Source organism: Tiliqua scincoides, chromosome 8, assembly GCF_035046505.1.
Source record: "Tiliqua scincoides isolate rTilSci1 chromosome 8, rTilSci1.hap2, whole genome shotgun sequence".
Taxonomy (NCBI): Eukaryota; Metazoa; Chordata; class Lepidosauria; order Squamata; family Scincidae; genus Tiliqua; species Tiliqua scincoides.
This window is the reverse complement of record NC_089828.1, coordinates 13,266,950-13,411,128: the sequence shown is the minus strand read 5'-3', so window position 1 is coordinate 13,411,128 and position 144,179 is coordinate 13,266,950. Positions and strand designations below refer to the sequence as shown.

General features: G+C 45.4%; 1 protein-coding gene and 5 pseudogenes across 9 annotated transcripts; 4 read left to right on the top strand and 2 right to left on the bottom strand.

Annotated features, from left to right (window-relative positions):
* Positions 1 to 14,526: 14,526 nt before the first annotated feature.
* LOC136659637 (5S ribosomal RNA) lies at positions 14,527 to 14,643 on the top strand (annotated as a pseudogene).
* A 10,677-nt stretch (positions 14,644 to 25,320) lies between these two features.
* On the bottom strand, positions 25,321 to 25,438 carry LOC136659544 (5S ribosomal RNA; annotated as a pseudogene).
* Positions 25,439 to 49,701: 24,263 nt separating this feature from the next.
* On the top strand, positions 49,702 to 121,871 carry SEMA6D (semaphorin 6D). Of its 9 annotated transcripts, none has more exons than XM_066634830.1 (19): positions 49,702 to 49,894; positions 82,223 to 82,393; positions 82,767 to 82,878; positions 84,992 to 85,052; positions 85,156 to 85,218; positions 85,685 to 85,786; positions 86,369 to 86,459; positions 87,326 to 87,445; positions 91,446 to 91,534; positions 97,419 to 97,636; positions 97,761 to 97,892; positions 100,914 to 101,069; positions 103,512 to 103,685; positions 105,212 to 105,352; positions 105,449 to 105,526; positions 107,716 to 107,777; positions 108,145 to 108,201; positions 113,270 to 113,437; positions 117,548 to 121,871. In XM_066634830.1, exons 2-19 carry the CDS (start codon positions 82,243 to 82,245, stop codon positions 118,852 to 118,854), a joined length of 3,282 nt encoding a protein of 1,093 aa, XP_066490927.1. In that variant the 5' UTR covers positions 49,702 to 49,894; positions 82,223 to 82,242; the 3' UTR covers positions 118,855 to 121,871. The 9 variants fall into 9 exon arrangements, with proteins under 9 accessions (XP_066490927.1, XP_066490925.1, XP_066490930.1 ...); XM_066634828.1 differs by having other exon boundaries at positions 107,686 to 107,777; XM_066634829.1 differs by lacking the exon at positions 49,702 to 49,894 and adding an exon at positions 50,772 to 50,846 and having other exon boundaries at positions 107,686 to 107,777.
* On the top strand, positions 60,906 to 61,021 carry LOC136659817 (5S ribosomal RNA; annotated as a pseudogene).
* Positions 75,094 to 75,210, bottom strand: LOC136659857 (5S ribosomal RNA; annotated as a pseudogene).
* Positions 121,872 to 138,278: 16,407 nt separating the features above from the next.
* Positions 138,279 to 138,398, top strand: LOC136659608 (5S ribosomal RNA; annotated as a pseudogene).
* Positions 138,399 to 144,179: the final 5,781 nt, after the last annotated feature.

The following is a 144,179-nucleotide window of genomic DNA, read 5'->3' as shown; positions in this document are numbered from 1 at the left end:
TGTTTTTGGTTTTTAAGAACGGTCTGTGTGACATCCAATCAAAACAGCCCCTTCAGCTCACCTTTCGAGTGGCCAAAAGCAGTTGCCGTATCCCTGCGAAACCAGTTTTCATTTGCTGAAATTATACCCAGCTAATTGTGAATAATGAATGAATCAAACCAAGTAATAAGCGCTTCACAAAGAGATGATGAAGAAGAAAAAAAGCTACATTTGTCGAGTGAATTATTTATTGTTCACCGTTTTGTCCAGGGCCAGCTCAGTTATACAGTGCCCTGGATCACTACCAGGGTCTGTTAAAACCAAGCCCTAGTAGCTCCAAGTAGTATCTTGTTCTCCTAGGTGTCAGGTGGTTCTCTGTTTTCCTCTTGACGGAAAGCCACGCGGAACAAAAGTGGACCATACCTTACCATTCCAACAGTTCAAATAGTGTTAGCAGAGGATTTGGGTTGAAATGTCTTGTCATTTTAATTCCTTTGCAAGAGCTGTGTGTAAACTCGTAGTCCAGTGGTTTTCAATCTTTTCCATCTCATGGCACACTGACAAAGTATTAAAATTGTCAAGGCACACCATTTTTTTTTTTTTACAATTGACAAGGCACACCATGCTGTTGGAGGGGGGCTCACATCCTCAATGGTCCTACTAATAAATGACCCTCCTCCAAACACCTGTAGCATACCTGCAGACCATTCGTGGCACACCTGATGATGTACCAGCCTCGGTTTCTCCAGCTCACCAGTGTTTTCGCTCAGCATTCTCCTCCCTTCCACGTTTCCTCTTCGCCTCTATACCTTTCTTGCATTTCTAGTCTAGGTGCAGAAGCCTCAGCCTCCCTGCCCCCCATTCATCCCCCTCCCTGCCCACCCCTACCCCCTTTTGTTGCAGTGCTCCCAAAATGACCACCAATGGAGTGCTCCATGTGTGGCCGGTCGCCATTTTGTGACAGTGGAACAGTCATATTTTGTCAATATTTTTTGTCATAGTCATCATATATAATGCATGCTTTATTAAATTTCTAGGGTTATAGCATGAAACTGCCTAATGCAACACCCAATGAAAAAAACACCCAAAGAAACTGAGATTTGTTCATAAAAAAGCTGCCTTCTGCAGAGTCAGGCTACAATCCTATCCACACTTTCCTGGGATTAAGCCCCATTGACTGTAATAGGACTTGCTTCTGAGTAGACATGCATAGGATTGGGCTCCCAGTCCCTTGGCCCATCTAGAACAATATTGTCTACACCAGTGGTTCTCACACATTTAGCTCCGGGACCCACTTTTTAGAATGAGAATCTGTCAGGACCCACTGGCAGTGACTGGACCCACTGTCAGGACCCCCTGGCATGACTGGAAGTGACATCATCAAGCAGGAAAAATTTTTAACAATCCTAGACTGCAATCCTACCCACACTTACCCAGGAATAAGTCCCATTTACTATGTACCATTGTTAAAAGAATACATATAGTAGCTTGTTAAAAGTACAGGTCTGTAACATTTCTCCAAATGCAGTCACACACCATGGTAGCAAGTCTAATATATTAAAAATAAAATATTGAAATGAATGGGGACCCACCTGAAATTGGCTCACAACCCACCTAGTGGGTCCAGACCCACAGTTTGAGAAACACTGGTCTACACTGACTGGCAGTAGCTCTCCAGGGTTGCAAACAAGAGTTATTCTCAGCCCTACCTGGTGATGCTGCCAAAGACTGGACTGGGAAGCATACAAAGCAGGCGCTGTACCACCCCGAAAGACGGGCTTCTCCATGCTAGGTGTTGCTGGGTTTTTTTAAACTGGTTCTTGTTTAAAAATTCTGCATCCTTTTTTTCCTCTCTAAACCATTTTCAGTGAGTCAGCCAAGAGTAATCTACTGTTACAATCCCAGCTCTTGGGTAATGGATATTTTTTCAGTCATAGATTATAAGTACTTCAAAGAACATAAGCCTCCAAAAACAGAATTAAAATCACTTTCTCATGAGCAATGGCCAGGAAGGAACAGAAACGGTTGGGTGCAAGCAATAAAAATCCGGGCAAGAGGCTTGTTGAAAAAAAAAAAAAAAAAAGGTTTGATCCTGCAATAAGGGAGCAGACATGACGGATGCAGGAAGATGGAAGTTTTATTTGGGTGCTCAAGTTTTCCTTGCCCTGGGGGAGCAGAGAGCATGTCTGTCGTGCATTTGGAGGCAATGCAGTTTGACAAGCATGGTTATGACTTGTTTTAACAACGATTCGATCACCCTCCCTTGCAATAATTTTTATTTTTATTTATTTATATAAAAATCTTTTGCTTGTCAGTAAACTCCCCTTGGCCTGCACCACTTGATGACTTTAAAGAGAAGGATACCTGGGCAGGTCAGTAACCTCTTTTCGTAGCATCTGCCGGTTGTTGAAAGAGACCAGTGATGCTGACCCAAGCAAATGCTAAGCAACAACTCCTTCTCCCCCCCCCCCACTCAACCCTAGGTAATTATGCTGATAAATGTATCAGGATGTGACTCGGAGAGCCGCGATCTATCCGATATGACACACATTGGTAAATTCAGCCCTGCCTACCAAGTGTTCTTTTGGAGATATTTATTGTAACTCCTAGTGGCAACTGCTGAGGCTGCATTTTCCAGGCTACACGTAATGTGATTTGAGGCTGCTTTGAGTGCCTCAGCCCTTGACTTGGAAAAGGCAGGCCCTTAAAGTTGCCTGGAGGGATAGCAATATGGAAGTGAAATTTCCTCACCCTGTGGATGTTGCCTGTGCAATTTTAGCCTCGTATTTTTCTTTCAAAGTGATGGCAACATGCTCTCCAGGCGTTGCCAATATAACCTGGCTTGTGACCCAGACAGATCATAAGAACGCATGCATGTGTTAAAGGCGCATTGCTGTTTTGCTGTCTGCTACTCATTAAAAGGAGCAGAGTGGATAAGAATATATCTATAACCTATAAAACAGCTTTATACTGAGTCTGGTTATAGTTCCAGCTGGGTCTTGTCTGTCTGCTCTGATTGGCAGGTGTCTTTCCTATCCTGTCTGCCTGAGATTGTTTAGGTGGAAATGCTGGGAACTGAACTCGCGATCTGCTACACGGGAGAGATCTGCTCTGCCACTGATCTATGAATGTGTCAGAAGTGGCTTTGCAATGCTTCCTGCTACATTCTCCTCTCATTTATTTAGTTCCTGTTCTCTCTGTGTAACACAGGCATTTGAATAGTCTTGATTGGAGTTGCCGATGTATATATTTCAAAAAAAACAAAAAACACTGCATTAATTTATGAAAGTCGGCACATTAAAAATGCAGGCACAGGCGGCAGCTTTGATAGCAAATGTGTATGATTCATGGATGGAGCTTTTGCTGTCAAACGATGTTTGACAATAATCATATGATAATGAAATGTATAATTAATAATAAAAGTGCCAACATCTGTTAGTCTGTTATTACAGACTGATTCTGAGTGTGCTGTTTGGAAGATGTCACCATTGACTTAATTTATATTAAAATGCCTTAAATACAGTCTGCTTTCATTAGCTTCTAATTTAGGGTGGAACATGTCAGGCGGTGGATGTTGTTTGTGTCGCTCTCCCCGCTCCCTGGCCCTGCGCACTTCTTCCTTTGTCTATTTCCGAATTTCACAAATGACAGCAGACCTGCCAAAACAAGTCAAATATCATATCAGCAGATGGGTCCGATAGCTTGGCTGGACTCCAAGACAGCTGACTGGCTGTCCTGTTCTCGGCTTGGAGTCACTGCTAGTAGCCATCCTCTCAGAACTCCGGAGTGTGTCTTCCTCTATCTGTCTGTCCTCTAACCTGTTGTGGATTGCGCTTGCCAAAAGATAGCTCCTCCTGGAGGTCAGAATTGCTCCCAATGGGAAGCACAAATTTCTTTGAATGTAAATGCTCTTTTTAGCCAGCCCTGCAATACATTATTCAGAAACCTACAGTGCAATGACCAGAATGCTCAGCAACTACCCTGAAAGTTAGATTCCCTTAAAGCCTTTGACCAGCCAACCAGATGTCTTCACTACCATTAAGACATTTCCCTGACACTTAACAAGAGAATTATAGGACACCAGGGATAATCTGTTGTGCGCCAAACAAACGAAAAGGCTGTAGCTTCTGGAGACATTCCCATGCATGCACTTGTCATGCCATCTGCAGGGAAAATTCTACATATGGGACTCAGCTCCGGGGAAGCGGCAGCAAGGGAACTACAAAGCAAATCTGCTTCTTTTAATATGCAAATCAGAGCCATTATTGTGCCATGGGGGGGGAATCTCTGGAGACTCTAGTGTCCATCTGAGGGCCGCTCAGCTTCCACAATGACACAGCCCTGAAAACATCTGGCCTTGGATGAAGATCTCACAGAGACAAGTCATTCTGACAGCTTTGCCCCAAAGGCAAGGAATGTTTTTTTCACTCTTGCCTCCACTTTGTCAGTCGATCTGTGTGGATGGGTGTTGGAGGTTCTAATCCACTCCCAATTCAGCCCAGTTGAAAATGCTGGATGGATGCCTCACCCCACACTCCCAAAAACCACACAATCTATTAAGATTTCTGAAATCTCACATTTAAAATGTTCATGTTAAGTTACCTAAGGATTATGAAATGAGGCTTTCCAGTTGTTTCAAATGTACAGCCCTCCAGGGCTTCCCCAGGTCTTCCACTACCTTATAAGACATTAGACATTAGAAATGTCACTTCCTCCCCTTGCCTCCAGAGGAGGTGAGCACAGGAGCCCGTGCTGGAGGGGGGCTTTACCTGATCGATGGATAACTGAATCTGCAGATATGGGATCCGTGGATATGGGGGGCCCTTGTATTCAGGGGGGATGACTTGGACCAAGGGTGCCCTCCCATTCAGGCAAGGACTGTCCCCCAATTTTGGCAGAAGATTGTGGCAAGTATGCCCCAGAGCCAGAGGAGTACCTGCCCATAGCATAGCCAGAGGAGTGGATGGCATGGTATGTATAGCAGATGCCGCAAAGCACTGTGTAAGCAACCGCTGCCCCTCACCGTCAAAGCCATTTCAATCAGTGTTGCGGCCCCAAATGGCTCTGACAGCAAGGCACTTACAAGACACACTGCAGCACCTGCCATACTTAATGTGCCACCCCACCCCCGCTATGCTTCTTGTTCCTGCATTTGCACAAGCTCTTTTAGTGACCCACTAGAGTTTACTTGCCTTCCTTTTCACCATGTTTCTCACAGTGCAACCCACCTTGTGTGCTGCCATAAGTTTTTCACTCGTATTTGTGAAAGGTTCCACAGGACAGCACAAAATCATTTTCTTCTTCCACTCACTGTTCTTCAGATCAAAGCTAATGTTTTCATAGTGACATGTGTCAGATGCCCTGAGAAAGGACTCCTCACTTGATGAATTACATGATGCAGAGAAAGAGTGAAATAGTGACTGCTTAAGAACTCTGGCTTGGTACGTTTTCACCATCTAACGCAGTGATTTTCAGCTAGTGTGCCACGATTGGTCTGCAGGTGTGCTGTGGGAATTTGGGGGAGAGTCATTGTTAGCAGAGCCATTGGGGGATGTGAGCCCCCCACTGGCAGTACAGTGTGATTTGTCGACTGTAAAAAAACTGGTGTGCCCTGAAAATGCTACTGCCTTGACAGTGTGCCATGAAATAAAAAAGGTTGAAACTCACTGGTTAACATTTGCACAGTGTCCACTTCCTCCAGAGTCACCTGACTTATAACAACAGTGGAACTAACTGAACAACACCCAAGTCTTTTGACGTGCATTATTTGCATTGTCAAGGAGTGAAGTTAATGTAACTTTTATTAAGAACAGACACCTCTGGTGCTGGGGGCAGAACTAGAGCGACCAGAGGGTGCTTTGGAATAATAGAGGATATCTTTACCCTTTTAAAATGTATTGCTTATTAATTCTGAAACGGCTTTGGAAAAAAAAAAGTTTCCTATTTTCGTCTTTACTTATTCAGTCCTTAAATTTATAGCCTACCTGTTGGCCCAGCGTGGTCCTCAAGGAGCCTTACAGCAACTCAGATTACCAGACAAAACTTCAACGCAATCGGCCAAAATCCAGATATCGATTCAAAGCAGCAATAATTTTCAAATCACAGGCCCCCAACCGCCTGTAAAATAAAACCCCGTTGGAACGAAAATTAATAACACAGTTCTTGTGTCATGGAGAGAAGGGAAGAAGACTCTGTATCTGAACAATATACAAGGGGCACTCCAGTTAATCTGGTCCTGCATCAGATACAGTACAAACCTTTTCAGATTGCAAGCGATCTGTCCTTTCCTCTGGGTTTGTTTTCTTTTAACTACACATTGAGCAATTTAATTATAGCCTTCTTGATGGGGCAGGTGCTGGCTGAGTGGTCACAACGGAGCTTGCAACACACACTTCACAAGTTAGTACTAAACAGGTCATAAACGTGGACTAATTATTTTTAGCCCAAAATAAAAATCCACTATTAATGCTAACTACAGCAATAACCGTTCTTCAGCGACTCAGAGTAGCACTTAGATTACTGAGAAATGTTGGGTATTTCTTGGTGTTTAATTAAAAATCAGTGCCATCATTGTTAAACACTTGAAATTTGAACTCATTTGTACATTCAGCATGTCTTCTCGTTAGATTCCACATTCCACCTAGAACAGAGAGGAGTCAACACACCTTTTTGGGAGATGATGTCTTGAAGGCTGCAATCCTATACACACTTTCCTGGAAGTAAGTCCCATGGAACGCAGTGGGGCTTACTTCTGAGTCAATATGCATAAGCCTGTGCTGTAAGTGACCTAGGCCCCAATTCAAACTAGCATTCCAAATGTGCAAGATCTTTTCCAGCGGTCCATTAACCAGGTTGCACACTCCTGGGCCACTGCCGTAAGCAACCCTGGGAAGCTCTATTGGTGCTGATAAGTTTGCAGTGGGGTGAGTCATGGGTGGGGAAGGGGAGAACTGGGGCATTTCTGGGAGGAACTGGGGGGTGTTGGAGGAGGAAGAGTGTGGATCCAGCAACAGTCACACATGCTAGATCTTTCCCCCCACTTTTCTGACTGCCCCACACCCTGGCTCTCCTCAGACTTGTGCCACGTATATAGCTGCCCCGTGGGACCAAGGGGACCAATAGAAGTATTTTAAAAGGTGGATTTTTTACTCTGAAGTAAGCCCATTATGTTCAGTAAGACTGAGAGCACAATCCTAACCAGGTCTACTTAGAAGTAAGTCCTATTTTGCTCAATGGGGCTTACTCTTAGGAAAGTGTGGTTAGGATTGCAACCTTAGACTGTAATCCTATCTTACTCACCAGAAACAAATACCTCTTCTAGGCAATCAGGCTTTTAAAAACAACTTGCTTCCTGCAGGCTGTCTGATCTTCCATCACCATAGCATGCAGAACAGACTCCGCTGGTGTCCTGCATGCTATAACACGGCAGGGGATAGGATTCAATAGTTAGTTGGGAATCAAATGCAAATGTAATAATGCTTAGCATTTAGATAGTGCTTTTGTTATGTGCAAACCGCTGTATATCTGTTACCTTAGTTGTATGCCCTTGTTATTAATATCAAACACAAAGTGGGCAAGAATTGCTGTTAAACACTTTCTATTTACATAATGCTTAGCATTTATATAGTGTTTTTTGCATGTGCTTCATGAACACCATTCCTGCTCTCATCTTCCATTTCAGAGTTACTGAATGCAAAAAGGGAGAGCAGGCCTGTATCCAATCTGACCCCCACGTTGTCTGTGGAACATGACGATGGGGTTCTATGCGTGTGCACCTGTAGGCACGTAGACTCTTCAGAACAATTGGGAACACTGCCTATGCAGGTTTCCTGTTTATACCGATAGAACCTGGGTGCTTAGAATTCCCATTCTCACCATCTGCTATATAGATGGGTGTCAGGGCAGGACTAGCCAGTGGTTGTGATTCCACTGCCCCCTCTGTGCACTTAGTCACTCTGGATTTGACCAGAATAAGGCTACTATTTCACTAATCCAAATAACAATCCCAGGATTTTCCCCATTATGCAGTTGGAGGACTTAGGCCAGGGCTTTTCAAACTGGGGCTATCGCGCTCCACTTCCGCTTTAGGGGAGGCAGGGCACGATCCCTCCGCTTTTACATTCACTGCTGCAGGGAGCTCTAACAAAGGATCACACCGGGCTCCCTGCACCGGGCTCCCTGGGGAGGCTGCAGGAGGCTTGGGTAAGTGCTCCCAAGCCCCTGCAGCCACCTGAGCAGCGCGATCCTGGGAATTGAGCCACTGCCTTCCACCCACCCCCACTATCTCCCCCCCCGCCCCCGTAAGAACTTACAGTGGCTCAAACTCTCCTGGAGAGTTTGAAAACCACTGACTTAGGCTAAGACAGTAATAACTTGCCTAGTGCAGTGCTTCTCACACATTTAGCACCAGGACCCACTTTTTAGAATGAAAATCTGTCAGGACCCACCAGAAGTGATGTCATGACCGGAAGTACCATCATCAAACAGGAAAAATTTTTAACAATCCTAGGCTGCAATCCTACCCACACTTACCCAGGAGTAAGTCCCATTGACTATAGTAGCTTGTTAAAAGTACAGGTCTGTAACATTTCTCCAAATGCAGTCACATGCCATGGTGGCATCAAGTCCGACCTATTAAAAATAAAATACTGAAATGAATGGGGACCCACCTGAAATTGGCTTGTGACCCACTTAGTGGGTCCCAACCCACAGTTTGAGAAACACTGGCCTAGTGGGTTCACCAAAGAAGTGAAACTTCAATTGGGGACTTTGTTCACAATTCAGTCTCTCAGCCAGAATGCTACAGTCATTAAATATCAACTACAGAGTATGGAGATGACAACACCATTTGGGTGTCATATAGGACAACACTGTTTTTCAAAGGAAGGACTGGAATAGATTACAGCGTTACAGTGGAAGACAAGATGATCTGAACATAAAATGATCATAAAGGGTAGCAATAGCTGTGAGGTCCCAATGGCACATTCTGTGGTTGGCGCCACAGAACAGAACTATCTTCATGAGTTGTGTATGTGTTGTATGAATGTTTTTATACCAATTTCGTTCCACTGGTATGGTCAGCAGCTGAAAATCAACTTGGCCTTAGAAGAAAGGTGCAACCAAGTGGATTTCTAGACATCATTTTGGGACTCTTCATATAGATGAAGAATTTGCTGGCAATGATATGGTTCATTTGTTTTGTTTGGCCAAAGATAAGTATCTTGTTTAAAAGGTCACTAAAAAAAAGTTAATTGGGGGGGGGGGGGGTCTAAAATCTAGCAATTGTGCAACTTATAGCCCAGTCCTAATCAACCTCTCCTTACTGTGATATAGCAGCACCAAAACAGCTTCTACTGCATCAAGCTTGGAAAGAAAGGCTGCTGGAGGTCTCCCCAAGGGAAAGGGTATTCACCCCCTTCCCCCAGGGTAAGCCCTAGCATCCACTATGGGGCTACTCAAGCTCGTGCCAGCAAAATCACTGGCACAAACCCAAGCAGCCTTGTGTTGGTGGATTAGGCCTAGGAAGAGGGATACAATCAACACGAGAGCCTCTGTTGCTGTTCCTCCCCCTCCTGGGCCCAACCCACCCTGCACCCCTGCCCCATAACATCCCCTCTCCATCTCCATTCTGCCTCCTCTCTCTCCCTCCCTCCCACCAGCAAAATGAACAATAAACATGCATTTTCTACTTGGCTAGTCTTACCAAGGACAAAGGTCCAAGATTGGGCCTCATGGTTTAGCAGGCAGAGTACTGGAAGATCCCACACCCCTCCCATGGCTCGTTTGAGAATGAAATGCAAGACCCCTCCCCACGTATGCTACCCTGAGTCTATTGCAAGGAGGCCAGGAAGCAGACGTGACAATGTAAGGGGAAGTTGGTTATGAATGCAAATATTTTCAGCGAATTCATATCACAAGCAGGCAGACAACAAAGTCCTTTGGCTCCTCAGCCACCGAAGGTACATGGACCAGGAAGGGTTGCAGAATGGCTCTAATTATCTACAACCTCCGCTGGGCAGTGTTCCATTCTGCATGGCAAAGAAGTCTGTGGACCATTTCAAGCAGACATGCAATTTATTTTGCTATATTAATACAAGGCTAAACTCTGTGATTATAGCTCTCCTAATATTTTTGCGTAGAGAGGGGTACTTTGCAATGTATTGGATTTTAACGACAGAGATATATACCTCCATGAGTGCGGGCCATTAAAACAATTTAATAGCATGTCAACAAACCCTGATATGTACATAAAACCAGAATTGTTTTGTTCTTAATTCATCGAGCCAATCCTGCTATGCACCATCAAGAGCTATTGAGAATCACTTTGTGCTAACAGGATTACATGACTAGAATTGTGTGTCTTTTCCATCTTAATTCTCCCAAAGGCGGCTTGCAGGTTGAAGGGACTGACTGACTGACTGACATCCTGTGAATGGGAAGAATGAGGCAGCTGTGTGGCTGGCCTGGCCCTGCTCACCCGCCCCCGTGTGCAGTGGAAAGGCGGTGTCACAATATCCAAGTTCACAATATCCAACCCAAGTGGGGACTTGGGTTGGGCAACGGAACCAAAAGAACAGTGCGCAATAAATAGGTCACACCAGCTTTTCTTCTTCCCTGAATATTTGGGAGTCGGTCACAGTTTCCCACATGCATGTATTACTTGTCATCCATTCAGGCAATAAACTTCAACCTTTTCAGGGTAAGTCTTACACCAGAGCAGGGAAGCGGAGGGAGGGCAGGAGAGGGTTTCTGGGTGAGGGGAAGGTGGGGAGGAGAGCTATTCAGGCCCAGGCCTGAAAGCCCTGCACAGGGCTACTTGGTTTTGCGTCATTTAGCTGGCACAACTCCAAGTAGACCCATAAAGGCTGCTGGAGCTTGACATGGAGTAAGGGAACAACTGTTCCCTTACCTCAGGGAGACCTCCAGCTGCCTCTTCCGTCACCACTGTATCATGGTGCGGGCAGCCCAGTTAGGGATGGGCTGTTAGGGCACAATCCTAAGCAGGTCTACTCAGGAGTAAGTCCTATTGTGTTCAATGGAACTTCCTCCCAGGAAAGTGAGGTTAGGATTGCAGCCTAAGTCTGATTTCTCTTTAGAGAACACCAATGATATTGCACGTACCAGACTTGTAACAAAATATAGCATCTTTCATCAAACACACAGCACAGTTTAACATCAGGTTCTAATTATCTTACAGCAGCTAAAGGTCTTTAAAACTTGTATCTTGTTAGATATCCTTTATTATGTATTTCATACACACACACACAAATCCATAGTAGTGAGCTTATTAAAACTTCTCTTCCTTATGTTAGATTTAGATGAACTTTGCTTGATTGGATATATTCAAAGAAAAACAGAAGAAGTCTTGTCTGTGGCCTCAGAGTAACTTTTGAGACTGAACCCAGAGGAACCCAAGGACTCATTAGCCTGTGACAGCAGATGGAAATAAGGGACCCAAGTGTTGCTCTCCGAAGAGGGGAAAAACCTATTTAGCTCAGGAAAGGGATTAACCCTTTAGCTGTAGACTTGAAGGTACAAAGGCTGTAGTGCCAAATTAAATATATTATGGAGGTTTGATCAAGCAGAATGGATCCATAACACTGGAGGTGAAAAGGTTTTTTAGTGTCACTTGTGAACACCCCCCAACTTGGGTTACAGTGATGACCACAACTCAGTGATCAGGTTGGAACTTTAAGTACAGTACAACTTTTCCCTGGTCATCCATAGGAAAGAGCATTAAATTATAACCATGGCTACTTCTGTTGGCTTTTCAAAGCCAGCACGTTTTCTCTCCAGGGTCCTTATACCATAGGTTTCCAAATACACCTGGATGTAGGGATTCAGGAAAAAAAATCACTGAATCCCCCTTGGTTTAACCCATATCTACCCACCCCACAAGTGTACACATCTGATCTCTGTTGTGTATAATGCAATGTTGGGCAAAAATGCTTTAAGAATCAGAATTCCAGTGGACTTTTGAGGAAAGGGTAGCCATAAAACCACCCACCCTTTAATTATACAGAGCAGTGGAAGCTAACATGTTTATAATTTGAGTACACAGAGTCATATAAACAAAACAGTACAAAGCACTGTTGCCAACAAATAGCAATGCTTGCAGGGCTTGTGTCTTTGGGCCACAATAAGATTCCCACATTCTATTGGTTTGTAATGATGATGGATCCTTGAAGGAGGGTGCAAGATGGTTGTAAAGCTGTGAGCTGCGCTGTGGGAACACTGTGAATTTACATGGATCTTCTGGCTGATTTGGTTTTACGTCAGATTACATTTTTTTAGTGGCTGAAGAGGCCAATTTCAGATCAGCAAGCCCTCATGTAAATACTGTGTCTTTATTGAGTAAATTGTGACTAAATTGTGGGTTGACGTGGCTTTCGAAGTCTTGCGCTTGTGCAAGTTTCCTTTTTCTGAACACAAGAGCCCTGCTGGATCAGGCCAAAGGCCCATGTAGTCCAGCTTTCTGTTTCTCACAGTGACCCACTAGATGCCGCAGGGAGCACCCAACAAGGTACCTACATCCTGGTACCACTCCCTAATATCTGGCCTTCTGAGGGAGCCTGCTTCTAAAAGTAGCCCACTTCACCACTTCTGGGTGGGCACTGGAAAACCTCTGAGTCTTATAGCATTGCAATGATTTCATTCTGTGCATTGAGGTTCTCATGCTCAAGCCCACACAGCTGTGTCTGTTCATGAAGAGTGAGTTGGTAACTGTCATTGATAAGGAACATTTGTATTAATGTTTTCTTTAGGATGTGATGAAAGCATAGGTGATGGAAAACGTTGAGTTTCTTGAGAACTACGTAGGCATCTCAAGAGTGGGTTGTGCAAGCTGGGATGATTTCTGAAGTTTTACTTCAGTCAGTCATACAGAAGCCTAGGCTACAATCCTTTTCCACACTTACCCGGGAGTAAGTGGACTATAATGGGGCTTACCTTTGAGTAGACATGCATAGGATTGGACTCCTAGTTGTCCTCTTAGAGCATGCCTAGTTTGGCTGCACTAGGAGACCACTTTGTCCACTTCAGGCCTCTATCTGACAACTGTGGCGGGTGGCCAGGAATACCTTCTAGACTCTGGGATGCAGTAAGTGCAGTGGTGCGGTCACTGAATGCTTTTTACCTGTTCGTTGGCCCAAGAGGTACAATGATGAGGCGATCGCCACAGGGTGGCAGAGCTTTTGCTAGATAGGGCCGCAGTCAGGGGCAGATCTAAGGAGGGGCCATGGGTGCATGGCCCCCCAAACTTTTGCGCCATCAGGAAGGGCAAATGCCAGATTGGGGAGCAAAGTTGGGTGCTGGGGGGATACACACTGGTGCAACATTTGTGACAGGAGTGTGCCAAAGCTCCGGCTGACTTGAGGTCTTGCGAGACCTTGGGTGGGCCATGTGGCTGGAAGGGGCGGGGCTCCCCAACCCAGCAGTCAGCTTCTAAGGAGCCAGGCTGCCGAGGAGGGTGGTCACTTCTTTAGGAGCAAAGTGACCATTGGGAAGCCTGCCTGCTGCACTTCCTTGACTGCCCCCCAACACAAATATTGGATCTGCCCCTGGCTGCTATCCTATACACACTTACATGGGAGTAAGTCCCTCTGAACTCAGTTGCGCTTACTTCTGAGCAGACAAGCATAGGGTTGTGCAGCTAATCATGTATTTCTCAGAGCTAATTCAGAAGCAATAAAGCGTGACAAAGGGCATGCTGAACTCTGCCTGGTTATGCCCGGAGGTGAAGCAATAACCAGCTGATCAAGCAGCCTCCGCAACAACTCTAGGCTGCTAGTCATCTCCAACAAATGGGGTCTGTTGCCAAACAAGGCAGATTATTTATAATGAACCAGACTCGATTCCAGATACATTTTCATCTAGAGAATACGCTGGATACAGTTCCTTGGCAGTGGCCTCCTAAATATTTGCTGGAAGTTAAAAATATACACCAAATAAAGTTACATCCAGTGAGCTACAAAAAAAAGAAAGAAAAGAAACAGGGAGGCTGAGATTTACATATGAAGAAGTCTGGGAATTTCACCCTGCTTTCTGCTTTAACAGCCAAATCTTGCGCATGTTTCCTCAGAAGTAAGCCCAGCTGAGTTCTATGGATTTATGCTCAAGCAAGTGAAGAGGATGGAAAGCTAACAGCCCAATCCTATGCATGTTTACTTGGAATTAAGTCTCGTTATAGCTAGTGGGGCTTACTCCCAGGTAAGTGTGGATAGGATTGCAGCCTGAGGGCCCAATCCTATCCAACTCTGGTGCAGCTGCAATGCAAGGTAAGCAGAACAAATGTTCCCTTACCTTGTGAAGGCCTCTGTAACTACCCTCCCACCACAGGATGCAGCACATACCCCATTGGCACTGCTACACCAGGGCTGGAAAGTTGAATAGGATTGGGCCCTAAGTCTCTTGCTGTACACCTGCCCATACGCACACACCTTTCCATCTTTCTTTTCCTTCTCATGTTGGAATCATCAGCTCCATTTACTCCCAGTCATGATCAATACCCATTGAAATCAATAAGAAATTACTCATTTCCTTCATCATTGCTGCAACTGTTACCCTGCACATGTCCGATCTCATCTGATCTCGGAAGCTAAGCAGGGTCAGGCCTGGTTAGTTCTTGGATGGGAGACCGCCTGGGAATACCGGGTGCTGTAGGCTTATACCATAGTCTTTCGAGACTGAAGGTTGCCAACCATTCATCATTACCAGGTGCAACCCACAGAGTCATGCTTGTAGAATTTTAGAGGTTGCAAGGCTTACAGTAAAGTGTTGTACCTCCCCAACCCTCATACCCAGGGGGCCCAGGCAGGCCAGTTCCTAATCCCTGCTCCCCATTACCACTGTCTTCTGCTCTGTTTCTTTCCCAGAAGTAAACCAAAGCCACGTGGGGCTGGCTCAATGCTGTCTGGTGCCTGAAGTGTTGCGCTGAACACTGCCCCTCACTTTTACCTGGTAGTGTACCAGCATCTCCTCCACACTTCTTCTTCTTCTGTTACTCTGCTTCCTTTTTCCAGTTCAGGGAGTGGGGAGAAGAGGAAGAGCAATGGGTGGGTAGAGATGGACCCCCTTGTTCAACTACCTCAGTTGGCCTCGTGGATGGGCCAGCCCTGTTCTGGGATTTGCTCCGTCTGCATCAGACTGTATGAGAGTATTTTCTTCTTCTTTTAGTTTACAAACTTATCTATTTCTTCACACCTAGTGAGTTCCCAGTGACCCCATCTCAAGTGCAACCCTATAGGCACTCAACTACTTGAGTTTGCTATTAGGAAATAGAGTGGAGATGTAGCTGGATTTTGTCTACCATCCCACCTACCACCGAAAGTTATTTGAAATAAAAAAAAGTTTTCAAGCCCTGTCGGAAAGGCCTGACCAGGTAGGGGGCTGATCATAATACACCTAAGAGGAAATTCCACATTCAGAGAGCCACCACTGAGAAGGCTCTTTCTCTTACTGCTGGCCCACTTGCTTCAGTCATGGGGGGCACACAGAGAAGGGACCTCATTGAGGATCTCAGTGGACAAGCCAGTCTATATGGGGAAAGGCGGACCTTCAGACACCCTGGCCCCAAACCAGTATTAAATATCCAATCCTGTGCTTGAACTTGAACACTTGGGGGTCAGCCAGAAGGGAACAAGATGAGCTGTTTTCAAAAATGCCAGGCTTCTTCTGGATGGAGAGTTTGTCCCCAGCTGTCTCTTCTTCCAGTCCTTCACCCCCACAACAGAACAGAGACACTGCTACGTCATGGAAAATCCCCCTATGCCACATCTGGTATAGACAAAGATGATGAAGTCTGTGATCACACATCCAAAACTAAAATTCAAGGAAGTATTTCTTCAGGGTTATAATTGAAGAAACAGAAGCTTGCGAGAACAAGCCCAGATCTGCTTTTTCTGCAAGGAGAATGTCCTCTCGGCTATCCATGCGGGTGTAATCTCAATCAAAGATCTCCAGATAAAAACACAGCTGAGGAAAACTACTAGGGAGGAAAGAAATGTTTTGTGGTATTATTATTGCTCATCTGAAACAAATAACTTGTAAATCATTATTTCAGCAGGTCATGAACTCCAAGCCTGCATGTGTCTCCGCTACTTCTTTAGAGCAGAATAGTCTTCCTTCTGTACACAAAACAGGCCCCAGCCTTCAACTGAAAGTCTCAAACTGTTCTTTCCTTTCAACAACAGTTTGCAGCGTTACTGATAACACTTAAAAACAAAACCCACACACATGCCCACAGTGAGAGAGAGAGAGAGAGAGAGACATTGTCATAATAACAAGGTCAAAGCATTTCCTGGAAGTAAGTCAAGGAATAGAAGAGACGATGGCACACTGACTGCGCGGTCCCCGTTGGTGTGAAAGGAATGTGTCAGGAAGACCTGACATAAGTTGGGCTTCGCTATTAGAAGACTCAAAAAAAACAAACTCTTGTCTCTGTCTGGAGTTCAACTCCTAACAGCTACTTACAGATTTCATGACTTCTTGTTATTGTGCCCATCCAGGGACATTAGCTGATAGCATTCATATAAAAGTGTTAAGTATGTGTGTTGATGTCGTTGAGTTCAAGAGCCTGGGCTGCTGATACGGTCCAAATATGTTTAAATAACAGTCTTGATAGTGGAATGTGAGAAACTCCTGCAGAGCCAATCTCACCATTGTGTCAATGGTGGCTTTCTCCTGAAGGTGAAAAACATGTATTAATAAGAAGATTTGGTGTCTATATAGGGTGTTCTGAGTGTGCAAAATGCTTCACAGGTACATGTGGCCCACATTATCTGTGGTGGTGGGGGTTCTGTTACACCACAGATAAGGAAATTTGCAGATTTTGGGGCGGCCCTTGAAGCATCCAGAGGCTCTTCTGAGCCCAGAAAGACCACACACATCCACCTGCAGCCTCTGCAGGTCTCAGAACGGCTGTTTAGGCCAGGGATGCCCAAACCCCGGCCCTGGGGCCACTTGCGGCCCTCGAGGCCTCTCAATGCGGCCCTCAGGGAGCCCACAGTCTCCAATGAGACTCTGGCCCTCCGGAGATTTGTTGGAGCCCACACTGGCCCGACACAACTGCTCTCAGCGTGAGTGTGTCTGTTTGACCTCTCTCGTGAGCTGTGGGATGAGGACTCCTTCCACTACTTGTTGTTTCACGTCTGTGATGCAGTAGCGGCAGCAAAGGAAAGGCCAGCCTTGCTTTGTGCAAGGACTTCTATAGGCCTTGAGCTATTGCAAGACCTTCATTCATTCATATAAGTTCATCTTTAATATATTCATTTGTGTAAACTTATGTAAATGTATTCAAATTTTAAATGTAAATTAATTCTTTTTTTTCGCGGCCCCTGACACAGTGTCAGAGAGATGATGGGGCCCTCCTGCCAAAAACTTTGGACACCCCTGGTTTAGGCTGAGAAAAATGCTACTTCCTTGTTTCATAAAACCACTTCTGGTTTTATGGGAGAAAAATGGAACTAGTGTTTTTTGGTTTTGGGGGGGTTTTTTTGGCCTAAGCAACCATTCTGAGATCTTCAGCTCTCCTTGCCTCCAGAGGGTCCACCCATGGGTTCTGAATCCACATATAACGCGCGCGAACCCGTGCTATTTTGGACCTGTATGATTCTGTAAACAACTTTGTAAGGTAAGCAATTATTGTTATTCCCATATTGCAGGCAGAGAAGATGAGTGGCTTTTTGAAGGCCATGTAGTGGGTTCAAGGCAGAGGTGAAGTCTGAACTGGGAAAATCTTGGTTCACAACTCAGTCCCTCTCAGCACAATCTCATAGGTACCTGTCGGAATTAACAGCCCAATCCTATACTGGTTAGCACCAGCAAACGTATCTCACGTGCTGTTGCAAATGTTCCATAAGACACACTGTGGCAGCACAGAGCACCAGTGGCAAGGTCTGCACCAGCTTACTGCCTCCACTCGGAGGCCTACGTTTGCCAGAGCAGGTAGGCTCTCCCCTTGGAAGTGGGGGGGGCAGGGGGATGGTGGAATGGGGGTGGGGTGATATGGGGTCAAATTCAGCTGTCAGGAGTTCACACCTCCCTAGCTCACACTCCACTGCGCCAAGTCTTAGCCCTCTGTTGCATTTTATACTGACTGGAAACTTTTGGGTATCCTTGGGTCATACAGCAATGGCACAAAATACACCCCTTTTAACATGATCACAAAGGGGCACTTTGTTTGCTGCTGGGATTGAAGCTTTAGGAATAGGTTATAAACTCTGCGTAAGACAAACAATGGCCTGTCATACGATATTAAATCCATCAGATCCTTTTTTTAGGTGCTCTATAAAAAGTGATGCGTCCTTGGGTGTAGTAAACATGAAAACTAATGATAAAGGATGAAATGTATATCCTGGCCTTGAGAGCCTCAAGCTGCCACATCAGTTGGTGCCTGACTGTGTGTCAAAGAGGTTTTGTAGGTTTGTGGATCACAACAAAACCTGGTCACCAGAGAGGATCAGGAATGCCCTTTTCGTGCCATCTTCAGCTTTCTCGGAAAAAAGAACTATTGTCTGCCTTGTGCCCTAAAGCTACCCTGAAAGAAAAATATGTGCCTTGTTCCGTTGTTATCCTCAGTATGTCTATTGAATATGTGAAGGGGGGAAGGATTCTACCCTGTAAGCATGTCCAGGGGTGTATTTAGGGTGTAGCAAGACAGGGCATTTGACCTGTGCACCACTTAATAGGGGTGCTGGGCTGGACGTGCTTTGCCAAACAGCAAGCCCAGTGGTGTACCCCTGTCCACAGCGCTCCAGATGTTTCCTGGCCTCTCTGCAGGGGGGGGAGGGACTCATTGCTGGAAGTTGGGCCCACCCACCCTCCCAATTGTCAATTTGGCTCCAAAATAGAGCCATTCCAGGAGGGGGCTGTAGCATGCATGCATGGGGCGACATGATGACACAGGACCATCACATCACTTCACTGCATCACCATGTCACCCTGCCCCGGGCACCATTCAGGAGAATAACGACTGAATAAGGTGATATAGTTTCAAATAATAATAATATAATATACAGTATTTATATACCGCCTTTCTTGGTCTTTATTCAAGACTTTATTCAAGGCGGTTTACACAGGCAGGCTTATTAAATACACGCAGGGATTTTTACAAATTGAAAGAAGGTTCTCTCTTTCAAGAACCACCACATTCAAGCTGTTACACTCCGATCTGGTTTAACATTCTGGCCTCCATCCTCCCACACGCCGAGCAGATGGAACAGCTCAGCTGCAGCTTGCCAGCTGCTTCAAGGTCGCACGGTGCCGGTGGCCTCGAACTGGCGACCTTGTGGATGTTAATCTTCAGGCAAATGGAGGCTCTACTCTCTAGACCAGACCTCCTGCCCATATCTCTCAGCAGACATAAGAGCTGCCTTACTGGTTCAGATCAAGAATCATCTAGTCCTCGTGATTCCAACAAAGAGCAGGCAGCTGCCTCCAGGAAGCTCACAAACACGTGGAAGGTGATAGATAGGTGATAGAGGAAAGTGACAGATTTCCTCTTTGTTTTGTCCTCAACATCTGGCTAGTCCATTTTGCAATTACGGCTTACAAGCATTGATGCATTGATCTGCAGAATCCTAGCATAGACCTAATGTTGGCAACCTTCAGTCTCGAAAGACTATGGTATCGCACTCTGCATGGTGGTTCTGGAACAACGTCTAGTGTAGCTGAAAAGGCCAATTCGGGAGTGACAATCCCTTCCACACCCGGAGCAAGTGCAGTCTGTCCCTGGTCTGTCTCCCTGGCTATGGGCCTTCCTTCTTTGCCTCTTTGCCTCAGTCTGTTGGCCAAGTGTCTCTTCAAACTGGGAAAGGCCATGCTGCACAGCCTGCCTCCAAGCGGGCCACTCAGAAGCCAGGGTTTCCCACTTGTTGAGGTCCACTCCTAAGGCCTTCAGATCCCTCTTGCAGATGTCCTTGTATCGCAGCTGTGGTCTACCCATAGAGCACTTTCCTTGCATGAGTTCTCCATAGAGGAGATCCTTTGGGATCCGGCCATCATCCATTCTCACGACATGACCGAGCCAACGCAGGCGTCTCTGTTTCAGCAGTGAATACATGCTAGGGATTCCAGCACGTTCCAGGACTGTGTTGTTTGAAACTTTGTCCTGCCAGGTGATGCCGAGAATGTGTCGGAGGCAGCGCATGTGGAAAGTGTTCCGTTTCCTCTCCTGTTGTGAGCGAAGAGTCCATGACTCGCTGCAGTACAGTTTATCCAGAATCGCAGTGCGTAGACCTAATACTATTTTGACATCATCTGAGCTTTGAGTCACTGTTATTATTATTATCATCCTATTTATATACCACTTTTACATACCAGAAGGGGAATTCACAGGTAGTCTCAAACCCTCTTGTTTTCAACAGATAGAAGTTCACAAAGCCAAAATAAATGAGCACACATACCTTGTGGCAGTGAATTCCAAAGTTAATCACGTATGGCATGAAGTGCATAAAATACTTTCTGTTGCTTGTCCTCCTGAACCTATTGCCAGCCCCAACCAACCCAACTATTGCCAAACCTGATGGATGACACCTCCTTGGTTCTAACGAAGCAAGAGAAGGTAAATATATATGTTTTCCTTTGAAGGAAGGGCAGCATATACATTTAAAAAAAAACAGAATAAAACAATCATTTTAGAAAGGCAGGAACAAGGGGCAAGCTCAAGGACCAAGTTCACAATCAAAATACTGATGGCTTTCTTTGGGTCAGCCCCACACTTGTTCAGCATCAGTAGGTACGTAGAAGCTTTTTGTTTGTTTCCCAGCCAGGCACAGCCGCAGGTTCCCCTGCCATTACCTCTGATTGATTTTCTGTTGCTAACAGCACACTGAGAGAGTAGTTAAGTTTCTCTTTTTAAAAGTCCTGAGCTGGTGTGTAATTATTATTCTGCCTAATGTGTGATCATAAATGCAGTTCTCATCATTAATGGTTTTCAGGTCTGGTGGACCCGTCACCTAGCAGCCATTTATGGCTTCACATGCTACCAGTGACCTTACATTATCGTTTAATGAAGCCGAAATAAAGCGGTGTTATCCAATCGGAGCGCTGGGATGCGACAGGGTGTCAGAATCACAATAGTGTGATTAATTTCAGGGGCTCATCAGCAGGTGTGGCCCCATACAAAGTGCACAGTGAATGCTGGAAAGGCGCTTCATAGGGTACCACATCCCCTAGAGATCTCTTTATTGAGACGTTTCTGTTTATTGAGGTGAGGGAATACAGAGTTATTAACAGCATTTAAGTGTATATGACAATTCATTTAAATATATGCACATTTTAAATTGTCAAATTCCTAGTAACATTTTTTATTTGAAAAAAAAATATATGAACCATGTGTAAGACCTCCATGTTGCTATTATGTTTTCGACATTAATTTGCACACCCTTGGCATAAAATAGAGGTGGCACCAATAGGCTGAAATATATATCAGTATGTATTATACTGGCGTACCCCGTATCTGTTTTCCATTCCAGAACCCCTTGCAGATATGTGAATCCACAAATACGGGGGGGGGGGTGCCCCCCCCCACTTTCCTGGAGGCACTCCCTGGCCTCCCTATACCTTATAAGGCATTAAAAACATCACTTCCAGTTTTCACGGAAAAAATGGAAGTAGCATTTTTCACTATTTTCAGTCACTCTGAACCCGGCAGAGGCAGCAGGTGGACGCGAGCAGCCTTGTTGGACTCAAAAGACCTTCCAGAGATGAGGGTAGTGCAGCTCATCTCACCTCCAGTGGGTGGGGTGGGGCATGGGGGGGCCCTCCTGCATCTGTGGAGAAGTGAATCTATGGGATACGTGGTTACGGGGTGGGGCCTGTATATGTGTTTGCACACAACCTAGCACATGTCAAATACCTTTTATTCCTTTTCATCAAAAAGCTCCCAAATAACTCAGCTGATCCATGCCAGTGAGGTGTGGTTCCAAAGATCATGATGTTCAGGTACTAGCAACAGTTCAGAAGTCCTCCAAGTTGTCCCTTAATCTCAATTGCCAAAGCCTTCCAAGGCTTCATTATGACATCAAAGAATGTAAGCCAATAGGAACCAGAAGGTTGGTGATACCTTTGTCACATTGCTGCCTGTAAACCCCAACTGATAAAAAAGCAGATCAGCCAGCTAGACAGAAAGGTTGGGAACATTAATGCAGTAGTGCAGTGGTACTCAAACTTTTCCGGCCAGTGGCTCCCTTGACCCCCGTGGCTGTTGGCCATGACTCCCCATCATGTTCCTGAGGGCTGGAAGTGACATCATTAAACAGGAAGTGACCAGAAATATTAACTATATTAACTATATTAACTATAATATTATAATATTATATTTATTGTAATATAATATTAAATATATAAGTTTAATATATATTAATATATATTGTAAGTTAATATTAAATATATATTAACTATACTAATATTAATTATATTAATCATATCATTAATTAAATGCAGATCTTAAAAATATATTATTAATGCACAGCAATATACATGCTTTATAAATGATCAGCTGCTGATCACTGTTGGAGGCAGGATGCTGGAGTAGGTAGATTTTGTCTGGTCCAGGAGGACTCATTTTTTTAAACTTTGTAAGCATACCAATAAAATTGTTCTATCAAATGAACTTTGTGAACAACCAGTCTGACCAACATTACACACACACACACACACACACACACACACACACACACACACACACACACACACACCCTGTGGACTCCAATCCAACTAGTCATTTCTCCCATTCTCCTTGGATAGGATTGAACCCTTTATTAATTTAATGAAATTAAATTTTTCCAGCAGCTGGTGGGGAAAACAAAAATAGACCATGAAAATATATCAGAGCTGATAAGGGTTTGGTTAGGAAGCTGATTTGTCTCCTATACTAGGAGATGCACAGCTCAAGCCTATGCATGTCTACTCAGAAGTAAGTCCCATTAGAGTCAATGGGGCTTACTCCCAGGAAAGTGTGGATAGGATTGGGCTGGCAGTCACTTCATCAATGGCTGATAAGTATTCCCTTCAAATAGCAAGATTCATCACTTTAAAAATACAGCCTTTCCTCTTCAGTCAAACAACAAGATGAATAAATCACTTTAAAAACAGTACCCTTTTTCTGCTCCTGGCCAAGTAAAGTGTGTGCTTCTCTCTCCCCTTCCACTTTGCCAACTGCATGGAAGCAACTTTAAGAGTCCTGATGACTGGTAAAATAGGAAGTGTTTTATTTGGGGAGGGGGAGGAAAGCGGGAAGGTTTGGAGATCGAAAGAGGGAAGGGGTTGAAAAGAGAGATGAGAAGCGATCCCAGGCTGGGAACTAGGAACCAATGAGACAAGGATCAGCGAGGGTTAAGGACTGCAAGCTGAGCATGCTCAGTACTTGCCAAATGGGGGTTGGAGTCTAAGAGCTTTGGAAACAACATGCAGCAAACACAGAAGGTGGCAGCCTTGGAGTGGAGGGAGAAGAGGGCGGGGTGCCAGCAGCCACTCTCGCAGCTGAGCAACTCCCGTTTCTTCTGCTTTAAAAAAAGCACAGACGGGCTCGTATTCTGCCCAAGGGTGTGACTATATCACTGCGAGAGGACATTGCAGTACCTGGCGCCTCCCTAAAGAGCTGCGCCGCACAGTTTGAATAACTCTGCAATAGTGTGTAGATCAGAAGGTGAGGAATGGGAAACAGAAGAATCATGTAGGAGGTTCAGTAATACATCTTTTCATACTAGCACTTACATATTTTTCTCACCCTTCCATCAAGTTGCTTAAGGAAAATACATAAGGTCCTTTCTCCATGTTTTCCTCCCTCCAAACCTGTGAGGTAGGTTCATTTCAGAGGTAAAGACAAGACCAAGATCACCCAGTCAACTTCATGGCTAAAAGTGGATTTGAACCGAATCCTCTCTGGTTTTAGACAAACATTTTCACACAACCCTAGCTATTAGTAATGGCCAAGTCAACCACTGGTGAGCCCGACCATAGCCTATGTTTGCATGTCATTTTTGTTTGTTTTTTCTTCATTGGCAACACCAGAAAATATATGGAGTGGGCACAGAAGGGGCAAAGTGCATTTCTGGGAGGGGATAAATGTTTTCCCACATGTTAGATCGCTAGTAGAGATGTAACAGTGTTTTGTTTCACGTTAATGTTTCCATTCTAAGCATATTCTACCTGAAGTCACTGTTCTTCTAGAAATTTCTCTTCCCCACATTGGTTCAGTCACTAATGAATGGAAATGAGCCCATGGGATACTGCTCTTCCTATATACTGATTATCATAAAGGATAGCTCTCTGACAGCCCAATCTTATTCATTCCACCCCCCATCAGTGGAGCGGCGCCAAAATTGCAAACTTCATATGGGGGTGGGTGCAGTTGCAGGAGTCCCTTCTAGGTAAGGGAACAATTGTTCCCTTACCCATAGGTAAGCCTCTGTGGCACAGAGTGGTCTGTTCAGACCTGCAACAACATAATGGCAGTCAGCACCAGTGGAAGACCCAACAACAGCCTGTAAATTTAAGATTGAGCTGTGAGGATATGGAAGGTGCCTTTCCTTCAAATAGCCATAGGAGTCTACAGGGGAGAGGGCATTGCAAAGTCCTTGCCTGGAGGGGAGAGCTTGCTTCCCCTCACCAACCCTCTTTGGTGTTCACATTGTTGCCTTTAAAGTGACATGCACAGGGATGCTACTATATAAATCAATTTACTATAGGCAGGACTTGTATGTGAATCCCTTCCATCTATATTTGTGTGTGCATAGCTGGGCATCCAAACACAAATATAGAACAATGAGAGTCTTCCTGTCCTCTCTGCATGCCTCTGCCTCTATTGACTGCCCTTCACTGCCCTGCCTGCTGATTTCCTAGCTGAGCATTGTGCCGCAGCTATATATCACCATCAAGAAGCTATAAGGGATACACCAGGGACAATGCATGCACGTTTGCTAGAAACCTAATCCTTTAAAACAGAGATGCAAAGAACTCTACAAGGCGAATAAGTATGGCTCGCAGTCAGTGTTCAGTTTGCTGGTCCCTGTATTGGGTGCTGTGGAGCATTGGTCTTGAAGTAATGACTCATGCCAAGGGATCGGAGGAAATCTGCAGTAGGGGTTTCAAAATATATCCTTCCCTGCATTTGAAGAACATCACTTCACATTGGATCTAGATTCTCAAAAATCTGGATCTGATCAAAATGGATTTAATCCCTCTACTAGGATCTTTCCTGCTCCTCCTCACCTCTTCCTGAGCAAACACACACACACACACACACACACACACACCATTTTATTTGAGAAAAGGGGGTTCAAAGGGCTCATAAGACAAAAAAATGGTTGGCAACCTTCAGTCTGGAAAGACTATGGTATAAGCCTACAGCATCTGGTATTCCCAAGCGGTCTCCCATCCAAGTACTAACCAGGCCTGACCCTGCTTAGCTTCTGAGATCAGACAAGATCAGGCATGTGCAGGGTAATAAGACATAGAAGAGGGTTTATCTGTCCCTTAAATAGGAATTGCACATCCTGAGCATCCTAAGAAGCACAGGCGGGGTAGTTTCCTTTGCCTCCTAAATTGAATTGGGAGACACAGAAAATTCCAATCCCATTCTCCTTGGAAGGAAATGACTTGACCTTAGGTAAGCCGTACAAACTGTGTCACTTTTCTTGCTTCCCCCTCTCATTTTTTTCCAGTTTCTTTCCACATTGTGCTGAGACTTACTTTAGCGTAAACATGACCTAGATCAAGCAGCAGGGGCTTGGGTGAGTGTCTCTTTTATGTCTCTCTTCCTCTCCCACTCTGACTTTTTCCAACTACTTGTGCAAATCTCCCTGGAAGTAAGTCTCACTGGACTCTGTGAGGCCTTCTTCAAAGTAGTCACACGTTGATCACACTGTAAGGCTGCAATATATGTTTTTGAACTTCTTGGCTTTTTTATGCTCCGCTTGCTTGTTCTCTCCCCCCCCCACGTCTTATTTTCCCTGCCTTTATAGACATCAAATAGATCACGCTTCTCACAATGAAAATAAATTTTCTTCTCCTTCCTGTCCTCATCTGACTCTTGGCAGGTAATGACTGTAATATGCTGTGTTTAACCTCCCTAGGAGCCCCCATTCTCCAGGCAGAATGTTTTTGGGAGAGGGTGGTTGTTGCCTTGTTGGAGACATGATTTTTTTTTTTTAAATAAAGTTTTGAACCTCTGCAACCCTCTAAGAAATTTTCTACAAACACTTCTGTGTTCTCTGTGGGTGGTTCTGTTTTGGTTGGCGACCTATTGGCACCAGATCTAGAGTTCAGCATTGTAGGTGTAGATATGTGGATGTTGCAAAGCTAAAAGAATCGATGTAACAATTTTAAAAGTTAAAAAAACTCCATGAAACAAGTAGATTCCAGATCTGGAAAGACAGAAGGGTATTGTTATAGAGCACCTTTCATCAAATCTTGTCGAGAAGGCTATTCACAGTAATGTGGAACACGTGTACTGGTGTCTGTACACACAGCCATGTTTGTTTTTTTTCACGAGAAGCGGTACATGCATTCATCTTAACAGCAAAGCCTGGCTTCATTTCACAACCGGTAGAACTTGGCCAGATTGCCATGAGGACCATGTTTCCCTGTCTGCCCACTTCACTGGAAGTGGAGGTAGCTGGGCTGAGGGTGCACCAGTGGACAAAATGGAGCTGTGCATCCAACCTTCCAAAACCAATGCAGTTTGAGGAAGGAGGGCTCAGAGCAAAGCCCTAACAAGCTATTCACTCCGGTGCAGAATGGCCATCTCTATAGCATCTACCTGAAATGCGACCTGTAAAAGTTGAGACTTAGAAAGTGGTGCCTGCCCCACCCCAAGAGTTTGAAAAACCATGCTGTGGGGTACCACTTGTGCATACTGTAGGCCCTCCTTATCCCCAGCCTCAGCATTTGTGGATTCTGAACCCATGGCTGGAAAGCATCAGAAGGCTTCCCAAATATGACCAGCAATAACTTTCAGCTTCCGGTTGTATCCAGGCCTCCCCAGGCCTCAGAACACCTGGATGTGACCAGAAGTCACTGGTGCAAACCAGAGGTGACTTCTGGTTGCATTTGGGAGGCCTCCTGGGGAGGCAGCGCATGTCCTCTGGTGGGCCGGGCCTAGTAAGTTATTGTGGCACTGCACCAGTGCCCCCACCCCCCAGATGTAATTGTCTGTGAATTTCAGTATGTGCTGGGACTTCTGGAACAGATCCACTGTGGATAATGAGGGCCCACTGTCCTTCTTACCCCTGGGTAAGGCCCACTGTCCTTCTTACCCCTGGGGGCTGGGGATAAGAATAGGCCCTCAGTTTGGCTGTACTTGTCGTAAGAGGCGACTAAACAGCCACCGCGTAGATGGGACTCGTCAGCCTGGGAAGGCAGCTCATCTGAGAGAAGGAAAACTCTGATCCCAAACCTCCACTGCCTTGTGGCTACATCCAGTTATGGAAAAGGCTTAAGGAGTCAACCTCGAGGCAAAATCTGGAGCCGGAGTCCCTGAGGCAGTTCATGACCGAACACAGTCACGTTCTGGCAACTCCTGCGACGCCGCTGGAACCAACTGTATTGGCTTCTGCCTTTCCATTGGACCATTTCAGCGATGTGGAGAGAGGGGATTTGCTGCATGGGTAACAGTCTATCTTCCATATCTACTTTACCCAGGCTTCGCGCACTGGAGAGGACACTGTTCCAGAACCACCATTCAGAGCGTGACACCATAGTCTTCCGAGACTGAAGGATGCCAACAACTGTCCTTCTATACATGTGTTGACACAATGTGTGGCACAAAGATCAACCATTCGTGTACACTGCACACACTGACTGTACATGCATGTTTCAGGAATAGTCCTGGGCATTTTGAGTATTCAGAACTGTGATGTGAGAGAGGACACTCCCTTTCTTCCTGTTAAAAAACAAGGGAGGTTGTTCCTGCTGCTTAGCTGAAAACATTCTCTTCCTCTGGTGTTGCATGTGCGCCAGGCCAGCGTACGTGAGCTTATCTCTGAAGGTAGCAGCATTACTGTAAGGCATTTAATGTTTAGTTTGGGAAATGAAAGGGGCTGTATAAATGTGGGATGATGCCATTATAAGAGCAGTGCATCTCTCTGTAAATAATCTCAGTGGGGAAGCCAAACAGAATAAAGTAGCCGTTCAAACGGAGGCCGTCGTTTGTTTTAGAAGAGCAGTAGACTGGATCCTTTGAAGACCCAGACAGACATGGCACAATTGGTGGGAATTATCTGGAGTACGGCACAAAATTAAACTCCCGAATTTATTGTCTTTCTGCTAATGCTCCCCCCAGCTTCAGCAGGTTGTGTTGGAATATAATTGTCATTTTATGGTATGGTTGACTTCCCTTCTCCCTCCTCGCATCTGTTTCACAGATATCAACCTTTAAATTTTATTAAATTTGCATCGATTTTTTTTTTGTGCTGCACTTTTATAAGCCAGCATCACACATCTCAGCATACACACAAAATGATTACTTCTTAAGTGATGATTTAAAAAATAATGGATGTACATTAGCACATGAATGATTAATTCTTCTCTGTGACTGCAAGTACCCAGGCTATGACTGAGTAAAATATTGATGGTACAAAGGAAATGAGCTTCTGCTTAATTTAGCTTTTGTTCTGGTAATGTGTAACGAATGCTGTTTCCTTCTAGCAATATGCAGCTAGTGACCCCTTTAAATGTTAATTCATGGTGATAACGAAACTAAGAGTTATGGAGGGACACACTGGAAGGTGAATTGTGGAACAGCCTGTTACTCCGGGAACCTGTTAACCAATATACTGATGCCAATGTTGCAACTGGAGAACTGGCCTTTCAACATTACTCTCAAGAAGAGCAAGACCATGATAATGCAGCTGCTCTAGCCAGTAGCATAGCTATGGGGGCGCCACCGTGTGTCGGGTGAGTGGTCTCTCCCACTCACAATACAGCCATACTGGGCAGCAACAACAACACACTGCACATTGTGGTCACTGCCCAGAAAGATTCCAACTGCGAGTGGGAGGTGCCACTTACACAGTGCATGGCTGGACCTTCAGTACTTACCACACTGTCCCCATGTAGCTACGCTACTGGCTCCAGCAGTGGGTCCTGCGGTGGTTCATCTCCATTCTTCTTCTCTTTCCAGAAGAGAAAATGGATTAGAGTGGTGGAGAGGTACTCCAGCTCAGTGATTCCCATACTGTGAGCTGTGGCTCCCAGCCATGGGAACCGCAGAATCCTCACAAAAACCCTGCTGCCCTCTACAATGTACAATGTAGATTGTAGCCCTAATAGGGAGCCACGGCCAGTGGCCCAGTAGGTCAATTTGCCCCAGTGGTAAATGCATGAGTGACCCATTGTAGGGCTGCTCAGTGTGGCAAGGGAAGGTGCCGTAACGCAGTGGCAGAGCACTTGTTTGGCATGTGGAACGTCCCAGGTTCAGTCCCCACCTCTGCAACAGTTCTGGGAAAGACCTCTCCTTGAAACCCTGAAAAGTTGCTATCAGTCAGTGTTGATATTATTAAACTAGATGGAACAATTGCCTGACTCTGCATATAGATAACTTCCCAGTGGCGGTCCTGGGAGGGGGGTCAGGGGGCAAAAGCCCCAGGTGCCACCACTTGCTCTCCAGAGCTGTTCCACGGGCAGGCAAAGCCCTGTGCTGTGTCCATAGGTGCTCTGAAAGCCTTCTGAGGCCTCCAGAGCGCCCTAAAACAGTACTTCTGGTTTTCGTGGTAAAACCGAAAGTACTGTTTAACGGCACTCCTTAAACCTCAGAAGGCTTTCGGACCACCTAGGAACATTATACAAGGCTCTGTCGACTGAGTAAGTATCCCGTGGGGGGCGGGTGTTGCGGGGGGGGGGGGTGGCATGTTGTGGTCCTGAGCCCCAGGGCAGCACAGGTGCCAGGTTCACAACTGCAGCTTCAAAGGTTCTTATGAGATTGCACAGCACATAGAGAAAAGTAAGAATTTCAGAAGAGCCCTGCTGAATCAGAGCTTGGATCCATCAAGTCCAGTGCTCTGTTGCTAACCAGATGCCTCCAGCAATGGCAGTTCTAATTACACCCTCCTCTTGCAACTGGTACTGAGAAACCCCCTCCAAGTAGAGACAGGTCCCTACACTGATCCTGCTAGATAACCAAGAATCCTGCTAAGGAGGAGAGCTGCCTGCAGAGTCCTTCTTTTCTTCTTGCAGAGCACGTCGCCCAGTCCTTCAGGGCCCAGAACTTGGCTTTTGGCAGCTCTGAGAGAAGCTTTGAGTGGAAACAGCAGCGGCCAGCTTGCTCACCCACAGACCATGGCAGCAATTTTGCCACCAGACATTTTTGACGTTCTTGGCCCCCAACCCAGCTCCTTATTATTCAGGGTTGGTGTACCGACTGGGTCTTTGGCACGCCTCTCTGCCTGTCCATCTGTCAGAGTGGCATTTTGCCCACCATGGTGACATGCCTGCTTTGACTGGGCAGAAAGATGCGTCCTCGCAAAGCAAGTGCAGCAAACCTTGCAGGCAGAAGGGGCTTCTCATCCTTTTAGAAGCAAATAGTGACCACATCAACAGACCAGCTTCAACTGAGTTCATTGCAAAAGTCCCAGAGCGGCTGCAACCCCTCTGATAAAGGGGAATTACTGACTGCAGCACATGGGGCTAACCGCATCTGTGTTTGAACATGACAGTTGTACATGTCAGGCGGGGCACTTCCCTAGCCAGGCAGGGTGACATGAGGACTGGCAGCTACTGCATCAAACTCTGACAGGCCTTGGCCAGCACAATGGTACCTAGATCACCCTGGCAATTAGGGTAATGCAGGCCTTCATTTGTAAGGTTGCCACCTGGCCAATTTTAAAGCAGCCCTGCTGTTCAAGTGCTAGACACTGGGACATTTGGAATGTGCATGTATTTAAATGAATTAGCAAATGCAATGAACCCAAGTTGCAGGCTCACCCCTGCCCCAACTCTTCTGGCCCCCACTCTATTGGGATTGACAACTTTATTGACTCACCGTAGTCAAGTCTGATGGGCTTCTTAGAGGTAGGATAGACAGTCAAGTAGACAGACTTTATTTGGACTGTGCCAATTTGGTCTGCATGGGTGGGAAGGTATATCTAACTTCATGGATAGGTTTGTCAGTGGCTGTCAGCTTTGAGGAATACTTTTATTTAGATGTCCTTTTAAAATGTGTTTCTCAAACTCGTATCCCATTTTCCTCTTGTCGATCCACAGCAGCTCACGATAATCAGTGATCATCAAAACAGTCTATAAAATATGATACACTACAATGGCCCAGAGGCTGCATGTGGCCTGGGAGGTCCTTTTTGGTGGTCCTTGAAAGCCCTGCCACTGCTCCCCATCACCTTTTCCCACTCCAGTGGCTTTTTGTTCTCCCTTTGAAGGAGAAGCCAGAATGGCACTGGAGAGAGATTGAAAAGCCTCATCACACCTGCCTCTCTGCCTCCTTCCAGCTGAGCCTGCTGAGTTACTTCAGTGACTCAGAACCCAGAAGTAATTGACAGTGATGACATCATGTCATCGCCAATAACTTCTGCATCTGCACAATCGGGGGTCATGGTAGGGTCGTATGCCCTCCCCCCCAGCTGCCAGAAGTTGGACCACCTTGCACTACAAAATGCAACTGCAAATATTACATAATAGAGCTGTGACAGCAACAGCCATCACTGCCAATGGAGCGTCTCTGTTTGGGCGCAGTATACCTCTTAAGATCGAGTGCTGTGAAGAGACATTATGGTAGGACTGATGAGCTTGTGAGCTCCCCGGCTGCACCATGTTGGAAACAGGATGCTGGATTTTTAGATAGTTTGGCCCAACAGGCCTACTTTTATATTCTACATGCAGGGATTGAGGCATAAATGGCTGAGCTGTGACACTAACCAATGCAAAAAAAGAAAAAAGAAAAAAAGATCCTGGCGATAATGTACTTGTGAAGACAACCGGGCACATTCAGATGTCTTTGGAACCTCTCCAGGCAGAGTGGCTTTCAATGGCAACTTTGCATTATTTCCTAGGAAATAAACCCACAACTTTCTGCATTTATGTGTGTTTCTCTATGTGTGTTTCCAGCATGCAGTGCCAGTTTACAGCACAACCCCCATTTGAAGGGGAGGATGCATATGGGGAGGCATTTGAAGGACATGACCTGGGGGGGGGCACAGTGGATCAGGGCCTCTCAGCAGATAGGCTGTGCTGCACAGCACAGTCTCCTTTAAAAGACTAGAGGGCAGAATTACACATGGTGGATATTTTGGAAGTACAAAGCCTCCTGCAAAGAATTCAGATAGAGGTCTTCACAGTTCTGTGTACTTTGTTAGATGAGAATCTGCTGTGGCTCTCTCTCTCTCTCTCTCTCTCTCTCTCTCTCTCTCTCTCCATCACATTAGATATTAACGTTGGGTCTATTACCTTGACCTTTTTCTCCCAAACTAAACTCTGTTCAACAGACTCAGTAATATCTCCAGCATGGTTCACTTGCTTATTGTACAATTTGCTATGCTAATAATCCCGGCACATTCTGCAAATGTGAGCAGGTTTTCTAAGTTCGGCTGGATGCCCTTGGTGATGTGTTACCACACCTCGAGTCGGAAAGAAATGCCAGGCTGCCAGATTTCCTTTGACTTTTTCCAAAAACCGTCTCTCTCCATCCTACACATACATATGCACGCAGATGTGTGCGTTCCCACTTTCTCCATGTGTCATCTTAAAAAACACTCACACACCCTTACATCCCTTAAGGCTGTGGGGGGGGGCTTTTTTGTTTGTTTGTAATGATCAGTGGGGAAACATGTGCAATAAACTGTGCAATCCTATCTTGTGCTGGAACAGGCAGGCCAGGAGGCCTTTGCTGTATCCAGTGCAAGATTGGGACCTGAAGTGGCTCAGCTGGAGATAAGGGGAATCCATTACCCCCAGATAAGCCACCATGGCCCCAATGGGTCTCCCCGGCGCCACTTCTGGAGGTGACATAAGTTCGAGGAGAGCCAAATGGCTTGCAGCCACTCCACGCTGCGCAGGGAACAGGGTTGGGATCCGGCGTAACAGCCAGGTTCCAGCCCCGCCTCCTGCTCCCCGCCCACCCCCAGGACCGCCCTCTGCCTATCCTCCCTCCACCCCGGAATGCCTCCCTACCGTCTCCTCCCTGTCTCCTCCCCACCCACGCTAGACCCCTTTGTCAACGCCTAAACAAACAATAGTATTGCGCCCAAAATCATACAGCTTTTGGGAATGTTTTGGTGCAATTCCTTTCTGTGGACTTGGAGTAACTTTGCAAAACTGGAGCCCATAGTAATTTATACAGAACCAGCCTGCGTTACACTGTGGGAAACCCTCAAATCAGCACAGGTCAACACAGCTGCTGAAACCAAAATGAGCATATCAAGCTGATTTTGCTGAGTCAGAGCATTCATCCATCTAACTCAGCTCAAGTCTACTCTAACCAGCAGCTTTACTCCAAGGTCTCTGATAAGCACAATCCTTTTAAAAGGAGATGCCAGGGACTGAACTTAGATCGTCATACATGGCAGAATGCTAAGCCAGTGAATTGCATCTTTCATAAAGATATGCAGAAGCAGAACCCCTTGACAATTGTCTATTGTCTTATAGAAACTGGCTTGGCTTCCCCTGAAAATTGGAAGTCCTGAGGAAGAACTGAAATTCCCCTTGTCTTTTGGAAGAAGGACGTGATGCAAATGTGGTGGTTCAGATCATAAATATATCCTGAATGTGCTTGCACATTTCTACAAATTGAAATGAAGCACGACCCCAATGGGAGGGTGGAGCTATAGCTCCATGGTAGAGCTCCTTTGAGTGCAGAAGACCCCAGATTCAATCCCTAAAATCTGCAAAAGGGTTAGAAAAGGCCCCCCCCATCTGAAGCCATAGAAGGCATCCCCAGCCAGCACAGACAATCATAAACCATGGGGACCATTGATTTGATTCCATGGAAGGCAACGTCCACTATGGTTCATGCTCACATGAGCTTTCCTTGCATGGCTGGGTTATTTTTTTTTTTTGGCTCCACACTGGTTTGCACTGTGCATTAATGCAGCTTGAATGATGGCAGGCCAAATCATGGCATTTTCATTGTGACCATCCTGCCAGTCCCTTTGACATAGCGGCATCCAGGCCGAATGTACAATTGTCAACTGTTCAAAGAACGATCATGTCAATTAAGTCTCGCCGATCAGCAATGCTATCTACAGATCATTCTTATGCAAATCAATTCTACAGAATTATTTTCAGGACAGCAGCAAAATGTGAAGAGGAATCACCATTATTCCCTAGCCCCCTGTCCCCCACAAAAAAAACCAAGAATAATTTTCCAACCAAACTGTCACTTCTGATTCAGTCAGCAATGTTGAAAGCTAATTAACGGACTCTGCCCATGTCCCAAAAAATCAAACTCTGGAGGATAAACTTTGCTATTGACATAAAAGTGGGCATCATTCTATGTAGAAACCCTAGTGAGCATTGCCAGAGGCAAAAGCCCTCATGTCAACATAGATTACACATGTATGGTGTGCTGTGTTATGCTTTGCAGGGGTTCAAGTAAATATATTTCATCATCTTTACCTGAGCCTCATGTAAGGATTGGAAGCCATCCCTTGGCTACGAGAGAGTGCAAGCAAAATCGCTTTCCTTGGAACTGAAACAGCCAGGCAGTTTGTTTTCCTGTTGCCCTTGTTGGTTTAAGACAGCCATTTCCCAGGCATAACATGTACATCAGATCTCATCTGGGACTTGTTTGGTTACAACCTTAACACATGATCTCTCTCAAGTTGTCTTTTGTGCAACGGCTCCAGGAAAAAAAAATACTGTTCATATTCATCAACATCGGCCTGGCAGTAACCAAGGTTAGGAGCAGGTTTTTTAAATATTGCTTGTCTCCGGAATCTATTTTTCTAACTGAGATGAAAAGCTTAAACAGCTTCCTCTATCATTCCTACTGAGAGTTGGAAAAGTTGCCGAAAAAGGCATCCAGAATTCTCAGGGAGGAATTCTACAAAGGAAGGAGAAAGGATTGGGGGGGGGGCTTTTTTAGTTCAGCAAGGGAGCTGGTCAAGGAGGGGGACATGGCAAAGATTTGTAGAATGGTGTACAATAAGTAGGGGAGAGAGAGAGAGGTTTTTTACAAATATTTGGAGCATTGGCAGGAGACTCAGGGCAGAGAGTGGCAGGGCTTCTCAGCCAGTGCATTCGTAACATATGGAATTTCCTGCCACATCATGTGGGGAAGGCTGCTGGCTTCAGTAGTTAGAAGGGGATAGACCAATGCATGGGGGAGGGGGGTGGTATGTTGGCAGTCATTCGCTGTGAAAGCTCTATGATGCCTCCATATTCACAATCAATTCAACACTCATGTGAGTGGATCAACTGAAGTTGATTATTTTCTCCATAAGCAGCTTTGTGAACTTATTTGTTGTTGGAAAGCAGTACTGTCTATAAATACAGTGATAATGATACCCTTCTCAGGGTGGCTTAAGTGCAGGTCCCATCCAGGTTTTGTGAACTTCTGGAACTACCACTGAATCAGAGCATTGGGTCCATTTCAGCTCAGCATTGGCTTCAGTGTCTGGCAGCAGCTATCTAGGGATTCAAGTGGGGGTCCTTACCAGCCCTGCATGAAGGTGCCAGGGATTAAACCTCTGACCTGCTGCTCACTACAGCCTTCCCCAGTCCTGGTGCGTCACTGGTTTTAATAAATGAAGTTATATATGAGCATCATACCTTTGTCTCCTTTAAAAAGTTGGCAAAACAACTCTAGCTCAAAACATTATGGCTATTTAAAAAAAAAAAAACAACAACCACCATTTGTTATCCTTGGAGCGGCTTGTGAGCAAGTGCTGAAATCTGAACTCTTGAGCCAAGTTGATTCATGTTGGATTTTGTGTAATCAAGCCTGAGTAAAGCAATACTAATCTACAGATAAACGTATCTCCCCATATTTATATTCAATGAGTCATTGCTTGTCCTAGTACCCACAGGTTTCACTGTGCGATCGTGGCAGCTAAATGCTAGTTTCCCTTCTACCTTTTCGGGCTGTTTTGTACTACCTAAGAAAGCTCTCCTGTTGGCTCCAAGGAGGAAAAAGAAAAGTTGACACTGATCCACCAACAGGAATGGGTTTATGTATTTTAAGAAGTGAATTATGTTTAGAAAAAGGTTTCTTCTTCAAGGAGAACTTCACAAAGAGCATGTGGCAATAATGAAGCTTTACAGTCAGAGAAATGCATGGCAAGATGTGACTTGTTTCAAAGAGCAGATTGATGGTGTTAAACATTGTAAATAGTGAACAATAAAAGTGTAATTATAGCTTGGAAAATCGTTTAGGAATTAAAGGTGAAGCATTTTAAGGTCAAATTATTTCTTATATATTGTTTCTTATATACACATATATACTTTACTTCAGTCCAGAGTGTTTGTGTCCTATTTATACAGAGCTTCTGCAGTGTGCCAGTTTGCTGATTTTCATGACAGCAGCTGACCCGCGCGGATCTTGAGTTGGCCAGAGTACAAGAAATAATGCTCAGATGACTCAAGAAATGCAAGCTGTGTGCAAAAACTGAGGGCGCAGTTTGTCAAGACTCAAGTGAAAACAAATTTTGCATTGCAAAGACACCACGAGTCTCCTGAGCTCCCTTTCCCTGGACTTCTCTCATCATTAGAAGCAGGACAGCCACACTTCAAAGACTCTGTTATACTGGAATGTAACCACCATCTGAAGCTTGCTCCCTCCATGACAAATCTATATATCTCTTTCCGACAAGTAATTGCATGCATCATACCTACATCAGTATTTATGTACCTCCTTTCTATATTTTTTTAGGCAGCATTCAAGGCTGTTTACATAGACAGCATTAGGCTAAAGCAGGGGTGTCCAAAGTTTTTGGCAGGAGGGCCACATCAGCTCTCTGACACTGTGTCGGGGGCCGGGGGAAAAAAAGAATTAATTTACATTTAAAATTTGAATAAATTTACATAAGTTTACAGAAATGAATATAAGATGAACTTATATGAATGAATGAAGGTCTTGCAATAGCTCAATGCCTATAATAGGCCTTGTACAAAGCAAAGCTGCCCTTTCCTTTGCTGCCGCTGCTGCGTCACAGATATGAAAGAGCAAGCAGTGGAGGGAACTCTCATCCCACAGCTCACACAAGAGGTCAAACAGTCTCCCTCACGCTGAGAGAAGTTGCGTTGGGCCAGTGCGGGCTTCAACAAATCTCCAGAGGGCCAGAGGCTCATTGGAGACTGGGAGCTCCCTGAGGGCCACATTGAGAGACCTCAAGGGCTGCAAGTGGCCCCCGGGCCGGGGTTTGGGCACCCCTGGTCTAAAGTTAAGCCACCATTTTTCACTGGTGGTTTTTATAATATGTTCTGTGGAAGACTCACAGAACCCGATCAGATGTTGCCTTCAAGGTGTGGATGATCTCTTCTGGCTGAATGCCATCAAGCTTCATTCAACAGGCATTGTAAATCAAACCCAGCCCAGCCCTCAAGGTATTTTTTTCCCCCATTCTTTGCTGGCTAGCCTTCACACACTCCCGCACACTCTCACTGTGGTGGCTGATCAGTTCATTAGCGAGTTCGTTCTGCCACAACGGCTACATCAGCTTGTCTCAACCTGGCATACCATCTCCCATCCAGAATCAAGACCGCAGTATTTCCTGCTTAAGTCTTCAGGTATTACCAGCAGCTCAACCATCAGTCCGCACCTCCTGCCTCGTGCCAAGCGCACGTACCACTTTTTCCATGAGTGTGTGCTGAGATGCTCCAGTTGGTTTCATTTCCCATGGCAATGTAGGTAGGAATATACAGTACATACGTTTCTGTTCATTGCACATAACTATGCACACATAGGGAGCATGAGATGTCCTGCAAGGCAGTGAAAGTCAGCTGGCAAATGTGCCAACATGATCCTCAGTCTCTTTAGCTGACACAATGCCGACTAGGGGGTAGAACCATAGCTTACTGGTACAGCATGTTTTGTGCATGCAGAGGTGGCTATCTTAGATCAGTCTCTCTTACCTCCAGGTAAGACTGGGAAAGATCCTATCTGAAACCTGGGGAGAGGATATACACAACGCTGAGCTAGATGGACTAATGGGCTGCCTCATTATAAGGCTGCTTTTTATTAACTCACTTCCATGGACACTTTGTTTTGCATATGTATATTTAAATTTTTGAATTAAGGTATGTGGGGATACTGATCAACCAGTCTAAATCCCGTCTCTGTTTGGGTTTCTTTTTTTTGGTGGAAATCTGTCAGGTCTTATTTGACAGGCCCTACCACCAGGAGAATTCAGAGAAGGAGTTTGCTCCTTAACTATGAACCTTTTGTTCCCTTCATATAAAACAAGTGTTTCTGTTTTCCTCTGTCAAGTCTTCGTGGGTCTACAGGCTCTCCTCTTGGCCACAAAGTTCAACCACCCTTGTTTATTGGCTCCGGCGAGTCTTGGAAATTAATGGGAACTTTGCCACCGGTTTGAATGGGTTCAAGATGGAGGCCCAGAAGAATGGGCCAGCTGGGGTTTCAGCCTCTGTTCATTCCAGCATGTCACGGACAGCTCTTGTACTGAGACTGTGCAGCTGGACTCCTTCCCTCTCGGAACGAGGGAGACCTTTCTCTGCCAGACACTGGATGGGATCTATACATCCTCTCACACTTGTCCCTTTATACAGCAGCTCTGTTGACTGGCCTTGGGGGTGGCTTACATCATGTTTTTTCACACCACATTCCTCCAGGGCTCTGTGACAGAGCCGTTCATGCTGTCCTTTCTTTGCTTTTCACACAGGGCAGCAAGTCCAGAGTTATCAGCTGCATAAAATACCTTTCCTTGAAGCATTTGTGTTTGGTGTGCCATTTTTAAATATCTGGCAAACCTCTTCAGCTCTTCCTTGCCTCTACGCTGAGGACCACAGCACTGACTTCTCAGCCCTGAAAGTTGCACTGAAAATACTTGATTAGCCTGACACAATTTAAAGAATGTCTTCGGGATCTTCTTTTCAGCCGCACTGCTGCCAAGCCAGTGATGTGTGTGTGTGTGTGTTCCAACAGTCAAACTATTATTTCCAAAACCGCCCTTCTCCCTGTCTCTTGTTTGCCAGCTATCCTTTCAATTTGTAGAATGTGCAGGTAACGTACCTGTTGTCTCAAAAACGCAGCAAAAAGTTTCTTCTGAAACCGGCATTTGTGCCATTACTCTGGCTTCGCTGAGGTATCCCAACACTGAATTTATTTCAAAAACCGCTTTGAAATTCTTAATATAGGATAGGGTGACCAGTTTTCTTTTTGGTTGCTATGCTGTACCAGGAGGCAGCAACCAGAAATAGAAAGCCAAGAGGTGACTATAATATCTAGAGGGTTTGTGTGCCCAGCTGACAGTAGAGCTGAGCTGAGCCAGCAGAGGCAACAAATTGAAGGCATCTTGATGGGATTAATGGACTATATTTCCCTGGTGCTCGGGACTGGTGGCACTCATGTTCATTCATATCCTATCCCCCCCTTTCATCTCCCTTTCCCTCTTTCTCAGCAAAATTAGTTGTTGGCAACCTTCAGTCTCGAAAGACTATGGTATCGCACTCTGAATGGTGGTTCTGGCACAGCGTCTAGTGTGGCTGAAAAGGCCAATTCAGGAGTGACAATCCCTTCCACACTGGGAGCAAGTGTAGTGTGTCCCTGGTCTGTCTCCCTGGCTATGGGCCTTCCTTCTTTGCCTCTTTGCCTCAGTCTGTTGGCCAAGTGTCTCTTCAAACTGGGAAAGGCCATGCTGCACAGCCTGCCTCCAAGATAGCTTGCAGGGAACCAAGGAAACCCATAGGGAGAGTGGAGGGAATGAGAGTTCCTTTACTCTGGGAATAAAAGTTTCCTTACTCTGAGGGGTCCTCTGCAAGTGCCCCCCACCACATAATGCAGTGTGCTCCTTCTCAGCACATGCATCGGCAGAGGGGATATGAATAGGATTGGGCTGTAAGTTACATCTTTACATAAAATGCTAGCTATTTACCCTGGTGATCCTTAGTCTTTTGCTTTCCTTCAGGGTTGTGTTTAAGTACCAAGTAGGATGCCTGATAGTCCTCTCTGGCAGTAGAAGGATTGCACACGTCCATGAATCCAGGACTCGTGGAACACAAGTGGCTACCCTAGTTGTAATCCTTCACCATGATGCAGCAATCACACGCAGCCAGCTCCAAGTCCCAAGTTTGCATTCTCCAGGGCATCAAGGATTAGGAGCAATGAACAGGAAGCTTGGATCAAGTCCCCTGTGGCAGATTAAAGGACAGGCTTATTGCTTCCAAAGGGAGTTTGATATAATTGACTATAAACAGGATAATGACAGTGACGTTAGTACATGAGGATGGGAGGTGAAGAGCGACAACAGCTGCACACTTTACATTCATAGATAAGTAGGAATATTGCATCAACCTTTGCACTGATGCTGCTTAGACTGTCTTCTCCCACCAGCCCAAAACCTGCTCTTGCACACAGTGTTGAAACTTTAGATTCTCCAAAGGTGAACTCGAATGAATAATTGCATTCAGAAACTGTAACCGCTTGCAGCAAAGGCAGCAAGCCTTCTGGGAAAGAAGCAGGGGTTCTGGGGAAAGTGGGAGGTGATGCTGTGATTACCATCAGTTCCATTTTGGACTGCATGACAGGGATTACATTGCAAAGTATTACACATGTACATCATTTTTTTATCACTTTATGACTCAGCACAAAAACTATTCAGAAGGTAGAATTAACATGTCGACTGACTTCACTTTGTGAATTAATCTAAACCTGCTCCCAGGATGTTCAGAAATCCCCTGATCAGGGATGGCTTATGCATCCCTGTTTCCTCAATTCCCCCCCCCCCCACACACACACAAAAATGTGCCACTCCTGCCACTTTGCTGTGGGGGGCATGTGCACACCCCCAGTGCATAAGGATGGAGATGTGTCGTACCCCTTCCGCTTCCATTCCCTTGAACTCCTCTCAGTTCACAGCTCCCCTCCTCTGTACGGCTCCTGTTCATTGAAACTGACACAACACAGAGGGCAGATGCTGCAGGCTGAGCAGAGCTCAAGGTGGGAGGGACACGTAGGGAGATGGAGTGGTCACCACTCTGTGCCCACTTTTATAAGCAGCTGGGTGAGTGAGGAGAAATGATCTGGAGCCACATCAGCTCCTCCCCTTCCTCCAGCTGTACTGGAGGGATGAAGGAGCTGCCACTTCTGTAATCCTCTTCCAACTCACTCTCAGCAAGCCGAAGGATTGGAATACCATCCAGAGGGATTTCATTCACATCAGGCTGGAGAGGGCAGAAGACAGATGCAGGGGCCATCTCCGACTTTGCCTCTCAATGCAACATCTTTGCTTCATGCAAAGGCCAACCTGTCCCCTGATAAATTTTCTTTGCCTTGGGCAACCTTGCTTGGATTCCCTTGAAAATTCTCAGATTGTGTTTTTTTTTTCTTGAGAAGAAACCAAAATTAACTTCAAAAAGCCCCCTTTTCTGGAGATTTTTGAGCCCCTTTTACAAATAGTACATGCAGAGTTTCTGTGCACCAGTTTGGATGAGAAAGCAGAGTAAGGGGAAAGCCAATGGGTTCAATAACTACATGTTTCCTGTTGCACACATAACATGCTGCAACACTGCCTTCAGAATAGGACTGATGACTCGCAACTGAATGTTCAACCTGACTCAGTTGAGAAAGGTTGTATTGGAAGCGGCAGGGCACATTGCCACAAGGCTTGGATCTGTAGAAACATGGAGGCATTCTGTGGTCTACAATGATCTGGTATTAGATGTGCAGAATTTTCATTTCCCTTTGCTGATTTGTTGTATGTTCTGCCTGAAATGTGGCTTTGGTTGTCTTCCCTCTTGCTCTGATTTTTCAGTGTTTTGTTACTGCCTGGGTATTGAACGGAGCAATGGTCTGCCCCTGTTCCTAAGAGAATAATGGTATTTCAACCCAATGAAGATAAATTAAGGGAACTTGCTGCAGATGCCCTAAAAACACCAGGAAAATTACAAAGTGTCTGTAGATTTTTAAAAGGCAAAAAGGTAGAACAAAGGTTGCTATCCAGCGGGCAAGAATTTCACCATATGGAAGCCTTTGCAAAGAAGCCCCATCACCTGTTAACATCAGGCACTGTGTTGAAATGCCCCCCTCCCAGCTTCAGACAGCATGTGGTCTGAGCACTCATAATCCTCTTTTCCAGCACTTCTTTTTCTGAATAGAAAAGGAGGCAGGAACTGCTTTATGTAATAAATCAACAACCATAAAGGGCCATTTTTCCTTGAAGTATTTTTTTTTATCTTTTCTCTCTGTTTCCACTAAATCTCAACTCCACCTTTCTGCACTCCTCCACCATGTCAGTCCCTCCAGGGGCCAAAGAAACCAAGCTCTTTACGGTTACACTGATTGTGGGTTACCAAGTCACACTAAACCAATGTTATCCGTTAAAAGATTGATATTTACCAGTAACTCCACTTGCAGATTGCAAATTAGTCCCTAAATACCAGTTTGAATGCTAATTTTTCGCCCTAATTATATGCAGCCTTAATAATTACATCCTATTTCATTGTTATAATTACCATAGTTCATGGCAAGGCTGTTCGTGTGCATTTTGCAAGTGTGACTCCAAAAGCCGTTAGTGTGATAAACAAGTATTAAAGCTACACAGTAATTAGTAACATACTAATTTACATTTGAATTGTGTACACTTGGGGAGAAAATAGCGTGAACAGATTTCGGCAGCATTGAGATCCATTGGAACAGAAGCGATGCTTTATGGGAGAAAAAGTCACAGGGAAAGGGTGATAGTTCTGCTGAAGTTCCAAAAGCACAACAGGTTGACAGCTATGAAATCATTCATTGGCTGGTGAAGAAACTAGGAGGGACACTGTTGCCCTTAGAAAAAGGGGCAGGGCTCCCAGTGGATGTGGTCCAATCAGAGCAAAGCTATGTGTTTTCACTGAGCATTTACGAAATCTTAATTTTCTTGGAATCATGCCCATTATTTTAGGGTGATGGCTGCCATCAATTTTCTACTGTTAAATTAATGAATAAAGCATCCTTTATTTGCCCAATTTTTATCAGGTGATCCAAATGTTCTTTCACATTTTCTCTTCTTCCTTAGAAGAGCGATGACATAATTTTCTGTGCGAATTTAACCTAGTGTTTCATTTTGTGAATGAGAATGGCTTGAGATCTGTTACCGTCTTAGTAGGCTGGCACTCTATACACACGTACCTGGAAGTAAGCCCTACAGAACTCAATGGGACTTACTTCTGAGTATCCATGCATAGAATTGTGCTGTTAATCACAGAAGGCTAGCCATCCTAGATCTACCCAGTCCAGTGGTCAGTGCCTATTATTGGCCATATCAAGATGCTTCAGGATAATTTTATAGGCACATAGTACTGTAGAGAGTCCATTATTTCCTGCCATTAACTTCCTTCCATTACTTCTACCATTAAGAGTTTACACTACTCAAAACTATAGAAATAGGATAAGCTACCATTACAGTTCAATGCAACACCATTGCTGGATGTTGGTGACCACCCAAAGACCATGCATGTGGGCCAACAGTGCTAGGCAAGTGTAATGGGTCTCCACAGAACCACTCCCATCCATGTTATGCTCCTGCACTGCAAATAGAGGCTTGTAATTGGGAACCGGAAGTGCAGAACTGACCTTCCTATCCCTAGGACCACCATAAGTCTTCAGTTGGTTGCAATAAGTATCCTCCCAATCTCTGCTGCTGTTCTTATCTTCAACCTCAGCCTACTTTGCCTCCCAAATGATCAGGATATGACTCATCCCAAAGAACAGCAGCTTGAGGTGAATGTCAGCCTTCTGGGATGCTGAGTCAGTGTTGGCAAACAGAGTAGCAATGATACCCAATGAATCAGCAGACCCAGATTTCTTCAAAAATCTCAGTGATCTCAGAATGGTGTCACAGTCCTGCCCTGATCCTACTGGTGGTGATCCAGAGACATATATATAGAGTTGTGTGTGCAAGCTAGACTTGCAGAAGAAGGAGCATGAAGGAAGAAAAGCTATAACTCTCCCCACATGTGCCACAGTTCTGATATATAATACACGCACGTGCATGCAAGCGCACCTTGTACCTTATAATGCAAGCACACCTTATCATGCCAAGACAGTGCTAGTGTTAAGTCCATTCCTTAATGACACTCTAGTTCATGGAATATCAGGACCCGAGTCAGTTCATGGTGGACCTTATTGGTGTCAAGCTGGATAGAAGGCTACCTGGGGTAGCAACCTTTAAATATGCTTCAGAAATAACCTGGAGCCAACTGTAAGCTTTAGTAGACCTACAGTCACATTGGTCTCTCAAACTCCACCCCAGTGAAGAACACTATTGGTGCTAGATCCTGAGAGCCTATGAATATGGTGTGGAAAGGGAGTGCTGCCCTCCTGCATGGCAGAGCATTCTGTGATGTCCTTGAAGTCAGAAGAGGGGAAGTCAGGACTGCCTTCTCAGATAAAGCAGCTCAAAACAGTGCTGGATCCTGGGGCCTTCCTCCATGGTAGTCTCTGGTGAGGCAGGTGTTTCTGAGGCACTCTCCAGAAATGGTCACTGCTACCAATCTTCCCTGTCCACCATGTCATCTTTTCTGATGGCAGAGGATTTAAGTCCTGAGCTATGGCAAAAGAAGACCAGGTGGACACTCAGTTCTGGATGGCTGGATTATGGCCACTGCATGGACATGTTACTGAAATCAATGGGATTTGCTTGCATGTATTGAGCATGATCCACCAAACACAGCTTGAAATGCACCATGATATGGCCAGAACATGCATGGAGGGGGGGCTGTAGTGAACTGATAGGTTATCTGCTTTATATGGAAAATGTCCTAGATTCAATCCCTAGCCTCACATGGTAGGACTGGGGGAAAAAAAACCCTGCCCCAAGCCCTGGAGAGCCATTGCCAGTACTGGTGATGCCAGCATAGGTGAAGCAATGGTTTGACCCAGTCAAAGGCAGGTTCAGACATTCAGCATTCTCTGACCCATATGTGAAGAGGGTGTGAAGATTCCTGTGAGAAAAATGTCATTACTGGCTATAGTTGTTATTGTTTTTTTTTTCTTTTGATGCATTGTGTATTCAAATGTATTGTGTATTTGATGTATTGATGTATTCAAGCCTATGCAATAAACTGGATTGGATTGGAAGATTCCTGTGCATCTCAAAGACTTCCTATGCCCACATCACAGTTGCTAGATTTGTTCACTCAGTACAGCTATGTACAATTCAGCCCTGGATGCAATCAGACAAGTTCAGCTCTAACTTTTTGTTTTGTTTTGCACCTAGCACTGATGCGGCAGAGCCGATTGTTAAGCCTTTCTGAGATAAGCAGCCATCTAATATCCTGTTTCTTCTAATTCTCTTAAAATATTTGTTCTTAAAAGTTGTCTGGACTGGGGAGGTTAAGAGTTACAATGAGGAACAACTTCCAGGATAATTCAAAGATAAGGCTTAAATAGCTTGACAATATTCCCTTTAATCTGCTCACTATTGACACAATGCTAGCCTATTATGTCTGGGAGGATTTAAGGAGCTTTCCCTGCACATGTTACTGATGGTTTATCATGTCAATAGGCCCCTGCATACATTTGTGTTACAAGCAACTGGCCTCCTACATATGGTAATGCTGAACTTGTGCCTCCATGGAAGGAAATGTTTAACCATAAGGCCGTCTTTAACACATGCAAACAGAGGATTATGAAGCCTAAAGATATCTGTTTTGAAGCACATTTAATATAGTCTTCCTTAATATATCTGCAAATGCTATCTTGCATTTTTAATATATTTATGTGGGCTTTGGGCCAAACAATAAAACTTATTGCTACAGATTTCTGATCTTCCACTGTCAACAGGATTGCCTTGCAGCACAATCCTATGCCTGTCTACTCCTATGTTCAATGGGGTTTACTCCCAGGAAAGTGTGCATAGGGTTGCAGCCGTGGTATCTTCTCCCACTCACCCCATTCTCTTGGATCTCACTGTTCCTTCAGAAAAATATGAACCTTCCTTATGCCGAGTCAGACGCCTGGCTCTAGATTGTCTCCACTGGTTGGCAGTACTCTCTAGAGCAGCTATTTTAAACCACTGTGCCATGACACTTTGGTGTGCCCCGAATGGTCTGCAGGTGTACCGCAGGAATTTGGGGAGGGTCATATATTAGTAGGGCCATTGGGGGATGTGAGCCCCCAGCTGGCAATGCAGTGTGCCTTGTCAATTGTCAAAAAAACTGATAGTGTAACTTGACAATATTTTAGTGTCTCCTCAGTGTGCTGTGAGATGAAGAAGGTTGAAAATCGCTGTTCTAGAGTTCCAGACCATGGTCTTTCCCTGCCCTACATGGAACCTTCTGCTGGTGCTCTATCATTGGCTATCCCTATATGACTTCTAAGCATATGAGCTGTTCCTCTCATGATGGTCAAGAGGCTACTCCCTGCAACTAGGAGTAGCCGCTTCAAAATAGTGACTTTGGTCCAGCTCCCTTCCTAAGGAGTTTTCTTAATGTAATGAATGGAATTCACTAGGCACAGTGATGGCCTTTAGTTTAGACAGCTGTAAAACAGGATCACACAAATTCAGGGCTCAAAAGGGGTTTGGCTGATGCTTTTTCATAGAGATGGTAAAAATCTAATATTTACCTGCTAGAAATATTTGAGGTTTGGTTCTCCAAAACAGAGAACCAATAACCAACAGCCAATAGCCATGTGGAACTTACAGGCTCAGAGACAATCTACCACTGCATACCAGTCACGGGACAGGGAGACTACAAAATGGGCAGCCTCTTGCCTTCCCGCCTTGTTTCTGGGCTTCCCAAAAGCATCAGGTTGCCCACTGATGCAGGATTCTGGACCAGACTGTTACGTGGTCATCCTACCATTCTAGAGACATTTCTGTTTAAGAAAGCTTTTGATTCCCCCAATAGGAATTGTGTATATTGCCAATGCTGCTTGATTGATTTGCTTTTTGCTGTTTTATTGCATTATGCAATGTTTTTTACACTTTTTAAATCCATGTTGTTGCAACAAAGGGAGGGATATAAATATTTTAAATAAATCTACCAGGTCACTTCTTGGAAGCTGTTGACACAGTGTGTCAGGATCTAAGCCAGGACGAGGCCACCAGGCCAACTATATTGTGCCCTCCACTGGTTTTATTAGGCTGATTTAAAAAAAGAAAGAAATACAACGGTGCCCCCCCCCATGTCATATGAATTGAACCCTCAAGTTGCATGGAGCTGAGCAGTGGAGACTGTGCTGTCCAACATAGGGCAGGGTGGGGATTCTTGAAGAACAACTGCAAAGAAGGGCATTTGTCTCTTTTCTGGAGCAAAAGTGGTCGTAGAAGGTCTGCTGCTTCAGCCGCCATAGCAGGTTCCACATTAAGAAACACAGAAGGCAAGTTGCACTGTCTTGATTTAATTCCTGGGCACAGATTTGGAGCGGTGGGTGTTTTTGTAACGCTCGTGCCACCTCTGATTTGCTTCAGGATGTGAAAGTCCTTTCACAAGCCTCCCCCTCAACACCATCGCATTGCTTTTGAACTCTTTTCTATTTCCTCCTCATGCCTTTGGGTTTGCAGTTTGATTTCTCCACCAAGTTAGCAGTTGCCACCTGAGCTTCTGCATTGAGCCGGCAGATTTTGACACCCGCATCATGAAGGGTTGTTCCCCTGGAAGCAGAAAACCCAGGATGTCCTCCTGCCTTCTAAAGAGGCATACACTTCTGGTGTCAGAAAAGGGGTCTGTTGAATGTCAGTTGTGGAGAGGGCCGCAGTGATGGAGTCTTCAGGCTGTCACCACCTAAAAACATCAGAGTGAAATATCCAAAGGACTGGCTGCCAAAAAGGGCCCATTCCCATGGCTGGGAAGTTTTGTTGGCAGTCACTGAAGAGAAAACACTCTGGGCCAGACCTTTAAGTCTCACACTCCCCCCTCCCACTCCGTCACACCAACTTTCAACTCTCCAAGCAAACTGCCATTGGAATAAAAGGGAGGTTTTGTCCATGCAAGTCTGTTTTGGAGGAACCAAGCCTCAAGGATTTCTTGCAAGTAAATATTAGATTCTTACTATTGCTATGAAAAAAGCATATACCAAACGCCTTTTGAGGCCAGGTTATAAATGCACTTGTTGCAGCTTGGAAGGTGTGGTGAATATTCTCAAGGGGTAAGATAAAGATGGCTTGAAATCTGACTCTTCCCTATGGCAGATCTCACAGTGATTTTAATATGGCAGGATTGCGGCCGTAGACTTGACAGTGAACATCACCTTTTGCGGCAATACGTTCTTTAAAATGAAATTTTGTTTTCCCCCCAAGCTCAAATAATATAAGCTTTGAGAAACTGGGTTGTTCAACACACACCCCCCCCCCCATTTTTCAAGTTGTGCAAGTTGGGTTTTTTTTAATGCCTATTTTCTGTCTTTTACATTATTCATGTTTCAGCTGAAAAATTAATAAATCATAGGAAAGTCTTGGTGGCATTGATTTCCAAGATGACAGACAGAAAGACAGACAGACAGGAAGATAGGGGGAGAGAGATTTTTGGGGTGGAAGCCATGGCTTCCTGCCTCAAAAGACATTTCTGATTATTTCCCCCTTGCATTCTTTCATGAAGCGTGAGCTTGCCTCTAAAATGGACTTTCATGACCCTGCCAAATTACAGTGTACTGAAGGACTTTCATTCAAAGGAAGAATGAGGAAATTTTTGAGTGAGCAGTCTTCCTGAAAAAGGGGTGTGTGTGTGTGTGTGTGTGTGTGTGTGTGTGTGTAAGAGAGAGGTTTGACTTGGGGGGCAATCCTATCAGAATGTGCGGTGGGTGGGTGGGTGCACACTTCAAATGGTGGGTAGTGCTTTTTGGACTCTGGTGGGGAGTGTCTGCCTCACCTGCCTTACGCAAAAACACAAACATCACATGGTGGGTGGCGTTTTTTGGACTCTGGTGGGGAGGCTCAGCCTCATCTGCCTTGCATGCCTCACACTGTGGCGGTGCTTTTCAAAAGACTCTGGTGGGAAGGCTCAGCTTCACCTGCCTCACCTTGCACACCTGGCATGGTGGACGGTACTTTTTTTTTTACTCCAGTGGGGAGGCTCAGCCTCACCTTGCACACCTCACATGATGGATGGCGCTTTTTTGACTCTGGTGGGGAAGCTCTGCCTCACCTTGCGCACTTCACATGGTGGGCAGAGCTGTTTGACTCTGGTGGGGAGGCTCTGCCTCACCTGCCCCCCCCACCCGCCACACATCCCTGAACCCTAAGAACACCTTCGCAGGAGTCAGTCCCATTGAACACCAAGCCATGCCCAGGCTTGCGCCCGGTCAGCCTGCGCGCCTGCCCACCTGTGCCACTGGGCTGGGGCCGCCCCCCGGGAGTCGCGGCCCGAGGGGCGTGACTTCTCCCATTGCTGCTGGGCGCCTGCAGCGCCTTTGGGGGCCCCGGCTGGTGCCTGAGGCTGGAGCGCGAGTCGGGGGGGGGGAGGAGGCGGGCGGGCGGGCGCGGAGCGGCTCCTCCCTGACCACAGCGTATGCCCCGCCAGTGTGGCGGAGGTGCTGGGAGTGGGAGCAGCTCCTCGGAGGAGGAGAGGCCAGCGAAGGGTCAGAGGCGGCGGGAGCAGCAGCAGCAGCCAGTGGGCGCCGGGGTGGGACGGGCTCTCCAGCCGCCCGATGGTGGGGCGGGCAGCGGCGGAGGCAGCAGCGGCGGCCGCCTCCCCCTCTCGCCGGAGCGCCTGGAGATGGCTCGGGTTGCAGCGCGTTTGTTTTGCTCGCGGCGCGTCCCTCCGGCGGCAGCGGCAGCGGCAGCGAGAGGAGCCCCGCGCCCGGCCGGGAGAGGCGCCTTCGCGCGGTGACCGGGAGCGGAGCCCCCGCCGGTGCCCGCCCGCCTGCTCCGAAGTAAGTCCCTGCCGGTCCCGGGCGCTGCCTCGCGAGGCAGGTCTACTCGGAAGTCAGCCCCACCGTACTCAGCGGGGCTTCCTCCCAGGGAAGCGTGGGCAGGATGGCAGCCTCGGAGCCCCAGCCTATGCGTGTCTACTCAGAAGTCAGTCCCATTCTAGTCAATAGGCTTACTCGCAGGATCGGCTTGCAGCTTGAGCCCCATCCTATGCATGTCTACTCAGAAGTCAGTCCCATTCTAGTCAGTGGACTTACTCCCAAGAAAGTGTGCCAGGATTGCAGCCTCAGAGCCCCATCCTATGCATGTCTGCTCAGATAAATCCCCTTATAGTCAGTGGGTTTACTCCCAGGAAAGTGTGGACAGGATGGCAGCCTGAGAGCCTGAGCTTAGCCACGTCTACTCGGAAGTAAGTCCCATTATAGCCAATGGGGCTTACTCCCAGGAAAGTGTGGCTAGGATGGCAGCCCGAGAGTCCCAACCCTATGCGTGTCTGCTCAGAGGTCAGTCCCGTTCCAGTCAATGGGGCTTACTCCCAGGAGAGCGTGGCTGGGCTGGGCTGGGGTGCCTCCGCGGGGCGCTGCCTGGCTCCCCGCCGCCCCTCCCCTCCAGCGCAGCCCCAGACGGCGACACGGTCCCCGCGCCCCCTCCCCGCCCGGGCTGAGAGGCTCCGCCGCCGCCGCCGCATCTCCCGGCTGGGGAGGGCTCGCCTCCTTCGCCCAGCCTGGCAGGAGGATCGAGGCTCTCGCTGCTGGCAGCGCGGAGGCGGAGGGTCCCCAGGCCCGGGGGGGGGTCCTGCCTGGGGAGGGAGGGGGCGCCGGGAGCCGTCGGAAAAGTTGCCCCCCGGATGGCTTGGCGAGGCTGCGCTGGAGGTTTGGCGCCGCAGCTCCATCGGGCGCAGATGGAGCTCCAAGTTGGCCGCCTTCGGGTTCGGAGCGCTGGTCTTCGCCAGAGGTGGGTGAGCGCCGCGAGGAGGAGGAAGATCAGGGAGCAGAGATGCTCCCCTAGGAGGCAGCTGAGGCGGGGGGGGGGAAGGACAGAGGGACAGCTGGGCCTTGCGGACAGCTGCCAGGGTCTGTGCCTGGCTGGGTTTGGACCCCCTGGCAGTGCAGCAGAGGATGAGGGGCGTGAGGGTGGCAGCCGAGCAGGAAGCCTTGGACTGGGAGAAGACAGAATGGCAGCCCCCCCCCCCCCATAGCAGGTGAACCTTCGCCAGTCCGCCTGAATCGGGACCAGCTCTGGCTGCGATGTGGAAGGAAAAGGGACTCACTGTGGTCACATCATGTGTCCTCCCCCCATCCTTAAGCAGTATAGGGTGACACTTGGCCAATGCTTGGAAAGGCCCCCTGAGCACCTCCATCCTCCGCTTCACAGACTAGCTGGGAGCTGTCAGTAGGTCCCGGGGCTTAGCCCTGGCATACCCTAAGGAGAGCTGAGCCTGGCACCCAGTTCCCCAAGCGCTGGAGGCGCAAAGGGCAGGCACTTTGGAGCAAGAGGGGTGTCAATCCAGGGGATCCAAATGATCACCTCCCTTCCAGGCTCACCCGGGGCCAGCTGGTCAAGCACCAGTGGGCATCAAATGCCCCACTGCAAGTACCCCAGACCAGCAGCTCCTCCTTGGAAAGCTTTCTGTGGTGTTTCTTTCCCAAAGGGGAGAAAGTCCCCTTGCATCCTTTTCTCCTCCCTGTTTGGTTCCTCAGTTGGTGCTGGAGGGGGGAGCCTGTTAATTAACGAGCAGGCCTTGAGATCAAAGGAGGGGGGGGGCTTTTAAAACTCCAGGCAGGCTTCTTGGCTGACTGCAAGGCTCATCATGGAGATGCCGGGGTTGCTGAGCTTGCAAGCATCTCTCTTTTCTCTGTAGGTTGGCAGCGATGCCCTAGCCCTGTTTACGCAGAAAACGAGTGTGTTAAGGATTGCGGCCATGCCATGGCAAACCTCTGCATGTTCCCAGAAGTTACTCCTAGGGAACCACATAGATTTGCAACCTGAACTCTGTAAGCAGCTGGGAACTTTTGAAAAAATAAAATAATAAATAAGCTGCCAGGAACTTGGGCCAGCCTGAATATGCAAGTAATCCAAGTGGACACTTGGAGGCGTGATCATTTTAGGGGTGCCAGGGAAGTAAGATGTCATCTGAGAGTTCCCCCTCCCCAGCATCCTCTGTAGCACTGCCAGAGAACCTGGGGGGGGCACCTCTCTATTTGTGCTGTTGACCTGCACAAAACACACATACAAAAACAAAAAGGAGTGTGTGTCCATCCGTCTGTGTCTGTCTGTCCTACCCTCCACCCCACCCGCCAAGTGCTAACTAGACTCTGAATGATTTAGCGGCTAGCCTTGGCGGAACCAGCCAGGTTCTGCCAACTCTCCGTAGTAGCCAAGCTCCAGGAGATAGAGGGAGCTGTATTTCAGACTGCCATCAATTATGGATAGAAACAAATAAGAGAGTCACTTCTGAATTAGCCCTGTGCAGTAGCAGGGGCTGCCTTTCCCCCTTTCATCTTCACCTTCTGCTGAAAGGGTTTGTCCAGATCCAAAAGAGTGAAACTTTTTTTTTTTTTTTTTTGTCTTTACCCTTCTCTTCCCCCTCCCTCTTTTTGGCTTTATCCTTTCCTGAATTGAAAAACCTGATGCAGCTGCTTTCACAGAGTAATTAGAAAATGTTTAAAGGAGCCTCTCCCCCAGACTCTCCTCATCTCTCTTCATAATTTATACATCGTGGATGCCCAGCTGTCCCTGAGTGGAGAGATGGTTTCCTTGTGTTTTCAGGGAGATCCTTTTCAGTGGGTTGTCTTTTGTCTTTAAATTGTGTAGTTGCAAATGTCCACAGGAAGCTGATAGGATAGGATATGCACAACCTGGCTGTTTAAAAAAACAACAACCACTATACTGGGAATGTTGCACTGAAATAAGTGGGTCTTACTTCTGAGTAAACAGCCTTAGTGTTGGTGGTAGGTCATAGATGAGATGATGCCATTAAATCTGGTTGCTGTCTTGCTCGGGTACCATTTCCAGCTTCACCCCAGGAAAGATAACAGAAGTTTCCTAGTCTCACAGTTGTCAAATATGATTGCTAATACTGGGTCTGATTTGCTACCATTCCTGCTGAATGCTTTATTCAAGAATAAAACCTGCACTCCTGTACTCAAGCTTCAGCAGATATCTAGGGTGGTGGAGGCAGGGAGAAAAATAGCAAGAACTTACCCAGAGCTGAGAATATGTTGTATATATTGATATTTCCTTTTGCATATATGCATACATCAACAGTCAGATAACTGGTTACTGTCTGGCTATGTATATGTATGTATTAAGACTGTGGTCTTCATTCTCTGTGCAGTTAGAAATGCAAGCTTCAGTGGAGACACCTCTTATTTTCCAAGTGTAGCCACTGCATCTGGTGGCCTTTTCCAACATGGCTCTTCCAGAAGGGCTTTAAACATGGCCTTTGGCTATTTTCAGGAGATCAAAACTTATGCATACTATATATCTTTGCTTTGCTAACTTGAAATCTGCACATAAAGTTCTTCATGTTCAGAAGAGATAGCTCATGGTGATCACTTTCCCATTTAAAATGTTGCTATTGTGGCTGCTGGCACAATGAGTCTCAACCATGTAGAGTGATTTTTATGTTTTTATTCTTCTTCTTAAGTCTTCTGAACACATTTTCACAGAGTTCTCTCCAAGATGGTCTTTTGCTGCACTCAGGCAGCCCTTCGGCTGGGAAACTCTGTTTTATTGCTGTACTATTAGTTTTGTTGTGAAAGAGGCTCTTGCTAGCCTCTCTGGGAGGAAGGAAAACATGTAGCATTCTGAATCTGATTTGGTAAATCAAGCCGTACAGGACTATGCTTAATGTGGTAAATGGCAAGCATTTTCTGTTCCCTTGGCAGATAGTCCATAAACATTAACCGTGGCTCAAATAAACCGGAATTGCCATATAAGGGTGGGCTTTTTAAATCTATCATAAACTTTAGATGCATTATGTAGTACATTGCAATAGAATGCTCAGCTGCTTTGGGGGAGGGGAAATGGGGGGAGGGAAGCTGTTGCATTCTCAGCCCATTAACATGTAGAAATTTAAATTTATGTTTGAAAGGGGAGTCGGAAGTATAAGCTGGGAGATGTGCAGGTGCCTGTTTTTCTTTCATCTGCAACCTGAGTGATACCAAGTGACCCATCAATCTCCTCTTCCCCTGCAGCCTGTCAGTACCTTTGCACATTTCAGGCTAGAGAGGCAAAGGTGACATCCTCCCCCAGACATGTTTTGTGTGATACAAGCACCTCTGCCAGGAATGCAGTGACTGCCTCAGTCTCTGCTCCGCTAGTCAGCTGGGTGAGTGGTATCTTTACCTGTCATCTCTGCCCTTTGAGGTGGTCCAGCTTGAACATTTCTCTCTGGGTTCAGCTGTTTGATCTCAGCTGTTTGCTACTGCTACTCCTACTGTTGCAGGCCCTGAAATGGCTAGACACTGCTGATTGGCATAGTAGGATATTCTCAGATTTCCTTGAAAAGTTGATGATTAATGCATCTAGTTTGTTGTGCATAAGTAAGGACTAGGTTAGGTCATGTGGAATATCGCACAGCAAAAGTGGAAGACGCCTTATCAACTAAAATAATTTCTCTAGCCCTGTTTCTGTGCTGGTAACAAACAGTCGTGACTTGGAGCATATGGTGGCATTCTTTAATTGCTGTGTTAAGTATAGGATGCCTCTCAAGGCCACATTGTGGGCAACGTCTTGCCAAAGGCCCATGTAGTTGAGCAACGACCACCCAGATGCCTCTGGGAAGTTTCCAAGTAGGTTACAGCTGTCCCCTGTGGTTGGTCTCCCCACATCTGGAATTCAGTTGTTTAGCTTTAGCTCTCATGGCTCATAATGGTCATTGATTGACCTTTCCTCCATGAATGTGCCTCACAGCTCAATCCTAACCAAATTTCCAACACTCATGTAGCTGTGTCCATGGGGCATGCACTGAAGTGGGGGGGGGGGAATCATGGAGGCCTCCTCAAGGTAAGGGATTATTTGATACCTCTGGGCTGCATTGAGGCTGCATTGACACTAGAAAACTAGTTAGGATTGGGCTGTCATTTTGTTTCGAAAGCCAGCTTAACTAGTGTGGCCATCACCACACCTCATGGTAGCGAACTTCATCAGTTAATAACACATTTTCTGAGATGGTGCGTCGTTTTCTCTGACTTTGGGTAAACCCAATAGACCAATGTTTTTCAAACTGTGGGTCGGGACTTCCGGTGGGACCTGACTCATTCTAAAAAAGTGGGTCCCAGTACTAAACATCTGAGAACCACTGCAATAGACTATTATAAGAGAGAAAAATTGTATTACGAAGGAGGCAAAAATTAAAAGATATTTTCTGTTGTTGATTTTAGAGAGATTCAGGTCCCTAAAGACCAAGAGCAACTCCCATCATGTTCCTTCACCCTGACAACCAAATTCAGCAATCTATGAAAAGAGTGGTGGTCAATATGTATCCCTGTGCTATTTAAAACTAAGAAAACATTTGCATTTTGTGTACTGTATTCTTTTCTTCAAAATCTTTTCTTATGACCACTGTGGGCTTTGATGGCAAATTGAAAGGATTTCAAAAGACTGTCTTTCTTTTTTTGTATTGGTTCATATTTACTCATTAAACTTACCTATAACTTTTAGTCCAGAGTGTCAACACACATTTCACGGTTGCAGAAATTAATAATTTATTCTAGGAGTAGCTAAGGAGAACGCCAAGAGGCGAGCATTGGTTATTGTGGAGGTCAATGTTAATTTTGGTCTTAAAAGTCCTGCATCTAATTAAAACAGCCTAAATGTTGCTTTCATCAAAAACTACTGGGAGGACAGATGATCTCTCTTTATGCCTGAGCTAAGCTGCTGCAGTTGCCCTTCAAATCCATCTAAGCTGTTTTATTAAGTTGTTACTTGTTCGGCGAATAGCTGCCAACTTCAGGCTGAAAAGAAAGTATGTCCAGATTTGTTCCTATGTCACATGGAAGAACAGTTCAGTGAAAAATCACGCCACTGGCCTTATCATACTGTTTTTCAATAGATGGGGGGAGGGAGCCTGTTTTCATCCTGGTCATGCCTTAATGGTCGTTTCAGAACCGCTGTTAGCAAAAGTTAGTGAGTAAAATATTTGTAGATATAGATATGCATCAAAAAGGAGATGCTGAAGCATTTCCATTCTGAGTGTCAGAATGTTATATAAACACAAATCTGGCAGTAATGTCTGAGTATAAGAACATAAGAACAGCCCCACTGGATCAGGCCATAGGCCCATCTAGTCCAGCTTCCTGTATCTCACAGCGGCCCACCAAATGCCCCAAGGAGCGCACCAGGTAACAAGAGACCTGCAAGGCCTTCTGGGAATTGTAGTTAAGAACATAAGAACAGCCCCACTGGATCAGGCCATAGGCCCATCTAGTCCAGCTTCCTGTATCTCACAGCGGCCCACCAAATGCCCCAGGGAGCACACCAGATAACAAGAGACCTCATCCTGGTGCCCTCCCTTGCATCTGGCCTTCTGACGTAGCCCATTTCTAAAATCAGGAGGTTGCGCATACGCATCATGGCTTGTAACCTGTAATGGATTTTTCCTCCAGAAACTTGTCCAATCCCTTTTTAAAGGTGTTCAGGCCAGATGCCGTCACCACATCCTGTGGCAAGGAGTTCCACAGACCAACCACACGCTGTGTAAAGAAATATTTTCTCTTGTCTGTTCTAACTCTCCCAACACTCAACTTTAGTGGATGTCCCCTGGTTCTGGTGTTATGTGAGAGTGTAAAGAGCATCTCTCTATCCACTCTGTCCTTCCCGTGCATAATTTTGTCTGTCTCAATCATGTCCCCCCTCAGGCGTCTCTTTTCTAGGCTGAAGAGGCCCAAACGCCGTAGCCTTTCCTTGTAAGGAAGGTGCCCAGCCCTTAGTTGCTTCTTAGTTGCTTAGTTGCTCTCTTTTGCACTTTTTCCATTTCCACTATGTCTTTTTTGAGACATATGTTGCTGTACATGCATGGTTTTTCACTGGAAAGGATGGAGAATGTGCAGAATGACCAGTAATTGTAGCATATGATTCTCAAGGCTTGGAAATGTGAACAAATGTGTATTCACTTTTTTTTTAGAATGTTGATTGAACCATCCTTTGTAACTCCTGGGCTCCTGAGGTGACTAACAACAGTTGCAATGAGCATATGAGTTAAGTTCCTTGTCCTTGCTCAGTTCCTTATCAGTTAGCTGATCATTTTTGACTTCCTGGTAGTTTTACTGTATCCCCCTCCCCCAGTTTTTACTGCCTCTGCTGATATTATTATGTTTGATTGTCAGCTGCTTTGAATTTAGTATGGTGTAATGTTCAGTTCTCTGGGTGTTAATTGTTGAAGAAGGGCATGTGCATTTTTCAAAATAAAAAATAATAATAAGATTTAAAAATATCAGGATAGGAGCACAAAGCATATAAGACTGTACGCAGCAGCCAACAGATGTGTATTTGTTGCATATACTGTATGTGTTGCATATAAATAAAGATATTATTATTGGTGGTGGTGGTGGTGGTGGTGGTGGTGGTAGTAGTAGTAGTAGTAGTAGTAAGGTGCCATCTGTGTCTTACTCAGCTTGAGAATAGAGGTCCCTGCCCTGAGGGGCTTGCATTTTAAAAGGGACAAAACAATAGGGGAAGAGGAGGGAAGTGAATGAGGATAAAGAGAAGGGAAGACTATGCAGTAATTTATCCTGTATACATACTAAGGCTGAGGGTCCTATACAGGGTGACCCAAAAGTAGGTGGGCAGTAAATGATAACATTTATTCCACCTACTGTCCACCTGCTTTTGGGTCACCCTGTATTTCACCTTCCCCGCCAGATGCAGCTGTATTGCTGGGGTGCACACTGCATCCTTCGGAGGGGGGGGTAGCAGTCTCAGAGGTCTCCTGTGGGTAAGGGAACATCCCCCACACTGACCTGCTGGGGCTGGGGGATGTGACAGCTCTGCTGGCAGGCCGCTGCCACCCACTCACGACCTCTGGTGGTGGCCCAGCTCCTCCTAAGTCACATTTGTGCTGGAGCACAAGTTCTGGTGGCGTACAGGCCACGTAGATTGGGCTGCCCAAGTAGTATGGGGACTGTGTAGTATGCTTATCAATCCTACCTATGTAGAAAATCTGTATAGGTGCCATCAAGATGTATATTCTCCCATCTTCAGTTACAGTGAACTCTCAATTTAACAGACCTCAATTTAACAAATTTTGGAAACAATGGCATTTTCTACTGCATTTAAAAAACAGTCATATACATTTTGCTCATGCACATCTCCATTGACTTCAGTGCATTCTGATTTAACAGACTTTACGCATTAATGAATGTCCCTTCCCCCAGTGTTAAATCAGAGGTTTACTGTAATGTGCATACGTGGCAGTTACCCTGCATATTCCCCAACTGTTCATAATTGTTGCGGCAGACATAGTTGCGCACATGCGTGTGTGTGTGTGCGCCAACATTTGATACTCTGATTTCCCCAACTTTTTCTATTCCATTAAGCTTTTGTTAACTCAACTAGATTAGCATTTTAACAACCCTGAAGTGAACTTCTGCCATTCTTTCGAGTTGGATGCTTGTGTGTTGCTCATCCATCATCCTGTCTTTGGCCACACCAGGCTACTGGCTCTATAACCATTTGGAGGAACCATCTGACTGTGAATAACCCAGCTGGCAACAGTCATTTTTTCTTCCACACCACTGGCAACATTGTCTGGCTATGGTTACTAAAGTTAACACTCAGAATGGGGGAGTTTCTTTTGTGTGATGGGTCTAGGCCTGCCCCAGGAGAGCTTAGCAGGCACACCTGCAGAGGAACAGGGGGTGGAAAGGTTATACAGAATGGCTACAGGGAGATGAGAGACAGCGGAGCACCCAACAGTTGGAACTCTGATTCATATTTTAACCGGAGACATATTTTAACCTTTGATTTAAAAAAATCAACTTATTGGAAGTCTGTTTTGCTTTATTTGTCCACTACACTTTTCTCTTAGAGCAGCTAACATAGGAGGGTTATTTTATCATCATGACAACTCCGTGATGTAGATTAAGTAGAAAGATGGTGAGCTGAAAGAAAGTGAGCTTTACGGGTGAGCAAGAACTTGAACCCTGGGGTTAACGGGGGTTACACCAACTCCAGTGATGCCACTGCATTTAGGCTGTGCATATGATACTGTAATTTATTCTGTATGGTCTGGCATGGGAGGAGGTCCATCATGGGGGTGACGCAATAAGCTCTTGACGGGTGATGCAAACCCTAATGATGCCTTTGACCTGTGGCGATTGCATCCTCTTTTTTTAAAACTCTGTATTACAAGCAATGGGCTGCTATAATGTTCTCTACTTCCAATATCCTTTTCACCTATGTTGAATGTCTCTTTATCACCATTTATGGTTGCTTTCATATGAAGGATTATACTGAATCACATCATTGTCCTGTCTCACTCACTACCATGGACATTGGCTGGCAATGGATATCCAGGATTTCCAATGATGGTTTTTTGTTTTTGTTTTTCCACAGCTCTCAATGCCAGGATTGTAACCTGGGACTTTTTGCATGCAAAGCAAATGCGCTACCAGTGGGGCACAGCCCCTCCCCAACCATCCATGTTAATATCATGTTAATTCCTGCATGGAGAAACCTTCCATATAGAAATCTATTTCTTGTGTGAAGAGTCTTGTCTCCTCCACCACCCCAACAGATTTATCAGCAGAATATAGAACGGAAGAAATAAATGTTCTGACCGTTTGGTCATTTTTATTTCTTTGCAGTAGAAAGCAAGGATGTAAAGAGTTGTTGTCAATAGGAACAACAATAATAATATTTAAAAAATCAAAATTAATGATGCTGAATGTGGGCAGCCAGAGGCCCACGCAAGCAGGTGACATTTGTATTGTTCCAGAATGTTTACAAACCCTGTAAATTAAATTGGTGCCTAGAAAGCTTTGATTTATACATTTAACAGGACATGATTACTCTTGGACTCTTTGACCTTGATTCCATTCTTGCATCATATTTGCATGTATTAAATCCCCTTGGTTAACCACTAGTGACTGAATGATGCCCCCCCATTACATTTATATTATTAATCAGATCCACAACCCAGTTAGGCAGTGGATACTTGGAATTTGGCCAGTTTGAAGGCAAAGGAACCAACCTCTTTTTAATTTAAGGGTACCATTGGAAAATACAATGGCAGCTTTCTCTCCCCTCCCTTCTTTTGTCGACATTAGCCTGCTATTTTTAAGGGCTCAGGCAGTAGTGCAGACACTAAAAGGTGATGAATATTCCCTGTCCCTAGAGGCTTATAATCTAAAGGTCAGAAGAAAACAAAAGATGGAACACAATGGGAAAGACAAAACATCATAATGCATAAACTTAAACCATGCAGATTCAGATGTGTGCACCTGTTGCAGTTATGATGAGGAGCAGAAAAAAGACAAAGGGCAGCAAGTATGGGAATATGCTAAGGATATAGTTAAGGCTGTGCCGGATGTATCATGAATGAGGAATCTGATGTGCTTCATGGCTATCACAAGGGATAGCCAATCTGTACACTGCACACCTGGCTACTGATGGAAACGGAGGATCAGTTGCTCCTGAGATTTCTGCTGTCTGGAAGTAGCAGAAATCTCAGCAGGAAAAAAATCTTCCATGTAGAAATCGTGCAGCATGTGAAGAGTCTTATCTCCATCCCACAACAGATTTGTTGACAGATTATAGAACCAAAGCAAGTAAATGTTCTAACCAAACAGCAGAAATCTCAGAAGCAGTTGATTGCCCTTGTTTCCATCAGAAGTCAGGTGTCAGAGAGCTGATTGGCTATCCCCTGTGATAGCCATGAAGCCATCTCTTTTCCCAGAGATGCTGGTTGGCTGGCCTTCATGGCAAAGTCGGCTTCTCCACCCAAGCACAGTGTTTCAAGTTAAGATCAATGTTTTTTTAATGGCACCCACCAGATATTTAATGGCCCAATCCTAACCAGTTACCCTGCACATGCCTGATCTCATCTGATCTTGGAAGCTAAGCAGGGTCAGGCCTGGTTAGTACTTGGATGGGAGACCGCCTGGGAATACCGGGTGCTGTAGGCTTACACCATAGTCTTTCCATGCCCGATCTCGTCTGATCTCAGAAGCTAAGCAGGGTCAGGCCTGGTTAGTACTTGGATGGGAGACCACCAGGGAATACCGGGTGCTGTAGGCTTATACCATAGTCTTTCGAAACCGAAGGTTGCCAACCATACCAATCCTAACCAGCCTTGGAACTGGTGCAGTGCACATTCCACCAGTGCGCGCTGTCGCAAAAGCACTGTAAAGCACTGCATGACAGTGCTTCAAGCTGGCATGCCAGCAGAAAAGCCAAAGCCTTGCCACTGGTGCCGTTAGGTGCATTGATGCTTGCCGGAGCAGGTCAGTCCAGCGAAGAGGTAGGGAAAGGGCAGGGGGAGAGCGGATCAGACCTGGGAGAGGGCAGGATCAGCAGCACTGGCATGCATTGTATCCAATCCGGCTTTGTGGGTCAGATCCATTTGCGTGGATCAGCTTAGACTTGTGCCAGCGATGTTGCTTGCGCAGGTCCAGGTTGACCCCTTTCAGCTGCTGGGGCTTACCCTGGGTCAAGGGGAGAAATGTTCCCTTACTCCGAGGAGATCTCCAGCAGCTGAAATTCTCTAGCAGATGCAACACCAGCAGCGCTGCATCATCACGTGGGAATTTAGTTAGGACTGGGCTGCCCATGGATGATGTGCATGGGTGCCCATCTTGTTTTTTTGTTCACTTTTTAAAATTCAGAACATGCCTGAAGCATGTGGGGAGTGGGATGAAATTCCATGCTAGCGTCAGACTCAGGTCTTTGGGTCAGTAGAGGAGCAAAGGTGAACTGAGGAAGAGAAGAATCTGCACCAGTGTCCAGAGATGTATCTCTGCACAAGCTTAGTTAGGAGAAGAGATTTGGCAGCTGGTAGAAAGACCACTGTATCTATGTGGATTTTACTTTACACTCCAAGGGAGTTCTGCTCAGCTGGAAGTAATTCTTATTAAAAGCAATAGCACTTTACTCTGAGTAAAATGTTTTGGATCTGGGCAATGGGATTAAACAAGATAAGAGAAGGAAAGAGCAGTCAGGGTCTGGATCTTAGTTTAGGCAAGAGAGGTTGGCAAATGGAAGCAAGAGCCACTGTTTGATTGGGATTCTTAGTGACATAAACACAGATGGTGAAGTTGGTGTTTTGCACACCTTAAGGTTCCAAATTCAGCCCTTGGCATTTCCATTCAGAGGATTTTTAGGAAGGAAGGTCAAGTCACCACCAGTCAGGGTAGACAGCAGTGGGTTAGGTGAAGTGACTCACCATAACTTTGCCCCTCTTGTTCTTAAGGTAAGAGTCATTGGAAGGTAACTGGAGTCAGAGATGCTCTAGGGAAGAAAGAGGCGGATAAAATGGAGGAAATGCTAGACTTGGAGACATAATTACACATTTTAAGAGGGGATCTTAAAATTAAGGACAGTTAATACCATTTGGGACCCATTAAAGTATACCCCTTACTCTGTTTAGAAATAAAAAAGGGACTATAATTTGCTGTACCTGCCTCCACATTTATACAGCACTGAAATCACCACTTGGACATACAAATGCCCAGGAGAGAACAGGCTTGGCATTGTTCTGAAGTGGTACATTCACTTTGGCTGGCTAATCAGCAAGCCAAAACAGGCTTGCTTTCCATCACTGGCCCACGGCCAGCACTGACGCTGGCTGCAGAGGTAGCTGGTCTGTGCTGTTTTGCCACCTGGAAAAAGAGATCTACCGAAAGAGAAAGGGTGCACGTGCACATGTGAAAGCCATGGAAATAGTGATGCAAAGCTGCAGGAAAAAAAGAATCTGAGGTGCTCTGTGGAAGGAATAATATAAGCTTCCCCATCTCCCATATTCTAGTGGCTTTCTTCTGGTTGCAGAGAGATCCACTGTTCTGTGATGATAATTCCTTTGCTGCAACTTGTGTGTGTGTGTGTGTGTGTGTGTGTGTGTGTGTGTGTCAAAGACACTGAACTGTGAGCCATTTCTGAATTGTGTTGACTGAGCTGCATTTTGTGGATAATAATACTCAGCTACGTTACAGAGTTGTTGTGAGGACTGCAAAACTGAAAGACTGTAATCAACCACTGCAGGCCTGCATTCTGAGTACGCTCTCACTGATTCAGGGATTCACTGTTTTCTCAAACTATGCCTCTTTTAAGCTGCGGGTGGTAGAGGCATGGTTAGCAGGTTTCAGTGCTTTCCAGAAAAAAAAATTGTATGCGCATAGAAAACTAGCATGTCAGGGAAGGGGTTTCAGGCTACCCTGACATGCTAGCTTTCCATGTTCGGGTAGTTGTTTTTTTTTCAGTCATGTAATCTGCAGTCCAGGAAACGCTTTACACCTCGATCTTTCTGATTATGGAAAACAGTACCAATCTAGTCCTGTGCTAAACATTTAGCGCCAGGACCCACTTTTTAGAGTGAGAATCTGGATCCACCGGAAGTGACATCATCAAGCAGGAAAATTAACAATCCTAGGCTGCAATCTTACCCAGGAGTAAGTCCCATTTACTATCATTGTTAAAAGCATATACATAGTAGCCTGTTCAAAGTCCAGATCTGTAACATTTCGCTAAATGCAGTGACATACCATGGTAGCATCAAGTCTAATATATTAAAAATAAAATATTGAAACAAATGAGGACCCATCTGAAATTGGCTTGCAACCCACCAAGTGGGTACGGACCAGCAGTTTGAGAAACACTGATCTAGTCATTTCAAGAGGCTTACTCCCACACCCAGACCAGCCTTGCTCATTAAAATAATGGACCGTTGCAGCATGGGATGTGTTTTTACAATGCAACAGTACTTACAGTGTAACTGAAGATGCTGAGATGAGGAAGCAGAGACCAGGGGAAATTATAATGGAGAACAAGTTCCTGGGAAGAAATCCAAAGCTAAGTGATGGAACAATGAATCAGACACAGGTACTACAGTGACCTTAGAAACCCAGACACAAGTTTCTGCGAGTGCATTCAGGCTGGAAAGACATCTGGTTTGTCTGCATACTGGTATGGGATGTGCTTCAGCCCTTACTTATGCTCATTTCAGATGTAATGAAGAAAAGGAGAGAGGCCCGGATGTGTGATGAGCTTGTGCTTTCTTCTCTGTGTGTTTCTCTGTCTCCTTTGCAATCTTGGGGCATCTTCCCCAGAGAGAAGATGTGCAAACTGTCCCTACAGAGGGAAGATGCACATCTCCCCACAGAGGGAAGATGCACAATACTGAGTTTGGACGAAAGACTTGCATTTCTGGTCTCCTGTGACTCTACACAGGAAATGAAGTCCCCACAGGTCTGAAATGGTCAATTGCTGCCTTGGTTCACAGGGGTGTGAAATCAGCTAGGTGTGCTCATTCACTGATGTCATCTAAATACCTGTCCCCTGTAACACAGGGACGTTTGGGGGGGGGCCAGATTGATCCAAGGATCAGAGCGAAACAGCCACATCTCCCTCCAGCGACTGGATCGGAATCTGCTCTGGTGTGTGATGCATTTCCACTCACAGTCTCCCCAAGTTCGAAGACACACAGTAGCGAAATGCAATAATATGATCCAAATGCCCAGCGCTAGGCTCGAAAGAAATGTACTTCTGCCATTATGTGAAAATTTAGCGTGACTGGAACAGTGCCTGCATTTGATTAGGCAATTTTAAAAATGTAAGAGTCTTTACACTTGAGGGCAATGCTGCAAAACAACTGCACAGTCTGTGTTCTAAAATTGGTTCGCCTTTACCCAATGTCCATGTTTTTATTGCGCTTTGTCTCAAATGAGAAATGGGAGACGTCACATGGCAAATTAATGCCTTTTGATGGAATATAGTAAATAAGAATCCCGGCATGATGAACAAATGCTTCAAAAGTTTTAATCTCCTTTGAGCAAGAAGGATCATGATTCACCACGAAAGGCTTTTTCCCAGCACAAGAAAAGCATTTCCTGATCTGCTGCTTCCACAGAGGTTGCAGTGCAGTGTGTGTTAACATGGAGATTGACACCTTGATCCCATGGATCAGCTGAAGACACAATGGCCAGGTTCAGTTGTTATGCCAAACTACAATTAAACTGTGGTTTCTTTGTTTATTTTTAGGATTTATGCACCACCTTTCAATTGAGTGATCCTCAAGGTGGTGTGCAACATATTACAGTAATAATCATATATTTTAAAATAAAAACCACACACAGGCACACAACCTAACAGCTGCTGGCAGACCTCACAGTCTGTTTCTGCAGGCTTCTGCAGGCCCTTGGAGAGCAAACCCCCTGTGGCTGTTCTTTCTCTGGCTGATCTTCCCCTTGCTTTGGTGCTCATCCTGGAAAGTAAGGAGTGCAACCTCTGACTGATGGCAAGGGCCAACTTTTGCTTTACTATGCTTCTGCAGTCCATGGGCAACCAGTGCAGGATCCATCCCCTCAACTCCCAGTACATTCTGTGCTAGCCAGGAAATTGGTTAGCATGCAACAGATACGCTATATATGCTTAAAGCAGCTCTCAGTTCCACCAGGCAAAGCCCATGAAGTTGTGTGTGTGGTTGCCTGCTCAAAATATGAAGCTGTCAAAAACTGCTGTAAGATTTCTCTGTGTATATCAGTTCATTGTTGGCTATGCATCCGTAGTTTGGGGATGCCAGTGTGGCAGGGTTCTTGGTGCATTTGCCATGCAGGTTTTCACCATCGCGGCAAGGAGGTTGTTGTTGCTAGAGTGCCTCATGCCAAGCTGTTTTGCCAAATTCCCATCCCAAGCTTTACCTAGCGAACTTATGCCCACTTTCAGCTAATTAGATCCCCTGGCTCACTCTAGCAGCTTACGAACTATTATTAACCCTCAGCACTAACAGGAAGGTAACCAGTAGGTAGCTTGCCTGTGAGGCTGCAGGGTTCCTCCTCCTAGTTCTCAAAGCAGCAGCTCTTCTGGATACCATCCATCCATCTTCCATCCATCTTCTTCTTCCATCCATCCAAAAATTGGATGGGCATAGAAAACTAGCATGTCAGGGAAGGGGTTTCAGGCTACCCTGACATGCTAGCTTTCCATGTTCGGGTAGTTTTTTTTTCCCCGTCCAGCCGTCCATCCATCCGTCCGTCAGTCAGTCAGTCTGTTGGCCAGTCAACAGATCTGTTCGTCCATCCGTCTGTCCATCACTTAATCAACCAGCCAGCTACTAAGTCCTCTGTTCTTCCTCCAACCTTTCCTCCTTCTGCTACACACACCCTTTTCCTTCCTCCAGGTGCTGCTTTTCTCCCTGAGGGCCTTGTTGCCTCCAAGTAGTTGCAGCTGTGCAGCACACTGACCGCAGTCTAAGGCCCAGGTGTTAACCCGATGCTTCCCAGACCTGCCAGAGCAAGGGGCCTCTGTTGTTGATACCACACCCTGTCTCCTCAAGGGATCTTGAGCATTTCCATTATACACACCTTTCTTAAATGACTGATGTTTGTAGTCCTGAACTGGGTTCTGGCGTAATGTTCAGCATATCTGACAGTGTTATCTCAGGTTATGTTTTTTAAAGGATGAAAGCAAATGTATCCTACAAAACTCAGCAGATCTGAGACAGGTGCATTCTCAACCCCAAAGGCATCCAAAATGTTGTGTTATCAACTAATCTTAACAAAGCAGTCACTTTCCTGCAAGCTAGGTGCTTCTGGAAGCTTGCAAGCAGATAAGAATGGAAGAAACAGGCCCTGTTTATGTCTGTCACCTCCTGATCACAGCTATGGCATCTCTGAACACAGAGGTTCCACTGAGAGAGATCATAGCTCAACAGTAGAGCATTTACTTTGCATGTAGAAGGAACCAGTTCAGTTCCCTGCAGTATCTTCAGCTAGGACTGAGAATATCCCTCTCTGAAACCCTGGAGAGCTGCTGCGGTTCAGAGCAAGATGGACCAATGGCCTAACTCAGTAGAAAGCAACTTCTTAATGTTCATACATATTTTTGCATTGTCTTTATTAATAGCCATGGGTAGGCCTGAATTGTCTGATTTAGTGGTTCACAAACTTTTTAGAGGCCCTAGAAGCTGCTGCCTGATTTATAAATGCCAAGAGGTGTGGCTATAATGGTGATTGAGCTGCAGTGCTTCCCCCTCCCACTTGTTTAACCCTTGATGCACATAGCTTACAGCTCAATCCTATCCATGCTTTCCTGGGAGTAAGCCCCATTGACTACAATGGGATTTACTTCTGAGTAGACACGAATAGGATTGGGCTCTTAATCTGCCCTACCAGTTTCACAACCAAACAAAAATTGGGTCACAACCCACTGATGGGTCCCAGACCCACAGTTTGAGAACGGCTGGTCTAATTTGTTTTTAAAAGATACTGGCCATCGCAACTGCATGTGGCCTGCTGCCAGTCTGTCTCATTGAGTTGCAGTGTTTTAATAGGCAATAATTTATCTATAGTTGCTGTCTCTGTGGCATTCTTAATTCTCTAGACCTTTATCGTGCCTTTTTCAGCCACCCTTTCCAAATTAAGAAAATTTTAATCACTTCTCACTTTGGAAGGAAGTGGCTTTGTTTCTCTCAAGGAGTCCATTCTGTGTTCTCCAGCTCTGCAATATGTGTCTTTCCTTCCCCTTTTTTAAAATCCATGGCTCTTTTAAGGAAGCTTCTTTCAGAGTTTTCAACTGTACAGTAGACCAGAAGTTTCCAATTAGTTGACCAGTGAGTTTAAATCAGTGTGGAACATTCAGTCCCTGCCACCTCCTTTTTAGTTCTCCCATCTCCCATTATGGATGCCTAGTCGCAAGGCAATGCAGAAAGCATAGCTAATGGAAACCATTTATCAGCCTAGGACAAGGGTGTCAAGCATAGGGTCTGTAGGCCAAATGTTGCCCCTGGAAGCAGTTTATCCAGCACCCCTTATAATTGGGCTCTCCCAGCTTGATAGTTGGGCTCTCTCATATCTTGAAAATATGAAAAAGACAGGAGATAAAATGTGCATATTTGTCATTTGCAGCTCACAAATTTCTATGTGAGAACATTTTTGAGATCATCATCTGCTTAATGATGTCACTTCTTGCTTAATGATGTCACTTCCGGCCCTCATTAGGCACCATGAATGCTAACTTCTGCCCTCTGTATGAAACAAGTTCAATACCCCTGGCCTAGGAGGTTGGAATTAATGATCTTGTAGGTTCCCAGCTATATGATTCTGTGGTTCTAACTCCTTGTTCTGAGAGACGCCAAGGAGACGTGTCAGCTGCTTCATTTCTTGCTGTTTATCCTTTCTCCTTAAGTTTGCTTCAGGCTACAGCATTCCTTTGAATCACCAGAAAATATCAGCAGGCCAGGTTCAGCCTACAGGCTGCTAGTTACGGTTAATATCTGTGGCTATATCCCTGGTCACTGTTGCTCAGTTCAGTTTCACAGGGCATGTGTGGATGCACCAACAACTGTTATCTAGACAGCACCTGTTGTGTTACCAAATGGAAGAGCTAGATCCCCAACAGTTGTCAATATTAATGGACTCCCCCTCCCCCTTATTTTGGAGTACTCATTGTAAAGCACAGCATCCACACACTCAAACGCCCTTTGTGTTCATCAGGGACTCATGGGGTGCTGCTAATATAAAACACGAACATAATGATCTGAGGGACTCAGTGTGAGGCAGTCAGCTTAAATTAACAGTATATAGACCTGTCAAGATAGTTAATCAGAAGCCTGCATAAACAATGGTACTTTGCACTTTGTCCGAGAAGCACAGGGAAGCCAGGCCTTGGCAAAATGTCAAGCAGAGTTTTGTCCCACAGGAGTGATATAAACCAGAGAAGACTTTTGACAGTAGAGATATAACTTTGAAAACAAAAGGCTGTTTCCAACAGGAGAATTTTCCCTTTGCCCTGGCAAGGGGCAGGAGGAAGAAGGTAGGGGGAAACCAGAGCAACATGACCTGTCAAAAATGAATTTTAAATCAATGTAATTGAAGCCATCACTTACGTTTAAGAAGGTGCCTCATTTTCCTTTCCAGCTGGAATGGAGTAAATAGTGTCAGAGTAAAATTTTGTGGTTTTTTGATCACTAGAAAAGACTTCTTGTCCTCAGAGTGTGTCTAATCAAGCAGTGAATATTTGAATGATTAAAAGTCACCCTATCCATTTATAAGCATTCTGTTAGCTTGTTGGTAAAAGGGGGGGGGGAGAAGCGGTGCGCTCCCAGAAAAGTTAAAAGCTTGCAAATAACTGAAGCCAATTAAGATGAAAGCTGTGATATTCACTGGAAGAGTTTCGTTAGAAACCTTTAAAAAAAAAAACTTTGAAACAGATCAAGATGTGTTAATACATACACTTTTATTTTAAGTTGTTTCAAGCCCGAGCAGTATCTTAAAGCAGCAGATTGCTTATTTGCTCGTTATAATGCACAAGGATTTTCCCCTAGTTGGAATTGTCAACATTGAAAGGAGTCCTGTTTGTGTTCTGTGTAATTTAGGAGCAATCAAAAGTGTTCATTTATATGCAAAATGTACATTTGTTTGGCAGTGAGACCAGCTGGTGGTAATGCAGTAATTCATCCGATGCTATAGGATTCCTAACCAAGCATTTGCCAAAAAAAAAGAGGCGCAGGGGTGATGGTGGTGGTGGGGGAGGCCAGGGGAGTGATTTTCAAACCTCTTAGCACAGGGGGGCACTGACCACATCTTCGTGTCTGCTAAAGAAGCCCCTGGTCACGAATGCACACTGCAGAGGTTTCTGGGGTATTTCTTAGGGTGACACTCAGTTCATGCATGCCAGGCAATTGGACCTGAACAGTAGTTATGCACCAGCAGAGAAACTGTCTTGGAACGTACCCATGACTCCCCTGCATCTGAACATTGCAGGGGGGATAAGTTGTGAAGGCAAGCAGCTTATCCAGTAAACTGTTGGCTGCCGTTTATTTCCTCTTTGAGCAAAGAAGCCCTGAGAAGTGAACAAGGAACTCTAGAGTTCCTTGTTTGATAACCATTTTTTTAATCCCTGCGACTGTTTCCAGTGGGGCAGGAGGAAAAGATGACAATGCCCAAGGAGCGCCATCAAATGTTTCAGGAGCCAGACTCCAAATATCTAGGCGTCAGACAAAGTGATATTTCCTTCACAAAGCATGCTAGAAAGGCAAAAAATGTCTAGGCATCAAGTTCATTATCCTGAGAGCCTGAGATTTTTTTTCCAGACTCATTTGATAATGACCCAAAGGTACTGTTTCTCATTGCGCAGAGCAACAATTTTCAGTGTTTTTCTTCTCATGGCATTCTGACCTCTGTGGTCTTCTCTGTGGTCTTCACCTCTTGTGATGTCACTTCTGGCTTCCAGGAGGCTCTACCAACGGAGGAAGGGGGACAGACAGTTTGCTACTATGGACAGTTGTCCTTAAAAAATGAGCCACATAACCCTGATGAATTTTTCAGCAATTTTCAGCTGCTGTGCTTTAAATTCCCACGACACACCTGCGAACCTTTTGTGGCACACCAAGGTTCTGCAGTGCACTGGCTGAAAATCGCTGTTATAGAGGATTATTTTCCACAGCTGTATAATAATGACACTAACCTCCAGCGTCTGAATTTGCACAATGTGCTCTGAGCATTACTGCTTCTCCGCTTACCACTCCTGAACACTTCATATTTATTTAGTGCCAAAGGTATGCTAGATGTTGTTTGCAAGTTAAACAAAGGCCCACAGCCCACACTTTTCTTGCTCTCTTTCTATCCACTCCTGAGTCGTCGCTTATACATAACTAGGAGTGTTTCACAAGCATCCTGCCAGGGGCTGTAAAAAAGTCTGGAGCCAGTTCATGTTTGGGAATCACTTTCCCTTCCCTTTGCATGGAACCATTGAGGAGTTGCTAGAAGTTGCCAAGTGCTTTGTTTCCTCTTCTCCAGCACGCTAACAAAATGGTTGACCCCTCGGAAGTCCATGCAAAGCAGCAGAAGAGCAGTCACCACAGACTCACTGCCAGGCAAAGTCCAGGCTGCACTCCCAAAGCGATTCCACCAAAAGAGCCATTCTCAACAGCTATCTCAGATGTGGTAGCAGTTGCGCGTTTGATTTCTGGTGCCCCAAATGGTAGTCTTGCACATGACTGACAGCTTGCACATGACTTTAAATGCATAGACTTCTCACCCCACTCTCCTCTACTGAACCTACAAAGCAGTATGTGTGGAGTGTTATATGTGCCATTGGTCTGCACACAACTGATGCAAAAATTTGCAACAAGCACATTGAAAAAGGCCCAGTGGTAGCATCAATCCAGTGTTGATTCACAAACGTTCAGGAATCTCTCTTTTCTTTTTAATCTCTTTTTTTCTGTCTTCTTGATGTCACTTGTTTTATTGAAACATAAGAGATGACTATAGATGAAAGGACTGATAGAATGCCATGATAAACTGGTGGAATTTGGGATAGATTAAGGGATAAGAAAATTAGAATCAAAACACTTTAAAGTTTTACACTTGGAAACTGGTTTTAAGGCAGTAATCACCAGTTGGTTTGGCCTAGAGCCCAGAAGCTAGACGTCACCTCTCTCATTCTCCATTCCTTTGCCATTGTTGCTGGTGCCCTGGGCCAAGTCACTGTGCTGCACATGTGTATGAAAGTGGCATGTGTCTTCAAAGTGGCACCTGTGCCATTGGCCACTGCAAGCAGCCAAGAAAAACATGGTTGCAATGAAGGGGGAGGCAGAAGCAGAGTCTCAGAGTGAAGACGTTCGACGGGTCTCATGTGATTCCCAGGCTGCCTAATGGAGAACAAAGGATGGTATTCTGTATCTGGGTATTTATAAATCAAGCAAAGTTGTGTTGTAATCCAAGATTGATAGGCAGTAATCCCAATAGCCAAGCAGCTAATGTTGTGAGTCATTGTCTTATTTATAGGCTTCCCAGTTGGTTGGACTGGCTTGTTCTCTGTATCCTATTGAGGGGGGGGGGGGGGAAGAGCTGATTTTCAGTGAAGAGTTCATGTTGTTTTCTTTCTGACAAGCATAGATTCTTTCTCGCTGTTGTAAGGCAAAGTTCTTGTTCTGATGTCCAGATCAGAAGCTCTCTGTATGCCAGATCTAGTAGTTGTGATCAAAGCATTTTATTCAGAATAGTCTGGCACATAACTAATGAGAATGATCTGACATAAGTAGACTGGGGTTTTCTGGTTGGCTACTGTGGAACGGACGATGCTGAGCTAGACAGGCCTTTGGCTTTATCCAGGCGGGTTGTTTCTTATGCTCTTATGATTATGCATTTTTAACCTTCTAATAGTTATCATTTATTTATAATGTTATATTTATTTATAATGGCCTTCACAGGGATGATAAACATGTGTGAAACCCACAGTTCTACTTTCCCAAACCACAACAGCTGTTTCTGGGAGAAAACCATCTGCTTGTTTTGGTTTTGGTCAAATAGGCTAGCAGTACCACTCCTTCAATATTGTTATTTGCTCGCTTAAATTGTAGGGCCTGAACCCATCTGCATCTCACTCAATGTTTGCCCAGCATCATTGGGTCTCCAATGTACATGTTTGCTCACAAGGAATGAAGATGGTTTAATGCACCATGGATAAAACACTGAAACTGCAGATGTGAAAAAGAAAGAAAAGGTTAAAATATTGCAGCAATGCAGATGCTTTGGCACAAAAAATGGTGAAAGAGGAAAAATGAAGCCTTTTCTGAAATACAGGGTGCTAATTCATATAAGTGTGGCATGTTGTTGGCAACCTTCAGTCTCAAAAGACTATGGTATCGCGCTCTGAAAGGTGGTTCTGGAACAGCGTCTAGTGTGGCTGAAAATTCAGGAGTGACAATCCCTTCCACACTGGGAGCAGGTGCAGTCTGTCCTTGATCTGTCTCCCTGGCTATGGGCCTTCCTTCTTTGCCTCTTTGCCTCAGTCTGTTGGCCAAGTGTCTCTTCAAACTGGGAAAGGCCATGCTGCACAGCCTGCCTCCAAGCGGGCCGCTCAGAGGCCAGGGTTTCCCACCTGTTGAGGTCCACTCCTAAGGCCTTCAGATCCCTCTTGCAGATGTCTTGTATCGCAGCTGTGGTCTACCTGTAGGGCACTTTCCTTGCACGAGTTCTCCATAGAGGAGATCCTTTGGGATCCGGCCATCATCCATTCTCAGGACATGACCGAGCCAACGCAGGCGTCTCTGTTTCAGCAGTGCATACATGCTAGAGATTCCAGCACGTTCCAGGATGTGTGTGAAGTGTGGCATAAGAAAGCAATAAAAAAAATGTGAATTTCATAATGGCCGGTAGTATTGGGGGTCAGATTTTGAAAGTGGTGGAATTGCAATATCTGTTGCAAATTCTATTAATTGGATGGATGGTTGGACTCACTGACAGACAGACTGACCAACTGACCAGCCAGCAGTACAACACAGAGCTAAGAACAACTGACTAGCAGTGTAGTCTTCTGCATGTTTATTCATAAGTGTGGTGGGGCTCACTCCCAGGACAGTGTGTATAGGACTGCAGTCTAGATGACTTACAGTCTGAGTGGCAAAAACAGGCAAAGGTGACGGGTTTGTTAAAGAGATACTTGGAACAAGGTTTATGTTGTTGATCTTAGTAGAGGACATGGAAAAAGAGAGGCTCTTCCTCCCACATTGCTGTGACCAGTATTCCTTTGTTCCCCAGTGCCATGCCCTCGAGGCCACATGTACACGGTGATAATTTTGGGGATCTGGGGTACTTGCATACTGCTTACAAACAGATCCTCATAGACTGTTTAAACCATACGCCATGCTTGGCTCTAAAACATCACAGCTATGAAATGATCTAAGAAGCTGGGAAAGGCTGCTAGGACCCCGTTGTAAATGAGCTGATGGTGAGATTGTCCGTGAACACAAAAGAGGCTAGAGGCCAGTTCTTTGAGCAATAGATGCTGCTTAGGCCAGTTCTTCACTCATTCCCATTCTCTGCTGGCCACATGCACACATGGCAAAAGGGTTGATGTTTGCCATATGACTTTGCTGATGTTGCTGTCAGGCTGCCCCACACTGCAGCACTGCAGAAGTAAGAAGTTCAGTGTGTATCGGCCTCTGCTCTCTTCAGAACCATGGATTGGCTAAGGCAGATCCAGAGTTATCTTTATACAGACTGCTTAAGCTGCAACGGGGTTGATACCACTCTTGGCAAATACAAGCATCTCAATTCAGTAAATAGTATCTATATGTGGCTGCGTCAAGCGCACAGGGGGCCTTGAATTGGGCAGAGGTGTTTGGGAGGGTTTTAGGTTGCTTTATGCCATCTCTTGTTAACTAAGGGCACAATCCTAACCAGGTCTGCTCAGAAGTAAGTCCTGTTGTGTTCAATGGGACTTACTCCCAGGAAAATGAGGTTGGGATTGCAGCCTTAAGGAGGCAACTGTAGGGAAGCAGGTTAACCCTTGCTAACTGGGTAAAGAGGCACTTTTTCAAGTGGGTGCTCCTCTTTTATTTAGCAGGGGGAGAGTAACTGGCCCTCCTCACCCCAGCAGTGTCTTTTCTAGTGGCTGTCTGCTGGTGTTTTGCATCTTTTAGATTGTGAGCCCTTTTGGGACAGGGAGCCATTAGTTATTTGACTTTTCTCTGTAAACCGCTTTGTGAACTTTTGTTGAAAAGCGGTATATAAATACTGATAATAATAATGACAATAATAAAAAAGCCAGCTTGCCTACTCGTTCAGATGCAGCTGGTGATTCTCCCTGAAGCAAACAGGCGATCTGTTCCAGCCCTCCCTCCATGGATACAGAGACCACAGATACAGGGAACCCTATCTTTGCTGCCTCCACACAGCCCTCCTGCGCCCTTTAAAGTCATTAACTTCCTGCTTGCTGTTAACATTTGATCTAGTCTCTTCAAGCATTGAGGCTGCCTGTGGTCTTCCTGCACGCACTATAAGCTTGCATTCTTATAGCAATCTGTAAAAAGATCACTTCGCCAGTAAGCCACTAACCAATGTTAAAAGGCATGAGGAGGAGGTGTGGGGGGTGCAGATCCATGGATAACTGAATCTGTGGATACCATATCTGTGAATACAGGGGGACACCTGTATAGAAACTTCTGGGGCAGGCTTGCTTGCTGATCTGAGCAACTAGGAGACCTGCTCTTCTTGGCTATGGTTATGGTTGACAACCTTCAGTCTCAAAAGATTATGGTATAAGCTTACAGCACCCAGTATTCCTAGGCGGTCTCCCATCCAAGTACTAACCAGGCCTGACCCTGCTTAGCTTCCGAGATCAGACAAGATCGGGCATGTGCAGGGTAACAGTTGCTGACCAGCCATTGTCAACCACTGTGCCATGGCACATTGGTGTGCCGCAAGTGGTTCACAGGTATGCCACAGGAATTTGGGGGGGAAGTCATTTATTAGTAGGGCCAATGGGGATGTGAGCCCCCCCCCCCATTGGCAGCATGGTGTGCCTTGGCAATTATCAAAAACCTGATGGTGTGCCTTGACAATTTTAGTACCTTGACAGTGTGCCATGAGATGGAAAAAGTTGAAAATCACTGCTGTAGACCATCAAGAGGCCCAGTTTCCTGTGCAGCTGAGAGTGACAGGAATGAATGCAATGCCGTCTTTTGCTGGATCCGGATACCTCATTACATCAGCATTTGAATGCCAGACAAGTCTTATTTGCACAACAAAGTGTGATTGAAAGTGTGCAAAGCACATGTGAAGGATTTGTGTCCCCTGTTTTGAGCAACTCCCATGTTGAAAATGGCTGTTATTTGACTGGCCCAGCGCTTCCTTGTTGACTGCCCTGCTGCATTGCTGAATGAACACGCAGGGCGAAGTCTTAGTGGGTGAGTTAGAACTTGGTTGAATCCAAAGATAACACGCACTTACAAAGACTTGGGGGAAGGAGAAAGACCCTGACTAGAGTTCTTTCCACCTTTCATGCTACGACCACATTTCAGCAGTCCCTCCTTGGTACCACTGTGAGCTGTTCTCTAATGATTCCCCCATCACCTTTGACTACTTGCATGTGATTCAGGGTTGACTGAACTCAGTAAAAATCTCAGTGGATTTACACCTGTTCGTTTCTTTTGGCTCAATATTAAATGAACATTAGTTTTTTTAAGCCTAAATTATAGGACATAGTTTGCAGACGGGCAGCCCATTCCTGAATGCCATGGTACCCAGGACTGCGGTGGTGCCAAAATGGCAACTGCTGCATCCTTTGGGTGCCAAGGCCTCCCCTGAGCTCTCCTTGGGATAAGGGAGCATTTACTTCCTTACCGTGGGTAACGCCTTGGCAGTGCCAATGGGTCTCCTCGGCTCTGTGCCAGTGTTTGAGTGGGCGCAAAGTCAAGGAGACCCATGTCAGGTCGCTCAGCTCAGGACAGAGGCTAGGATGCAGCGGCAGAAGCTGCCACCATCTTCGACCCTTCCTGCTCCCAGTCCTTCCCTCCTTCTGCCCTCCCTCCACCCTGTACTACCCCCTGCCCTGAGAAGTCCTCCCACCGGCCAGTGCTAGAGGAGCATCAACCATCCATCCACGCAGTGCTGAAGCCTAGTTGCCAATGGGTTGCCAACTCAGCACCAGTGGCCCCTAAGTGGATATCCCTTATAGCACGTCTGCAACACCCGGCACAGCACTGGAGCTCCGCGCTGGTGCTAGTTCCATTGAGGATTGGGCTCTGTATCTGCCTCAGATCAACTCCCTTCATTTTCAACTTTTTGACTGGTCAAGTTCTTTCTTTTAGCTGTTGCAGGCCTTACGTTGGCAAAGAAAGAGCAAGAGGTTAACATTAGTCAAAAGGGGTGATCAGGAAGAAAAAGCTTCCACGCCCGCATTTCCCACGCCATTTTTTTTGTCTGTGTTGCACTTGTGGAGCAGTCAAGAGAGCCTTAATGAGGATTTGTCAGAATGAGTCCTCAGGATCAGGTCTTGGTCACTGGTGAGCAAAGGCTTTCATAGAGGAACTCGCATATGTGCTTTTTGCATTCTACTGCTTTTCAGGGATGACCATTTGCTACTCAACACAAGCATGTTCTGTCCTGCCTGTCTGTCTCTCTCGCTGTCTGGAGTTTTTTCTTTGAGATTTCCTCACAATACCAGTGCCATTCGCTTCTTACAAATCCACAGTCTCACGACAAGTGAGCCATACATCCCACACCCCTTGCTGTGAGGCACTCCATGATAAAAAGGGGAGGAGCCTTTTCAGGGATAAATGTTGCCACCGGGCCTGCTCCCTGCTTGTGTTACTTTTCTCCTTGCGGGGAGCTTTTAAAGCAAGGGAACATCCCAAAGTGTGACACCCTCCCTACCTGACATTTAAAGTGGTACAGTCCATTCCGCCACTTCGCCTCACTCCCACCTCAGATTGCTGCGTAGACCGGAGCAAAGATTCTTTGCCATCGTGCTATTTCAGTTCTTGCTAGACCTTCCCTTTGGGAGCTGTGGTCGGATAACTCTTTGGCTCTAGAATTCCAGTTCTTATTGGTGAATTCCAGTTCTTATTTTCCTCCCCCTCTGAAGTCTCCCCTTTGCACCACATTCTTTGCTTGTATCTAGTTGCAGTTGGTTGCCTTGTTTCTTTCTCATTCAGGTTTAGTCATTCTGGTTTGTTTACATTTATTCATTAGCGATTTAATGTTAGATGCTTCATCACAGGAGGCTGTCAGGAGGAGGAAGAGCAGAGGGAAAATGCCAGGAATCATTAGTGTCTATTAACAACCATCTCTCATCAATCTTGGCAAAGAGGGCAGCCCATCAGTTCTGGACTGGTGGACCTGCGATGCAGAAACATCATTAACTGTTGGAAATGGATCCTTTTCAGGTCAGTTCTTAATGGCTAAGAACTCCCTCGCACTTTTCTTTGCCAAGTAGAGCCCCCATGTAGGCTGAGTCCATCATGACCTCACTTGAGCTGGCTGCGGAGGAAATCTATTAAGGACCAGGATGAGCTCAGGCTTGCGGTCATACAAGTCTACGAACACATCCAGCATTTCCTAGGACAGACTTGTAAATTTTCACTCGTCTGGGGCAAGTGAGGATCACAAAAGTTTTTAAGTGGCTAAGAGCACAATCCTAACCAGGTCTACTAAGAAGTAAGTCCTATTTTGTTCAATAGGGCTTACTCTCAGGCAAGTGTGGTTAGGATTACAGCCTTACAAAACTCTCCTCTCCTGCCATGCCCAGATGCAGACAGACCATTTTCTCCCATATGAACCGGACAATCTCTTAAAATCAGCATCTGAGGTTCCCTTTACCAAGATCCTCTGCCATTAGAAGTAAGGTGGCTGACTACTAGAGAAAGGGCCTTCTCTGTGGTGGCACCCCAGTTCTGGAACTCCACCTCTAGGAGAGTTCACCTGGCACCATTGCGTCTGTCATTTAGGCTAGGGACCAATCACATAATTGGTCTTTCTGTACTTGCAGTTTTATAAGAGCAGTAGCATGCATGGGAGGGAGATGATCTGGACTACATTCTCCCATGACAGCCTTGCTCTGAGGCATAAACAGAGTATGTGCTATTTAAACTATTGTTTTTCTCAGTTTTGGGCAGGTGGGGCCAAGTGCATATACTTGAATTTCTGCAAGTCATTTGTATGCAAGATGCAGGCCAACTGTGTATACCACTTTTCTAGAAAAGAATTTGGAAAAGTTTGCAGAGCAAATATAATAAGTAAATGGCTCTCTGTCCCAAAAGGACCAACAATCTAAAAGATGCGAAAGAAGTGCTAGCAAACAGCCACTAGAAAAGATGCTCTGCTGGGGCAAATAGGGAAATTGGCCCTAAATCTAAGAGCAGCACCACTTTAAAAAGTCCCTCTTTGTCCATTTAGCAGGGTTTGCTAACATCTTGCTCTTCTGCTCAGTTACAACCTGGCTAACAAACATGCAGTAAGGGAGCATTCCTATATACCTGGGAGTAAGTCTCATTTAACTCAGGGGCACTTATTTCTGAGTAGACATACCTAGGATCGTGCTGTGAGAATCTGTTAAGTAATCGACAATTAAATCACAGACCAGAGCAAAAGTAAAATTTAACGAGGACACTTTAAGGATAATGTCACACACACACACACACACACACACACACACAGAGCAGTCTGGAATGGGGTGCTCCAGAAAGGACTGTTTTGTGTGATATGAACACACATCTCATCTGTTATACTGTACTCTGAAAATAACATGGCAAGCAATTCTGTTCCAAATGCCTCCTTCACTTGGCCTACACTCTGTGCCGCAATAAATACCAACCTCATCAATCAGGCTTTCTGGATCAATGGATGGTGAACCCACCTTGCCTCACAACCATTTTTTAAAAATCTCCAACCAGAAGGAAAACAGAACAAAATCAGGAGCATCTCTGCAAACAGTCCATTAGAGCTTAAAATATAATCCATACTATATGTTCATCGGTCCCTAAAAAAAAGCTGGGGGAAAATTCAGTTTTGTCAATACGTGTTCTTACGTTCTCATTGCTTCATTGGAGGTTGTTGGCCAGTTCTCAAGAGATAGAGGGCTTTCTTGTCTTTGTATGATCCAACTGTCTCCAGATTTGCTGGTCAATGCATTGCATTACATCTTTAAAAGAGACTTAGCAATTGTACCTGTCATTCCTTAAAAAAAAAAAACTTCAAACATTCATGTTAACAAGTTGTCTTCTGCCATGTGCACTTGTGATTGGCTACATTCAGTGTGTCTTGAAAGGCTGCATATGCTTAAACCTATGGTGGGTATCACTTTACTTACTCTATGTCTCTTTAGTAAGTCAGACTGCTTTGATATACAGTGCCCCCAAAATACATTCAAGAAGCAACTTCCTGAAACAGAAGGGATTGTTTGCAATCAAGACCTTAATTAGGTGGAAATGATCACCTTTTGTCTGTCGAAAGGTGATTTGTTCTCAAATGTCTTTTGAATGGAGTTGGAAAGAAAAGTCAGCTTCTTTTCAAATATTCCAGTTTGTAAACTTTGTACGAACTTGTAGTTTATAACTTGCCGTGGGCACAAACAACAACATCAGTAGTCTTTCTGCCTCATAAGAACCAGCCCAATCGACACCATGATTCCCATTTTAAATGTTTTACCTTATATATACATCTTTCCCTTTCTCCAGCTGTGCCTTCCTTTCCCACTTCTAGTTTTCTGAACGGCCTCCCTGTCTCTCTCCATATTTCTTCTTGTCTGAAAAACAGACATTCAAAGAAAAGATAAAGATGGTAATGCCACTGGTGAGATCCACTTTAGGTTGGGGCAGTACACAGTTGTAGATCATAACCTACCTCTGGAAGGAATACAGGCAAGAGAAAATGATATTTCACCGATCTGACGAAAGGGTCAACAGGTTTACAAGAGGATTTCTTCAAATGCGGGCGTTGGGAGCAAAAACAAACACAAATAAAATGAGATATATAGGTTTATACTGTGTACTGCAAACAGACGTATGTGTACTTTATTTACAGAAGAAGCTCATTTTGGAAGCGGGCTAGTTCTTGGAATACAGGGCTTGGATAATTTAAATGCCAATAATAATGATAATCATCATCATCCAAGAGTATTTCAGTCATAGAAGTGAAAATCTCTTATTTCATTGGATTCTCAGTAGTATTCCGGGGAAGCTGAGAACTTAGTGCCGGTACTAAGGTCATTGCGTCCTGGATGATTCTATCCCAGTTAAATACATCCTGGTCATAAGGGTCCAGGTCCCCATTCATGTCCAGGTTTTTTGTGCATCCTGGTGATTTGTGTCACACTGTTACTAGACAACAAACAAACTATAACTGGGAAACAAATCCCATGTTACATATTCTCAGCCTCTTGAGTTGGCATCCTTCAGTCTCGGAAGACTATGGTGTCACGCTCTGAATGGTGGTTCTGGAACAGAGTGTCCTCTCCAGTGCGCGAAGCCTGGGTAAAGTAGGTATGGAGGATAGGCTGTTACCCATGCAGCAAATCCCCCCTCTCCACGTCGCTGAAATGGTCCAATGGAAAGGCAGAGGCCAATACGGTTGGTTCCAGCGGTGTCGCAGAAGTTGCCAGAACATGACTGTGTTCGGCCATGAACTGCCTCAGGGACTCCGGCTCCGGATTTTGCCTCGAGGTTGACTCCTGAAACCTTTTCCATAACTGGATGTAGCCACAAGGCAGTGGAGGTTTGGGATCAGAGTTTTCCTTCTCTCAGATGAGCTGCCTTCCCAGGCTGACGAGCCCCATCTACCCAGTGGCTCTTATCCCAACCTTATCCCAACCCTAACCCTACCTTTGCACTTTAAAAATAAAAAAGTACATTATTATAAATATACGTGTATTGAGACACAAATGTCCGGGAGGGAGGGAGGGAGGGAAGGAAGGAAGGAAGGAAGTCTTAAGGTTAATCTGTGAAGCCCAAATCAGTTTGGTCACATGGTTCAGTTTGGTTGCCTACTGGCAGGGATGGGCCAAGACTTGGATGATTCAAACTTGAGTCCCAAAACTCAAGTCACACGTGTCAAAACTTGGGCACTGACCTGGGACGCGGGGGTTTTACCTTAAAAATGAAAAGACTCAGATAGACTTGAGTCAAGACTTGTTTTTATGTGCGCTTGCAATTCTGTTTTGTGTGTATGCTTGCTTACTTTTTTTTTCTGCTTTCAAGGCTTGACCCGTTTTTCAAAAAGACTTGAACTCAAGTCAAAATGACTTGAAAATGGCTCTGGATGAGTTGTTATGATTCATGGATGACTCTAGTCAAGGGAGGCCGAGATTCAGGACTTGACTAGAGTCTTGGTGCCGAGCTGTGGTCGTAAGAATTCAGATATTAAGGAAATGAATGGAACTTACACTGAGTTTAAATATACACATAGTAAATGTTAAAAGGTTGGATTGACGTTTGCACGGATTGTATGTGCCTGGAATTTTGTAAAGAAGCTTTGGTTAATTTACAGGCCAGGGCTTTATTGGGCACCATGTGGCAATTAGTGGGAGAAGGGAAAGAGATTGCAGTTTAATTAATATTCTAATCCCAGCGTTGACAATCTTCCTGCCAAGTCAGCAAGGCTGCATGTTCTGTTTGCAATCCTTGTGATTCAGCCCGAGCTGACATTCATCAACTACCTCTCGAAAAGAACCCTGCTTGTAAATTTAGCACAAAAATGAGCAAATGTCAATATGTGGCAGAAAAGTTTTAATCAGGGTTGTCACGTAGTAGTTTTTCTGTCGACAAACACAAAGGGACCTTTCATGCTGCAAAATTTACATCACCCTTGTTCGCAAGAGTTGCATTAAGGAGTCGCAGGTTGGCCGGTGGCACTGGAAATGGAATCAACATATATGTTCTTTTTCCTCTCTTGCAGGTAAATAGCATTAGCAAGAAATGGGACTTCCCCCACCCCTCCTCTCACCTGGCCAACCAGTCATGAGGCTGTTTCTGCTTTCTGCCTGCGTGGTGTTATTGACCCGGTCCCGGTGCCACGCCATCAGCTTTCCAGAAGATGACAATCCCGTTAATGTTGTTGACTACCACTGTGAGTAACCAACAGAACAAAAATGTGTCTTTTTAATGCCAGAGTATTGCTGTTGCTGAGCGAAAGAAAGCATTCCTTCTGAAATTCTCCAAGTTTATTCCATTGTCTTTTGTTTTTAATAGACAACTTCTATAATTTTTATTTTTGTTTAGAAAAGCATTCACAATCAGTCTTCTTTTTTTTTTTTCCAAAAGAAATTCAAACCTATACATTTGCTGATGCTGGCCATCTTTTATTCATTTATATTCAAGACATTATGCAAGGAATTTAGTTTAAACCCTTCTACTCCCGCTCTGTACAGCTAATCAATGCTGTCTATTGATTCTTTAGCTTTATAATCCTGAGTGATGGCGTAACCCGTTTTTACTTGCAGATTCAAGGCAATATCCAGTATTTAGAGGACGCCCTTCAGGCAATGAATCCCAACACAGGCTGGACTTTCAACTGATGCTGAAAATTCGAGACACACTCTATATTGCTGGCAGGTAATTTTCCTGCAGTCAGTTGATTAAATTAAAATTCCTTTATTTTCCCTCTTTTCAAACTTGGGTTTGTCGTTTAAGCTGTGTGCCTTGCTTAAAAACAATCCGTCAAGTAGGATCAGGAAATAGAAGCCAGAAGATGTAAGCAGTGGTGTCACCCAGTGCAGGAGGCACGTGCACCCCTATGCTGGACTTCCTCCCATGCAGAGGGCAGGGCAACACCTCAGGTGGTGGGCATGGTGATGTACCCCCTGCTAGTTTTTTGGCTATAATGCTTGATAGAATAGATATTTCAGCGTGGTTTGTTTCATTACATTCTGCATGAAATTATGCATTGAGTGATATACAAGATGGTATTATTCGAAAATACCAAGATTTAAAAAATTTTGGCGAGTGGTGGTGTCTCCTCCCCATGTGTGTCACATGGTACAGTCCACACCCCCTAGTGACATCACCGGATGTAAGGAGCCTGGAGGAAACTAACAGTGCAATCCCATGCATATCCCCTCAGAAGTCCCATGGAGTTCAATGGCACTTACTCCCAGGGAAGTGTATATAGGATTTCAACTCAAGTATCTTAACAGTCTTCACTGAGATTTAGATCTGGGCAAAAGGGTTGTAACCCAGACTTGGTGGGCAGCTGCCATTGCACTCAATCATATCCCCTGCTAGCATAGCATGCAGTAATATAGCCGAAGAAGGGGTGGTGCGGCAGGTGCACAATGCCCCCTGTAAGTAGTCCCTTCTGCTCACTAGTAAACCCTCTGTTATTTTAAACAATGAGAGCTAAGGCTCTAGAAGAACTGGCAGGCACTAGGCTCTTATCTTTAAATGTTCTCAGATTATGTTTTGTTTTATTAGTCTTTAAGGCAAATAAATAATTTCCCTTCTTGGAGGTTTTCAGGCAAAGGCTCGACAGCCATTCTTTGACGGTGTTCTTGCTTTGCATTTTCTGCATCGAGCAAGGTGTTGAATCAGATTCCTCTGTGATTGTAACTTATAGAAACCTCTTAGGCAACTTGTATTGACATTCTGAGTCTTCTGTGGTAATGCCCTGCCCTCTTAGAGCCCAATCCTGTGCTCGGTGGCACATTTGCGAGCCTTACCGCTGGGCTCCCGGAGCACTGAGCCACGGCACGGTAGGTGGGGGCGGGGGCGGGGAGGAGGCGTTCTGGAGAGGGGGGAAGCCGGTGGGGGGCTGAGAGAGGGCAGGGGAGGTGTGCTGGGGAGCGGGCAGGAGGCGTGCCAGGGGGAGGGAGGGAGGCAGGTCCACGGAGCTCTGCTCTGCAGGATCCAAGGCACTCATGTAGGGCTCTGCACCCTACACGAGTGCCTTTACCTTACCACCGACCTTTTGGTTTGAGCCCCATTGCGGAGCTGCTTACCTCACCTGGCGCCGCCTGGCGCCTCCCATTAGGCGCAGGATTCGGTGGCAGCCTTTCTTGGTGCCGCCAAGCCGGGGTGCCCCGGGCAGCTAAGCATTGGGCTATTAGCCTTCTTCGCCCCAGCATTCCTGGTTATGGGCCTGCTCTGCTAATCAATATATGGAATTTGCTGCCACACAAAGTTGTGGTGGCCACTCGCCTGCCCAGATTTAAAAGGGTAGGCACATTCATGGAATGCAAGATTATCAGTAGCTGGTAGTCATGGTGCTTCCATGCTTCCATCAGGATTAAACGTAGTTTGCCTCAGAATACCGGTTGCAGTGGGGAAAATGCCTTCATCTTGGTCTCTTGGTCTTCCCAGAGGCAACTGGTTGATCACTGTAGACAATAAGATTAGACACACCTTTGATCTGATCCTGCAGGGCCCTTTGTTTTTAATCCTATTTGGAGTGAGGCAGGGTAATAGCAGAGAGAGGCCTACCATGGGGTGGTCAGACAGCAAACTTTGGGTGCCATGAAGAGTGTGGCAGATTAACAGATAGACAAAGCCCACCAAAGAAGCAAAATCAGCTGGGAAGTTCTCCTCCATAAGCTCTGCTGAAATTAGCAACAGCTATGCCAATAGTATGGTATCTTCGTGTTTGCTCATGAAAGGAGGGTTGTTCCATGTGGATTTTCATTCTCAGTAAGGGAGGATTCTTGATTTATCTTGTTCCCTTGTTCTCCTGCAGGGATCAAGTTTACACTGTAAACTTGAATGAAGTCCCAAAGGAAGAAGTTGTTCCGAGCAAGGTAAGCAAGCCTAGGAAAATCTATTTGGGTTTTGGTTCAGTTAAAGAAGAATTCTTGGTTCCTGATTGATTGTTATTCTTGTCTGTCTGCTTTCTTGGAACAGAAACTAACATGGCGGTCTAAACAACAGGATAGAGAGAACTGCGCTATGAAGGGCAAGCACAAAGTAGGTTTGTCTTAAGAAAAATAGCAAAAATGTGTTAAGCCATGTTTTTAAGTCCGCGATTCCCAAACTTTTTAAACATTGGGACTCACTTTTTAAAATGACACTCTATCGGGACCCACCTAGATTTACCAGACTTTTATAAAAATGAGATCTAGAAAGAAATAATATTTTATTTATTTATAATAATCGGAAAAAAGACCCTCAAGCATTTATCTCCCTATATTTACACATGCTTGCAAATTTCAAAAGCAGAGTTCTTTGCAGGGCAATTAGCAGGTACAGTATCTGATTTTTGAATAACCTCAGGGCTTGAGGCAATTAGTTCTGATCTTTCCATCACCCTTTGGGGAGCCACCAAAAATCAGATTGCCTGACCCACAGTTTGGGAACCACTGTTTTAAGTGATAGTGGATACTAGTATAACCAATTCTCTCTCTTTCTCTCTCCTCCCTTCCTTTTTTTTCAGGATGAATGCCATAATTTTATTAAGGTCTTTGTTCCCAGGAATGACGAGATGGTGTTTGTCTGTGGAACAAATGCTTTTAACCCTATGTGCCGGTACTATAGGGTAAGGACCAGTACTCTAGTCCAGCAAGAGAGAGAGACCTTGCTCACGTTATGAGTGCAGCTCCACATCTGGATTCATGTCCTGATCCACATAGCAGTGCTTCTCCAAGTACTGTTGAGCTGCCTTACAGCCCAGTCCTGAGCTGCCTGGGAAAGGGAGAGAGGTGGAAGATTATAATGTTATGGGAAAACCCTTAGGGGAAGGGCTTTAGCTCTGTGGTAGAGCATATGCCTTGAACATGGCGGTCCTGGGATCTGGCACTCCCCTTCTAGTTGTGCCTAGGGTATGTGCCCTATTTGCACATCTCTAGAAACCCCTCTGTAACCAGTTGCTTATGACTACAGCTGGATTGGAATCCTTGAGTTTTCCCATCCATTGGCTGTTCCTTATAGAAACTCTCCCCATTGTGGAGGGAAGCACAACTCCTTGAAAAACTGTTTATCACTAAAATGATGGAAGATTTAGATCAAGTTTTCCAGACATCATCAGGCTGATGATATAAAGCAGCCTCCCCCACCGCATTGTGCTGGCCTGTGGAGCTTGAAGGGTCATTGTCAAAACGTGTGTGTTTTTCTTTTCCAGTTGAGTACCTTGGAGTATGATGGCGATGAAATTAGCGGCTTGGCAAGATGCCCGTTTGATGCCAGGCAGACCAATGTTGCCCTCTTTGCTGGTATGAACATTTTCATATCCCGAAGGTGGATGATGGAGAGAGAGCGGGGTGGGGGAGGGGGTGACACTGAAAAGAAAATCGCATAGAAATTGCTTTGCATCTGTGTGTTTCAGCTTATAAAGGACTATTATATTTTGAGGTGTGGGGACAATGTTGTAGAGTATGGATGTTAAAGCAGAGATGGCCAAATGGCAGCTATCACCATCCCTAGTAGAAGTCTGGCCACCATTTGTAGCTCTCTTGGGGCAAAGGGAGAAATGTCCTCTTACCCTGAGAAAACCTCCAGCCACCTCCTAACCTGCACTGGATACAGCACAGGCCATGTGTCCTGGTTGCGCCAGGGTAGGTTGGGATTGGGCTGTAAACATTGCATTAGTACTTGTAAGAAGGAAAAGCAATGTGTTCCTTATTGGTTCTTATGAGTGTCTTGTTATATCATGGTCATCTTAGAAGGGCAAAGGGCCACTGCCAGTCTGCCTCTTAAAAGGAACGTTTGGTTTTCTGTTAGCGCAGCCATTTTCAACCACTGTGCCGTGGCACACTGGTGTGCCGCGAATGGTCCCCAGGTGTGTTGTGGGAATTTGGGAGACAGTCATTTATCAATAGGATCATTGGGGGATGTGAGCCCCCATTGACAGCACAATGGGGCCTTGTCAGTTAAGCCATGTCAATTATCAAAAAAGCTGATGGTGTGCCTTGACCATTTTAGTGCCTTGCCAGTGTACCGCGAGATTAAAAAGGTTGAAAATCACTGTGTTAGAGGAATGCTTGAGAAGAAAGTATGGCAAAGAGGCAGCAATAGGAGCGAACTGGAGAATTCTTCATAATATTGATTCTGAATGTCCCAACATCTGCCGCTATTTTAGATGGAAAACTGTATTCTGCCACCGTTGCTGATTTCCTGGCCAGCGATGCCGTGATTTACCGAAGCATGGGGGATGGGTCAGCATTAAGAACGATAAAGTACGATTCCAAGTGGATTAAAGGTACTTTTAACAAAATAATAATAATGTTAAAGTTTTACTGTAGGTACCTAACTGGTTTGTGTGTGTGTACGTGCGTGTATTTGTGCATGTGATCTTGTGTGCACTATGAGATGGTGAACTTTGATTGAAGGAAAGTGATTGTCACTTTCCTTTATCTATCAGTAGAAACATTTGGCCCACATTTTTCGCACAATTAACGTGCTCAAATTAAAGTATTCAATTCAAGAATTCAAACTCAGCCCCCTGCACAAAACGACAGAAAAAAACAACAGTTTAAATAGTGCAGTTTAAATAGTACTGTTCTTGCTCTGGAGCAAGCCTGAAACAGCAGTGAAGCTGCTGTTCTCTCAATACACATATGTCTCTCATACTGTGATTTTGGTTCTTTAAGGGACAGTATATATTTGTTGATTCTAGGGGAGTTTCAACTATATGTGATTTAGGTTTTGCCTGCTAACTTCGGAATATACCCCTCACGTTAAGATTCAGGCCCACTGTACTTTCTGTTCCAGTGTTTCTCAAACTGTGGGTTGGGACCCACTAGGTGGGTCGTGAGCCAATTTCAGGTAGGTCCCCATTCATTTCAATATTTAATTTATTAGACTTGATGCTACCATGGTATGTGACAGCATTTGGGGAAATGTTACAGATCTGTACTTCGAACAGTCTCCTATGTATCTGCTTTTAACAATGATAGTTGATGGAACTTAGTCCTGGGTAAGTGTGGGTAGGATTGCCGCCTAGGATTGTTAAAAATTTTCCTGCTTGATGATGTCCCTTCTGGCCGTGAAATCACTTCTGGTGGGTCCCGAAAAAGTGAGACCCGGTGCTAAAAGTGTGAGAACCACTGTTCAGTTTTCTGATGAAAATTTCTTGCTGATACATAGACTTCTGAAAATCTAGATCTCTAATCAAGTGTTTCCCAGACTTTTGACGAGAGTATTTTTTTTTAATTAATGAAAGACTACAACTGAAGGGTTTTTGTTTTTTCACTTACATAAGAATAAGAATTGTCCACCTTTTATGTTTCTGGGTGAATCCCTGCTCTGAGAGAGCCTCCCAATAAAAGATTCAAGCAGCGGAGCATGTCAGAGATGCACCAGCATCTCTGTGAATGGCTCCATTGGAGGCCCTTAATTACATGGAATAATGTATTCCTTGTGACACAGCAGAATACCCCAGCACCAAGTTAGGCAAATACTTTATTTGGCTGTTCCTTAAACAGTTAAGTATTTGTTATGTCCCTCCCCAATCAATTACTTGTATGTCTTTTTCATCTAAAAGACTGTATCTTTCCTGAGAGGAAGCCCCACTGAACACAATGGAACTTACTTCTGAGTAGATATGCATAGGATTGTGCTGCAAGAAAATCATTTTTGGGGGAAGAAAACACTTCTGTGATAGTCATGAGAAAGATCACACTTTTCTAGGGTGGGTAAAGGAACTTCCTGCTGATGTCATGGGACATGGCTTTGTTTCATTAAGAGAGCAGTGGTTCTCAAACGTTTTAGTACAGGAACTCACTTTTTAGAATGAAAGTCTCTCAGGACCCGCCAGAAGTGATGTCATTAACCTGAAAGTGATGTCATGGCTGGAAGTGACATCATCAAGCAGGAAAATGTTAGCACCCCATACAACAAAATCTATTTAATTTATTGATTAATTAAAATTTTACAATATTTAAAAATGAAGAAGAAGCCTCCTAACCCTCCCAAGCAGTTGCTGATCTGTTTTTTTAAAATGACCCAAACATCCCAAAAGCTGTAATTCGATCCGCACTTACCCAGGAGTAACCCCCATTGACTATCATTATTAGAAACATATACATCGAATCCTGTTAAAAGTACAGATCTGTAACATTTCCCAAAATGCAGTCACATACCATCGAGTCCAATATAGTAAAAATATAATGCACATTGAAATGAATGGGGACCCACCTGAAATTGGCTCACTCTCCACCTAGTGGGTCCCTTCCCACAGTTTGGGAGCCACTGGTATAGAGGGTTTAATATGTTTCAGTCACATTGTTTTAAATGCAGACACTGTCAGTGAGAGCATGTATTTTACTTGCAACCTGGCACAATCCAAAACCCCATTGTTCTGTTCGCTCAGCATTTGTCCCTAGAATGAAAGCTCTTTTCGGCCTCCTCCCAATCAAGTAGGATAATGAATGAAGCTGCAATAACAAAGACCTGAGCCACAATACAATTCCTTTGAGCCCTTTTTACAGTCCATTAGCTGACATTAAAGTCTACACATTCATTGAAGCTCAACTCCGTCCGCAGTTGGATGTCCTAAAGTGCCTTGAATACTGGAGTTCACTTTAGTTTATGTGTAACTACAGAAGAGCCTTTAGCGTCCATATACAGACCCATGTAGTGGCTACAATGGTATGCTGTTTGCAGTTAACAGTCAAGGCTCTGATACTTGTAACCCAAAGACACACTACTGGAGTAGCTTGCTGTAGAAAGACATCCTGTGAGAGGCACATAGAACATGTGGTCCCAGTGTTATGAGAGATTTCAATGCCGTCCTTACCCTTGACTTGCAAATTCCAACATTGTGCTGATGACAGATGCTTCTTCCCAGCTCTCGTGATTTCCTCCCCGTCTGTGTGAGGGGGAAGTAAGAGCTGATCTAGCTTGCACTTGCATTTATTTAAAGGCAATATCTCATTAAACCTTCTGAATGATCCCTCTCTGATGGATTGAAGATGGGCACATCCAAACCTGTCCCTCTTGTTCCTTGTTTGTATCCATTTGAGGGAGAAGCCATAGAAGATCATTTTCCTTGTAGACAGTAAGTCCCTAGTTAAAAAGGGATGCCAAGTACCCAAGTCTGGGACAGTTTGAGAACTTTAGAGCAGAGATTCCCAAATTGGTGAGTCACGACCCACTAGCTAAGGAAGCACTTATCCCTGCCCCTATAAGGGATGGGGAGGGGGGAAGACAGCAACACAATCCCCAGGATCTCACAGCTACCCAGGAGGAGGGTTTTTTAAAACTTAACTAATGGCATGCTGACCTCTTGGGGGGGGGGAGTCCCGCAGATGCCTCTACAGAGCTCCCCAGGCCTCCAAAACAGTAAAAAAATATGATCAAAAACCAAAAGTGGTGCTCCCTTCTCCCTTTTAGGAGTTTGGGAAGCACTGCTCTAGAGAAAAACTACCAGTCAGAGTAAAAAAAAAGTTGGCTAAATGGCCCCAATGGCTTAGCAATTGGGGATTAGGAACCTAGGAAACTGTTTTCTTCAGAGTTCAGAGCACTGACTAGAACTCTCTACTGTAAGGTTTCAGATAACGATTTTTCTCTGCCACACCTGGAGATGCCAAGGACTGAATCTGCGATTGTCAGCTTGCAAAGCATGTGCTCTACCACTGAGCGTTGAACCCTTACCCTAGGGCTTTTCAAACTGGGGCGTCGCGACGCCCCAGCCTGTGAGCCCTGGCCTCTGCCCCCTTAAGGGGGGGCAGCCTGGAGGCAGGGAGGAGGCAGCGGCGCAATCCCCAGGATCGCACCGCCCAGGGGGGCTGCAGGGGCTTTGGTGCACTTACCCAAGCCTCCTGCAGCCTCCCCAGGCTGCGGGGAGCCCGGCGCGACCTGCAGCAGGGCTCCCCGCAGCAGTGAAAGTAAATGCAGAGCGATCGCGCTCCACTTCCACTTTAGCGATCCTAGAGATTGCGCCGCTGCCTTCCCCCGCTGCCTCCCCCCCCCCCCCGCAAGTACTTAGTGACTCTCAAACTTTCCCAGAGAGTTTGAGAACCACTGCCTTACCTGGTCAGATTGGGACTGCTGGGGTGGGGTGGAGGAGTTTAAGCCTCTCCTCCAAGGATCTGATCCCTATTACTCCTCCCACCCACAGCTGAGATTGACTAAAGGAAAACTGAGCCCATCAGGGAAAACGATGCATGATGCATCTCTTGTCGCTTGGCCTTTGCAGCAACTTGGCATTTTATTCTCCATCATGAGTAGTCCTTCATCTCGTTCCTTCTTCTTTCCAGAGCCCCACTTCCTTCACGCCATTGAGTATGGGAACTTCGTTTATTTCTTCTTTCGAGAGATTGCCGTGGAACACAATAATTTAGGCAAGGTAAGAGTAAATACAGCTGTTTGTTATGATGAGCTACATCGTCTCAGGATGATTTGTTGACAGATAAAAATAGGCTAGCCATGGAGTGGCTTGCCTCATTTCCTTTTCTGCAAGGACCAGGTTTTGTAAAATAATCAGCCTGGTGTTTTCATATTTCTAATATCTGGGGGAGATAGTGGAATATGGCTTTTTTTTCAGTTTCAGTGTCTCATTATCACAAACAGGACTTGATTTGCAAAGAGGCTCAGCCCAAGGCATTTGAAAGTGGACAGTCCAATGAGTTTCCGTAGCATCATACCACATGACACACAAATTATCATGGAGTCCAGTCTGAGAACTATACCACTTCCATGTTCGGAGGCAATATGGCTCTGCGTACCAGTCACTAGTGTGGCAGGAAGAGGGATAGTGCCTTCCTGCTCCATTTGAGGGCTTCCCAGTGGCACTTGGTTGGCCATTGTGAGGTCAGAATGCCAGACTTGATGGGACTGTGGTCTGAGGGCCCAATTCTATCCAATTTTCCAGTGCCGGTGCAGCCATGCCAATGGGGCATGCGCTGCATCCTGTAGTGGTGGGCGGCAATCACAGAAGTCTCCTCAAGGTATGGGAACAATGTTCCCTTACCTTGGGGCTGCACTGCAGCTGCACTGGTGCTGGAAAGTTGGATAGGATTGGATCCTTAGGCAGCAGGGCTCTTTTGCCATGAAAGTTCACCAGAAAATTAAAGCCCTACTTGTTCAGTGGAGTTTACTCTGGAGAATTGACTGAGTGATTGTGTCCATCCTGTCCCGTCCCATCCCGGCAGCAGTTAACAAAATCTGTCACTAGAAGCAGATGTCCCTCCTTGGCTGATAGTGTACAAGCAACTCTGCATCTAAATTTTGCATTTAACTTTCAAGATCCAACGTATCTTCAAAACCATTTAAGCTAGAGTGCCTGGATTTAAGGTGGGGAGGGCTTTACTCCATCAGGTTGTTAGTATTATTTAATCTAAAAGCCATTGTCTTGTAATACCTTTATTAGGCTCAATTAAAATGACAAGAGGCCCCAATCCTATGCAGATTCCCCATCTCGACCAAAGCATGCATGCCAAGGAGGCATACACTGCATCCTATGGTGGGGGGCAGTAGCAGAGGAAACCCCCCTCCCCCTGATAAGGGAACATAGCAACCTTGTGAAGAAAATTAAGCTGATGGCCAAAGGTCTCCCAGTAAGTGGCTGAACGAGAATTTGAACCGAGGTCTCTCCAGCTCTAGCCACTGTGCCACATTGACTATATTCTTTACTTATCCTCCCCTCCTTTGTTCTCCTCCATGCATAGCTTTGTATATTTGCCAGGCATTGGCTGTATATGTAAAAGTCATAGTTTTCAGGATGCTGTCACCTCCGCACAGTATTTACGTCTAGACGTAAAGAGCATTGCATCATACACTCAGGGTATCATAAGGCAAAGAACGTTGAAGTGTACATGTTCCATCTTAACTGGGAGCTTTAACAGTCTGGTTTTTAAAGGAGTGTGGGGATCCTACTGCCCCATGGGGCTAGGGTGTAGGGTGTCCCGCAAGGATCCCTGGGCCAGAAGGCCCAGCTACCAGTCCAGCTTCTCTCTCTCTAGAGCAGTGGTTCTCACCCTTTTTAGCCCGGGACTAACTTCTGAGAATGACAGTCTGTCTGGGACCCACTGGAAGTGATGTCAGCAACCTGGAAGTGATGTCATAGCCAGAAATGACATCATTGAACAGGAAGTGACATCACTGTGGTGTCAGAGCCGGAAGTGATGTCATCAAGCAGGAAGTTCTTGTCTTGCAACCCCAAGGCAGCCCATCTCATCAAGGTAGCCAAGCTGACAAAGGCTGATAGGGAGAAGCCTGGCTGGCTTGTCCACATCTCTCCCGGTCCTTCTTTGCCTGCAATCCAAGCCTGCACTCCGCTATTGGCCCACCTGAGGGAAGCCTCCAAGTGCAGAGGGAGGTCCAGCTGGAAGGCAGCAGCACACTTCCTGGGAAAAAGCAGCACACTGCTTTCTTTGCACATGTGCAAGCCACTCTTAGTCACGTCTCAATGCTGGGAAGCTTAAAATGGCAACGCCCAGGCTTTGCCCACTTCCAGAATAGTGCCATCTAGGTCTTTTGCCATCTTCCAAGATGGCAGCCGCCAGCTTCTCGTGACCTACCAGAAATTGAATCATGACCCACCAAGTGGGTCCCGACCCACAGTTTGAGAACCACTGCTCTAGAGTGTCCAGTGGTCTTGGTCAGGCTGGCCTCAGACTGCCATGAGGGGGGGGTTTGACAGCACCCTGGTCCCCCGCTCAGGCTTGAGGCAGGCTTCTTGGGTCACAGGTAGGAAGGCTGGAGCTCCAGCCTCCTACCTCCCCTCAGCCTGCTCTCTCCAGACTGACTGTCATCATGGGCTGACCCAACCTTAAGAAGCCCTAGGGCTCCTCCTCCTAACCCCGCCTCTTTCTGGCTTGGGAGGTCTAAAAGGGCCAGTGTCCGGCCCCAGGCTTGGGTTCTGGAAAGGGGTTTCTCGGCGCCCATGGGGGGATCAATGCCCCTGAAGGACCCTCCTCCGCCGGTGGCCTGCACCCCTTGCCAGGCCCCCCCTTTCCCGTCCCTTTGGGTATCCAGGGCCAGCGGTGAGCTTCATCACCCACTGACGTCATCAGGCAGGGAAGCCTGGCTTCACCAGGCAGTCCGGCAGGCTGTCCTCCGCAGCCGGCCGCCTGGTCATCACTGTGGGGACGTGCCTCTGATGCAGTTGGTTCGGGAGGTGTGGTGGCCCGCCAGACCGCTGGCCCGAGCAGAGGGATGCCCGCGTCCCACCTGCCAGGCAAGCCAGGCGCAGGCTTGCCCGATCCTACCTCTTCCTGGGTGGTGGGACCAGCGCTGCAGAGGGCGGGGCGGGATCTCCACCCATCCCGGGAGGAACGGGGGCTCTGTGACTGGGGGCTGCTCCCCTCTAGAGGTAAGTCGGGGGCCCCGGGGGAAGTCACCCCCTGACAAGGAGATTTCAGATGCAGGATCTTTCATACCTGCAGATAATAAAAATTTCATGCAGCAGGAGATGCTTCTCCATCACCACATAATATGTCCCGCAATAAATTATTGAGGCATTCATAGTTGGCTAATTAAGTCTGAATGGATTCACACAACTTCCCCTGCTAGACGATCTCTGCAGTCAGTTTGCTACTAGGAGATGGTGCCTGGTGGTTTATAGAGAAATGCTGTCTGGCTGTACACATCCCCCTATAATGCAAGTTTTCAATGGGAATAGTCATGGAACAGCTTTCTTGCCACAGCAGCAGCTTCAGGAGTTTGCATTTAAGATAATCAGGTAGGATGAAAATAAGTAAATAAGAGCAGCCTGAGTGCTTGGGCCACTGTATGATCTTAGGCTCCTTGATGTGGAGAAAGTGAGCTGAGATATTCTTTTTTTCCTCATAAGACTGATAGTCAAGAGTCAAACAACGAAATGGATTGGCAATAGGAAGTCTTTCTTCACAAGGTTTAATTTATGGAACTCGTGGAGTCCATAACAGGACTACTTGTGCCATGGTACAGCAGCATTGAAATGAACACTACTGTATCCTGCGGGCCCAGGGAGGCAGCTGGAAGTCTCCTCAAGGTAAGGGAACAGTTGTTCCCTTACCTCATGTCAAACCTTGGCAGCCTTATGGGTCTACTTGGATCTGGCCCAGCTCAGTGGCTGGTGCAGAACTGAGTAGACCCATGTAGGGATTGCAGGATGGGGTGGGGGATAGGTTCCAGTGGTAGCCTCCTTCACCAGCCGCAGGGTCTCAAGTAATTGAATGAATGAATGAATGAATGAATGAATGAATGAATGAATGAATGAATAAACCTTTATTAGGCATAGATCAAGTAATTGTGTGTCCTGTTCTTCGTGGCTGCAGGTATCATACTGGAGATCAGGATCATCTCATAATATGGTTCAGTTTGTTTCTTTACCTCCAGACCTAAACAGTGCTTCGTTTGGAACCTATTTTCATTGTCCTGAACTGCAGAGAACCCTCAATTTAACAGACATGAACCCAATCCTATCCTCTGCCAGCCCAGTCCATGCAGAGCTGCCAAGGTAGTGCACACTGCATGCTATAGGCTAGAAAGAGGAACCAGGCAGCCCAAGATAGCTAATTAAAAAAACTGTTTTACTTGCTTTTTCTTAGACCACCTTGTCTGAATGTATTATTTCTGAAGTATGTGAAACTGAGGTCTTTTAAATTGAGGGTTCACTGTAATGCTAAGATGAGAAAATATCATTGTATATGTGCAGAGTGTGTTTTGCTTGTTATAGCTTATTTGCTTGTTATGTGTCCATGTAGGATAAAAGTTAGAGGCTTCTAGAACATTGGTTGACTTGGACCTCAGGGCTGAAATGCTAGAAAATTAGTAGTTAGATGTCACAACCCTACTGTATTATGATTACCATTGAAGAATACTCCCTTTCATACATTGGAAATAAGCTGATATGTTTGTGGGCACAGATTTTTGGCACACAAAGGGGAGTTTGCGTTTTCTTCCAGAAAGTTGTGTTTCTAGGAAGTTTTCTTCAAGACCTAAAACCTGGTCTTTTTCTTTCTTTGCATCATCTTTTTCTTCCTGTTCATTGCCCTTCTTGACAGTTGCTTTGGTGCATTTCTTTTGAAATGCCCCTTTATAAAAGGGGGATTCATCCTGCTGCTTATATGAACCCAGCCAATCAGAGATCAAAGTAGCCAAATACAACAGTGCTGCATGGACGGCATCAGTGGCCTAGCTAGAGGGGGTGCAAAGCACCAAGCTTTGCAGGCATCTGAATGTGCTGTGCAAGGAGCCCCTCCCCATCCCTTTGGAGCCATTCCAGGTGGACGGAGGCGTTCTACTTCCATTTTGCTCTCACTGCACAGAATGGCTCTGAACGGAAGGGGGAGGGGCTGCTTGCACGGCATGTTCAGGTGCCTACCAAACTTCGTTTTGCTCCTCCTCTAGCTACACCACTGGACAGCATCATGACATCCAATTACAAGGAAGGCAATGCTGTCTGACCTCACACTAAGTGGAAAAACCTCTTGCAGTCCCCCCAGAGCTATTACCAGTACAAGGCAGGGGGAAAGGGACAGCTGGGGGTTCATGGGGGAGCACACTTCTTCATAGAACATTCCTTTTCTTTTTCATGCAGCCTGCCTAACTGTGGGCACAATCCTAACCAGTTCTACTCAGGAGTAAGTCCTACTTTGTTCAATGGAGCTTATTCTCTCAGGAAAGTGTGGTTAGGATTGGTTGGCAACCTTCAGTCTCGAAAGACTATGGTATAAGCCTACAGCACCCGGTATTCCCAGGCGGTCTCCCATCCAAGTACTAACTAGGCCTGACCCTGCTTAGCTTCCGAGATCAGACGAGGTAACTAGTACAACCTTGATGCAAGATCCAGGCAAGATAGGGAGTTGTGCCTGCTCACATCTAAAGCCCTGGTCAGCAACTAACTGGTTTTGCTTCTATGCCAATAAAGGTTGCTGAAACTGAACTGGTTTTGCTAACTTGGCAAGGGAGATCAGCCCCCCCCCCCCCAAGAGCCTACAGCCTGGTCTTATCAGCATATGCGATTCTCATCCACATCGTCTTTTGAAAAGAGGGCTTGATAATCAGGGAGTCGGAAGCACCATACAGAGACCCCGATGTTGCCCAGAAACCATCCATTTCCGAGCCCTACTTGAAACACAGTTTGCAGCCTTCTTTGCTGCGCTAGTTCTGGATTGGTGCACCACCACCAGCTCTTTTCCTATTCGCACACTTGATGATTTATTTGAAAAACAAATGGTGGTTGATCTCCCAGCAGCTCAGCCACCCATCTCCCTTCTTACCCCTTCCTGTTTCTTCCCACACAGGCCGTCTACTCCCGCGTGGCACGCATTTGCAAAAATGACATGGGCGGATCCCAGAGAGTGCTGGAAAAACACTGGACTTCATTTCTGAAAGCTCGGCTGAACTGTTCTGTACCAGGGGATTCGTTTTTCTACTTTGATGTGCTGCAGTCGATCACAGACATAATAGACATTAATGGAGTGCCTACTGTGGTTGGTGTATTCACCACGCAGCTGAACAGGTGAGAGATGAGCGGACCGACATCAAAAGAAGCTCTCTGGTTCCCTGCTTCCGAGCCTGGCACCAACTTTGTCACCTGCAACTCTTGTTTTTTGTTATCTTCTGTTTTGTATTTTTCTTCACAGCATCCCAGGCTCAGCAGTGTGTGCCTTTAGCATGGATGACATTGAGAAAGTCTTCAAAGGAAGATTCAAAGAACAAAAGACTCCTGACTCTGTTTGGACAGCCGTACCTGAAGACAAAGTACCAAGGCCAAGGTAAAAAAAAGGTTCTCCATCAAATCTCTGTTGCTTCAGCCTCCAGGGTACAGCTGTGTAGCTATAATGTTGACCATTGGCCACTCACTGTGCGGTGACCTGGAAGGTGTTTTTATCACTGCATCTTTGAACATGGCAGATGGGACATCTGAATCATTTGTCAGGGGTGCAGATTGTGTTTCCTCTGAGCCAGTTAAAAGAAAAAGAGGGCAAACGGAGACATTCATATCCTCCATGAGAAAGAATAGGATTTGGTGAAGCTGTTCTTCCTGGCTGGGTTTTTTTTTTTCATAAACCATACAGAGGAACCTTATTCTCTTATTGTTTTATCGTTTACAGTGCTGACACCCCCACTAGAGTTTTGGAAGGGCACCTGCAGGGGAAAAAAGCATGTCTACCCTGCAGACTAACAGCCCAGTCCTATGCTTCCCTAGTGCCCAGGGCTACAGCGGTGCCAAAATGGCAACTGCTGTATTTTATGAGGCCAGGGAAGTAGCACCAGGTTTCCTCAGGTAACAAACGTTCCCTTGCCCCATGTAACACCCAGGTGGCCCCAATGGGTCTCCCCAGATCTGCGCCCACTATTGAGCAGGCACAGAACTGAGGAGACCCACGTTAGGTTTCCCAGCCCAGGAGGGAACGGCGACTGAGCTTGCCACCTTCTCCACCCCCTTCCTGGATACTCTCCTCCCCTCCCCCCATTCTCCCCTGCCCAGTTCTGCCCCCTTCCCGCAGTCCCCCTCACATCAAAAAGCCCATCACTTTTGCGACAGCCCAGGTCAGCACTGCCAGCAGAGCACCAGCACCACAGCCCATAGGATTGGGCTGTTAAACCGGTTTAAGTGATTGTAATTCCCACTTCCGAGGGCACCCTGGGAACCACACTTTTGAAGGACAGCTAATCTTAACCTTTAACAGAGTAATCATAGTTTAGTTGACCTTGTTCGAATTGGAACAAAATATAACTATTGTGTAGACCTATATTTTGTTGCCATTATATTTTGTCACAGCCTTTGGCTAGTACAGAAGACAATTTGATTTGACTTGTCCTGTTTAGGAGCTCCCCAGAGGCCATTGCTGGAGACACAGTGCTGGACTGGATGGCCTTTGGTTTGCTCCAGCAGGTCAATGCTTGCTTTTTGAACTACCATTATTATAATTGCAGGGCGGGATTTCCAAGGCAAAGTGCAACCGTTAAAATAACTTTAGAAATTTAAACAATCTTTTTTTTTTTGCATTGTATTTAATGTTCTTAAGTAAACATCTTTTGATTTGTTTTATATAACTGAGAAGATTTGTTTTATATAACTGAGAAGATTTATATATTTGTTTTATATAACTGTTTTATATATATGAGAAGATGCAATCTAAAGATGATATTTAATCATTGCTCCATTGCCAGTTAGAAAACTAAGATCCCAATTCTGTCTGTCCGTCCCCCCTCTGCTAATAAAGCAGCATCATAATGGCTACTGCTGCATCCTGCACATGCTGCCAGAGTGTCTTTTATGACCAGTGCTGACTGCTTTATGGCAGTCAGCACCAATGGAAGAGATGGTTCCGTTACAGTAAACATGGAACTCAACAAACACCTCAGAGGACACCCACCACCACCACCATTGTGAAAAGGATAAAAACAGAGGCTTGAGCTGCTGGTAAAGTGGAACTTTTTTTAAAAAGTTTCATAATGCTAGGTGGGTCCTATAGAATGTCATTTTAAAAAGTGGGTCTCAGTGCTAACAAGTTTGGTTACCACTGATCTAGAGTCACGTTGTCTGCGTGGGCACTCGTGGTGGCCATCCAGGGGCTCAGCCCTTCCCAGCACTGCTCCCTGTGAGTATTGCCGGAGGTCCTGGGGCAAAGCCCATGAGAAAGGGGGCGGTAAAAGGGGTAATTTATGCCCGACCCAAGGGTCAAAAATGGGACCCAGGGTCAAAAAGGTAAGAGCAATGCGACTCCAAGGTAAGGGAACAAACATTGCCTGGCCTTGAGGAGGCCTCCGTGACTGCCCCCCATCTGCAGGATGCAGCACATGCCCCACTGACACAGCTATGCCAGTGCTGGAAAGTTAGTTAGGATTGCACCCACAATGTCAAATCTGGGAGGAAATTGGGTAGCTACAGTAGCTCTTTGGAATGTAGATCCACTTGCCATGAAGGAGTGTATAGGAACTCAGAGACACAGCTGTGGGGCTACAGCTGCTGCAGTTTTGGCACACAAAGGACACTTTCCATTTTAGTGTGAGCCTAAATACAATCATAATTTTCTGCAATGATTTTCTGTATTTAAAAGATTTTAGAGAGTCTCGGGAGTGCATTTGGTTTTCCGTATTACTACATCTAACTGCCCACACTATACGGGCAGGTAGACCAGGGCTCTGTATTGGGAAGCTTAGTAGAATTGAGCTCCAAAGACTTTTTTTGGCTGTCACCACCTTCCCCCTGCCCTGTTTTGCCCCTTCCCCTGTTCTGCCCGCCCATGTCACCACCCTCCCCCCCCCCGCTCTGTCTCATCCCCTCCCCTCCTCTCCCCCTTTGGAAAGGGGCCCAAAAGAAACTTTGTATCCCCTGATAAAATTCCTTACAGAGGCCCTGTCCTGGGAATCGAACCTGAGATCTTACTCATACAATAAAATCCAATGCTGAGCTGTGGCTTTCCCTCTTCCCTGTAGAAGTCTGCATGCCACAAGCTGACTTCCCTGTGTGCGAAACCACCATCTGTGCCGCTGGACAACAATTCCAGAAATTGGTCTTCCATGTGCACAATACATGAGTCCCCAGTATCTGCAGATCCAGTATCCACGGGGGAGGGGGGGTCGTCTGCGTGGACACACACATGATGTGTCCTCTGCAGATACTGGGAGATGCCTGTACAATCTGGGCTGAAACAGCATTGTCTGAAATAGCAGCAGTTTCCCTTTGGGCCCTGAGTGTGTTTCCGTCGGCCCTGCTCTTTCAGAAATCTTGCCCTTCTCATTAACTTAAAAAAAAAATCGGGAAAAAAATGTCGCTTTCCTTTCAGACCTGGCTGCTGTGCAAAACACGGCCTAGCAGAGGCTTACAAAACCTCCATTGATTTCCCAGATGAAACTCTCGCTTTCATCAAGTCGCACCCTTTGATGGATTCCGCCGTTCCATCCGTCATTGAGGAGCCTTGGTTCACAAAGACAAGGGTCAGGTAAGGAGGCATTGTTGGGGCACGAGCCACAGCTGCTGCTGCCTTGAAATCTAATCCGATTTAGCCGGCCACAATAACAACCGTGCGGCCTTTTTGATGATCGCAAACAGCATACCCCCAAGTTGACTTTTAGCTATTGCAGTTACTGCAAGAGACTGCTTAATTGCACAAGAACCACAGTAGACCGGAGCGGGGGGGGGGGTCACTTTTAGGTGCAGCTTTAAAATACCTAGCTAGCTGTATAGACCTCTACACAAACATTGATGCTAGGGCTGGGTCCATGAGGCCCTTTGTGGGGGACCTCCTTCCTGGGTCAACCTCTAGAGCACCATTGCTGCCACTACCAGGTGGTCTCAGGGATCAGCAGTGGACCCATTTGAGGCCTTGAGCACTTGTCAACTGCTCAGCAATGCCGAGCTCTGATACATCACAACCAGCACTTAAGATTTATAAGTCAGGTCCTGTTGAAACTTAGTCCCCCTAGAAACTTAGTCCCCCTGTTGAAACTTAGTCCCCCCTAGGTGTTCTTAGACCCGGTAGTGCCTGCAAACCAGAGAGTGGCTGGGAGATAGCCTGACAGAACAGGGAGGAGCGACTAAGATGATTACGGGGCTGGGGCACCTTCCTTATGAGGAAAGGCTACGTCGTTTGGGCCTCTTCAGCCTAGAAAAGAGACGCCTGAGGGGGGACATGATTGAGACATACAAAATTATGCAGGGGATGGACAGAGTGGATAGGGAGATGCTCTTTACACTCTCACATAATACCAGAACCAGGGGACATCCACTAAAATTGAGTGTTGGGCGGGTTAGGACAGACAAAAGAAAATATTTCTTTACTCAGCGCGTGGTCGGTCTGTGGAACTCCTTGCCACAGGATGTGGTGCTGGCGTCTAGCCTAGACGCCTTTAAAAGGGGATTGGATGAGTTTCTGGAGGAAAAATCCATTATGGGGTACAAGCCATGATGTGTATGCGCAACCTCCTGATTTTAGGAATGGGTTAAGTCAGAATGCCAGATGTAGGGGAGAGCACCAGGATGAGGTCTCTTGTTATCTGGTGTGCTCCCTGGGGCATTTGGTGGGCCGCTGTGAGATGCAGGAAGCTGGACTAGATGGGCCTATGGCCTGATCCAGTGGGGCTGTTCTTATGTTCTTATGTTCTTATGTAGGAGCAGATCTATCCTTAGCCCGGAATGGGTCTCTGAGTGAAGCAGGAATTGTTGCATCTGCTCTGTTTGTTTTTCGGCTATAGCTCCAGAGATTTGGAATTCTTTTCCCTCCCTCTCCATGTTATCTTCATTTTTTTTAGAGGCAGGATGTTTCCTTATTCAATATGTCTTTGGCAGAAGATGGTGTTCCTGTGACTAGTTTTTTAAATTGTTGGGGTTTTTTTTTTAACATTTGTACACTGCTTTGAATGCAATGCATTGAAAAGCAGCATAGCCAGCAGTATATACAAGCAGAATATAAGTACTGAAAGCACTCCACTGAAAATGCCTTGAGCGTTACACCATATTCCCACCAAATTATGAGCACCCTGTATGGAAACATAATGAAGAGGGGTTTGGGTTTGGTTTGCCACCACTTCCTGGAGAATGGCTTTCTGCTGCCACAAGTCTGTCCCTAGCTCTCAGTTATGTTTTCCAAGCAGTAGCTCTGCTAGTTGTTGCCAGTGGTGCACACTGATGTGCATTCCCACTGACCCACTGCCTTCAGGCATAGTCATTTTTGTCTTAGTGCGATGTAGGCCGGGCCTGAGATAAGGATGTGTTGATAGCTTCAAATGCAAATACAAGTGTCCCTCCATATGTGCAGGGGATTCTTGGCCCCACTGTGGATACAGGAAACCCTGGAGAATCCTATCTCCACAGCCCCACCACGCCCATTACTTTCATTTATGTTGTTTGTACTCACGCAAAGGAACCTTGCTTTGTTTTAACCAGATGCTATAAGCAGAAAGCTTATAGCTACACAAGCAGGCAGGACAGCCTACAAATAGAGGGGATGATTCAGCAAAAATGATTCCTGCTTCCTGTTCACATTTGCTGAATCATCCCCTCTAGTTACAGGCTGCCTGCCCACTTGTCTTGCTATAAGCTCTCTGCTTATAGCATCTGGTTAAAGCAAGTACACTTGTCCTTTGCAAGACTATAAACAAAGATAATGGGTGCAGGAGGTGATGGAGAACTGGATCTGTGGATACCCAGGGACACCGGTACACCTAGAGTGGTTCATACCAGTGCTGATATCAGCAACTGATGCCCCAAAGTGGGCAAAAGCAGTGATGCTTCCCTCTTGAGTACCAAGCCTTTTAGGCTCCCCAAATCAAGCCTGTTACTTCTCCTTTCCCTTCAGACTTCCACTGCTTGCATCTGTGGGCACCCAGGCAAATGCTTACCGCCATGTCATGCTTTATTATAGAAGATGTTTTCGTCCTGACAGGTATCGGCTGACTGCGGTCGCTGTGGACCACTCTGCTGGCCCATACCAAAACTACACAGTCATCTTTGTTGGCTCTGAAGCTGGAGTGGTGCTTAAGATCTTGGCAAAGACCAGGCCTTTTTCTTTGAATGACAGTGTCTTACTGGAAGAGATTGATGCTTACAATCATGCAAAGTAGGTATTATTTTACGAGAATTGCTCAGAAATTTTTTACAGCCTCTCTTTCGTCTGAGTCGCTTGTCTCTTTACCACCTGATTTTAAAAGTGCTTCTCCCTCACCATGAGCTCACCTTGTCTGATGCATCCTGGTGTTTAACAGGTCTGTGTGGCCGAACTTTCTGAAAATATTTTGTGTCTGCCTTGCCCATTCTCACAGTGACCAACCCTGTGGGTCACTTAGGTTGCATTCCTATACACAGTCATCTGGGGCTTATTTTTGAGTAGACATGCTTAGGATTTTGATAGGCTTAGGCTTAGGCTTGCCTGTCTATGCAGACTTTCCTGGGAGTAATCATCATTGAACACAATGAGCTTACTTCCAAGTAAACACACATAGGATTGCATGGTTGTTTATTATTCTGCAAGTATAGTAGCCTTTTTTTCTCCCTTGTTATAAATAGCTACAATGGAAAAAAACACAAAAAACAAAACAAAAGAATCAAAAAAGTCATTAATAATGATCAAGATAATAATTGCTATTTGAAATACTGGATAACGTAATTTAGCAGACCACCCATGGTCCTATATAATCAGGTTTAACTTCCAGATTGGATAATGCAACTCTCTTTCTTGTTAGGCTTGGATAGGTGGTCAAGGAGGCAGGGCAAGTACAGTCTTCTTTCTTTGTCCCCCCTTCAAAGAACAGTCCAAAAGGCAAGAGACTAGTGCAGCATAGTGGTTCTGGTGTTAGACCTAGACCTGGAAGGTCAAAAGTTCAAATCTTTGCTCAACTACAAAGCTTTCTCAGTGACCTTGGGCCACCTACCTCACAGGGCTGTTGTGAAGGAAGGAAGGAGCCGTGTACACCATTCTGAGCTCCTTGGAAGAAGAGCGGTATAGCAGAATGGCTGGTAGTGATGTAAATGTAAAATGTAAAACAATGTAAAAAAATAAATAAATAGCATAATGGTAAAATACTGAGCCACAAACCAGCAAGTTCCCTATTGGAAGCTCGCCTCTGCTAAACCACGCTAAGGCTATTCACACAGCCTGGGGTGTGCGCATAGTTGGTTGTACACATAGGTATGTGTACATGACTGTACATTCATCCATTTTCCCTATTGGTAAAGCTAAGCATTTTTAGCTTAGCTAAAATGCTTAGATAAAATCACTAACTTAGCTAGTGATGTGTATCACTTCCACAGATGGTTCACACACATAATGCAATGTGTGATAGCCCTTCAGATATTTTTTTGTTATTTTCCCTGGGGTTGGTTCAGAGTTTATAAATCTCTAGAAATAAAACAAGATGTCTTCTGTCCCTCCCCCATTACCTAATCTACTCCAGTCCCTACCAGCCATTCTGCTGTAGGCAGACATCACGCTTTCCCCAAACCACTGAGAAAATTGCACTTTCCCAACTCCTAGGCATTGATTTTCAAAAAAAAATATAACATGGCTCAGATGCCTTGTGAAAATCAGAGGTGATGGACCTTGCGCAGGATTTAAAAAAATAATTCAAAATTCCTTGTGTCGAACAGGTGCAATGGGGATGGAGAGGAGGACCGGAAGGTCATCGCTCTCCAGCTGGACAAAGAGCACCACGCACTCTTTGTTGCATTCTCCAGCTGTGTTATTAGAATACCTCTCAGCCGTTGTGAGCGTCACGGGTCGTGTAAAAAGTAAGCCTTCTCTTTCCAAACACATCTATAAAGCGGAGCGTGCCAAGCTTTGGAAGTGGCGCAAGATTAATTTCCCCTCCTCCGGTCTTGCCGCAGGTCTTGCATTGCCTCCCGAGATCCTTACTGCGGCTGGCTGAGCCATGGGACCTGTGGAAGGCTGAGATCTACCATGTTGTAAGTAGCAGTTTTAAATCACAGCACATGTTTTCATTGCCGCAGTATTTATAGGTACAAACGTGAGCAGGGAAGCCAAAAGCCAAGGGTCAGCACTGCCAGTACACAATCTTCTCAGAAATGAGCAGAGTCACATAAATGTGAACCTCTAGTCCTCTATTCCTGCAGTGGTAATTGTTTCTAAAAGTACACTGGTGGCCCCAGTCTTCCTAACACTGATAACAAGCCAGTCTGTAACCACCAAGAATGTTGAGACACATTAAAGGCCTCACTGTGAAAAAAGAGGCCACAAGAAATATGTGAGTTACTCAAGTGCCATAGGATACTTTGTGGTTTCACTCAAATATAGTGGACTCTCGGAGTAGGTAGCAGGAGGCCAAGGGTTAACTCCCTTATCAGTCATAGTGTTCACTGGATGGACCAGTCACACTACACTCTTTTGGCTAGCCTACCTCAGTGGGATCCTTCTGGGGATAAAATGAAGCAGGAGAGCTGTGTGTAGCTGCCCTGAGCTCTTGGATGAAGGGCAAGATAGAAATCTTAATAATGATAATGATTCTGTGAAAAGTTCCCACATAAAAGCTCTGAGGTCTTCTCCAGGCCAAACAGACACATCCAGCAAAATGAGGCAGTGGAGTCCCGCTGTGGTAAAATGACCAGGCTGGAGTGGAGATCCAATTTATGAGCACGGCAGGTGCTGATTTGCAAACTAGATTGAGAATTGAGGCCCAAAGGCAGGTTTTGAACTCTCCCTATTTCCACACCATACCTTCCTACAGTTGGTCACTCCAGCCGTTTGTTCACATTCCTGGCTCTTTCCCAGAATCGGTGCTGGGAATAGAGAAAAGAGCTTGGAGCGACTGACTGCAGGGGGAGTAGTGTGCAGGAGTGGGGAGGGCTCAGCATCCCTCTCCAACACTATCCTTCTACTGCTCCAGTAACATCCCTCCCCAAGTTATATGTCAGTGAGGTTAACATGTAGATGGTGGCCACATTGGGTCTGGTATAGCTGTGAGGTTCTCAGACAATTATTCTCAGATAATGTCCATTTGTGTTTTCCTGAGCATTCATATTGTGGTTGCTGAGTGTCATATGCATTCCTTTCATTAAGGTTTACATCTCCCAGATATCTATGAAAAAAGAAGAGCTCCGTCCCATATTTTGTATAATGACAACCAGGCACCATAGACCTTGTAGGAAGCTGGCACTTCCTGGTGCTTCGCTGGCTGGCAAGAAACCATGGGCCAGATTGTGTTAGCTAATTCTGTCGTTAGACAATTTGGACACAATCTAGAGCAGGGGTCCTCCAAAGCAGGAGGGCCACATCATCTCTCTGACACTGTGTCGGGGGCTAGGGGGAGAAGTAATTTACATTTTAAATTTGAATAAATTTACATATGTTTACATAAATGAATATATTAAAGATGAACTTATATGAATGAATGAATTAAGGTCTTGTAATAGCTCAGGACCTATAAAAGGCCTTGCACAAAGCAAGGCTGGCCTTTCCTTTGCTGCCGCTACTGCATCACAGACATGAAACAGCAAGCAGTGGAGGAAGCCCTCATCCCACAGCTCATGCGAGAGGTCAAACAGTCGCCCTCACGCTGAGAGCAGTTGCACTGGGCCAGTGCAAGCCCTCAGTGGAGGGCCAGAGGCTCATTGGAGACTGGGGGCTCCCTGAGGGCCACATTGAGAGGCCTCGAGGGCTGCAAGTGGCCCCAGGGCCGGGGTTTGGGCACCCCTGATCTAGAGGAACATTCTCCTGAGCAAGCCTCATTGGTATGCATGAGAGCCGGCCAAGAACACAGTGGTGCTCTGGTGGGCCTCCCATGCATTCCAGTGGGGCTTGTGTATGAGTTCTTCCTTGTGATTGTGCATTGAGTGGCAACAATCATCCCATTTAACCTTCTCATACTTGCACAGATCGTTACGTTACGAAGACGAGCAGCTGCTCAGTAGCTGAGTTAATGATCCAAGCAAAGGTGGTTAAAATCAAAGCCTTGACTATACTTTGCACCTGATGTACTTGCTCTTGAGAGCGGAGTACAACTTCCTCTTGTAATTTGTTGAACAAATGTGCTTTGTGGGCTTCCGTTGGATGACGACGATGATGATGATTACCCTTTGCTTTTCCCAACTAATGCTGTTAATTGCAGGTTGTCTTTGTTTGTTTCATACAACCACAGCGTTGGAGGATATGAGCAGGATGTGGAGTACGGCAACACGGCACAACTTGGGGATTGTCATGGTAAGCGACCACCCCCAGCTGCCAACTTGAGAATGTGGCATGATTTTGATTGCGGGCCACACTGTGGTGTGGATGTCACATTAATGGCACTGAGCACCCCTCTCCCCACTCCTCCTGTTAAACCAATTGGCACATACCTAAGCTGCTTTGATCTTGGGTGGTGGAGGCCGTTGACCATTTTTCTCCCAACTTTCACAATTGTTTGGGGGTCTACAGCTGAGTTGTAGAATTTTTTTCTCTCTCTTTTCCTTTTGGGTAACCAGTTGTCTTTTATTTTTCGATTTTCAGTTGCTCAGGCTTTGAAAATCTTTTGCTTTTTTCTTTTCGGTTACTTTTCACTGATTACTTGTTCCTTTAATTCTTTTAGAAATTTTGCCTACTACAACTACACCAGATTACAAAATATTTGGCGATCCAACATCTGGTTAGTTTTTTAAATCATTTTTTTCCCAATTAATGAAGCTTTTCTTTCCTTCAGTTCAGCATTTTCAGACCTCCCTCCTGCTTCCTCTTTTTTTTTTTTTTTAAACTCCTTCCTTTGATGCAATCAGCAATTCTCCATATTTTTTCTTTTTTCTGCTTTTACTCATATTACCACTGATGGTCAAGATACAGCCAGAACTATCTCACTTTCACCTATGTAGCTGCATGCCTTAACTGCCCATTATTAATTGAGATGCATCTTTTCTTATTGGAAGAACCTGATTAACATAGATGACATTCTCACTGCACGAAACCCGACTAAGCTTCTGTTCCCCTCCCCAACCATGCATTCATGAATGCTGCCCACCCTTCTGTCATTTTTCAGTAGACGGATGCCTGAACTTTCTCATCTTCTTTCCCCCTCCTTCTCCTGTGTCTTCCAATTACTTATAAAGGAAATATGCATTTCTCCAAAATGTGTATTTCTCAAGTTTTGGAAATGTGTTGATTTGTCAAGGTTTGGAGATGCCTTTGTGCTAACGGATGGCATTTAGCAACATACCTGCAAGTGTTTAGCACTGAAAGTTGTAGATGACCAAAAAATAACCCCAAAAACCCAGAGGCCAAATGGGGGTAAAGATATTGTCTTTTATAGCTGTCGGGAAAAGTATGAGCTCCCCCCCACCCCCCCACACTGAGATCCCAGAAAACTTCTTCAGGATTCCAGTACAAATGAAACCCAACTATTCTCAGAATCACTGATGAACTCACAATAAGCTTTTTATATCCGTGACAGTTTTTTTTCAGTTACAAGTATGTGAACTTTTCTCCTAAGCCCATTATTCCAGCCGTGATTTCTTGGCCTGTGTTTCGAATTTATAAACACTTTCACAGGATGTGTCTGGCTGAGGTACTGAATTCTATAACTGACATCAGTTCCAGAAAATAGTGACCTCAGATTTGGGGTTGTTATTTCAGCCTGAAGCTCCCTGCTAGATGGACAGCAATTAACAGAACCTCAAGCAACTGTAATTTTGTTAGATCTCTTTGCTCAATATGTAAACTCAGAGTTAGTGCCTGCGTTCACATAAGAACAGCCTTGCTGGATCAGATCAAGGTCCTACCTAGCCTATGATTTTGTTTTCAACAGAGGACAACCAGGTGCTCGTGGGAACTCACCCACAGGATATGAAAGTGATGGCTTTCCTTTATTGTTTTTCTTATCTTGAACAGTATCTCATATTACTACAGATAATAATAATAATTTTTTTCCCCAGCCCCTGGCATTCAAAGGCTATTGCCTCTGTACTTAAAAAATTCCATATAGCTACTGTATCTAATAAATGAAGCTTCCCTGAGTTACGCAGTGATGTTTCCATGAATCACTGTTTGCTGTTATAGCTAAAAGGTTATTAGTCATTATTAGTATAGAGGCAGTATAGCTCTGAATACTAAGGGCTGGGTCAACCAATTAAGTTTGCTCCTTGCATAAACCTAGTGCCTCTTGGACTAGCTGGAATTTCACTTTGTACCTGGCTAGGCTAATTCTTCTGTTAACCAGATGAGAATTTGGACTGAAGAAGCGCTCTGTGTCGCTCAGCAGCTTGCACACTCTCACCAACAGAGGCTGACCCTCTAGAAGGTATTGCATCAGGATGCTGTCAGGTGTCAACCAAGTCAGGTGCTAGCCAAAGGCCAGAGCCCATTAGGGAACCCACCTAGAGCCCAAGCCTAAGCAAACCTACATAAAAGTAGGTTCCATTATAGTCCATAGGGTTTACTCCCAAGTTAATGTGAATAGTATTGCAGCTGTAGTCAGGTAAACCCTGAAATGGCTGCGCTGGTGACAGCAGTAGCGCCGAGTGAACCAATGATGTAGACCAGGGGTGTCAAATATAAGGCCTGGGGGCCAGATGTGGCCCCCGGAAGCTTTTTATCCGGCCCTCAGGCTCTCAGCTGCTGAGGTGTCACCACTGAAACGGCAACCAACATGAAAATTGGGCTTTTCCAAATCTTGAAATATGATCGAGATTTGCGTATTTTCTCTTCTGTCATTTGCAGTTAATGAGTTTCTATATGAGAACAAGTTCTGATTTCTGGCCATTAGCTGCTTAATGATGTCACTTCCTGCCCAGGTACCCAGATACCTGGCACGGTTGGTGCACTGTATGATGATCACCTTAAAGAGGACAGCAGAGAATTCCTCAGGCTTTGAGCTCTGGCTCAAAAGGAAGTTCTGAAGCCCTATTTGCAACATGGGCATCCATGCCGCTCTCCACCTTTTTTGCAGCATTTTCATTTTGAACCCCTCTTGGGAATGGCTTGACTGCTGCTCTTTTGAAGTCAAAAGGCCAAATCCCACACTGAGGGTTTGCTTCCTGATTGAAATTTACCCCCTGATATTTCATTAATTCCACCTACCGGTGACAGTTTTCATAAGCTTCCTGTTCTTCTGGGAGCCCAGCAACGCAGGATGCTGTCTGATTCGGCGCCTGATGCTATTTGCACTTCAAAAACGGAACAAGATCCAGTGTTTGATCAACAAACATTTGGTAGATTCGTTTGCCCACGATCAAATTCTGGCAGGGAAGGAAATCGCAAACCCTCCCTGTTTGCCTAAACATGAACGAATGAAATAAATCAGGTTTCTTTTTTCAGTACTAGTGTGACATGCCAAATTCTGCTCTCTTTCAATTAATATGGATTTGTGCGTAAGTTATGTTCACCCAAAGCCTTCCACCTTGGGCAGGCATGGCTAAATATGTGCAGGAGGCTTAGAAACCGCCTCCCTCCCTAACATCAATACAAATTTTGGAGTGTGAGTTCTGCAAATTCCAAGTTAAATCAAAATCCAAGGTCCTGACCTTCATTATTACAGACCGATTGCCTGAGAACCTTTTGGCCTGATAAAATCTTGCACCCATTCCGATGAATCCACTTTAGTTGTAAAGGCACAAAGTTTAGCATGCAAGACCATACTTTCCCTGACATGTGGGGCTGAGACATCCAGCTCCATGTCCCATACACAACTCCTTTTTCCTCCATCTTCTTCCTCAAATTTGAACATGGCTGCAGTCTCTGGGCTCCCTGTTCAGCCAGATGGTATCTGTCCTGAACTATCCAGGCACAACAGTGATGCTGGAGAATTAGAGTTCCCAGCAGCAACATCAGTGACTGTTGCCGAACCACGTCCTGGCACAAGGGCACCAATTGGGTCTGCGCCAAGACCCTTAAATTGTATTCTGGTTGCTCTGACAGTTGGACAACAGAGTCAGCTGTAGCACAAGTCAGGAATACGTTTGGGATGGGGGGGGTGGTGTTACTATGCACTTAGCACAAAATTTGGGCACCAGGTGTGGATCCAAGCCTGGGAACATTGATCCTTTTCAGCATGTTACTGCCAGCATTTTAATTCATGAAATATGTCCCCCAACTTTTTCCAACTATAGTACAATCAAACCAATGTGACTACAAGCTTACAAATACAGAAAGAAAAGGGGGGAAAGCATAGAAACTAAATACACAGTAAAAGGATTACAGCAGTTAATTATTAAAAATATTTATCGTTGCAAGTATCTCGGCTTTCCATAACAACAACAGAAATGAGACCAAACAGTTCTTAAAAGTGCCATCCTTCTGCCCCCCCCCCCGCACAGCCAGATTATCTGACTGCCTGCCAATTAACGTCTATTGATATTAAGCCATGCAACACTATGGGATTGGCTCGCTGAGGTCACATGATTCCTAGAGCCTGGAGCTTCTGGACTGCGGTGTCCAAATCCCAGCTTGAACAGCTTGCACAGAACTAAAGCACTGCCTGCCAACAGACTGTAGCTGCATGTTGCAATAGAGAGTATCAATGAAAATTTTACATGCTTGAAATATGTGGTTAGACGCCACGAACACCAACATCCCATAATGTCATTCCATTACTGGATGGTTTGTGTATGCAGTTCTATACCATCAGGTTAGATCACAGTCCAGCAGGTCTCTAACATCTAAAGTTAGTTTGTGTTGCACATTTTTTAACTCACCACCACTGCCCCTCAACCTGTAAAATGCACTTTAATCTTATCTAAGTACCTGGGTCAGACAAGTCATCTGTCAGATAACCTGGCAGCACAGAACGGTGGTTTAGTTGCCCAGACTGAGGAAGAGCAGTGGGTTGAGAAGATGTATAGCCGTCAGTTGCAGGGGATTGGGGGGCCCAGTCCTGTCCAACTTTCCAGCACTGATGCAACCATGTCATTGGGTCATGTGCTGCATCCTGTGGCGGAGAGTGGTCACAGAGGCCTCCTCAAGGTAAGGGAATGTTTGTTACCTCGGGGCTGCTGTACAAGTGCATCAGTGCTGGAAAGCTGGATAGGTTTGAGCCCTGGATCTCTGTGGTTACATGATTCCCAGGGCCAGAAAGCTTCTTGACTGTGGTGCTTGTCTTCTGGAGTCCTGGTGGCAGGAAGCAGGGAACCAGTGCATGTGTACAACATCTAGCACAAATATAAGGTGACTTGGATTGTGTAAGGGACTTAGCTTTAGTCCTGCTACTGGATCCAGCAGTGCATCTGGATAAGTTATATCTCACTTCACATGGAAATGCAATCAGTGAATCTGTATGGCCAAGGAGATTGTATGGTTCTGTACACTTGGTGAGATCAAATTTCCCTTGCCTGTGATTTCTGTCCTACATGCTTTTTGCTTTGGTACTCCTTACTGTAACATGCACAGATGCCAATGATTCGGTCTCCATCCATTTGTCTGCCCTCCTTCCCCATTCAATGTAAGCTCTGCAGCCTTTTAAATCATGGTCAAGGACAATCTATTTAATGCTTTTCTTGTCCCTAATTTTAAATTCAATTGGTTTTATCAGGCTCTTAGTATACATTTGCAAAGAAGAGACAGTATGCTTTTGTTTTCAAACGCAACTCCCTTGGAGCATCTTCTGCAAATATAATTAAGCAGTCATTGAGCAAAGCCACCCATTGATGAAGGTTTAAAACTAAAATAAAATAAGCCACGGAAAAGCCTGCCTCTGTAACGCACATTAATGCAAATCTGTTTGCCCACCACAGACATGGAGTTGCCCTCCGCTTCTATTACCACAGTGGGAAGTATCCCAGTTATCACACCCAAAGTGATTGGTTCCTGGAAACCTAAAGTGACTGCCTCTCGGAAATTTGTAGCTCAAGATGACCCAAACACTTCTGATTACTCTGATCCATTATCAGGGGTCCCGAAGGGTAAGGCCTAATAGGGGAAAAATGTTACGGTTGAAAGGAAACCTGATAGCTTCAGCGGTTTCAAAGATGCTTGGTATTTTCTTAAATGTGTGTTGCAGTGTTGCCTGCATATAGAACAAAAGGTGCACTTGTATAGTTCTTCCAAGAAAGACCAGATGTAGCTGCTGCCACCTGGGTCTGGTATTGGGTCCAACCAGTCCAGTATTGTCAACACTGACTGGTAGTATCTCTCCAGGGCTTGAGGCAGGGGACTTTCCTAGCTATACCAGGGATTGAAACTGGGATGTTCTGCATGCAAAGCATGAGCTGTACCACTGGACTAGATAATTATCCCACAGGATATGAGGAGGACCAGGGTGAGTACTTCAGATGCTGCATGATTGGATCAACCAACCATTACCTGTCCCAGAAACATCAAACTCTCCAGGACATTTTCCATTTTTGTATAGAATGGATGCATGTTGAGGTCCTCCAGCATGACTACCTTTCCAATGCCTTGTTTTTGGATGTGTAACAAGCTGGATATTCCACTTGGCTAGTCCATTGTGGAGCCTATGAAAACAACAGCCAACAGCATGGAAGCAACAGGGCATGGCTTTGCATGAAAAGATTCACCACAGCAGCCCATGGTTTCATGGTAGGCCTATGGCACTTTAAAGCCTTTATAAAGTGATTATGACATCAGTTTTCACACAAGATGTTTATGGCAGCCCAACACTAGCCAGGGCTTAAGGGGTGGTGAATTATGCGATTGGCTGCCATAAGCCCCAGACCAGTGGCACAAAAGCTATGCACCCTCGTGTGCTTTGGGGCTGCTGGCACAAACAGCCAGAGAGCCACATGCAGACGCCCCGCTGGAGTAGGTCAGTTGGCAACAGGAGCAATTTAGAGGAGGATTGTGAGTGATTCAGGACGGGGAGCAGGTCAGGTTGATCTCAGAGGCAGAGGCACATGCTGAGATCCCGTCCCTCTTTCCCCACCCCGAACCACCCCAAGTCACCCCAAGATAGCTGGATTGGGCAACTGATACATAGTACGGCAACCTGATCTGTGTCTCGAAGGAGGAAATCCAGTGGTGTTCCTCTTCATGCTTTCTAGTAACAGCTTGTTGTCTTGCATGCTGCCAGTTCAAGTCTTGTTGAAAAAGGAGTATGGGAGCTTTGTGAGCCAGCAGTGCAGCAGCCTAGAAGATCAGACCCGGGCAGGGAACAACAAAGTTCTGATCCCTGGTCAGCAGGTGCTGTAGCTTAGTTACTTTCTCACTCTGCCTGACCCATCTCATAAGTTGTTCTTCAAATACCATAGAATAACTCATTTTATGCTCACAACAAGCCAATGAGGTAGGTTAAGCTGAGAGGTAACACCCACCCCGTTGGTTACCCAGTGAGTTTCATGCTTGAGCAGAATCTGGATTTTGGCTGTCCACTCAACCACATTGTCCTCTTTGATGCTTTTTTTGTTTTGTTTTGGCACACCTCTCTGTAGATGGTGCATACTTAACATGCTCATTATTTTTTAAGAGTCACAAGTCAGTCAGCCTACTGCATCTTATCACCGACTGAAACATATCAGGTTTCCATTCAGCCATTACGGCAGCCTAATCTCCACTTGCTTCAGGTGTTTTATCGCTTGGTCCTTTCCCATCACTCTGCTTTTGTCAGGTTTTAGTTCATGTGTTCTTGGTCACGCTCTGTGACATTTCCAATAGTAAGCCTTCTTTAGTCTTTTTTCCCCTCCTCTTCTGCCCAATGTCATTAAATCAATAACCCCAAACACTTACCTCTGTTCAAAAGCCTTACCTCTAACAATCCCAGAAAGCTGAGAGCACTTTTCTTCCTTTTAACTTTCCCCTTGTGCAAAATAACACAGCTAGATGCACTTTGCCAAACTAATATCCTAACAGCACAATGTCTGCAGTCATTTGCTTAAAAGAAAAAAAAATTAACATTGCCCCCAAAAAATCTGCAAGCTCTAATATTAACATGTGAATTGCAAAATTAATTCTATGCTTGTTCCTCTTCTTCTAGGTTTAAATTTAAAATCTATTCTTTGTTATTAAAATCTAATTCTTCTCATTAGCCATATGTTTTTAAAATGATGTTCAGTTCCAAAAGTTTGTTACCGGCTAAAAGTATAGACTTTAAAATACGTGCATAATCTTGTCATTTTTTTTTTTTTAATCTTCAGAGAATACTACTCCTAAAATAGCAGAGTCAGAAAGCATTCATTCTGAAAAATATTAACATAGTTATAACAATACACTGGGCGCATTATACAGTTTTACACAATATTTGCATAAGCCTATCTCATTTTTGATTCTGATTTATGAGTCAGGCAGGAAATTGAGAGAGAAATCCTTCCACAAGTTATTAATTGCAGTGTGGCAGAATAGCACCTTCTAACCTCAATTTTCCAGCAGAAATCATTAATGTTAATATCATACAAGCTACTATTTGTGAGCTTTAAAAGGATATCTGGGGACAAAGAGAGAAAGAGGAGAGAGACCGTAGAGTGACAAGAGTATGGTATTATTTGACATAGTGCTTGGTTCTCCAGGCTAATTGACCCAGGGGTCTGGGTGATGCATTGGCCTTGTATCAAGGGACCACATTTCTGTGAAGTTGCCCTCTGCCTCTCGTGGCTTCTGTTTCCACCAGCCATTACAGGCAGCTATGAGCTGGAATTACTTTTGCTTTGCTTTCCTGGCAAGGAGAGAGCTGGAGTTACTCACACAGAACTGCCTCATTTTTCCTAGCAAGAAAAAATAAAGACATCTCAACATGGGCAGTTTCCTTTCCTTGTTCTCTCTGGTGGCAACTGCACAGAGAAAATCCAAGCCAGAACAATAAGGCCCGACACTGGCTGATGATATTGTAATTTTCTCCTTTGTTTCTTGAGCAAGAAAAAAACTTGGTACTGCTGTAGCAGTTCTCACTTGCCTGGAGTGCAGAACAAGGTAAGATCTGGCATACAGGACTCCAGCTGTCAGGGCCTCTAATGGCTGTGTAATCAAAAAGACCCTCATGCATTTGGGGTGGCTAGACTGTGTGTAATGAGGGGAGATGAATCAGCCATGAGCCTTCCTACACCAGCCGTGAATTTGCTTGATATTCACTGACAGGTTAGCTCAGGGCAAGGAGCCAGAAGTGATGTGTGAAAAGGCCACCCTACAGTCCAAAATGGTAGCAAATCCATGCTGCTGCCACCATCACTTCGCACTCTTTTGGCTGAGCTAGCAGCCAACCTCTGAGCCAGTGAAAAGATTTAGGCATGGCACAATGGACAAAACCTTACTCGACGCAGAAGCTCAGGTGCAAGACCTGCACATTTTGAGGGCTGCCCTGGTGTGATTGATCCAATCAAAAGAGACACACAAAACACTCACACATTGAATTGCAGAAGTGTAGCTTTTTATATTTGGTTAGATTGAGGGATACCTGGATTATTACATTATCACATAAAATGAGAGCTACTTACATTCCAATATATGTAACCACTGCCAGTGGTATAAACAGGAGAGGAAAACCAAGTATATTCGTTATAATCTCTGAATACTAATTAACATCACTATCCTATGCCTGGAGCCTAGTCCTTAACAGTTTTGCTCAGAAGTGAGTCCTATACAGGACACCATCACACATTAAGTACAATCTAGCCAAAACCAAGCTATTTCAAGACCCACAGACTTACTGGTATCAAGTCCAATTGATTTATCATGCTTAAAATTAAGCAGGTGATCAATTTTTTCTTAACTTCAAAGGACTTAGAAGTGCTTAACTTTGGCTGGATTGTGTCCATTGTTTTTTTTTTAGCCTACATCTGTGTTGGGCCCATTAAAAAAACTGCAGCCCATAGTGATTTAAGACATGACTTGACATGTAAATACAACTCCACGTGCCATGGCTGTCTGCAGAGTGTCTCCCATGGTGAAAGACTCATGCCTTGTGACACAGAAGGCTAATGCTGTGTACAGCTCCCACGAGTTTCAGTGGTGATTACTCTCTGTTACGTATGCTTAGAATTATGGCCTAAAGTAGGTAAGACTCATTTGTAATGGTTGTACAATATAAAACATGCCCTAATCTGTCACCTAATCTGTGTTTGTTGTAGGTGTCAGGTGGGAAGTGCAATCAGGAGATTCCAACCAAATGGTGCACATGAATGTCCTGATTACTTGTGTCTTTGCTGCTTTTCTGCTGGGAGCCTTCATTGCCGGCGTGGCGGTTTACTGCTACCGAGATATATTTGTGAGGAAATCCAGGAAGATACACAAAGACGCCGAGTCCGCTCAATCTTGCACAGACTCAAGTGGGAGCTTTGCCAAGCTGAATGGCCTCTTTGACAGCCCCGTCAAGGAGTATCAACAGAACATTGATTCCCCAAAGCTGTACTCAAATTTGCTAACGAGCCGAAAAGAGCTGCCACCAGCCGGTGACACAAAGTCAATGATGATGGTGGACCACAGAGGCCAACCGCCGGAGCTGGCAGCTCTTCCGACTCCCGAATCCACACCTGTTCTGCAGCAAAAGACTTTGCAGTCTATGAAGAGCCAGCTGGACAAAGCACAGAACAACCTCAGTGCTTCTAGGAAAGAGACCCCCCTGAAGAGTCCTCAGTTTTTTCCATCCAGCCCTCCACCCCATTCTCCTTTAAGTCACGGACACATACCCAGTGCCATTGTCCTTCCAAATGCCACCCATGATTACAATATGTCCTTCTCCAATTCCAATGCGCACAAAGCAGACAAAAAGATGCAGAACGTGGACCACCCCCTTACAAAGTCATCCAGCAAAAGAGACCACAGAAGGTCTGTGGATTCCAGGAATACCTTGAACGATTTCCTGAAACACTTAAATGATGCACCTAACAACCCCAAAGCCATTATGGCGGACATCCAGGTGGCTCACCAGACTTTAATGCTGGACCCAATGGGAAATATGACAGAGATTCCGCCTAAGGTCCCAAACCGGGAAGCTTCTTTGTATTCTCCTCCGTCCACCCTCCCGCGAAACAGTCCAACCAAACGGGTGGACGTCCCTACCACGCCTGCGGTACCAATGACCTCTTTAGAAAGACAAAGGGGCTATCACAAAAATTCGTCACAGAGGCATTCAATATCGGCCCTCCCTAAAAACTTAAACTCACCCAATGGGGTGCTGTTATCAAGGCAGCCTAGTATTAACCGTGGAGGGTACATGCCTCCTGCTGCAGGTGCAAAGATGGACTACATGCAAGGGACTCCTGTGAGCGTACACCTACAGCCTTCCTTGTCTAGGCAAAGCAGTTACACGAGCAATGGAACACTTCCTCGGACAGGGGTAAAGAGGACACCCTCCCTAAAACCCGATGTGCCGCCCAAGCCCTCGTTTGCTCCTCAAACCCCTTCAGTCAGACCACTGAACAAGTACAGCTACTAAGACTGGCACATTCTCTCGAGAGCGTGGGAAGATGCTGCAGGACCGTCAGTAAGGCAGAGACTCGCTTGTCATTCCAGAAGAGAGCAAGCCGCCAAAGAAGCTGTCTTTTAACTCCAGCAACATCTCGTTTCTCCACACACGCAGCTGGAGCAAGACTAGACTTGCTGAACAGATCACGGAGACAAAGGAAGGTGCTGGCCATTCTGTTTTGTTTTGTTTGGCGCCGAGGAGACATGTAGCACAATGGGGAGGGGACTACTTGACCATTCTCAAAAGTCCTAGGGGAGGAGAGCAAAAGATCGTGAGCAAAAAAAGAAAATACTTGAAAATAATAATAATAATAATACAATGGGGTTCATTTGAGACTGCCATAATGCGTCGTCTTCCCAAGAAATGTGAACATTTTACTATGTATGCATTTGCCTCTTGCCTCTTGCACAAATGTCAGTAAACGATAAACGTCTCTCAACAGGTATGTTAGTTAATAAGCAACTTGCTGAATTTCAGTCTCTGGTCAAACTGTAGCATTTTTTTTTCCCCTTCACAGGACAGCATTTTGTTCATGACACAGATCAAACTCTGTCTGTGTGCACATGTGCTTGTATGTATGTGGACAAGCGCGAGTGTGTGGGTGAGCAGGTGAGCCATAAACACAAGGCAACATCCAGTCCCGTTGCCACGTTGAAGCGTTGGAAATGTTTACGTTGAGCACGAAGGGACAAAGAGGTGGCACTAGTTGGGGTTCTTGTGGAGTGGGTGGGCTTCGTGGTCTGGGAGGCTGTCAGGTTTCTGTACATGGCAAAACTGCAGAACAGCACAAATGTACTCATATGATACGCTGCTGCTATTGAGTCAGATTTCTAAATTCCAAATGTAGCACTGATGGTATTACTGGATTTCCGTGGTACTGAACCGGACTCTCCGCCTAGTTTATCACCCAGTATGAATGTGAACTGCAGAAATTCTCATTATTCTTCATCTAGGACAGAGGTCTTAAGTTTCATGACAGTGAGCTTCTCCACAAATTGAAAAAGAAAAAAAATATTGTTGGAGACATCTCTAGCCCACAGAGGAGCAGCAGCAGGAGAGATGTATGCCTTTATCTCCTGTTTCTGGGCTTCTCAGAGGCCTCTATGGTTGGCCGTTTCGGGAATGGTGGACATTGGGCCTGCTCCAGTGGAGCTCGGTTTATGTTCTTCCCCAAATGAGGCCTAATGAAGGCATAGGGCCAAGAAGAGAAATGGAAAACGTAGCATGATACTTCCAAGCAAGAGAGGCATACATAACACGTACTCCCCAGGAAACAAAGAAGGATTGCCCAAAACAAAGGATTGTTTCATTGTCCCCACTTTAGCATTGTTCAAGGAACATAGTGAAACAGCCACCTGCCTGTTTTTAGCAAATGGGAGGTAAAGGGGAAAGCCCCAACTTTTCTCTCTTGGCATCCTCACATGCACAAAAACGTGGATCAAGGTGGGGCTGCATTTTGCCCCTTCCAACACCAACAACTCATACCCCCCAGAGGGGGGCATACATTCCCTCAACAGGAGACACTCCTCATCCTTTGAGAACGGTGGGTGTGGAACTTTTATGCAAGCTGTGTGTGAACAAGGAAAAGAGATAAATCCAGAACACAAGCGTAAGAGCCCTTTCCAACAGACAGGAAGAAATGCCAGTCGGCAGCACCTCTCCCTGAATCCGAAACATTGACAGGAGTGCAATCCAATTTGCTTCGCTTGTGGTTTCTCCAAAGTCATGCCGGTAATGACAATATTCTGTAAATATTGTGTGTGAGTTTACCTGGATCTGTGCATTTTGTGCCTTATTCATGTGAAAAGAAAGAAACACAACTAAAACCCTGTCAAACATTCTTAGTACAGCACATCATAATTCCCCGGGTGCCAGCTGTAAGAACTCTCTACAGTATTTGAAAAGATGAAAGAAACAAGGGGGGGGGGAGAGGAATAACCCCACAAGAACAATTAATTAACAATAAAAAGGCAGCCTATAAGCCAAGGAGACAGCAGCATTAAATCAGTCTTACTCTGCTAAACATTCTACCCCTGAACTCACTTAAGGATCAAACAGTTATGCTGTGAAATCATACGAGCTTTCTAGGGTAATGGAACACCTGCCAGAGTTGCACAAGCTACTTAGTGAGTTTTTTCTTTTGCATGCGCTTGCAGCTCAGGTTCATCACAGATGGTGACTTTTTTCAGCTTGCAAGTGATGTGCCATCAGTGGTTTCTTGGGTGAAGCCGTTGCCATAGCAAATACAGGGGAATATATTAGGACAAAGAATTCGAACCCAAGACACTGATTTCTGTTACGTGTCAAGGATTAAAAAAGAACAAAACCAGAATGTCTCTCTTTTTCTTAAAAAAAGGGGGATCCTTGTTCCATAAAGCACAGAACTATTCTCCTTTTTCATTCTGTCTGTTCATTGTTAAAAGAACTTTTAATCCCCCAAAAGTCTGGCCTAGGAAAAAAAAAGCATACACCACACATTTTCAGTCTTGCAACTAAAACCGTACGGATTAATATATATTTTTAAATGCAAACAAAAACAAAAGAATCCAGTGGGGAAAAAACTGAATTGAATTCACCTTACAAATATTAATTAATAATACATACTTGTGTAAAACCGAAACATAAATGTTATGTGAACCCGAATAACCCCCTGTAGCATTTGTGCTGCCTTGTTAGATGGTAATGTGAGTTCGCTCAGTATTTATGTTGAACGCTCTAACATTCAACATAGTCTTTATTCTGTTAATTTATAATTTTTTCGTTGGGTTTTAAAAAACAAGAAAGAAAGAAAATGCTTTATCCATTTGTGCAAAGGTAAATGCAGATTGTATCTTTTTTAATGGTACAGCATTAATAAAAATAAAGTAACCCTACAACAAAGCTGCTCTATATGGTCTTATAGAGTACTTTAACATGTATAGATATCTTGTAAACTTGTATTGTGGATGTGTAAATAATATGTCCTTTGGGTTTTTAACACAGCATGTAAAGTCAAAATAAACTATTCAAATGTAAGAAGTGCCTTGCTTTGCTTGGACGCTTAGAGCCGTGGAAATGAATGGAACCTGCACTCGTGTACAGATATCATTTTTGCGAATACTCATATACCGCTTTTCAGCTAAAAAAAGTCCTCAGATTAGTCTACGTAGTAAAGAAATATGCAGATGATTTTTTTTTTGTCCCTAAAGGCAGGAACAATCTGAAAAAGGAGAGAAGGAGGAGGCCAGCAAAAACTTTTAATAAAGATTTTAGGGTTCTTTCAGACAACCTGTTCTAGCATCTTCAGTGAGTCTTGATGATTGAATCCGTCAGTCACTGGGTCCCTTAAGGCAGAGATCCCCAAACGTTTTTGACTAGTGGCTCCCTTGACCTTCTAAGCCATTGGCCAAGGGTTCTCTTTTAGGGCTACAATCCTGTACACCGTGTAAGGTGGTGGGTATTTCGCAAGGATTCCACGGCTCCCTGGGGGGCCATGGTTCACAGTTTGGGAACCACCACCCTAAGGCAATGAAGTTCCATTTGATTGCCACTGAAAAGCCTAACAAAATCCAGATTTGTGGACCACTGAAGTCTAGTCTACAAATGCAGCCACAACCAGTGGCAAGGAGGTGGTGGTGTTCTGACTGATGTGGGAGAAGTGTCCAAGGACCACATTTTTTAGTGCTCCGCTGTGTAAATACAAACTCACTCCACTGCTAGTACACAATTAAGAATGGAATGCTGGGTCAGGATGTTTGTCCCTGGTATGCTAACTGAAGTTGCCCCAAGCCCTGCCCGATCCCCACCCCAGTGCTCCCACAACCCGCTCTCTCTGCCACCTTACTTGCACTGCTGGAGTATCTAGGTGATTATGGTGCATGCAGAGAACCTCCAATCAGCACCTGTGAAGTGCATGATATTTCCACGTCACTGCAACATGATCTACAATAGCAGACTGTAAGATCCACTGCCTTGGGCACTGGATAGGATTGAGTTGTAAGCCAAAGACACTAGGAGCAGAGGTTTTCTGCAGGTGATATCAGGAGTAGTGGCACCAATCTATCAGGCTTGGATTCAGCACCACTCACATAGCTGGTCAAAGGGATGACGTGGGGCTTCTCAGAGCAGGCCTAGAAGATACTGAATAAGTGCATCATAAATTGTTTTCACTACTTAAAGCAAACACGTGCAACCCATGTTATGCTGGCAACTGTAGAATGAAGTGCACTCACAGTCCATAAATCAGTGGGTCATGTGAATTCAGACAGCACTAATAAAATGAGAGTGCTCAATAAATATTGCTTGAGACACAGTGGAACAATTCCATCCATCCGTTTGCAGCTTGGAACTAGTTATAATGTCTGTCTGGGGAAAATGCTGTGCAACGTGTTGCCCAAATATTCCTTATGATCTAATCCAGTGTTTCACAACCAGTGGTATGGGTACCACCAGTGGTAGTTGAGGTGGTGTCTGGTGGAACTCGCAGGACCCCTGGACACCTTCCACCCAGCAGCGAGACCAGGCATATGACACAACAAACAGCGGTAGGAGGCTTGGCTTGGTGGACAAAGCTCCAAAGCTTGCTTTTCTACACTCCTCAAAGCCTTCCTGTCAACCCTGAGCCTCTTACTGGTGTTTGTCATGTTGCATCTGGCATCCCAACCTAGAAGTAATTGGCGATGAGTCCATCACCATTAACTACGGGTGGTACTTCAAATAGGTGAACCTTGTGAAGTGGTATGGCAGAGGACAAACATTGAGAACCATTGGTCTAGTCTAGGGGTGCCCAAACCCCGGCCCTGGGGCCACTTGCAGCCCTCGAAGGCTCCCAATCCAGCCCTCAGGGAGGCCCCAGTCTCCAGTGAGCCTGTGGCTCTCCGAAGACTTGCCCATACTAGCCTGATGCAACTGCTCGCAGCGTGACGGCCAACTGTTCGACCTCTCGCATGAGCTGTGGGACGAGGTTTCCCTCCACTGCTTGCTGTTTCACATTTTGTGATGCAGCGGTGGCAGCAAAGGAAAGGCTGACCTTGCTTTGTGCAGGGCCTTTTATAGGTCTTGAGCTATTGCAAGACCTTCATTCATTCATATAAGTTCCATCTCTAATATATTCATTTATGTAAATTTATACAAATTTGAAATGTAAATTAATTCTTTTTTTACCCCGGCCCCCGACACAGTGTCAGAGAGATGATGTGGCCCTCCTGCCAAAAAGTTTGGACACCCCTGGTCTAGTCAAAACAGACAGGACAGTGGGAACAAGAGATTCAGAGGGGGAGGGGGGCAAGGCACTCCTGGCCACTGCCACCACCTACGAATCCAATAGCGGTAACAGATGCAAAATATACTGCGAAACAGCTTTCTCAAGGGGTGTGCCTCCCCATCCCAAATAATCAGAACTCCTCATCCCTGCATCTGCCAGTAGGACCTCATCCCTGCATCTGCCAGTCTGTCTCTTCTTCAAGCTTGTATTTTTCTTCTACAGTCATTTTGACCTAACATGGAGTTCCCCCCCCCCCTTAAAACCTAAATTCATCTTTCATTTCTTTGCATCCTATGCCCAGGCTTCCTCCAAGAAGTGCAAGGCACATGGTTATCCAATTTTTTTTTTTCATTAAATAAGCCCAAGTGCTAAAATTCTTTCTTTAACCAGAAATTGGTCATAGCTAGAGGTGCTCTAAAATGTTTTTATTTTTCCTCCGATTTCATTTTGTCCCAAGGGAGAAATGCGCAGAAAGCAGTGTTAGATGGTTTTATTCCAAGGGTGCAGTTTTATAAATTATAACTATAATCACTTTAAAACTGTACTAGATAGGTGATATAGGTGGCATAGTGATAGCAGTAGCAAACATAGTCATTATCCATGCTTGCCCAGTCCAGTCCATTATTATTTCCACCTGCAGATTTCCCGATTTTTTTTTTCAGATTTGGGGGTGGGGGGTGGTACAAAAATGTGCAGAAAGTGGTGTTATGTGTTTTTACTTTGTTATTACCAAAAATCCATGCCTCTAGTCATACCACAGGAGAATGCAATACACAGCCCGTTGGGCAGGTGGGAGACAGCCACAAGTTAAGAAAGTGTTTGTGGCTGCTACACACAGCCCTTTCTACCATCTATCGGAAGGTTTTATGCTGTGCTGAGATCATCATCAAAGTATCTGAAGCTTTTGGAGATGGGCTATCTCAGAATGCCAGATGCAAGGGAGGACACCAGGATGAGGTCTCTTGTTATCTGGTGTGCTCCCTGGGGCATTTGGTGGGCCGCTGTGAGATACAGGAAGCTGGACTGGATGGGCCTATGGCCTGATCCAGTGGGGCTTTTCTTATGTTCAGGTCAGGATGCTCATATATTTTGGTCAGCATCTGATCTTACCTAATGCTGAAGACAGGAAACAAAACTCAAACCCTGGTTTTTCTCTTGATCTGTCCAACAATTCCTACAGCATACAAGCACTGAGATGTGAGCTTCTTCAATATCTTGTCTGGTAGGGGTATAACCTTCACTGTGTTGGACAAATATTAGCAGGCACTTCAACAATTAAGTCTTTATTGCAGGTAGGCCCTGCTCTGCCTCCAAACAGGTCTCTAGACAGTCTCTCTTCAAAGGGATCCAGACCCCTGCAGCTTTAGCAGATGAACTGCATCAGATGACTTCAGACCAGTCTGAGCATAAATTTCATGGGGAGAACTTCCAAAAAAATGGAGGCAAGAGGGTGGGGGAAGATGGGTGCCCCCTGCCAATCTATGACGTAAGGTGTAGGTCTCATGGGGAAGCCAATGGGTAGGTCATGACCATAACAGGAAAAACAGTTCTTGTTGTTGATTCCATAATTGTGATGAGATTAGTCTGGCTTTCTTTAGTTTAAGGGCAGGTCATTCTTTTTTCCACAGGTTTATGATCACTTTCTTCTCCCACCCCCAGCATGCTTTCTAAAACTGGCTCAACCACTAACAGCCTGAACGTTGATAATTCGCTCCTCTCTGTTTTGTGCTAGGCCATTAGTAGTAATTTCACACCCTTTCGGTCAAATTGTTCATAGGCATTTGTAAGAGCTGAAATATACTTTAATGCACAATTACTCAGCCTTTGCCAGGCAGTGTATATATATATTTGACCCTCCTGGCTGGTGGAAAAGGGGCCATTAATGCCTTTCGACTCGATTAGTACTCAGGGGCTCATTAATATGCAGGCAAATGGCACGATAGCCGAAAAAAGCTTTCTATCATATTATTATGACACTAAATCCAGTTACTGGAAAGTTTAAGAAAAAGTTGCAGCCTACACAGTAACTCTTCCAAATGGAATAAATTGGCCATTTTGCCCAAAAGGCCACCATGACCAATTACCTGTTTAATTCTAATTTCAAAAACAAAACTGTTCTTTTTATTCATTTATTTAATCACTATATTGTCTTATTTCATACTGTAAGTAACAGTCTTGGAGGACAGATTCACAAGAGTGAATGTTCCTCCTCATTCAGTGACTCACAGGTAACCATGTGGGTTCAAGAGGCCACTGTTTCCCTCAGGGTCTAAAATTGCTAAGGCACACCATCTTTTTTTAAAAGGATCTGTTTTATCATTTTAAAAAACAAATACTAAGGTTGTGCTTAAAAGTTCAATAGCGAAAATGTTCATCCTTGTGTTGATGACTGTTCCAGTTTCAGTCCTCTATCATTTCTGATTTCTGCAAGGTCATCTTCTTCTACAACAGTTAATTCTGCTGACTCACATGTACTTTACACAAATGGATCTCTCACCTAGGCCAAGGAAGATACAGCAAGTGGGGGGAAATATTTGTTAATGATGAAAAATACTTTTCAATGTGTCTACTTGGCAGTAACAAACTTTGTAGAATTACATCAACAAGATTTTTGTCTCGTTTCCCAATGTAACTAACTGCTTCCAGAAAGCCACAACTGTACCTCTTTTGGGTTTTTGATTGGTCTGCAATTCATGTATTTCCTAACTTCGGTTGGTGTATATTAAATAGTCCCACCTCTTTCTTTTTGGATGGGAAGCTTGACACTGCTGAAAGTTACTTCGGGCTTGGAAGTAACTTACAGTTCAATCCAGACTGCACATTATGCCGGATTCAGACTGCAGTTATGCTGGATCCCAATCCCCATTCCTGGCGAGCTTGGAGTGGCTTCAAGCTGCTCCACTCTCCTCAGACTTGTGCCACCTCAAGACGTGGTGCAAGTCCGAGGAGACCCATAGGAGCCAGGGTGCCTTACCCAAGGTTAGGGGGAAAGTTTCCCCTTACCGCTGGCTGAGACACTTTGGGCCCCTATCCTGTGCTGGATACAGTGCAAGCCTCTTGGCTTGCCTGTTCCAGCACAGGACAGGATTGCACCTTAGGGAGACAAAGAAGCCTTGCATGGGTCAAAATGTGTGTGTGTTTTCCTTTCTTAGTTTTTAATTGTAGTAACGACTTTAGATCACCAAAAGCCTCCAGTTTCTATCATGTTTCTATCATTCTGCAACATCAAATGTCTACATTAAAAGAAGTGGTAGTCAGACTCCCTGTGAATCCAGGTTTTTGTTACTCTCTAAGAAAAACTCGAGTTCACAGGAAAGGGACAGCAACCCATCTTGTCAGTCAAACTGCAGATGTTTTCATAGCCTTGGAAGAAAGCAGATCTCATTCAGGATTACAGGCAGTCAATTTTCCTTGATGGACTTAATACGCACAAAGGCAAATGTCTTCAGAGCCAAAACAAAAAAACAAAAACCCACATACCTGCTTCACCTGAGAGATCTGCTGCAGGACTGTACCACATCCATCTGCAGACTGGTGTGCTTCATTTACCAGATTTTACTGCACTAGATAAGTCTTAAACAGGAATTTCCCAATCTAGATCCTTCCTGTTTTTCTTAAGTCTTGGTTCTACATGCAATTTTGCACTTGTTAAATAAATAGGAAATAAATGGGAATGGAACACATGAACAGTACTTCAATTAAAACAAAAAAACACTTTTTATTATTTTTTATTTTTGCAAGGTGCCTGACTCACATAAGCATTTCAATTAGGTTCATTAAGAAAGTTATTACTTGTTAATTGAATAGCAACAGACTGCTATGAATCACTTATTTGAGGCCTAATAAGTATGTAAGAGCGAAATCTACTCTCATGTAATTCCATCAGCAGTAAACTAGTGTAATTAGATTCTTACTAACAAACTCAAATTGCCAGGAATGTTGAGCCAGATAATTGGCATTTAGGAAGATACCTGGAGATATTCCTTGCAATATCAATTAACATACTTACTTAAGCGACAGCTTAAACCCTTAACAAGTGATTGAGACCAATGGGTAATCCAGGCAAATGATAATTAAATGCTTAAACAGCACAGGGACAGGTTTGGGGCAGGGGGAAATATAGTGGAAGAGGACATTTGCTTTGGTCACTCATATCAAAGAAACTACATTATCCAGATATGAATGAAAATATGGGCTGCAGTCTTTCTGGACAGTCTTTTAGACAAACGGCCCCATTCATCCATTCCACTTCTTCACTGGTACAGTAGAAATGATGCTACATTGTTAAAATTCAGTTAAGAAAAACCAAAGGCTTGTCGCTTCTGCAAGGTCACAATTACAACCATCAGAGGTGGTTCCACAATGGTTACCCTTCCTCTGGCAACTTATAGCCCAGGGGTGTCCAAAGTTTTTTGGCAGGAGGGCCACATCACCTCTCTGACACTGTGTTGGGGGCTGGGGGGGATTAATTTACATTTAAAATTTGAATAAATTTACATAAGCTTACATAAATGAATATATTAAAGATGAACTTATATGAATGAATAAAGGTCTTGCAATAGCTCAAGGCCTATAAAAGGCCTTGCACAAAGCAAGGCTGGCCTTTCCTTTGCTGCCGCTGCTGCATCACAGATGTGAAATAGCAAGCAGTGGAGGGAGCTCTCATCCCACAGCTCATGCGAGAGGTCAAACAGTCGCCCTCATGCTGAGAGAAGTTGCGTTGGGCCAGTGCGGGCTTCAACAAATCTCCAGAGGGCCAGAGGCTCATTGGAGACTGGGGACTCCCTGAGGGCCACATTGAGAGGCCTCGAGGGCCGCGAGTAGCCCCTGGGCTGGGGTTTGGACACCCCTGTTATAGCCTAATCCACCAGGGTCCCAGCACAGGACCCTAGTGTGAACCATATCTGGGTTGTTAGCTTTTCATGCCCAAAGAAACTGAGAACTAGGATCAGGCCTAAATTAGATATTACAATCCATTTATTCACATAACACTTTTCAAAAGCCGTGCACCAAAACACATAGTCTTTCCAAGTTTTAAAGCAGCTGGAGCAGAATTATTAGATGAGAAAAATTAGTCCTTTCACCAGGAAGGAAAGACAGAAGTGAAACTGCTTACCTGAATTAAACTTCTGGGAGAAAAGGTAACACCTGCGGCAATAAACAGGCCTTTGCATAGCATCCAATGTGCTTTTATAACAACACTAAAAATAGCAATTAATAATGAATAATCATTCTAGACATTCAACAGAAGAGCCTGACAAAATCAGGTGTGCACCAGCGGGAATGAAATGTCATGGAGGAACGCAAGACTGTGCGCATTGGCATGCATGAATTGTCGCGGAGAAAAATGCTACAAGAGCAACAAAGACGTTACACAACTGTCTTAGAAGACAGTTCATCATCTGCAGTGGAGAGGAAAAATGACTTCCTGAGTAGCAGAGCTGGATTTCAAACATAAATATGTAAAGGGGCTGGGAAGGATTTTCAAAGTGTCAAAAATGTCTGGGAAAGACATGCTGCAAGTCACCGGCAGAAACTGACACTTGTATTTGTGGTTACACTGGGTCAGAGATGGCTTACACCCCTGCTGCTCCTCTAGTCACTCCACACGGCCCGTCCTCAAATGCCAGAATCAAATCTCAAGGTTGATCCGCCTACATATGGTCCATCCTTGCTTGACTTCTGCATCAAGGGATGGCTTGCATGCGTGAATGAGCCCCTGCAGAGCTAATATTCTGATCAAAATTGCTCTGGCAGAAGAGGTGGGACATTTCTGTCCTTTCAGGATGCTCCTCCAACATCACTGAAGGCAAGACCAGCTAGCTGAAATGACTCCTCATCTGTGGAGGGACATCTAGTTTCCCAGAGTGGACCTCCATCATGGCCAAGAAGCAGGTCTTCTGCCTGAGCTCTGTGTTGCTCAGCCTAACCAGCAGCACAGCACTTTGTTTCTCTCCTTTTCCCCTCCTATTATACCCATTCCCCACCTTGTCCAATTAGGGCAAGGGACCTCCAAAGAAGGGGAGGGAGAGTTAGCAGCACTCCAAAACCTCCTCCCATCACTAGTGTGTGATGGATGCCTCCATTGCCTTTGCCACTGGAGCCAGGCGTCAGGTTATCTACTTGGGAATCCAAACTCATAAGAGGCCTCCTACAGATCTGAGAGGCACTCCAGCCATAGAATGAAAGGGCAGCCATGAAGGGGCTGGGAAGCAGGCAACACTAATGTACAGGAAAGAAATGTCCATAAGCAGTCTTCGCTTCAAACACAATGGGTTAGATCCACCTGTTCCCTTCCTCCTAAAGAATGAGCTTCCTCAGGTGGAAGAGTTTGTTCCGGAGTACAGCTTTTCGTCCAGTGGCACACGTCCCACTGATGATCCTTCACAGCTTGGCAAGTAGTCCTTGGTCTGGTAGATTATTCTACAGGTATAACCTAATTATCTATGGTTTTATCTCAACAAGCCATTTAGTTATTTGATTTTTCTCTGTAAACTGCTTTGTGAACTTTTAGTTGAAAAGCGGTATATAAATACTGTTAATAATAATAATAATAATAGAAGAGAAGGGCCCTTTAAATTAAAGGAAAAAAAGACCTTTAACAATAGCCTTGTTAATGTGGGAGAGCCTTGTTAATGATGGCAGACAATCCATCAATCATTCTCTCTCCAGGCACTCAGGACAGCTCCAGCTCCTCCCTTCCCGCTGAGCATGTGAAAGAATGCTAAGTGGAAGTGACTATCACCTCCTCCATTCTTTCCCCATGCTGTGGCTCCCAGTGAAAAAAGGGGTAGCTGCCTCAGAGTGTCGCCTTTCTAAGTCCCTGGAGAGAGACTGATTGTCTGCTTGATGCCTCCGTTGTGCATTACAAAGGTCAGCAAGGTTGTTTTTAAATCACTGAGCAAAGGGACATCGTTTTTTAAATGGATTTGCTTTAACGTGATTTTTGCCATCCATATGAGTTCTGGGAACAAAACCCTTATGGATACCAAGACTCAACCTGTACATGTTCATCAAATGCTACCACTGCACAGGGACAATATGGGCTGGGCTGCCTGGCCCAGCCCCTCCAGAAGTGGGGATGTTCAAGATGACAGTAAGGTGAGCATTGCAGCAACCCAAAAATTTCTCTTCAAGTCATACGCGGAACAGGGGTGGAAGATGCAGAGGTGAGAAGAGACCAAAAGTAACTGGAGAAGTCTCTCTCTTGCTTCTCTCCTGCATCACCCACATAGAGCAGCCACCCCTGGAGGCACTTACAAAAAAAATGGTGCAGTGTGTGTGTGGCCGGGGAGGGGGGTGGTGTTGAACAGCCCAGCTGTAGTAGAGCAAGTTTTTCATTAAAGGAAGGAAATTGTTGGGATTTCCTAACCTATTGGTTTTAACAACATAGTTCACTCAGTTTGCTAGTTCACTAGTAATAAGGAACAAGAAACTAAGTGGAATACACAGGTGAAGTAGATGAGAGTTTCTTGTGCTTTACCGAATAATGTCTTTTTTTATTTCGAAGTCATTTTTTATTTCAAATTCTGTCTTAAGATCTTCTTCTTTTGGTGGAAGCTGACAAAAAGGTTTGTTTGGAGAATACAAAAGAAAAAAGAAGAAGAAGAAGAAAACCAAAAATCAATCTTCTCTTCAAAGAGATAAACTGAAAGGTGGGTTGGGGATTCCTAATATAGCAAGATACTATGATGCTTCTAAAGTAGTTGCTATGGCGTCTTAGGTGGAAACAATTTAGCCTGGCATCTGAATAAGAATGTTCAAACATTTCTTGGAAACATTCACCATGGAGATATAGAGACTGACACAAAGTTTCATTTTATTCAGTGTCATAATCTCATCCATATTGAAAATTTGGAAAGGAAGTAGAGACACCCCCCTCTCTCTCTCTCTCTTTCTCTCTCTCTCTCTCTCTCATTCAAAGCAGAGATCGTTGCATGATATTTTACACCAAAGATAAGAATGGTTCCATCAGTAAAGTTAAAGCATGTCTTCATGCTAGGTCATATGTGATTTCTGGACAAGAGTTGAAGAAAACCAAAGGATACGGTCTCCCATTTTTCTCCATTCCTACACAGGATCTTGAATTTTGAAGAGCAGAAGGGAACCTAAAATCTAAAACCCTATTTGACTAATCAATGAGAGAGAAATAAGAAGTTATAGAGAACAACTTGGATGAGAAGCTTGTTGTGAAAAAATATTACAGAAGAACAATTAGATGTAATTAGAACAAAGATATGAAGAATGAATGATGACTTGAACAGGTGACAAGAACATCATCAATGAAATGTGAAAGTTTTGTGAAGTTGATTTAAAAAAACTCAAGGAAAACAAATGAGAACCCTGTACACATGCAGGAGCGGTTCACAAAATTAGAAAGCAACATAATTTGAAAGAAGAAATTAAGAGCCCAGTCCAGTGGCATAGCTAATGATCATGTAGCCTGGCGCCAAGCTCAAAATGTTGCCCCAAAAGTGACGTCACAACCAGGCTTTTTAAAGAGTGAAGACTGGCAGTAACCCACCTCCTCCCCACAGCAACTCACCACCCACTTGCTCTGCTGCCTCCCCCAGTTAGTGGCATAGCTAAGGCATCTATCTGCAACTATCTGTCAGAAAAGATTTTGTAGCCCCACCCCTGCATGACAAAATAAAATTTAATTAAGTAAATAAATAAAAAGTTATTGGTTCCATGCTGTATCATAATAACATCTCATTGGCACTCAGAACAGTCTCATAGGTCAGTTTGGAGTTAAGCAAATCCACTTTTTGTTCCAGAAGTCAGTTGTATTTTCATTTTCTGGTTAATTGGCCATAACTTTTGATAGAAAACAGATATTCCAGTGCCATGTGTTTCATTGCATTCTGCATTAAATTACCGTTCCAATGATATATAACATGATGGTCGGATTCATACATACCAAGATTTTCACAATTTTGGTCACTAGTGTCAAGCTCATCTCCCCTCCCCATCATGCTTATCCTTTTATTGACTTTTGTGATCTTGTTTGCCTGCTTATATGCCAATAAAGGTATTATTGATTGATTGATTGATTGATTGATTGATTGATTGATTGATTGATTGATTGATGTCAAGCTCAGCTTGTTGCCCCCCTAAGGCTTGAAGCCTGGTGCAACTGCTACCCCCTGCACCCTCTTAGCTACGCCTCTGGCTCAGTCCTATGGTGATGCAGCAACACCAAAATGGCTGTTGCTGTGCCCTGGGGGAGGCGGTCATAGAGGCCTCCTCTGGATAGGGAACATTTATTCCTTTACCTGGGAGTGAGACTCTGCAGCACTGATGGGTCAACCCAAACCTGCGGTGGCAAAATTACTGATGCAGGTCTACATGGACCCAGGGCACAGGATCAGGTCCAGGAAGGAGCCTAGGATTTGGTGACTGCCACTGCTGCTGAATCTGCCCCCTTCCCAGAGCCGATCTGCCCATCTCTCTCCCCATCACCGCCTTGTTCCATCCTCCCCAGCTCTGTCCCACCTTCCCCATCATCCTATCTGCCCCAGCGGGTAAGGGAGGATCTTCTGGCAAACCTGGAAAGGCTCTAGTCTTTCCACCAGTGCTGTGGCTGTCAGAGCGTGCCACAACTGCCATAAGGTATTTAGTGCTGGCAGAACACACGTTACACCAGTGCTAAAGCCCAAGGGGATTGGGCTCTTATTAATGGAATACTGAATTAAGAAAGATGAAGATGAGGTTGAAAGAAATTGACAATGACACAAGGAAAAAAGCACTAGAGGATTGTCAGGAAAATTAAAAGAACAGATTTAGAAGAATGTGTGGAACATTTAATTTAATTTTATTTAAAATGGTAGGAATCATATAGGAAGGGTGGAGGGTGCTTTTAGAATTCAATCCATTACAGTAAGTAACTCTCAAACTGTTTTGGCAAACACCTTAAATGTAAGAATTGGGGACACTTTACTTTGTAGGCCATGAAGTCAAGTAAAACAAATTAGCAGAAGTTTTTTTACCCACTGTTGTAAGGTAAGCCTTCAGTCATAAAGCTTTTCACCACCAAATCCAATTAATATTCAATCCTACACCTTTCTCCGTTAAGCATTTCAAAAAACGTTATAAGGCAAGTAGAATATTCACTAAATAGTGAGGATTTTTTATTGGAATGTGGGTTAAGGTGAATCTTTCATTACATAACATACAACTGGTTTTTGTTGCTCACCAGTCTAGACTATGTTACTCAATCTCAGCAGACTATATGTTGTCAGTTAATTTTCTGGGGAATCATGTGCTAATTAGGCAATGGTCTGAAAACTGCATTATGATCCCACACGCCATATACAGCTTAAAATGATGAAATAAACAAATAGAGGCAAGGGAGATGGAGTGGACTGGTCTACTGGCTGTTTTTATGCATGTTACATTGGCCCAAATCCAAACCAACTTTCCAGAACTGACACAGCTGTGCCAATGGGGCATGTGCTGAACCCTGAAGTTGGGTGGCAGTCAGGGAAACCTCCTCCAGGTAAGGGATTGTTTGTTCCCTTACCTCAGAGCTGCATTGCCCTTACCTCGCCGTTGGAAAGTTGATTGGGATTGTGCCCATTGGCTCTTAACTGTATACTCAGAGCTTTCCTTTCTGCAGTTCCCAGCAGGAAGGAGCATTTGGGGAGGATCTTCCACAGAGAAAAGATCACAGGTTTTGAAAACAGGCGTTCCTGATCTAATTCTGGACATCAGCACACTCTACATTCTCATGTATGCATATACCTTTTGGTCGGAGAACCACGGGCAGAAATCAGACACATGCCATCTATTCACACTGCCTAGCTTTAAACAGGATGCATGTTCAGATGCACATTTAAATGCAGCTCAGGAAATGCTCCCCATCCTTGCACATTCCCAGACAACCAATTGCGTGACTGCAACTGAACTGAGGCAAAGGTCTCTGACTTTTTCCTCCCTCTCAGATTTCTGATATCTACTGACTGTGAAGCAGTTAGGAGGGTGGACTCAGCCATGTCCCGGGGCCTAATGACACCTGAGGCAGGGTGATGCGGTGATGCAGCAATGTGACCAGCCTACATCATCATGTTGTCCGTCCCCCCCATGAGCTACACTTCCCTCCTGGAACGGCTCCATTTCAGAGCTAAACAGACCCTCAGGAGGACAGATGGGCCCAGCTGGAAGGAAGGAATGAGCGCTCCCCTCTGTGGAAGCCTGTGAACCACCTGGAGCACCACGGAAAGGGGGCGCACCACCACTATGACTCATCACATAAGAACATAAGAACAGCCCCACTGGATCAGGCCATAGGCCCATCTAGTCCAGCTTCCTGTATCTCTCAGCGGCCCACCAAATGCCCCAGGGAGCACACCAGATAACAAGAAGACCTGCAAGGCTTCCTGGGAATTGTAGTTAAGAACATAAGAACAGCCCCACTGGATCAGGCCATAGGCCCATCTAGTTCAGCTTCGTGTATCTCACAGTGGCCCACCAAATGCCCCAGGGAGCACACCAGATAACAAGAGACCTGCAAGGCTTCCTGGGAATTGTAGTTAAGGACATAAGAACAGCCCCACTGGATCAGTCCATAGGCCCTTCTAGTCCAGCTTCCTGTATCTCACAGTGGCCCACCAAATGCCCCAGGGAGCACACCAGATAACAAGAGACCTCATCCTGGTGCCCTCCCTTGCATTTGGCATTCTGACATCACCCTGCAAGTCTGTGCTTGGCACTCCCTCTTAAGTGGTGCCCGGGGCAGATGCCCTGTCATGCTGCATCCTAGATATGCCCCTGGGTGGACTGGCAGGGTGTCATGCCTGCAGCATGATTACAGAGATGGCATCACAATCGCATTACGTACCTTAGATCTTAAAATCGACATACAATGCATCGGAGCAATGCTGCTGGACATGTGGAACTGTTCAGGAAGGCTGATTTCACATCTGGTGAACATGCCTACTGGCTCACAAGTTTCAAGGAAAAGTAGTTAAGACCAATTAAAGAAATTATAGGCGTCGTTCTCCCTTTAAACTCAATTGTTATTTTGCTCAGTTACATGAAAAAAATATAAATTTAAATGCAAAATTGGATGTAATTTTAAAATTATATATGAGCAGCACAAAAGCCCATTGCTCAGTAATGGAAAAAAGAGAATGAGATGCTGACAATTAAATTATGGTTAAGGATGGTCGGAGAAACTGCAAGGAAGCTTAAATTAGCATGCTGTATAAGTCTTAGAGGGAGACAATTGTCTAATGAGACTTGTCACAGGATGGGGGGGGGGAATGGATTTTTATGGAGATTTGAAATGCTAAATGATTGCAGCATGTTGCCCCAATTCAGCAAGGGAGAGCCACAACTGGAAGCAGGTTCCAGTGTGCATCCAATAGCATGCATGTGGTCAAATATTCACAGATATTATTTTGTGGCTACCATTCTGTGGTTTGGTGATTCTGAAGGTTCCATCATTGTGCACAGAAGGCCATCGTTCTTGCCCTTGATATTTCACCACCCAATAGTACAAATCACACTGTCTCCAGAATAGAACCCCCTCTGATTCTGCCTGCCAACCTCTCCATTAAGCATAGTGTTTTGGGAACAAAGACACCGCAAATCACATCTTCATCACTCCAAGGGTGATCTGTTTATGCTTGCAGGCAAGGAGGAGAGGGAGGGGTCAGGCCCCTTCAGGTGGGCCACTCCTGGCATCTATTTCACTGCATGCATATGTGCTAGGAAGCCCCAGCTGGCTGCAGTTTGAGCATTACATGGAGACATAAAAAATGGAGGCACATGAATGATTGACACGTGTGTTAGATGACCTATGTCATCTCAAGATGCAGCAGTTCTCATTAGCTGAGATGGCTTCAAACAGAAAGTTAGACAAATCCATGAATGGTAAATCTAAAGGGCACTGGCCATGATGACTATGAACCTCCAGAGACAGTAATACATACTGCTTCAGTAGGCATTTGAGTCTCTGGAAGCAGGCAGTAGAAGAGGGCTACATGTCCTGCTTGTGAGCTTTCTCCTGGCATCTGGCAAATGACCCTGCAATGCCCATCCCTGGAGAGCAACTCCGTTAATTTCAACTAACTCCAGCTAGAAATTTCACAGCTTTCCCTCACTCTGTCTGCCTCTGTCTCTCTTGCCACTAACCATCAGCCAACTTCTGTTTATTTGGTATACATCTCTGCCTCTCTTGTCAGCTGGCACTCCAAACACTGACAGTTCTCTTATTTAAAACACTCAGGAGCGGGACCAGCCTATACGCGAGGCCAACTGAAACAGTCGCATCAGGAAGCAGATTGGTTGGGGGGGGGCGCCCATCTCTGTCCCCCTACTTGCCTCCACTACTCCTCACCCTCCTTCCACACTCTGGATTTGAAAGGACAGAGTGGAAGAGGAAAGCTGAGCTACAACACTGGAGAGTGAGAAGAGCAGAAGCTGATGCATCATCAGGTAAGGCAAACATAAGAACGAGATCCAGGTTTTGAGTAATAAGATGTAGACAAGTAGTCTAGTGAACCAGGTCTTCACTCCTGGGAGGAAGAGTGAAATTTACATGTTTAAATTGGACAAGCTGAAGGTTTGCAGGTTATCCTGACTTTTCCTGGTTTCAGGGGTTCACTTGTGAAATCTTAAAGCCTCAAATTCATGAGATCTCAGTTTAACATGAGTTTCTGTTGCCAATTTTTTGGGGGGAGGGGGGAGGAAAAAAGAGACCAGAAACATGCCTGCAACACCGTGTTCCTAATGGCATGGCAATCATACTAATCAAAGTCCCTCCAACCCCACCATGTGAAAGCCAACCTCAATTTTAATTTTGGGCATTCCTGTTTGGGAGCAGGCTTGCTTTGGTCTGATTTTTTTTAAAAAAAATTCACAGTGGTAGCCAAGAAATAACAATGACCCCGGGTTCTTTTATCTTTCCCCAACATACCAATTCTGACATCTCACTGTACAGGAAAAGCAAAATATATCTAAATACATGGAAAGGAAACAAAAAAGCACCAACATGGTTTGTTCAGTTTGACTAACCTATGTCAAGCTGTGCTGTGTAGATCAGTGAATGACATATTAGCAGCCAAAGACACCACAAAGAGTGACGCAGCTGCCCACATCAACAGAAACAATTATAAAGCAATTTCATGATGTTTACAGGAGACCAAGAATATGCAGCAACTGTTACCCTGCACATGCCCGATCTCATCTGATCTCAGAAGCTAAGCAGGGTCAGGCCTGGTTAGTACTTGGATGGGAGACCGCTTGGGAATACTGGGTGCTGTAGGCTTATACCACAGTCTTTCGAGACTGAAGGTTGCCAAACTCCTCCTCCTGGAAATGGGAAATTAACAGTATTTATATACCGCTTTTCAACTAAAAGTTCACAAAGCGGTTTACAGAGAAAAATCAAATAACTAATGGCTCCCTGTCCCAAAAGGGCTCACAATCTAAAAAGATGCAAAAAGAACACCAGCAGACAGCCACTCGAATAGACACTGCTGGGATGAGGTGGGCCAGTTACTCTCCCCCTGCTAAATAAAAGAGGAGCACCCACTTGAAAAAGTGCCTCTTACCCAATTAGCAGGGGACAATAGTTGGGGAAAAGAGAACCCTCATACATACGTTGTCAAGGATTTCACTGCCAATAGCAGGGCCCTCTGTTACCTAATATTTAGAAATAGAACCAGCTCCTAATTTAGTTGGATGCGCTTGGCAAGGAAGTAACAGTGGCTCTTCTGGTGTCATTTTGTACCTAAATATGCACAAAAGGCCCATAAGAACATAAGAAGAGCCCCACTGGATCAGGCCATAGGCCCATCTAGTCCAGCTTCCTGTATCTCACAGTGGCCCATCAAATGCCCCAGGGAGCACACCAGACAACAAGAGACCCGAGTCCTGGTACCCTTCCTTTCATCTGGCATACTGACATAAGGCCAACCTAAGACCTACACACCCTTCAAGCCCCTGTGGCACTGCAAAAAACCACTCTCTCCCCCTTCACCTTTCCTTTTTCACTCTGCTCTGTCTTCCTTTCCAAATCTGGAACTGGAAAGGGGAGTAATAGAGGTGAGTTCTGTCAACCACTCTGCAGCAGGAGGCAACCAGATGAGACAGAGTACTTCCATGTTTGTCTTTTTCACAGGAGAGTCTTCCAGGCTCTGCACAGCTGGTGGGGGACAGACTATTCAATACTACAGACAGTTGCCCTAGAAACAGAGCCGCAGAACCTGGAAGAGTTTTCAGCAATTTTCTACCACTGTGCTCCAAACTCTGGTGGCACACCTGTGGGCCTTTCGTGTCACACCAGTATGCCACGGCACACCTACTGAAAATTGCTAGTCTAGGTCATGCACAGAAACACCATGACTGCTATGTATCGGGGGGGGGAGGGGAATGCTCTTACAAGTGCCAATGATTTTTTTTTTTCTCAGAAAAACAGGTGCACAAGCAGAGGAGTTGATCCAGATGGGACTATGGAGGGGTACAACTATAAACAACCTCATAGTCCCAATCCAGCTGTTATTTACTGTTTAAGAAAGAAAAAGCAAGACCAGAAGCTCAGAACACTTAAGCACACACTTCCTGTAACATTTACTTAGATCCTGACTTTGCTTTACAGAGAAACGAAGAACATAAGAAAAGCCCCACTGCATTAGGCCAAAGACCCATCTAGTCCAGCTTCCTGTATCTCACAGTGGCCCACAAGATGCCTCAGGGAGCACACAGGACAACAAGAGACCTGCATCCTGGTGCCCTCCCTTGCATCTGGCATTCTGAGGTAGTAGTAGTTGGCAACCTTCAGTCTCGAAAGACTATGGTATTGCGCTCTGAATGGTGGTTCTGGCACAGCGTCTAGTGTGGCTGAAAAGGCCGATTGGGAGTGACAATCCCTTCCACACTGGGAGCAAGTGCAGTCTGTCCCTGGTCTGTCTCCCTGACTATGGGCCTTCCTTCTTTGCCTCTTTGCCTCAGTCTGTTGGCCAAGTGTCTCTTCAAACTGGGAAAGGCCATGCTGCACAGCCTGCCTCCAAGCAGGCCGCTCAGAGGCCAAGGTTTCCAACCTGTTGAGGTCCATTCCTAAGGCCTTCAGATCCCTCTTGCAGATGTCCTTGTATCACAGCTGTGCTCTACCTGTAGGGTGCTTTCCCTGCAGGAGTTCTCCATAGAGGAGATCCTTTGGGATCCGGCCATCATCCATTCTCACAACATGACCAAGCCAATGCAGGCGTCTCTGTTTCAGCAGTGCACACAAGCTGGGGATTCCAGCTCGTTCCAGGACTGTGTTGTTTGGAACTTTGTCCTGCCAGGTGACGCGGAGGATGCGTCGGAGGATTCTGAGGTAGCCTACTTCTAAAATCAGGAGGTTGCATGTGCCCGTCATGGCTTGTAACCTGTGATGGACTTTTCCTTCAGAAATCTGTCCAATCCCCTTTTAAAGGTATCTAGGCCAGATGCCATCACCACATCCTGTGGCAAGGAGTTCCACAGATTAATTACACACTGGGTAAAGAAATATTTTATGAGAAGTAAAGGGAAAAACCAGGGGACAGACGGATGGGCAGACATCCTGCAGGGTACAGCAGCCCTGAGGAAAATCACAATACCAGTCCCCTGATCATCTTCTTGATCATTAAATAGTTGATCTCAGCATTCCAACAACAACAGCTGTATATATTTTTTTTTAAAAAAATCCTTAGATTTTAAACATGCATTGGTTTGCGAGGCTTACATGTCAGAGAACAGAGCGAGGCAACAAGGAATCGTAAGCAAAAAATAAACAAATGAGATAGGAGGCATCGCAAAGATAACAATTTGCTCCCGACTGAATATGAAAGGGAGGGAGAGAATAATGATTGCTGCTAAACAGTGAACGGCATTGTTGTTTGCAAACCTGCCACGACAACAACAGAGGCTGAGAATAGATACGGTGACAGCTGTGTTCTAATTGATGGGAGACATGCCAAACAGGTTGTCAGATCTGCGTGGTTGTCATCCAGACCGCCTTGCCCAAGGGCGTGAGTGTCAGAAATACGGACAAATATTTGCTAAACAAGATGGGAGGGGATTTTTGCCGGCCGTAATGAGATGTGGCTTGGATGGACCACTTGGGTCATTTTGTCACCACCGTAGACAAAAACTTGGAAGTCCACAGCAGATAGCGGGAAGTTGCTCTCAGGATATGTAGTTCCCAGGACATCGTCAGGGGCAAGATTGGCCCATGCACAAGGCTGGATGAAGCAATTGCTTCAAGCAATAGGTTGGGGAAGGCAGAAAATTGGAGAGTTTCCCTGTACTTGCCTGCCACCTCCTTTAACCCATCACCCACCACTTCACCCTATACTCCAAACCTTTCCTTGCTCACTGAGAATGAATAAGAAGAGGGTAGGAGCAGTGACAACACACTTCTTCCTCCAGCACAGGGCTGGCTTCAAGCCAATTGGACCTCTGATAATGCAGGTCATCTGGATGACACACCTATCTGCAGATGGGCGCAAGTGTCTCAGTCAACACACTCCAGTTCTACACCAACCTTGGGAGTTCAGGAGTCAGCCCAGCTAGGTGAGACCTTTGAGGGAGATCCAGTGCCCAGCTTGACCAGCCCCTAATGATGTCCCTTTTCACACCTCTGCTTTCTACCAATTATCAGCCCTGAAGACAGCTTACAGAGTTGTTGTTTTTTAAGCCAATAAAAACTTGGCACAGAGATAAGTGCCTTCATCCCAGCCTTCAGATGGTCCTGCCACCACCTCAGCTGCTGTCCCTGCTGGAGGGTGGCTCTCGCAATGGGTTGAACATAACCCTGCTTGCCTTCTCACGGCACAATGCACACAGGATTGCGTTCACCCTGAGCTTATCCACCAGCACTCAAGCAAAGGCATTTGCTTGTTGAGCACCTCTACCCAAATGCTCACAGCATCCCTAGCAAGAACAAGGTCTTCTGAGCAGAGCAGACTCCTTTATGGAGGACTGTCTAAATGAAGTCTTAAGCCAGTATCTGATCCTTGAATCAAAAGTTGAAGGCTACATTTTCAAGAGTTAACCTTGGGGCTTATGTTAAAGGGGGGGGGGCAATGACACAGTTAAGCTTCTGCAGAGCACTTTGAAGATGTACCTCTACAGCATTTAGTCGGCTTCATCAGGGGAGGCCCATCAGAAGCAGAGTGCCCCAGCAAGTTACAAACCACAAGGAATCTGGATTATGGGAGTTCAGTGCAGGCAAAGATGCTTAGCTTAAGAAAGTGACTTTCAGAAAGCAGCTGGGGATTTAGGGGGTTTCTACCGTTTTCTTTTATTTTCTTTTAAATCACACTGTGCTGATAAGAATCTCTCTCGCTCTCTGAAGAGTGAATGCAGCCCCAGCCTCTACCTTGATTGCTCCATTCATTTCCCCTGCACTGCAGTTCCCAGTGCTCCTTAGAACCTGAAGGACCAAAATAACAAGCCAGCCAGAAAAATCCACAATAATGGTGACCAAACAGGCTAAGCCAAAAATCCCCAGCGAGACTCCTTATTTGTGACTCCTGTTGTGAGTCTGCAATTCAGGTAGTTCAATGGCCAATTAGCCTTTTATGCATATGGATGCCTGGGAAGGCCTGGGAATCATTCGCTCCCTCAGGCTCACTGTGGTTTAGTGCCAACCGTACCCCCAAGCAGCCATGAGACACAGAGAATGAGAGAATCCTAGAACGATGGGAGTGGGGCCGATCAGAAGAGCCATTGTCTGGGATCTTTAGCCAAGTGGCCACATACATGCAAATGCTACTTGGAATGGTAGTTGGCAATGGGCACAGCATTTCACACCTATGATGCCCATAACATAGGCCTCCAAAATTGAGGGTCAGAAAAGTTTTTCCCAAACTTTATGGTGGTTTGATATGAATTTGGGGTGCCGGTTCCAAAAACGGCATCCGTTTTGCCCTATCACATCTAGTTGTGGAGACGTGGCATAGCCCCTTTAGTGAATAGTTCAAGCAGCTTCCTCATGAGGAAGCCATTGTGTAGGCTTCCTCATGAGGAAGCTGCTTGAACCATTCACTAAAGAGGCTATGCCGTGTCTCCAAAACTAGACGTGATAGGGCAAAACGGATGCCGTTTTTGGAATCAGCACCCCAAATATACCCAGAAATTGGTGTAACATTTAAGGAAGCAAAATGTGTGTTGGCTTGTGTAATCTTTTCAATAACCCTGTAATACAATGGTTTCCAAACTCACCAGGGTGCTGGTGCCCCCTCAGCCTTTTCTTCTAGGCTTAGCTGGATGCCACCACCTTGAATCTCATGAAATCTTACATGATCCAAGGTGGCAGTGCCCAAATGTTGCACGATTTCATGAGATCCAAGATGGCAGTATCTGGCACAAGTAACAAGTAGAAGGGGCAACCAGGACATCCCACAGTGCCCCTGTGAGTGCTCTATGACACCTTAAGGCATAGTGACACACACCTTGGGCACTCCCGATGTAAGGGCTCACTTATTGCAGACAGTGGATGAGTGAGAGAGAGAGAGAGAGAGAGAGGAAAGGAATGGACTGAAGGACCAAACTCCACACCCAGAAGATCCATAGGAGCTGAGAGCAAATTTTGTTGATAAATTGCAGTGTCAGTACTGGGTGGAATCTGCCCCACCTACATTTTGCCTGGCAAATCCCCTTGCCAATATCTCTTCCCAGTTGCCCCCAGTCTAGGCCTTGTGAGAGCAACAGACCCCAGCTCAGAAATCTCAGGTTTTGGGGTGCATCTGACCTGGCAATCCTACCTCCCAATCACTCAAGCTCTCTTCCCATGTTACTGCTTGCCTTCCAAAACAATCTCATGGGCCATGACAGCTGCTTCCACCACTACCACCCCCCCAGCTGCATCTTGCCAACATAAACAGCCTTGTCATACCAGTCTCACACCAATCCTATCTGCACTTTCCTGGGAGTAAGCCCTATTGACTCTAACGGGACTTACTTCTGAGTAGACATGCATAGGATTGGGCTGTCACTCCCCACTGGCCTCAATCTTCCACTGCTACCCCCGCCTCAACCATCTCCTTTGGTCACAAATACTAATACACTGTTTCTCAAA

What these genes read in the sequence shown, in the direction of transcription:
- SEMA6D (XM_066634828.1), top strand. Translation starts at nt 82,243, where the DNA reads ATGGGACTTCCCCCACCCCTCCTCTCACCTGGCCAACCAGTCATGAGG. An exon ending in GACAAAGTACCAAGGCCAAG is followed by an intron (nt 97,893 to 100,913) that starts GTAAAAAAAAGG and finishes CTTTCCTTTCAG; the next exon opens with ACCTGGCTGCTGTGCAAAAC. An exon ending in ATTATCAGGGGTCCCGAAGG is followed by an intron (nt 113,438 to 117,547) that starts GTAAGGCCTAAT and finishes TGTTTGTTGTAG; the next exon opens with GTGTCAGGTGGGAAGTGCAA.